This window comes from Schistocerca americana, chromosome 7 (assembly GCF_021461395.2).
Source record: "Schistocerca americana isolate TAMUIC-IGC-003095 chromosome 7, iqSchAmer2.1, whole genome shotgun sequence".
Lineage (NCBI taxonomy): Eukaryota > Metazoa > Arthropoda > Insecta > Orthoptera > Acrididae > Schistocerca > Schistocerca americana.
This window is the reverse complement of record NC_060125.1, coordinates 443,985,072-444,114,609: the sequence shown is the minus strand read 5'-3', so window position 1 is coordinate 444,114,609 and position 129,538 is coordinate 443,985,072. Positions and strand designations below refer to the sequence as shown.

Genomic DNA, 129,538 nt, shown 5'->3' with positions numbered 1-129,538 from the left:
TTAACAGAGGACTATATTCTGTAACTGTAAGTTCTTTCTGTCCTGAGAAGTTGAAACCTAAGAATGATTCACAGTGCAATGGCAGTTGTGAAAAGCTCAACATTGTGATAACCAACATCTGAGCAATTCCACAGTAAGTGCTTGGATTAGATTATATTCAGTTTATGTTCCATAGACCCATAAATGAGATAATTCTTGTGGATGTGGAACAAGTTAGAAAGTACAACATAAAAAACATTAAACATTTGAATATTATAACTACTACCCTACTCATTTGTCAGGAGATTGCCAAACTATGTGAATACATTACAGTAAAATGGAACTTCTAATATTTACAGAATTAATATGTGGTTAGAAAGAAACACAGTTTTGCACTTTTAATAAATTTATCATTCACAGAATACCTAATCTTGACTGTTGTGATCACGTGCTGCCAAAACCGAAATCTAACATACATTTTTACTTAAGCTGGTCTAACAGTCCCTGTTAAGATATTCATCTGTAGAGTAGAGTAGAGGAGAGCTGCCTATCAAAATGTATTTCAAATTCTGTTTAAACTGTGCTTTATCTGAAGCCATATTTTAATGGTTGCTGGCAATTTATTGAAAATGTGTGTTCCTGAATACTGGTCCTGTTTTTGGACTAATATAAGTGATTTTAGGTCTTTATATAGAGTGTTCTTATTCCTAGTATTGATACAATGTATTGAGCTATTGGCTGTAAATAGAGATATATTACTTGCAACAAATTTTATGAAGGAATAAATATACTGAGAAGCAATGGGTAGAATACCTAGTTCCTTGAACAAGTATCTACATCAACCAGAGGAAGTTTCAGCAGACTTAACACTTGATGAAGACCCCTTCTTTAGGGAAAGCAATGAAAAACATAAGATTGCATAGTACAAAATGGAATTAAACTCAATCAGAGTGAGCGTATCCTGATAAACTAAGGTTTATTTCCAAGGATTTATTTGAAAGAAAATAGCTGAATGGAGACATTGTGCAATGTGATTATATGATTTATTCTCCCAGTCAGGGGTCACTTTACAATGCACCATATAAACTGTTTGGGGGTTCATCCTAATTTGGTACAAGTGGCTGTAGTTATTGCAAACATGCCAAACAAGGTTAACTGAGCTTGAAACTTCCAGTGCACATTGTGATTGTGTTGTAAGCTTCAAAGAAAGGGACAAAAGTCTATGTAGAGCTGATGAAGAATTTACTACTCAGTTACAAGAAGAAGTGAAGATTGGAGAAATGTACTACAGAGGGTAGTGGCTACAGTGAAAATACTTTAAGGGGATTGTCATTTCATGGAGGTGAAGAACAGTTTGGTTCCTTAAGGAATAGTAATTTTATGATATGTCTGGAACTGATAGCTGAATCTGGTCCATTCTTAACCGATCATATAGGTAAATATGGAAACTCAGGTAAAGGAAACACCTCATATTTATCATTTAGCATGTATGAAGAATTTATAAATATTAAATATTATGGGGAAGACTGTCACAGAAAAGATCATAAAAGAGGTAGTTGATGCGAAGTATTTCTCTATTGTTGTGGATTCTACCCATGATGTTTCACATCGTGATCCATTACATTTCACTATATGATATGTGACCTTGTCATTTTTCATACCTTGCTCCTCTCATTCCCTGAAGCTGGTAGGAGTGCAAGCACATACTGTAAAATGGCTACAACTATTTTAAATGTGCTGTAAACAATTTACAAATATTGTCAGCATCTACAGAATGCTGGAAAATTCTACAGCCAGTTTTGGAAGATGGAAACTTGAGTTTCAAGTCTCTCTGGATTACAAGATGGTCAGCTCGATAAATTGCTTGCAAAAGCATAAATGCTAATTGAGGTGCAGTCAATAAAGTTCTTAAGTGCATTTACGAACAGAAAAGTGAGAAAGTCGTGATTAATCAGAACCAGCAGGGATATTGCAAAAACTATTATCAGATATTTCAGTGCAGTAAATACAACAATACAGTCAGAAGAAATTGACATATCTGCATAGTGAAACTATATACTAACTAAAGAAAAATGTGTGAAGAAATAAAAGAAGTTTTTTGATGACTCAGACCCTGAATCAGAAAATGAAACAACAATTTACAAATCTGTTGGTGATATACAGAAGATCAATTACTTAATTATATTGGTTAGACTATCCATGGAGCTCAATAAGCAACTTGGTGTCTACAGAGATTTTTCTGAAAAGTTCTCGTTCTTGTCCAGATTTACAGAACTGGATTCTGAGAGGAAATCTGTAATGTTGCAAAACAGCTGAAGCAGAGGATATAGAGGGGTCTTTTGGAACAAAATGAGTTCATCTCAAAAGCTCTCTTTTGAGTTCTGGGTATGAGAATGGTCCTTCTTTGCCTGTCTTAAATAAAATGCTAAGAGAGAAATATCTCTTTGACATTTATAAAACATCAGAATTACTCTTTAAATTCAGCGCACAAGAAATGAACTGCTCTGCTCTTCCCAGTTCTTGGAATCATTAAGAACTACTTGGGTGCTTCTCAGACCCAAGAGCATTTGAATCACCTAGCTGTACTAGCAACAGAAAATGATCTGAATGGGCTTTGAGAATGTGATACATGTGTTTGCTGAAATACTGACATTTGTTGTTGATATACCAATCCTTTTGTTACTGTGTTATCCTTTGTCTGTACATGTATGCAGTTAATACCAGTATACACACAGTATCTCCATTCTAAATTTTGGACGTGCTCCAACTGATCTTCCTACTCTGAACCCAAGTTTAGTTACTATAATGTCATAAAGTATTTTCCTTTTTCAAAGATTTCTTTAATATTTATACTTGTTTTAAACGACCTGTTTGCAGTTTTGCTGCTAAATGTCTTTCACATTTGTCAAGTTTGTTTTGGGGGGCAGGGGGCAGCGAAAATTACTGGGTCCATGGGTGTAAAATTACCTAAATGGGGGGCTGGAAAGAATGATAAGTAATCTGAATGAGAAGTGAAATTATGAGGGAAGATAATAATTTGTTAAAAGAAAACTAAAAGGTTAAAATAGGATTGACATTTCGTGTAATCACAAGTGAGGTGTGGGTGACAACATTTACATCTACATCTATACTCTGCAAACCACTGTGAAGTACATGGCAGAGGAGACGTCCCATTGTACCAGTAGTTAGCATTTCTTCCTGTTCCATTCACATACAGAGTGTGGGAAGAATGATTGTTTGAATGCCTCTGTGGGTGCAGAAATTATTCTAATCACATCCAGTCATGATTCCCATCTGAGTGATACATAAGGAGTCATAGTATATTCCTAAAGTTATCAATTGAAACCAGCTCATGAAACTTTGTTATTTAACTTTATTGGAGTAGTTTATATCTATCTTCAAGAGTCTTTTAGTTCAGTTCCTTCTGTATCTCTGTGACACTTTCCCACAGATTAACAAACCTGTGACTGTTTGTGATGCTCTTCTCTGCATACATTCAATATCCATGGTTACTCCTATCTGCTGTAATTAATCTAATTCATGACAATCCATCTGTGAGCAATATGTTGGGGGTTGCAGTATATTCCTAGAGTCACCATTTAAAGCTGATTCTTGAACTTTGTTAGTACACTTTCTCAGAATAGTTTACATGTATCTTCCAGAGCCTGTCAATTGCGTTTCTCCAGCATCTCTGTAACACACTCCCATGGGGCAGACAAACCTGTGACCTTTTGTGGTTCCCTTCTCTGTATACCATTAATATCCCCTGTTAGTCCTATTTGGCATGAGCCCCTCATGCTCCAACAGTTTTCTAGAATCAGTCACAGGCATGATTCATATACAGTCTCATTCATAGACTGATTGTGCTTCACCAGTATTCTACCAATAAACTGAAGTTTACCACCTATTTTATGCGTGACTGGGTCTATGTGTTCATTCCATCTCATATCCCTTCAAAGTGCTACGCCCAGGTATTTGTATGAGTTGGCCAGTTCCTACAGTGACTCATTGACATTATTGTCATAGGATACTATGTTTTTAATTTTGTTAAATGCACAATTTTACATTTTGGAACATTTAAAGCAAGTTGCCAATCTCTGCACCATGTTGAAATCTTATCACAATCTGACTGAATATTTAAGCAGTTCTTTCAGATACTACTCGATCATAGATAACTGCATCATCTGCAGAAAGTCTGTGTCCAAGGTCATTAATATACAAGATGAACATCAAGGGTTCCAACACACTTTCCTGTGGCATACCTGATGTTACTTCCACATCTGACGATGACTCTCCACTCAAGATAACATGATGCGTCCTCTTTAACAAAAATTCCTCAAACCAGTCACAAATTTCACATGATCATACTTCAGACAATAAGGAAAGTTGTGGTACTGCATCAAATGCCTTTTTGAAATCAAGAAATATTGCATCTACCTGACTGCCTTGATCCAGACCTTTCACTATGTCATGGGAGAATTGTGCAAGTTGAGTTTCACATGATCGATATTTTTAGAATCCATTCTGATTGGCATTTAGGTGGTCAACCCACTCAAGATACCTCATTATGTTTGAGCCCAGAATATGTAGTAAGATTCTGCTACAAATTGATTTCAAGGATATTGGATGGTAGTTTGTGGATCCCTTCTACTACCCTTCTTGTAGATGGGTATGACATGTGCTTTTTTCCAAGAACTGGGCACTGTTTTTCGTTTGAGGGGATCTACGATAGATTATAGTTAGAACAGGGGCTAACTCAGCCACAAATTTAGTATAGCATCTGATATGGATTCCATCAGGCCCTGGAGCTTTGTTCAATTTTAATGATTTCAGCTGTTTTTCAACATCACTGACACTAATACGTATGTATCTCATTCATTGTCTCAGTGGTATGAGGATTAAATTGGGGGAAACTCTTCTGGGTTTTCCTTTGTAAAGGAACATTCAATCAAAACAGAGTTAAGCATTTCAACTTTTGCTCTACTACCCACAGTTTCAGTTACTGTCTCATTTCCTAGGGACTGGACACTAGTTTTGGTTCCAGTAACAGCATTTAAATAAGGCCAGAATTTCTTTGAGTTTTGTGAAAGATCATTGGACAATATTCTGCTTTGGTAGTTATCGAAGGCTTCACACACTGTCCTCTTGACAGCCAAATTCATTTAATTGAGCATCTCTCTGTCTATAATCCTATGCTTTGTTTTATACGTATTATGCAGTAGTCTCTGTTTCTATAGAAGTTTCTTTACAGTGACTGCATGCCATTGAGGGTCCCTCCTATTACGAACTGTTCTACTGGGTACGTATGTATCCAGTGCATGGTCAACTATCCTTTTAAACTTGAGCCAGAGCTCCTCTACAAGCTCCTGCCCTGTGCTGAAAGTTTCAAGTTCCTTATTGAGATATGAAACTATTGATTTTTGTCTAGTTTACTGATGATATATGTTATATCCTAGCCAGTAATGCCACCCGAGCCCGCTGCCAAAAGGTTGGCAGCATCAAAGTCCGGACGCTGTCCGCATAAGCAGCGCCAGCGAGACAGGAAATCGCCGCAAGTCTGCGTGCGCCACCGCTGGCTTCTGGTTTCTTAAGCGCTGGAGTCGCGAGCGCTAGGACAGTTCTGTATTCGCCGCTCAGTTGTATACTCGCCACCGAACTGTGTACTTGCTAGTCAGTCGTGTGTTCATCGCAGCAGAGTTGTTGTTTGTCGTCAGCCGATGTTGACCTAGCCGCTCCGACTCGAACTAGACAGATTTCTGTAGACACGGAGTTCACTACTGTGTTTCTGTATCTTCGTTAATAAAGATAAGTACCGACTTTTATTTAATCAGAGTGTTTGGGTTTTCATCTTTCTGTTCACTGTTCCAGCGGACCGGTCGGCCCGCTATTAAAAGTGTGGCGGTGACTTCGTAAGCCGTTTCTACAGCGAATGGTTTGTCGCTACGAACGCCGCCACAAAAATATATATCTTTCTGCTTGTTTTAGTCATCCTTTGTACTTTGTTAATCATTGTTGCCACATCTGCATCATGGTCTCTGATCCCAGTTTCAATGTGGACATTCTCAAAGAGGTCAGATCTGTTTGTTGCCATTTCATTCAATACATTTCTACGATGAGAGAGATTCCAAACTATCTGTTCTAAGTAGTTCTCAGAGAAGGCATTTAGTAATGTTTCACTGGATGTCCTGTCATGCTCTCAACAATTTATTGTTGGATTATTAAAGTCTCCACCGATGATTTCAGTATGATTGGGGAACTAAAGCTTTTGGTTACATCAGGAGATGAGTCAGTGGGTGAGAGAAGGATCCAATTACCATTTTATGACCACTAGTGATACAGAGTCTTGCCCAAACAATCTCACACACAGCTTCAATTTCTATCTTGGTGTATTGGAGTTTCTTGTCTACCACAACAAATACACCACCTCCATTTCCCATTTACCTACTCTCACTATTGTCAGGTTTCAACCAGCTTTTTCTACCTAGTATCATGTGAGCTTCACTGCTTTTCAGGAGCACTTCAAACTCAGGCACTTTGTTGTGAATACTTCAGGAATTAACCATTAGGGTTTTAATACTCTCACTTGTGGGAAGCATTTCTTTCAATATTACACTGATTCTTCTGGATTCCCTACATCTGTCATCATCTGGATTGGATGGAGAGTTGCCTAATCTGCAAAACCATTGTGCGGTTGGTTCAAATGGCTCTGAGCACTATGGGACTTAACTGCTGTGGTCATCAGTCCCCTAGAACTTAGAACTACTTAAACCTAACTAACCTAAGGATGTCACATACATCCATGCCCAAGGCAGGATTCGAACCTGCGACCATATCGGTCACGCAGTTCCAGACTGTAGCGCCTAGAACCGCACGGCCAATACGGCCGGCAAACCATTGTGTGCATCACACACACAGTCAGGTACCTGGGTAGCAGCCTCTGATGGGAGTGCATACCTGAACCATTCAGGGGACCCTGCAGTTCTCAACCCTATGGCACAAGTCCAGGAATTCACTGCCTAGCTTGTCACAGAACCTTCGAAGTCCCTATTTTAAGTTCACCCACTTGCCTCAGAACCAAGGGGCCACAATCCGTTCTGGGGCAGTGCTGCAAATTGTGAGTTTCATCAAAACTCTGTACACAAGGCTGGTTTTCTCAATCTTGTATGCCAGTTGCTTGAATGATCCAAGTATTTCCTTGAAGCTCAGATGACAGGTATCACTTGTTCCAACATGCACCACAATCAGCAGTTGATTCCACCCTGTTCCCTCAAAGGCTGCATGAATGATGTCTTCAACATATTAAATGAGGCCCCTAGGTAAACATACTGAGTACACCTGGTGTCATTTCCTGTCTCTTGTTGTCTCACTAAGGGGTATGATCATTCACTGTATGTTTGAGAAGAAATGTCAGTGATTAATAACCCTACATTTTTGCATTTGCATTCTCCTGACACTGGACAAAACAGGTATCCCAAAACAGGTGAGTTCCACTGGCTCAGTTTCAGTTTCATTGAAAGACAGCACCTCAAACTTGTTGGTTATGGGGATCAGTACAACATCTGAGTCCTCTCTGGTCCCTGTCCACCCTGTACAGGACACCTAGATCTACCATTGATATGCCACTCACAGTCAAGTGGATGAGTAATGACAGATCCTGTACTTACTGACAAGAGGACAATAAATTGAAATGAGTGTGAGTCTGAAAGATTGAATTCTGGCACGCCTCGTTGTAAATGTCTTCATATTGTCTCATCCAAAACATTATATTATAGAAGCTTCTGAAATGAAAAAAGAAAAAATAGATGATGATAAATAAAAAGTCATTTTGTCCACTTGATCATCTGTCTACGTTTATGGGATGGATGGCACAATCAACCAATAGATAATATTATATCTAACCATAAGAATACAAAAGTTATGCTTAATGTAATAGGACAGATAAAAAGTCTACTCGCCAAGTGGCGGCAGGAGAACACAGACATAAAATGTATTACACATGCAAGTTTTCTGAGCCTGTGGTTCCTTCTTCGGGTAGAAGAATTGAAGTAAAAGGAAGAGGGGTGAAGGAAAAGGACTGGTGAGGTTTAGGAAAAGGGGTAGGGTTTGGAAAAGTGACCCTGAACCCTGATTCAGGGGAGACTTACTGGACAGGATGAAAATTCCCCCCTGACCTGGTGCTCTGGATGATTTTTTCCAACTCTGCCCCTTTCCTTAAACCTCACCAGGCCTTTTCATTCACCCCTCTTCCTTCCCCTTCAACCCTTCTGTCAGAAGAAGAAGAAGCCAAGTCTGGGGAAGTAATTCCTACTGGGGCAAAATCATGTATGGGGTCCCCCAGGCTCAGTCTTAGGTCTGCTACTGTTTCTCATATATGCAGGTGATTTTCCGTCTAATATACAACAAGCAAATTAGTTATTTTTGCAGATTACATTAATGTTGTAATCAATCCAGGCATACAAGTTCTTTTTTGGATGTTACTAGTGTTATAATCAATCCAAGCATACTGTAGAGGACAAGGGGTTATTGTTAGGTAATACGGTGCGAATTTGTGATTTGGTGTGTTTCAGTGCGCAATGCGCCAGCCTCATGGCAAACGGTGGATTAAGGCCGGCCAGTGCGTTATGCAGGTGACACAGTTTTGCAACGAGCGCCGGTATGTGTGTACGTGCCCGGCAGCCATCAGAACGCAGCATTAGCAGAATTACGCAGGCGCAGGCTGCATGTGGTGCGGTTGCATTAGCTAACTCATCGAGAACCTTCTAATAAACACGTAACCAGTGGATTCAGCAGTGGTCTGCACTATTTAAGGGCATCAGAGGTGGGCGTCGGCATTCGGTTCGACTGACTGGGCGTTCGGTCGCTGTCACGTCGTCGTCATCAGTGACGCTGTCCCCAAGGACCGGCCGGCGGGGGGCGTTGCCTGCTGCTGCACCGGCGACTGCCGGCGTTGTCACGAGCCACCGCGTCTGCAAGCTGGACCGCGCCTCGTGCTGCTAATCTACCTCCTGCGCAGCCACTGACCGAGCTCGGTGTCGCGTTCCCTGGACTGCGTGCATCAGCTCGTTTCCACCATGACACGAGCGGTGTGGCTGAGCTACCAGAAAATGTATTGGAAGAACAAAAATAAAGAGGAAGATTGCTGAAAACAGCCACCTTCTTCTACCCCGCCATGCCTTACAACCCCGACCACGTCACCCGCTCCGGTTATCCTGTTGCAAGTGGTGTCAGTCAGGCAACCTGCGCATCACATACTCCTGTTACAATTGGTGACAATAGTGGTCTTCTCCCTGGATTTGGAGGAAATTGTGGCTGGTAATTGACGAGGATATGTTGCACCTAAGAAGGGCAACAATGGATCAGCAACTCCTGCAACATGACAATTAAGTGCCAATTTTTCATTTGGTGGTTTGTCTGAACCTGTAGCATAGTCCATCTTCCCTTCCTCTTCTTCTTTCTGGGCTTACTGTAGTCTTGATTCGATAGCTGGTAGTGATGGAGCAGTCTGTGTCAGCCGAGGTGGCTATTCAGCATCTACTTGAGCGGGTGTCGGAATTAGAGATAGAGCTTGCTCGGTCTAAAGAAGCGAGCAAGGAACGGTTTCCTGTTAATGCAGTAATTCTTGACACTAACGCTGCGTCTTTGGTCACCCCTTTCTCGGGAAAAGCTGGGGAGGATGTTATGATTTTTTTTTTTTTTTTTGAGAACCTTAGCACAGCCGCTAAATTGGGGTGCAGAAACACTTTTGCATGTGGCTAAGCTGAAAGTAATTGGGGATGCCAGAGCATACGTTACATACCATGAAGAATTAAGGGATGCTCGGACATTTGAAGTATTCAAAAAAGGGTTGCTGGAAAGGCATCGGAGGAAAAATACGTCTAGATATTATTGGGAACAATTGAATAAAATGTATCAAAGGAATGGGGAATCAATAGAAGCTTTTGTAGATCGAATTTGAAAAATTAATGTTAACACCTATGAGCTAACAGATTCTGATAGGGTTAATGAAGCCATTCTGCAGGAAGCTGAGCAGAGGGTACTAGACGCATTTTGCGGGGAATACAACCCGAAACCTCCCGCAAGATTAGGATGGAATTCCCTAAGACTCTCAATGAGGCAGTCAGAATCGCTGTGGCCTTAGAGGAAGTTGAAGCAGTAACAAAGATGCGGGACAGGAAAGCAGTGTTTAATGCAGAAATAAAATGTTTCAGATGTAGTCGGATGGGACACATTAGATGCGATTGCAAGGAAGTGCAGTGCAGGAAATGCAGACGTTGGGGTCATATGGAGTGTAATTGCAATGGGTCCTGGCAGAAACATGATAGAAAACTGCAAGGTGGGCCTTATCCCCCTCAGTTAAACGGGGCAGGGGGTGGTGTGTCCACTGTGCAACACCCCTGGTAAGGATTAATGCTAGTTCAGAATCAGTGGCAGACTTTTTTCTGACCGGCTTGGTGAGGGGCAGACTGTGCGAATTTTTATTGGATACCGGGTCTCAGATATCCGTGGCGAGTAGAAATGTACTCGGTAAAGTAGAATTAAAACCCCCACGCTGGGTGTTAAGTGGCGTGGGTGGGGGACAGGTGAAGTCGCTCGGATCAGCGGTTTTAAACTTCTGAGTGGAAATGAGGAACTTCCAGGTGAAGGTAGAAGTTCTTCCAGTTGTTGGCAGCAGCTATGATGTCATACTCGGATTGGATTTCCTGGTTGCGCATCATGCATAAGTGAACCTGGAATGGTGTATAGTAGATCTGGACGGAATACAATTTTGCTTAGGTTCTGCGGCCGAAAAACCATTACTGTCGCGAGGAACCACCCAGACGTCGGGTGGGCCACCTACACTGCGTACAAGGTCCCTTAGGGTTAACCCACGGGATACTATACCGAGGGGTAGAGGGAAAATAATCAGGGCAGATGTTGGAGCTAGCGTGCCAGTAAATTTGTTGTGTGTCGTTGAACCTTTGTCTGAGAATGAGCTGCTGGATAAAATGAAGTGTTTTACACGCCATAGTGTGTCCTACGTGTGGGAGATAGAAGGAAAAAAGGTTGTGCCTGTCAGTATTGATAATTTTGGCCTTGAAGAGGTGCAGTTAGCATGGGGTACCGTAATAGCGAATCTGGAGATAATAGGGAAAGATGAACTGGATAAGAATTTCGCAGCAGATTACACATTGCCGGGAGAGTCTGTCAGCTGGTCTGCACTGAGGGGTAAAGTAGCGCATTTAGAAGGGCAAGACAGAGAAGTCATGGAGAACCTTTTGACGGAATATAAAGAGTTATTTAACTCTCATGGTCCACTGCCCGCCACACCATTAGTTCAGCATTGCATCCCCACTGGGAATGAAGCACCGGTGTATAAACATCCGTATCGTGTTCCAAAAATTTTACAGCCTGTCATGGAAGAATTTATTAATCAACAGCTTAGGAATGGGATAATAGAAACCAGTAGTAGTCCCTGGTCCGCTCCTGTCGTAATAGTGGGTAAAAAATCACCTGATGGGGCAAGGATTACCGTTTTTGTTGTGATTATCGTTTCCTGAATCAAAAAACCGTATCGGATGCATACCCAATGCCTAATATAACTGAAACTCTGGATAATTTGGGTCAGTGTCGGTACTTCACGACCTTGGATCTTCGAAGCGGGTACCACCAGTTGGAGGTCGCCCCAGAAGACCGACCGAAGACAGCTTTTTCAGCACCTACAGGTATCAGCGAATGCCTTTCGGACTAAAAAATGCTCCAGCAACCTTCGAACAGTTACTAGGTAGCATGTTACGAGGGCTGAAACCTAATCAGTGTATGGTATATTTGGACAACATAATTGTTTTCTCAAAGGACGTGCAAGAACATGTATGCCATTTGCGCGAAGTTTTCTATCATCTGAAAGCAGCGCGGTTAACTCTTCATATGGAAAAATGTCATTTTTTGTTGCAAGAAGTCTGTTATTTAGGTCATATTATAGGACAGGAGGGTGTCTGCACGGATCCAAAACTTGTAGAGGCGGTAATGAATTTTCCGACACCTACAAAAGTAAAAGAGTTGCAGTCTTATTTAGGTCTCGCCAATTTTTACAGGAGGTATATTCCAAAATTTGCGGAAATTGCAAGGCCTCTCATGCAGTTGTTGAAGAAGGGAGCAAAATTTCACTGGTCAGCAGAATGCAAAGAGGCTTTTCAAAAGTTAAAAAATTTGTTAACATCTAGTCCGGTTTTGGCTTTTCCAGATTTTAGTAAACAGTTTATATTATCTTGTGACTCTAGTGATTTTGCTTTGGGTATTGTATTATCTCAGGAAATAGATGGGCAGGAACACCTGATAGCATATGCTTCCAGACAGCTAAACAATGCAGAAAAAAACTACTCAACAACCGAGAAGGAGTTATTGGCATTAATTTTCGGAATAACCTATTTCCAGTGTTATTTGTATGGACAACATTTCAAGGTGATTACTGACCATGCAGCACTTAAGTGGTTGTTAGGGCTTAAAGACCCAATGAGTCGATTAAGTAAGTGGGCTTTGCGTCTTAGTGAGTATGATTTTGAAGTGATTCATCGACTGGGTAAATTGCACGGAAACGCGGATGGTCTGAGTCGTAAAGTATGCACCATGGAATGCACAGCAATAAATGACAACGAATGAGTGGAGGCACAAACCGGTGACACAGATTGTCAATGATTTACCTAGCAGCGACAATTCGTCGTGGAAGATGGGATATTGTACCATAAAACTAGGAACGGTCCACGCATAGTCTACTAGAAAAATTGCGAAGCGAAATTTTAAGGCAAGCACATGATTCAATGTTTTCTGGTCATTCGGGTCAATGAGCAATGGAAAGGAGGGTAGCACAGAGTTATTGGTGGTCAACGCATAAGCAAGATGTCGATCAGTACGTAAAGAATTGCATTCCGTGTGCTCAACGGGCGGAATTGAGTCGTCAGAAAATTGTGTTGCAACGACTACCGGAAGTGGATAGACCTCTCCAATTACTGGACGTAGACGTCTTAGGACCATTTGTGCAAACACCAGCGGGTAATCGCTATGTTTTAACAATAATAGACCATTTTTTGCGCTGTGTGCCTATGACAGCTTTTCCGGACCAGCGAGCCGAAACAGTGGCTCATGCCATGGTACATCAATGGATATTGAAATTCGGAACACATGAAACTGTAATTACAGATCAAGGGTCAAACTTTATGTCTGATTTGATGAAACAGTTATGCAAGTTGTTGCATGTAAAGAAATTGAGAACGAGCGCGTTACACCTGCAGGCTAATGGTCGGACCGAGAGAGTTCATCGTACAATAGCTAAGATGTTAAGTTATTTTGTAAATTCGCAACACAACAATTGGGATACCCTATTAGCGTTTGTAACCACGGTGTATAACTCAAAAGTGCATGAAAGTACAGGATTGTCTCCGTATGAAGTACTGTTTGGTCGGAAGATGCCATCTCCGTTTGAATTGCTCAAGACCCCACCAGGAACCGATATTTTGGCTGTTAAGGATTTGTCCACAAAGTTGAAAACAATCTGGCGGCAGGTGAAAAAAATAAACACTAAAGCGTTAGAGGGAGAGGACAAAGTTCACAATAGAAAGGCGGCTTTACCCAAATATCATGTAGGACAATGGGTGATGATGACTAATCTGTATGTGCCAAAAGGCAAAAAGAAAAAATTTGTATCCCGTTATCAAGGTCCTTTCCAGGTGATCGAGATGACATCGCCGGTGAATGTGAAATTACAGCTTCCAACTGGCCCTACTATTGTGCATGTGAGCCGAATTAGGCCTTTCAAGGGGAATTTTGAGGAACTTCCTTCATTGTCTGCAGTAACTTCTAGTGGAGAGAAAAATGAATCTAAGAAAAAGAATAAGAAAGGAGTAGATAAACAAGAGAACCAAGTTAATTGCGGAAGCGTTCAGACATGCTATTATGCTCTTAGGTCACATACAAAAAGAAAGAGCTAATGTGAGTTGTTTTTCTTTTGTTTCTCAGAAGGCGCGACGTTCTGGTAAGACCAGCAGTTCCAGCATCATGGGTTGTGCTGAAGAGGGAAGAGGGAAGGTGTGCACTATCTCTCAGCATATTTATTCTGTTTTGCTGTTGCAACTTAGCTGATGCCTTGAAGATACGTCATGTATCAAGTGATGTTTTGTTCTCGCAACAAGCAGACATAATTATGTCCAGACATCAACGTACTTTAAGGGTGGACTGCAATATTTGGGCGGTTGAAGACGAAATCTGTAGATTAGAAGATACATTTAATGAACTTCATTCCATGGTGGCTAATCAGTCAAGGTTTAATGACACTCAGGGGGAATATCAGCTACCACGATTAGCTTTTGCACGCAATGCGCGGGCACCTAACCCCAGTACTGTTACCTTCGGAACAACTTGGGGAAGGATTAACGAAAGTTGGAAAGTTCCATCGGAGTTGTCCGCATCCCTGGAGCTACTGACAACATTAACAGACGATCACTTATCTCTGTACTACAAAATGGCCACTGTTACCAGTACGCGGACAGGTACCCTGCTGAGAATTCATATCATAATACCATTAACATGTAAGGATTGTAAATTTGAATGTTACGCCTTGTATACGTATCCAGTGAAGTGGGAAATTTTGCAGAAATTCGTACAATTAACCATATGGGAAATACTGTTAGTTGCACGTAACAGACAAGCTCATGCGTTCCTCACTGCACAAGACTTGCTGCCTTGTCGAACAGGTCCAGTTACCATCTGCCCCGCGAAACTGTTACACACTGTTCCCAAATCTCATGAGTATTCTCTATTCCACTCTCAAGAACCCATTGTGGAGTGCCCTAAGGAAATTATAGCAGGCACGGTGCAGTTCTTTCAGCAAGTGGGTCCACATTGGGTATTTTCAGTAATGGAAAACACGGTCGTTATTTGCATTAGGGACTGTTAATTAACAGCGCACAGTGTGACATTTTAGGGCCAACTTTCCGTTTACCAGCTGTGATTACTGGAGCTACAATCATGAACATAACAAGCACATTAATCTACGTACCAAACCAACCGGTGCAATTCGTCACGAAAGATAAACTCACTCTTTTGAATAGCACATTAGACCCTACTTTGCTCGCCTCTTTGGACCGGATGCTTGCAGCTCAGGATGGACGTATAACTATGGAACATCTTTTTCAACGAGTGCATGAGTACCGTAATGAGCATAAGCAACGCTTACTAGTTATTGGATCATCAACCACCGCCACCTGTATTTTTATCTTTGTCGTAGGATTAGTGTACTATCGGCTTAAGAGGAAGGTAGCCCAAATCCCACCCCTTTCAACCTTTAACCTAAGGGTCCAGACAAAATCACTGAACAGTTGTGAGGCACTGCAGCAGAACACTGAGTAATGTTTGTGGACAAAGATTAGACTGAGGATAGAGGTGAATGAACACAGTGTAAACAGAGAATCAAGCGCATTTTGTGGTGTTTGTGAAGTGAACTGCAGTTGTTTTGACTTTTTGGTTGAATTCGGGGACGAATTCTTTCTGTACGAGGGAGGAATTGTAGAGGACAAGGGGTTATTGTTAGGAAATATAGTGCGAAATTGTGATTTAGTGTGTTTCAGTGCACGATGCACCAGCCTCACGGCAAACAGCAGACGAAGGCCGGCCAGCGCATTATGCAGGTGACAAAGTTTTGCAACGAGCGTCGGTATGTGTGTACGTGCCCGGCAGCCATCAGAACGCAGAATTAGCAGAATTACGCAGGCGCAGGCTGCGTGTGGCACGGTTGCGTTAGCCAACTCATCAAGAACCTTATAATAAACATGCCGCCGCATAACCGGCGGATTCAGCAGCGGTCTGCACTATTTAAGGGCATCAGAGATGGGCTTCGGCATTCGGTTCGACCAACTGGGCGTTCGGTCGCTGTCACGTTGGCGACATCAATGACGCTGTCCCCGAGGACTGGCCGGTGGGGGGCGTTGCCCGCTGCTGCACCGGCGACGTCATGAGCCGCCGCGTCTGCAAGCTGGGCCGCGCCTTGTGCTGCTAACCTCCTACCACCTGCACATCCGCTGACCGAGCGCAGCGTCGCGTTCCCCGGACTGCGTGCATCAGCTCATCTCCACCACGACATGAGTGGTGGGGCTGAGCTACCAGAAAATGTATTGGAAGAACAACAATAAAGAGGAAGATTGCTAAAAACAGCCACCTTCTTCTACCCCGCCACACCTTACAACCCCGACCACATCACCCGCTCCGGCCATCCTGTTACAATACACACGGAATCAAAAGAAATGGTGAGCAGTGTTGTTGAAAGTATCATTGGCTGGTTTTCTGCCATTGCTCTCATCCTCATCAACATCTTCGTTTCCCCTCTGTACAACATCTGGTCGTGTTGGGGTATCAGTGGTACTTCGCCACTTATTCGGTCTCATCCTAAATTTTAAAAAGACACAACATATTCAGTTCCGCACATATAGGTGTACTACACCAATGATAAGTGTAATACATGGTGAGGAAATAATAAATAGCATGCAAAACTTCAAAATTTGTATATGCCTATATAGATTTAAACTGGAAAAAACACATTTTGGAACCCCTAAAACAAGTTATTTCAGCCTTGTTTGTACTTATTATCACTGCAAATCTTGGGGAGAGGCAAATCAATACACTGATGTATTTTGCATAGTTTTATTCATTAATGTCATATGGAATAATGTTCTGGAGTAATTCAGCTTTAAGATGGATAGTCATCATTGCTCAAAAACTTTCTGTAAGAATAATATGTGTTGCTTGCCTACGTTCATCTTGTAGACATCTGTTTAAGGAGTTGGGCATTCTGACTACTTCTTCAGAGTAAATGAAGTTTCCTCATGAAGTTTGTTGTACACAATCCACTACAGTCCCTTTTGAACAATGATGTACACAATTAAAGTATCAGAAGGAAAAATGACATTAATTACTCCACATTAAGGTTGTCTTTAGTACAGTATGGGATACACAATACTCCAATTAAAATTTTTGATCATATACTCAGCAGTATAAAATGTCTGTGAGACAGCAAAGAAAAATTCGAAAACAAACTGAAAAAGTTTCTCTTTGGCAACACCTTTTATTATTTAGAAGAATTTCTATTATTGTAGTGTGTAAAAGAGTATGAGTGTGAATTACTATACATATTAAAGCACTTATAAAGGTCCAGCATGTAGTAATATTTACAAAATTATTTTACATGCACACACTACAAATTACTGTGAGGTACATGGTAGAGGATAAAGCCCATTGTACCACTTATGTAGGTTGCAGTAGGTACTGGGAGATGAAGAAGCTTGCACAGGATAGAGTAGCATGGAGAGCTGCATCAAACCAGTCTCTGGACTGAAGACCACAACAACAACCACCACATCTTAGAGTTTCTTCTCATTTCATTTATGCAAGAAGAATGACTGTTTGAAAGCCTCTGTGTGCACTGTAATTTGTGTAATCTTGCCTTTGTAGTTCCTAAGTGAGTGATAAATAGGAGAATGTAGCATCTTCATAAATTCTTCACATAATACTGGATTTTGAGACTTCATAAGCAGGTTCTCATGGGATAACTGTTGTGTATGTTCAAGTGTCTGCCAATTCAGGTTTTTCAGTATTTCCATGGTTATCTCTCATGAGTCAAACAAACTTACGACCATTGATGCTGCTTTTCTTTGTATACATTCAATATCCACTGACAATCCTGCCTGCTGCATGTCTGACACATTTGAGCAATATTTTAAGATGGCACCAGCCGTTGTTTTGTAAGTGCCCTGTTTTGTAGACTAGCTACATTTTTCCAGACTCCTATCAATGAGCTAAAGTCTGCCACCTGCTTTTCCTATTCCATTTCATATCCCACAAACTGTAACACTCGGGTGTTGGTATGAATCCACCAATTCTTATCATGACTCATTGATATTGTAGTCTTAAGATTGTAGTCTTAAGATGTTGCTTCTGCATATTGTAAAGTGCGCAATTTTATATTGCAATACATTTAAAGGAGGTTTTCAAACTTCATGATGCTGGATGGATATTTGTGCACCATTTTTCAGATAACTGCATCATCTCCAAAAAGTCTGAGATTACTATAAATATTGTCTGTGGGTCCCACCACACTTCCCTTAGGATACATCGGATGCTACTTTTATTTCTTCAAGTGGGACTGGGTCATACGTTCTTCTGAAGTCACAAACCACTTCATTCACATGATTTTCTTGGTCTGGGGACTTCAGATTGTCATGTAGGAAGAGTACAAATTTGATTTAGTATGACTGGTGTTTTGAAATTTTTCCTGGTTGGCAGGGAGGAGCTCATTGTATTCAAGATACCTCACTAGGTTTCCACCTCGTAATGTGTTCTAATATTCTACATCGAATATCAATGATAGGGCAGTAGTGTTTTCTAATGTACACATTTCATTGAACATTTTATTCCTGTGAGACTGAATGTTTTTCTCACGTTGGTTTAGGCTTTTACGTAGCTGCTGGCTCACTCCTTGTAGTTCAAGCTGAGTCAGAACACTTCATGAGATCTGTCGCCCATGTAACATCTCACATATTTACATTTTTCTTTCAGTCCAGTCACCTTAGTTCATTATCTTGAAGTTGAGGTCCTGTTAATCAGTACCTAAGAAATCTCAATGTGTAACTGAGGAAAGGCTTAACTTCTTCATGTTCTGCAGCTGTTATTGGAGCAAAAGAAGGTAACTTCTACTCATGTCATGAAAAGGCACATCCACTGCTTTCCTTTTACAAACATATATTTCCTTGAATGGGTGTACAGTTCATGTGTGTGATTTATGAATCAGAGTAGACCACAACTTTTATATGACACCTACCTCAAAGTCTCAACATTACAATCCAGATTACAATGTATTTCATTTGTCACAAAACCATCCTGTCTTTTGTTTTCATTGTTAGAGAGTGCGGTTGCTCTTTGATGCTTGTGCCAATGCCAAGTGGTGATGCCAATGATGCCAAACTGTAAAAGGCCCCACTCATAACAGGTGAAGCCATTTATTTGTCATCACATCTTGCCATTTTCTCATATTCCACACCTTCCATTTAATATCTGCACTTACAAAAACAAACACCCTTGTGCACAGTATATATCTGGCAACTTACGCCCTACGTAATATTATTCTGTCATGATCATTTTTACTTGTACTGCACATTTGCCAAAATGGCATTTACACTTTGTATTTCCCCACTTAAAGGAAAGATGTTGTGACCTCTCACAATCTCAAAAAATTTGATTTCTCATTAACATACAACTATAAACAACCTAATTACATAAAAACACTTGATATTTTTTGTTCTTTAACAGGGAATAAAACTTTATTTTTAATAACAATTTTTCAATTTTGTTGTTTCATTTCAGGTACGTTATGTTAAAGAGTGTTAGTCTGCTTTGCATAACTTCGTCTTATTTACTTCACATCCTGTTTGAAGCAAGCAATTGTCCTGTAATGACCAGTCTTTCTATAAAACAAGATATCACTTTGCGTCAACTTACTTATGGTTTTTATACTTATTTATCAATTGTTGTCTTCAAGCCAGTATATTCAAGAGTTTCTTGTTTACTTCTTGTATGTGTGCATTAGTTAGTTACCTGTTATTCTTTCTCACATGATTATTACCTGAAGAGCTTCTTGTCAGGTAAATGCGCACTATCAGTCTCTAGAGCCAAATCTCAGTACAATCTCTAGTCAGCAAGCATGGAACATTCCTGCTCCAACCATTCTCATCTCTACTATCTGGTAAGTTTATTTGATTATAGAACTACTTTGGAGAAAACTTTTTAACCATGACCAGCAGTCATTATACAGTTTCGTATTTCTGTAGTCACTGCATTTACACTCCTTCTTAAGGCAGTCACTGTGTTAAACCTCCATACCACTATAGATGTGGGTGTACCCTTACTTCCCTAAAAAAAATATGGTACAGGTCATTTCCTCAGTGGATTCACTGACCAAGGTATAGACCATCCCTTCTATGGGTCCGTCTAACCTTTCTCTCTCCTACTTCCATTAAATGGTACAGGTCATTCCTTCCAAGGATTCACCTGACCACGGTATAGGCCATTCCTTCTACAGATCTGCTTACCCTTTTCCTATCCATCTTATCCACTGTTTGGGTATGCCCCATCTTAACTTCATCTGTAAACACAGTTACTAGCACCCTTTTACTATCTGTTCTCACTCTAAAAGATAAGTTTCTCCCATAATTGCTTTCTGCTGACAATACATTATTGCTCTATATCTAAATATCTTACTTCCTCTCTTCTTACTTCTTTTTCTCCTTACTTCACATGCATTCGTGTCTCACTTCTGCTTACTGATAATATACAGATTATCCTTTACTTTCTTTTAATTGATAGATTTAGACCATACAAAAGATTTTATTCCAGATATTTCTTGTGAATACACTAGGATAACGTTAGCACTTTGTCTCCTGCTATTAAAATTTATTCATCATGGACCTACTCCTTGTTGAATACTAGTTATCAAACCTTCTTATTCTCTTGTTAACTCTTAAGATCTTGCTTCTTATTCAGCTATGGATGTTTTAGCTGTCCATCAGTCTGTCTTGCCTTCTATCTCCTACCTCAAATCTTTTCCCCCACAATAAGTGCCACCAGTACAATCCTACTGTTCCAGGCTGTAAATTCTAGTTTATAGACTGTAAAAAGAAGAGATCCTCTGATAGGAACTTTGTGTATGGACAGAGGGAACATAAATTTCATACTCCTAATGGACAAGTAAGGAAAGGAATTAGAGAGACAGGTATGTTAGGCTAAAAGAAGATAGTACCCCATAGATGGATTCCCTTACCACACCCCACCCTAGGGACCAGTTTCACGAAGATGCTTTGCCGTGGCACCGGAGGGAGAAGTTGTTTGGCATTCCCTACAGAATTGACTTGCTGTGGCTTCACCATCATAGACACCCTGAAAATTGTTCCTAACAAACTCCTTTGAAATGCTATGGAATTGGCAAGTATATTCATGTAAGTCATTGTCAATGGTCAGTATAATTTCTGTGGTGAGCCTATTTGTTGGTCAATACTCAATAAAATTCTAATACAAACCATCCATTCTATTTGTCTTTCAATATTTTCAAAAAAATGTACAAAATCAATAAGTTCTTACTCTGTATTCCAGAATATTCATACCATATGGAAAGACCTTGTGAGTTAAACCATTTCTCTGCTGGTGTCATAGTGGTATAACTTCCTCCACTTTCTATTACTATCATATGATAACAGAGCTAAAATTATTCTTATTCTTGTCTTTTCACATGCTACCTGTACATCATACATCTTCAAAATTTTCTTTGAAATGTTGATTTACAGTTAAGTTTATTAACTAAGCTCATGGCTATCTTTGTAAACATACCAATGCAATTATTATTGAATAAACTCTAGACTACAAGATGTCGGAGTCACTTTTTTTTTCCTGGAAGAAGGGATAGCAGAAGGTATAATATTAATAAAAGATAATACTACAGTAAAAAAAGATAGAAATTGTCCCAAAGAAACTTACGCAGAAATATAGAAACAATTTAACTGGCACAGCTGGTGGTCATTTGTCCACCAAATTTGCAAAGGGTGCAAACTCTCCTGTGGGCTTAAATCTTTTAATCATGTCTATATCGTATAAACCTTTATCTTGCCCTGTATCAGGGTCTCATTTCCTTCTTAAATAAATTCGAGTTATGATGAAAATCCTGATCTAATACCAAGTCCTTTATTTGAAAGTTTGGCACAGTAGCCTAAAGTTCTGACTCTTTTTGTATGCTTGTGCAATCGAATTCTCTTGTACCTTCCCTTGCAACCTTGTAACATTCCCTAGGCCAATGTACCACTTTGTAACATCCCCTCTGCAGAATGACAAACCCTAACTTATAACGTACTGGACCCCTTGGACTGTCTGGCACGGTAAGCAGTAGATTTACAGGTGTGCGTGGTAGGTCCTCTTTGTGACTTACCTGCGCAGTGGCAGCGGAGTCAGCCTCCACACTTTCTCTACCTGTAATCTTACATGCCCTTACCTGCAGTTTAGCTACTCGTATGTTATTCGGCACCCTGTGGATTCTGGACTTAACAAATACGTAGAACTAAGGTTTGGAGAGGAAGTTCAATGCTACTAAATAATGCAACGCATCTCTGATAAAAGCAGTTATATTCTAGAGACACATTGGACACAAACTCCTATGATACAACTTATTACAAAAAATAATTGCAAAATCGTAGTTTACGTGCCAGAATCCAGCCAGAGAGTGGTCAGACAGATATGCCCCTCTAAGTGGGTTAAATACCACTGTCAGATGCCAATTGTATTTGATTTTTGTCGCTAACAGGTTAATCGCAATTGTGATCATATTAATATAATTCACTCAGCTGCTACATGAGTCTTTTAATGCACAAGGCCAGGATCTTGTATTACTCATGCCAGGGAATTCAATTTTTACTTACACTTGATACCGCACATAAAAATAAGCGTGATCATAACCAATTGGTCATAAGGATCATTGGCAGAAAGCAAAAACAGAATTGCAACAGCAGGAGCGAGCACAGCAGCTAACTTACCATATTCGATGACTGTCATGTTGTTGCTCACAATAAGCTTTTCTCAGTTACCTTTTTGCATCTATGCCTCAGTAATTGTGACATATTAAGATAAACATTCATTCACAGTCGAAATAACTTCATAACCTAGGTGAACGTTACTTTGCCATGGTGTTATTCAGATGTAGCCAAAGAGCAAAGCTTAGTTTCTAATCTTGTGGGAGCACAACTGCCAGCCATCCGTACTGTTCCCCAGTTGAGCAGCTAGCCCTCAACTATGGCGTGCTGTGTGCCCTCTCCCCCAATAAACCGCTTGTGACATCAGCCACCATCTTTTCGCTTGAAACAGACACATTTTACTTTATACTTTCCCTGTTGATTTTTGCACATTTGATTACACTTTTCTGCAAATTTTACTCTGTCCCTCTGCTCCAATTTAAAGTTTTTTCAATCGAATTACTTTTTTACCCTTCAGCAGCCTCTGGTCAGACCAGTCCACCTTCTCCATCCCCAAGCGGCATCCACCTGTGGATACTGCGTCGTATTTCTAAGCTACTCCTGGGTTTTCTGTGTCCTTCCGCCTTCACATTCTTGCAAGGCACTGTGCAGGCCTACTGCACCCAACTTGGCTCATATCGTAACCCTTCAGCACAATACATCCGAATACATTATGGGTACAAACAGTGATCATGTGTTACAAATATTTACTATTCAAAACAGCCTTGATCACAATTTATTTATTACAGTGCCTCATCAACATTTGTATAGTCATGTGGGACTAATTCCATGGGAGCTCAGCATGCAGACACGGGAGACAATTCATCAGTAAAAGCATTTTGGGAATGATCTTAGGCTTGTTAACTAAGTGGAGGTGCTGAAGGATTTATGAGTGTTATATGTTGGTGCACTCCCCCAATGACAGTAATCTGTGCATGCAATGCATTTCTGACTTAGTAGGTTGCACTATCAGCTGGTCTCACAGGGCACCAAATCTTCCAGACTGCGGTGGGCTTGTGATGTCACATGCCTCTGCAGTGACTGAAGGCTCACGCTGTGAACTGTTAGGGTGAATTGTGTGGGTTGCTGGTAATTGAGGAGCCTGTGAACAATCCCTCTTTGGAAGCAAAACCACAACTGGAGGTCATGGGAGTTGAAAGGTGGGGTGCGAGAGGGGTGTATGCATCAAGACCGCTGTGATCCCTTTGTGCTGCTTGCCTGTTTAAGATTTGCTTCTAGGAAGGAATGGAAGTACTGTTCTTTCCTTGCAGATGTACTGTTGCCTGTATTAAATTTGGATCTACTCATTCCTTGTCTGCTGTATGTCAGAGACCAGTTTTAGTTACAATAAGAGATTTTTGATGAAAGTAACAATGTTGTACGAGATACTATTTTATTATATACTTTTTATACATTGTTAATACACTTTGAGAAGAATAAGGCATTATCATTAAAATACATTCTCTTCTTTTTTCCCAGATCAGTTATACTTAGAGTTGCTCTTAATGTGATAACAGTGATTACACTGTGATCTCAACACCTCCTGACCTGCACTGAAAAATCGTGAATTTTCGTTGTTGAAACTTAGAGTTGACAGACAGTAGAACTGTTCTGACTATGTATCCAGTCTTCCATGGGGTTAAGAAGAACTTCATTTCATCCCTCAATAGAGTACTTTGTTAAGACCTGTGCTATACAGTTCCATATGTTTCAGTAAGAAGTGCCTTGCAACATGTACACAACACTACCCTAGTATTAACTAGCTGATATGAGATGATACCTTTGTAATTAGTGTTTGTGTCACATCAGAGTTATTGATTCTACTTCAAACATGTGCAGTGATTACACCAGCATTTGACTCGTTTTTCTCATTAATCAAATTTTTATTGGGCTGTTGTGATTGTGGTAACATGGAGGAGAAGGATCAATTATATATGTAATGAAGGTGTCAACTTGACACTCATATGAAGGATAATAGGGAAAAAATATAAATCTAAGAGTGTGATTCCACCAAGTACCTCAATATGATTTCATTGTTTCAGAATTGTTCCATTTTATAAAATGTGAGTGAAATGGACTGAATTACTCATAATTTATAATCTGATTTAAATGTTTGGTTTTGGCTTACGTAACATGCACATGCATACTCAAAACTATGGCTATTGTCCTTATAATATATACATTATACTGAAACAATGTTCATTTATTGACATTTTAAAGCACTGAAATACAGTGAAATTAGAAGTTTAATTTGATTCACATTTTTCAGAACTGGCAACAGAACTTTTTTATCAGCTATCATTGTCTAGTTTCATTGAGAGATATCATTCCTAAACTGTTTCTAAGTAAATATTTTTTGTTGGCACATGTTTTTTGAAACTACACGTGCTATTTTATGCTGTAGTGGACAAGTTTACTTCTTCATTACGTTCCGTTGTGGCATTAAAACTGAGTGCTTCCTGAGTTTCATTCGCAGTGCTTTCAGAAACCTCAGGTGAACCTTTCTGTGAAAGTTTTGGCTGCTGTCGTATCCTTTTGCAGTTGAGATCCAGCACCATGTCAGACTGAAAGATTTAACACAATTTTAGTAAAATTTTGTAACAATGTATAGACTGTTTACCATGTGCATGAGAGAACGTTATAGTAAATGAAAGAATATGTTACTCAGAGAGCAAAGAGGAAAACTGAACAATACGTTATGACCAATTTTTTATGGTGTTTTCTTCATTTCTACCTTCCTGGTAAACAATGAATATGAATTAAATATCATTAAAAGCTTTATCTGTGGGATAATGAAGGCCCTTGAGTGTGGCTGATGGCATATTGTGATTGATGAGGTGACCTTTTTTGATGACTGAAACTTCCTTGAATTGTAGATGCATACCTCCTTTTGATGCCTAGTGTATTGTTTATTTACTTAGTGTGAAACTCTTAATGATATGAAATATGCAACAGCATGCTTATAAGACAATGAGAAAACAGTAAAGTATTTACAATAATATCAGGAAAAGGACAGACTGCTACTCACTGTATAGATGACACATTGAGTTGCAGCCAGGCACAATGAAAAGACTTTTACGTGTTATAGTTTTTGGCCCAATCCTTCTTCAGCAAAGAAAATGCACAGACATTTACACAAGCAAGCACATCTCCTGCACATCTGGCTACTCCCATGAGCAGCTCCAATCAGTGTGTGCAGATCAAAGCAAACTTCTTGTTTTCCACTGATACTTTTGTCTTTGCAACTTGTTGGCTCATATTATGATATACTTGGACACTTAAGAATGAGATAGTTACTTTTACTTTAATTTTGCAATGCATTGAACCTGCACTGCCTAATTCTTGTAGCCATCTCTTCCAATTATAAATTGTGTTCATGTTTAAAGGTTGCTTGATTCATGATATTTTAGCTGATCTGTTATTCATGACACTTTTTACAGTGACAGAAGGAGGAGGAGATTAGTGTTTAACGTCTGTCAACAATCAGGTCATTGGAGATGGAGCACAAGCTCAGATTAGGAAAGGATGGTGAAGGAAATTGACTGTGCCATTTCAAAGGAACTGTCCCAGCATTGGCCTTAAGTAATTTAGGGAAATCATGGAAAATCATGGAAAACCTAAATCAGGATTGCTGAATGCTGGTTTGAAGAGTCATCCTCCCGAATTCAAGCCCAGTGTGCTAACCACTGCAATATCTTGCTCGGTAGAGCGATAGGCATTATTCTTTTATTTAGGGGTTCTTAGAGGACTACAACTATTACTTTTCCAGTTTTGTATCATTCGTGACATACTAAGTTACTACATCAAGATACTTCCACATGTTTAACACTCCACAAGGAAACTTGGCCTACCCTACCATGTATTATGTGAATAAGTGGCATAAATACACTTGATCTGACATAATTACATTTTCTTGGAGACGTATGAGTCTCAACTTTATCTTTGATAAGGATAGAAGCTGAACCAATAAATTAAAATTTGTGACGCAGCTGGGACTTGAACCCAGGTCTCCTGCTTGCTAGGCAGATGGGCTAACCACTGCCCAGTGCCCTCCCTGAAGATATGAACTGAAGTTTGTGTTAGGGAGAACACTGGACTAAAGTAGTTCATGCAGTTGTGGCAGCCGCAACGCTGTGGTGGTGCAGTGGTTAGCACATCTGCCTGGTTAGTAGGAGACGTGGCTTCAAGGCTTCGGCCAAGGCACAAATTTCAATTCATTGCTACAGCTCCTACCCTTATCAAAAACACAGATATACCACATGCACCACACACTGGCGTGTTCTCTATCTGGAGAAAAAATTGATACATTAAAGCGCAGTGCAGTATCCAAATGCATGTTAAGAACACTGCAATTCAGGTTTGTGCATTGGAGGAACTACTGCATAGCTGAGCTGTAGATTTTTACCAGCTGAATTTTTTTCTCCTTTCTTTCATCTGCTCCTCCTTCCATTGAGGGTACATTTAAAAAAATCTCATTGTTTGCGATGTCATGTGTTCAGTATGTTTGGAAATGTGCTATTGAGTTTTTATGACTGTCTGTAGTGTCAATATATTCCATCTTCTTAAAAAAATGGAATGCAGTTTTTAAAAAAGTCTCTATAAGTAAAAGGAAATGATGTGACTGACTGACTTAACTCATCATAGCCCAGTCCAAATTTTTAAGGATTGAAACTTTAAATTTGGAGAGGTAGTTGACCTTATACTGTAGGCATCATTTAGGATGGGATTTTTCAATTTTATACCCCTAAGGGGGTGAAAAGGGATGAAAGTTTTTTGAAAATACATCACTATTAACCCAGTTTTGAAGCTAGAACTATGAAATCTGGGATTTGGTTTCTCAAAAAGAAATTTAAAAAAAATACCTGTTTCAGCATTTTTCTAATTCAGCCCCTAAGGGGGTGAAATAGTGGCTGATTTTCTTTAAATAAATCATTATTAAATAACCACTGAAGCATTTTTAAAGCTTACATCTATGAAGATAGGTGTCTTGAGTTCTTGATAGGAATACTTGTTTCAGTGTTTTTTGAAACTCAGAAAAAGGGGGGAGGGGGGCTACAGGACCTAACTGATTCACTAGCTCCTCATTGCCCAGCCCAAACTGCTAAGGACAGAAACTAGAAATTTAGAGAAAGTGTTATCTTTTATTGTAGACATTGTTTGTGCATCTACATCTATATTTACAGACATACTCTGCTAGCCACTGTACAGCGAATGGCAGAGGGTACCCTGTATCACATTAGTCATTTCCTTTCTTGTTCCACTCACAGAGTGAGGGAAAAATGGCTATCCATACGCTTTCATATGAGCCCTAATTTCTCATATCTTATCTTCATGGCCCTTATGCAAAATGTATGTTGGTGGTAATAGAATCGTTTTGCAGTCAGCTTCAAATGCTAATCTCTAAATTTTCTCTGTAGTGTTTCTTGAAGAGAATGTCACCTTCCCTTCAGGGATTCTCATTTGAGTTCCCGAAGCATGTCCGTAATTCTTGTATGTTGTTTGATCCTACTGGAAACAAATCTAGCAGCTTGGCTCAGAATCATTTTGATGTCTTCCTTATATCCAACTTGGTACAGTTCCCAGACACTTGAGTGGCACTCACGAATAGGCACATTAGCACCATATATGCGGTCTCCTTTAAAGACGGACCACACTTTACAAAAATTCTCCCAAAAACTGAAGTTGACCATTTGCCTTCCTATACAACCATGTCATCTTTTCTACACTTAGAGCTAGCTGCCATTCGTTACACCAACTAGAAATGTTGTCTAAGTCATACACAACAGCATCATCAGCAAGCAACTACAGATTGCTGCCCATTCTGTCCATCAGATCATTTATGTACATAGAAAATAATAGTGGTCTTATCACACTTCCCTGAGGAACTCCTGATGATATTCTTGTCTCTGATGAACACTCGCTGTTGAGGACAACTTACTACATTCTATCACTTCAGAGGTGTTCAAGCTATTCACATACCTGGGAACCTATCCCATTTACTCTTACCTTTGATAATAGTCTACAGTGAGGACCATGTCAAATGATTTCTGGAAATCTAGCAATATGGAATCCGCCTGTTGCCCTTCATCCATAGTTCGGAGTATACCATGTGATAAAAGGGCAGAGTGATGCTTTCTAAAGCCATGCTGATATGTGGGCATAAGCTTCTTTATCTCAAGAAAATTATATATATATATATATATATATATATATATATATATATATATATATATATATATATACAGAATTCACCTGTGCTTTTTCCAATCTCTTGGGACTTTATGCTAGGTGAGAGGTTTGTGGTAAATGCAAGCTAAATAAGTCACCAAAACTATAGAGCAGTCTTTGTAAAACCAAACTGGGATTCCATCCAAACCCAACGACTTATTTTTTTTTTCAGCTCTTTCAGTGATTTCCCTGTATCAGGGATGATTATTACTATGTCATCCGTATGGGAGTCTGATGGTCAAATGGTAGTACACTTAGAATGAACTATTTCTCAAATGTGAAGTTTAAAACTTCGGCTGTCATTTTGCTTTCTTCACCTGCCACACAATATTGGTCAGTGAGTGACTGGATGGAAAGCCTTAGACCAGCTTAGCAATTTTATATACTGTACGAGCAGAATTTTCTCAGATTCTCAGCCAGGGCTTTTGCTAAGGTGTGATTGTAGTAGTAGTTGTATGTGTTGCGCTTATGTCTTTACACAGATGCATGAACCTCTGCTAAGCTCAAGAAGGGGCTTTTTGAAATTATGCTCCTAAAAGGGGAGGAAATAGGCGATGAAAGGTTTTTTGAAAATATGCATTATTAAGGCAAGTTTGAAGCTAGAACTAAGAAAATTGGTTTTTGGTTTCACAATGATTGCACAGTGTGTTGCTTTACACTGGAGCAATGGCATAACAATGTAAACATTTCATTAAATAAAAACAAAAAAAACTATGCAGATCATAGTCAATGTGAATGAAGCAGCAGCACTAAACTAGACTGATTATAAAATAAATTATGAGTTTACCCTAACTGCATTTGGTGCATCTTTGTAGTAGACTTAGGAGAGGGAAATGAATCTTTCTGTAACAGTAATTGTCCCAAGTAGAGCAAAGAAGGAAAGAGAAAGGTATCAAAAAAACAAAAAATATATATATACAGTAAGAATTATAGGAAGAAGAAAATGTATTACACACTTCCATAGCATTTGTTTTCTTTGATTCTGGAACCACATATTCCTTCATGTTGTTATGGAGAACACTAAGAAGAGGATTTGGTTCACCACATAGCCCTTGAAAATCATCTTCATCTATAGCCCACATCATAGCACCTGCATAGCCTTTATGTTTTATGAAGTTCATCTTTATTTGAAGGCTGTGGGGATTCTCATAGCCTACCCATGTTCTTCCTGCAATAGATGAGTAAGCAATGTGTAAAAATATGTTTTCTTCAAGTTTCTACAAATAATTAAAAATCAATTTAATTACAAGAACTACCATTTAATGTTCAAATTACCTTTGTAAGCATATGGAACCATGCCATATTTGTCCCATTTCACAGTCCATTCCCCAACATTCTGAATTTCATTACATATCTGAAATTTTAAACAGACAGTGAATAAAATTTGTAAAGGCATACTATGCATTGTGGATGGAGATTAAAATTTGGATGAATTTATGATAATGGTATAAAAGTGAAGCAAGCAAAGAGTCAGTCTGAAGTATCTTTATTTAGGAAATTAAAATATAATAACTGCTCTGGATGTGTTAACGCGCACGCCTTTGCACCTGTCCCTGTGTGCTCTGAACGTGTTTACAGGCGCTACCAGTCCTTCTACCTAGTACTCTGAAAGTGTCTACGCGTAGACACAGCATAGATGTCTGTGTGTAGACACGTTCAGAGTACCAGGTAGAAGGACTGGTGGCATGCGTAAACACGTTCAGAGCACACAGGGGCAGGTACAAAGGTACACATGTTAACACATCCAGAGCAGTTAAAGGTTTAAATAAGTAAAAATTATTTTTGAAAATACTTGGTGCATTTGCTTGAGCTGATTTCTGGCATAGTGTACTTTTATTAATTTAAATTTGCAAAGGAGTCACGAAAGTTGTGAGGAAAGGGATATTAATGGTAATTGATCTGTTTAAAGTTTCAGTTTTCCTTACTACATGATGCTCACAATTTGGAACAGTGCACCATCAGCCCTTGCTAGGTTCAGAACACATTCATGAATCATATTGAGAGGAATTATTTGTTTAGTCAGCACATTCATAAACAATGCTTTCTCACACATGTTAAGTCTATTTTGAGTTGAGATAAGAGAGTACAATGCTTTTTGGTGCCCTTTCTCCTGTTCATTAAATGTCTTATTGGTTTTCACATTAACTACAGGGGACAATGCCCCACACAGGGTGTCTATTTTAACTGAAGACATTGAAATATCTCAAACAATACACATTGGATAAAAAAGGTTATAATTCAAATTTGTTTGTCTCAGAGGGGGACATCCAATGATTCCAGATTCAACCCCCAGCCCACCCCGTGTGTAGGTGGTGGGAGGAAACTTTGAAATGTTCAGTGGGAACCCCCATTATTTATTGCACACTATGCTTCTATGGCAAAATATGCAAACTTTTTGTCTGTAGCATTTTCTTAATTTCACCAAAGATGGCATTGTAATCAGGGAAATAGAAATGGGTACACAATCTTAATTTACAACTTGCTACTCAATGGCCCTTGCATATTCAGTGGCAAGTTGGACCCCGCCTCGATGCTGTAAGGATAGGCCAGGCCAGTATTTCGTAACTTCTAATTGGAAACCCCAATTGCAATGTTGTAATCTTGTGACATATTGAACAGGGGACTACTCAACGTGCCACTGTGCCTGTGGCTCAATGTGAACGCTAGTCTAATTTTCCAATTAGAGTATATGTTCAAATGTAGTACTGCCAACTTCAATACACTTGGTGATTTGCTTTTCAATTGACCACACTCAGGACAGAAGCTGATCAGCAGAATGCCATCACAGACGTTTCTGGTGCAGTTGATCATATCTTCATGGCCTGTTGGCACTTACTGGAACACCTTATTGTTTAAATATCTCCATAGAAAGAAATCTGGCAACATCAAATCCAGTGACCTAGCATGCCAATTAATAGGGCCATCTCTGCCAATCTACTGACCAGTATAAACACGGTCTGACTCCTCCCATGCTTAAATTGCGTAATGCATTGGGCTACCTTCATGCTGAAACCACATACATTGTCGAACGTCCAGTGCAACATCCTGAAGTAGTACTGGTAATTTCTATTCCAGAAACGTTCAATATTTGTGTCCATTCAGTGCGCTGTTGATAAAAATAGGACCAATGAGTTTGTTCCCCATGCTGCCACACTATATGTTAACCTACCAACGAAATTGATGATCAGCTTTCCATAACTAGTGGGGATTGTCTTCACTCTAGTAATGCATGTTATGCCAGTTAATGCTACCGTGGTCAGTGAATGTAGACTCATCAGAAAATAGTACCTCAGCAAAGAACTTGGGGGGTTGTTTGCATTTGTTGTTGTGCCTGTTCACAAAGCCCTACCCAGTTAAGGAAATTTGCACCATGACATTCTTGATGCAGTGACACATTGTATGGCTGATACTTATGATGATGCAGCATTATGACAATTTTACCTATGGACATATCAGAATCACTTTGCAATTGCTGGGCGCTTATCCACGGGTTTCGATGCACTGCTGCTAGTACAGCTGTTTCATTAGCTTATCCTGTAACATGTTTGCTTCATTTTCTATTGGTGGTCTGTTCGCTGCCATCTGACATAGAGGCATTCACAATCTTGTAAAAGCACAAATGAGAGCGAGCTTTCTTTAGAAAATGCTCAGCATACAAGGCAACAGAAGCCTCAACTTTCTCCTACATTCTCTGTAAACCAGGATCATTTCATTGTTTTCTTCTGTGGTCCACTTTCACATCTGTTCTCCAACTGATAGGTAGGTGAGCAGGTAATGAACACAGTGCAAGTATTGTAATGTTTAGAGCCACTATCTGTTTGAAGTCTGCATGGTGTGTAAGCTCCAGTCTCAGTCTACTGCCTAGTGTGATACATCTTAGTTTGCTACATGCGCAAGGTGGCCTGTTGATTAGTCAACTGTTTGATAGGATACAATGTTGCCAATTGGGTTTCCAATTAGAAGTTATGAAACTCTGCCTATCCTACCCTCACAATGTGGAGGTGGAGTTCCACATGCCACTGGGTATTCATGAGCCATTGAGTAACATGTCTTAAATTACAATTGTGTACCCATTTCTGTCTCTCCAATTACACTACCATCTATGGCAAAATGAAGAAAATGTTTCAGGCAAAACATATGTAGATGTTGCCATAGGATTGACATTTTCAATAAAAAATGAGGGTTCCCATTGATGATTTCAAAGTTGTCCCCCCTTCACACCACCAACGCACGGGGTGGGGTGGTGGGTTGAGTGTGGTGTCATTGGGTGTACCCTCCGAGGCAAACAAATTTGTTTGATTTGATATGTAGTTTTCGATATACTTGTATTTCACTGTCTTCAGTTAAAATTAACAACCTGTTTGTGCGTGTGTACTGACAGAAAAAAGTTGCAATACCAAAAAATAATTAATGTAGAGCAATGAAATTTCTGGAATACGTTCCTCTTGGTAACATATTTAAGTGATTAACATTGCAAGATTGCAGGATAATGCAAGCGCAAGATACACCTTTGCAAATGTAAAATGCTGGTACTTTAATAACCAGTGTAACCACCAGAAAGTTGAATGCAAGCATGGAAATGCGCATGCATTGTGTTATAAAGGTGCCGGATGTCAGTTTGTGAGATGGAGTTCCATGCCTGTTGCATCTGGTCAGTACAGGGATGGTTAATGCTATTTGTGGATGTTGCTGGAGTTGTTGCCCAATCATATCCTACATGTGCTTCATTGGAGACAAATCTGATCATCAAACAGGTCCAGTCAACATGTTGAGACTCTGTAGATCATGATAGATTACAACAGCAGTATGTGAGTGAGTGTTATCTTGTTGGAAAACACCCCCTGGTATGCTGTTCATGAATGGAAGAACAACAGGTCAGATCACCAGATTGACATGCAGATTTGCAGTCAGGGCGTGTGGGATAACGACGAGAGTGCTCCTGCTGTCATATGAAAATGCACCCCAGATCATAAATCCACGAGTAGGTCCAGCATGCCTAGCACACAAACAGGTTGGTTGCAGGCTCTCAACCAAGAAAAAGCCATCTCTGGCACCGAGGCAAAACCAGCTTTTAGCAGAAAACACAACAGACCTCCACCCTGCCCTCAAATAAGCTCGCAAATAGTGGTGGTTTGCGGTTGGTGGAATTCACACTACAGGGCATCTGGCCTGGAGTTGTTCTTGGAGTAACTGATTTGGGACAGTTTGTTGTCTCACTGTGGTGCTGACTGCTGCCCAAATTGCTGTTGCAGACGCAGCAGGGTGCGCCAGAGCCCTACTGCAGACTTCCCTCTTGGTAGTGACACGTGGGTGCCCAGAGTTCTTGCGACCATACACTCTCCTGACCACTGCTGCAAGCAATCATGTACAGTGGGTACATCCGGCCAAGTCTTTCTGCAGTATCACAAAAGGAACTTCCAGCTTCTAATAGACCAATTATGTGACCCCATTCAAACTCAGTGGGTTGTTGATAATGGCGTCTTGGTCACCTTAAAGGTGTTCTTGACTAACATCAACTCATCACTTCAGTCTTATTCTAACCATAAGATCTTAGAAATTTCGAGAACTTAAAAACTGGATATTTTATATTGGATTACACATGGTCTGCAAACTTTTCTTGAGTGCTCGTAGAGAGGGATGTGAGGAGCAAAGGAATCAAGCTTCATTCACCTGCTGTGGGGAGAAATGTATTGTGGAGGGAGTGGGCCTTACAATCCTCAAACAGTTCACTCATATTTTGCGCTGCGTACTGACAATCTAACCTCATTTGGAAGAGAGCTTTCTTTTTCCAAGAAGGAATAAGGCATTGCCCATGATGTTTCAGGAACTATTTTAATACGCTTTCTAGCATAAACAGAACAAAGAATTACAAAATGAAATGTTATGTTCCAAAATGGCTACTGCAGTACTACTACTTGTTTGATTGCTAACTTTGTTAGCGGATGGATTCAAAATGCTAGCAGCCTGATGTCTTCTAACTTTTAATGGTTTATAATCAATGCACACATCATTCAAAAGTGGTTTGCAGATTCCATATACAGATACCGTAAGTATATTAGGTAAAATGTAGGAGTTCATTAGGGACTTAATAACATCTTGAATCATGTCTTTCGAACATCATTATCTGTCCTGAATGTACGGTCAACAAAGTTGTGGAATACAATTTTGCAGTTACTACCCAGAGCGGTGGGCGATACTGTTGCAGCATTTCTCTACTCCCAATAATTTTACACTCATTTGCAACCTTTTCTTTTAAAATTTTGGTTTAAGTAACCTAGTATATCTTCCAAAAATATGTTAAAATCAGCCATCTTTGGCGGTTTAATGCCCTAATGCTTCATAGAAAACCAATAAATGCTGAGAATTGTTTCTATACTGTAGTTCCCCAGCGGACGCATGCCTGCATCTTCCCTTGCGCGTTGGGTCCCACCCGCAAACCCACTATGAAGAAGTCGTTCCAAATGTCCCTGTTGCATTGCCCTACTCAGTGGAGATGATTTCATCCCATGTTCTCACCTCCTGCAACGATAAATCCTTTCCACGCCACTAGCCAACGAGATTAACATACTTGGCTCTAGGTTACATCATACTGTCCGCTCACAATGTTACCAATACTGATATTTTATCAACAGTCATAACCAATGTGGTTTGTCCAAAGAATTTTTACGGTGACAGAGTTTCGGAAGAAATTTTTTCACCTCAGCGCAATTTCAGTTTTTATTTTCGTCAACTGTAAATCGAGCTTAGTGTCAACATTGTGACAGATGGTAAATTGCCACGACTATAGCGATAGTGCACTGTTGGTGTTACTGTGGGTGTTATGTATATGCTTATCACGTGTTATAAATTTTGCGGTGTTTCGAGGTGACAGTGTTATGGTTCCAGATAGTTTTCGAGGTACCGGTATTCTTGTATCTGCTTGATTATGGATTGTGAATATTGCTTCATCACTGTAGTAGAGAATAAGTGAAAATGAATGTCGTAAATAGTTTACGTGTTGGGGAGTTTTCCTAACTTTCAGATGAGCAGAAACATACTGTAAAGGCACTCTGAAGATTATTACCAGATTTGAATATTGAGCAAGTTATGAATGCCAGAAATCGATAGTTTAAGGCAGCACTTGAAAGGGATCTACAGATGCATATATAAGATTACGCTGCAATTCACAATTAAATGCCTGGCAGATGACTCATCGAACCACTTTCAAAATATTTCTCTAGCGCTCAACTCACGAACAATGAGCAGGAAAAACGAACTCTTAGATTTTTTGCGAGCTCTGATCTCTCTTATTTTATCGTGGTGATAATTTCTCCCTATGTAGGTGGGCTCCAACAGAAATCTTTCGCAGTCGGAGGAGAAAGTTCGTGATTGAAATTTCATGAGAAGCAACAAAAACCGCACTTGTTTTAATGATTTCCACTCCAGTTCACGATATTTCGCGATAATACGAAACGAGCAGGGCTTCTTTGAACTTTTTCGATGTCCTCTGTCAGTCCCATCTGGTGCGGATCCCACACTACACAGCAGCAATTCAGAAGACGGCGGACAAGCGTAGTGTGAGGAGGCTTTTTAGTGGACGTTCTAAGTGTTCGGCTAATAAATCGCAGTCTTTGGTTTCCTTTGCCCACAACATTATCTGTGTGATAGTTCCAACTTAAGTTATTTGTAATTGTAGTCTCTTAAGTATTTAGCTGAATTTACAACCTTTAGATTTGTGTGATTTATCGTACAACCGAAATTTAGCAGATTCCTTTTACTTAGAGATGCAGTACCTAGCCGGCCGTGGTGGCCAAGCGGTTAAAGGCGCTTACAGTCCGGAACCGCGGGGCCGCTACGGTCGCAGGTTCGAATCCTGCCTCGGGCATGGATGTGTGTGATGTCCTTAGGTTAGTTAGGTTTAAGTAGTTCTAAGTTCTAGTGGACTGATGACCTTAGAAGTTAAGTCCCATAGTGCTCAGAGCCATTTGAACCATTTTTGATGCAGTACCTAGCTGGGACCTCGTCGGGACACCCTGAGATGGGGTTGTAGAAATGAAGTAAAAAAAATATTTAATATAATTACTTTTATTTAGAACGCAATTAAATGGAACTTATTGTGGCAGAAGTAGTTGGTACACCATATTTCTCGGAAGATTTCACCTTTTTAAAAAGCGTTTTCTTCCCTTTCAGCTATTTATAAAACGCGATTCAAGTCAACATGTAGTTAAGACTGGCATTGGAAGACTGTTTCCACAGTCCCTGGCAGCAGTGGCGTCGTGTGAGGAAATAGAAAACAAATACTCGAATAATTTTAGCAGTTGCCATTTGTGTTCAGGATTTTTGGTTTCCGTAAGAAAGTAAATCCGCCCTTCTTCCCCGAAGTGTTTAGAATTCCATTCTTCCGAGTCACGCTTAGTTTTTAAAAAGCTCTTCGATACATATATTCCTGAAAACAATTTTTTGCCTGAAATCTTCACACCATTTTTAGTCAGGTATACAATCTATGGTTTCGGACAGCGTCATCCAATCAATACTTGATATTTATTAAAAGAAATGGCCCTTTTCTCTAGGTAATCAAATGATATGGTTGAGAAAACCGTTGTCTCTTTTTCAAATTTTGAAATCAAATTAAATACTTCTTGGTTAGGATCCTCATTCTTTAATTTGTTCAAACCTATTTTGTTTTGCATGCTAGTAAAATTGACAGTCTTGCTTTTAATTGAGACATCTTTGAGTGTCGATTAATGGTTTTCTTATTGCAACTATCGAGACTTTATTCTACTCCACGCTATTCATATTTTCTTCAAACACAGCCAAGTCTGACTGCAGAAACATTAAGTAAATTTCAATGATCGGAGTACTGAAAAAATCTGAAATTATTTTAGATGGCTTGTCTTTGGCGTCAAAAAATTGTTTTAGTGGAATCCAGAGCTTAAAAATTCTCTCAACACCGGGCATTAGTAACAACAACAGTCCGCAGCTCGTGGTCGTGCGGTAGCGTTCTCGCTTCCTACGCACGGGTTCCCGGGTTCGATTCCCGGCGGGGTCAGGGATTTTCTCTGCCTCGTGATGACTGGGTGTTGTGTGATGTCCTTAGGTTAGTTAGGTTTAAGTAGTTCTAAGTTCTAGTGGACTGATGACCATAGATGTTAAGTCCCATAGTGCTCAGAGCCATTTGAACCAGCCATAACAACAACCTTGTTTCTGAATGAGGTAGAAGCGTCTGATGACCGACGTCAACGTATAAGCAGAACTCTTTCACCTTTTCTGTCCTTACCGTTTAAACTGAAAAACAATTAAATAATTTCCTTGAAGATTACTTCAGAGTCAACAGTTAAAGACTCCAGCAGCGCTTGATATAGTGTTGTGGAGAATATGGGCAGGGCATCCAACTCCTACATTTTTTCCTAGTCCTGGTCGTGTCGTGTCGATGAAGCCCTTCGAAGTTGATAGTTATTGTCTTCACAAATTTATCTAATGGAATTTGCAGTTGTGTCAAAGTGTCTAGACAAAACTTTGCAATTGTCTCCGATATTTCGTTATTCAGCGGATAAAATTGAAACAGCTTCTGTTGGATTCCGTCAGTTTCAGTAAAGCACTGAAAAACTAAAAGAACATCTTTTCAGCCCTGTGGTTCGATGCACCGGTGCTTATGCCGTAAAATGACACTTGCTGTATCTTCGTGAGTTGCTGAGATGAAACAGGTACAAGTGTCACACAAAAGACCACTCTTTTGTATAATCATCCGAAAAGTGTTAATTTTTGTAAGCTATGATAAGATAAATTTATTAGTCGGTAAACAGTCTACAATAACACTTTAGTTATCGAAGTACATGTCACTATACACTTCACGTCCTATACACCCGGAGTAAACTCTTCAAACATTACTAACTTGCATTCTTTGTTCATATTACGTTTAGAAATAATCGTCTTATCAGATCACTTTTCAAATGGAAGCTGCCCGAATCTTCCGCATGGCGCTGCTTAAATACACTCCTGGAAATGGAAAAAAGAACACATTGACACCGGTGTGTCAGACCCACCATACTTGCTCCGGACACTGCGAGAGGGCTGTACAAGCAATGATCACACGCACGGCACAGCGGACACACCAGGAACCGCGGTGTTGGCCGTCGAATGGCGCTAGCTGCGCAGCATTTGTGCACCGCCGCCGTCGGTGTCAGCCAGTTTGCCGTGGCATACGGAGCTCCATCGCAGTCTTTAACACTGGTAGCATGCCGCGACAGCGTGGACGTGAACCGTATGTGCAGTTGACGGACTTTGAACGAGGGCGTATAGTGGGCATGCGGGAGGCCGGGTGGACGTACCGCCGAATTGCTCAACACATGGGGCGTGAGGTCTCCACAGTACATCGATGTTGTCGCCAGTGGTCGGCGGAAGGTGCACGTGCCCGTCGACCTGCGACCGGACCGCAGCGGCGCACGGATGCACGCCAAGACCGTAGGATCCTACGCAGTGCCGTAGGGGACCGCACCGACACTTCCCAGCAAATTAGGGACACTGTTGCTCCTGGGGTATCGGCGAGGACCATTCGCAACCGTCTCCATGAAGCTGGGCTACGGTCCCGCACACCGTTAGGCCGTCTTCCGCTCACGCCCCAACATCGTGCAGCCCGCCTCCAGTGGTGTCGCGACAGGCGTGAATGGAGGGACGAATGGAGACGTGTCGTCTTCAGCGATGAGAGTCGCTTCTGCCTTGGTGCCAATGATGGTCGTATGCGTGTTTGGCGCCGTGCAGGTGAGCGCCACAATCAGGACTGCATACGACCGAGGCACAGAGGGCCAACACCCGGCATCATGGTGTGGGGAGCGATCTCCTACACTGGCCGTACACCACTGGTGATCGTCGAGGGGACACTGAATAGTGCACGGTACATCCAAACCGTCATCGAACCCATCGTTCTACCATTCCTAGACCGGCAAGTGAACTTGCTGTTCCAACAGGACAATGCACGTCCACATGTATCCCGTGCCACCCAACGTGCTCTAGAAGGTGTAAGTCAACTACCCTGGCCAGCAAGATCTCCGGATCTGTCCCCCATTGAGCATGTTTGGGACTGGATGAAGCGTCGTCTCACGCGGTCTGCACGTCCAGCACGAACGCTGGTCCAACTGAGGCGCCAGGTGGAAATGGCATGGCAAGCCGTTCCACAGGACTACATCCAGCATCTCTACGATCGTCTCCATGGGAGAATAGCAGCCTGCATTGCTGCGAAAGGTGGATATACACTGTACTAGTGCCGACATTGTGCATGCTCTGTTGCCTGTGTCTATGTGCCTGTGGTTCTGTCAGTGTGATCATGTGATGTATCTGACCCCAGGAATGTGTCAATAAAGTTTCCCCTTCCTGGGACAATGAATTCACGGTGTTCTTATTTCAATTTCCAGGAGTGTAGTTCTAGCCCATACTACTGGAGAAGTCTGGTATTTTCTCGAATGATGGCGATAGATCTAGAAGGTGCTTGCAGCGTCGAACAGGATACGCAACATGTTATGCCATCTGTGAGAAGACCTGAGGCTGCACTTACATGATGAGCTAACAGATGGCGTTACTTCAGTACTTGAGTCAAGCTCGTAACAGTATTTTGTGATATCGGCACAAAATTGGGTCTTGTTGGTATTTCGGGACTAGAAGGTCCATAACACTGACGTTCTCGATGTATCTTGATGGAAGGCAACCCTACTTTTAGGACACATATAGATGACTTCACACGTTTCCTTATTTAGTGTCAATTGCCACTCTTTGCAATGTACATGTATCTCCTCTAACTTAATTTGCAACTGGTTTTCTATATATACATCTACGTCATTACTCTGCTATTCATAATACAGTGCCTGGCACTGAACCCTTCTTCCACTCTCGAACGGCGCGTGGGAAAAACGAGCACTTAAGTTTTTCTGTGCGTGCCCCGATTTCTCTTATTTTATCATGATCTATTCTCCCTATGTAAGTGGGTGGCAACAGAATGTTTTCGCAATAGGAGGAGAAAACTGGTGATTGAAATTTCATGAGAAGATCCCGTCGCAACGTAAAACGCCTTTGTCTTAATGATAGCCACTCCAATTTACGTATCATGTTCGTGGCACTATCTCCCCTACTTCGCGATAATACAAAACGAGCTGCCCTTCTTTGTACTTTTTCGATGTAGTCTGTCAAGCCCATCTGATGCGGATCCCACACTGCGCAGCAATACTCCAGAATAGAGCGGACAAGCGTGGCGTAAGCAGTCTCTTTAGTAGAACTGTTGCACCTTCTAAGTGTTCTGCCAATGAATCGCAGTCTTTGGTTGGCTCTACCCACAACATTATCTATGTGATCGTTCCAATGTAGGGTATTTGTAATTGTAGTCCCTAAGTATTTAGTTGAATTTACAGCCTTCAGATTTCTGTGACTTATCGCGTAATCGAAATTCAGTGGATTTCTTTTAGTACTCATGTGAATAACTTCGCACGTTTCTTTATTCAGGTTCAACTGCCACTTTTCGTACCACACAGATATCTAAATCATTTTGCAATTCGTTTTGGTCATCTGATGACTTTACAAGACGGTAAATGACAGTATCACCTGGAAACAATCTAAGACGGTTACTGAGATTGTCTCCTATGTCGTTAATATAGATCAGGAACAATAGAGGGCCTATAACACTTCCTTGGGGAACGCCGGATATTATTTGTTGCCGGCCTTAGTGGCCGAGCGGTTCTAGGCGCTACAGTCTGGAACCGCGCGACCGCTCCCATAGTGCTCGGAGCCATTTGAACCATTATTATTTGTTTTAATCGTTGACTTTCCGTCTATTACTACGAACTGTGACCTTTCTGACAGGAAATCACGAATCCAACCGCACAACTGAGGCGATATTCCATAGGTACGAAGTTTGGTTAGAAGACGCTTGTGAGCAACGGTGTCAAAGCCTTCTGGAAATCTAAAAATATGGAATCAATTTGACATCCCCTGTCGATATCACTCATTACTTCATGAGTATGAAGAGCTACTTGTGTTTTGCAAGAACGATATTTTCTGAATCAGTGCTAACTACGTGTCAATAAATCGTTATCTTCGAGGTACTTCGTAATGTTCGTATTCAGTATATGTTCCAAAACCCTACTGCAAATCGACGTTAGTGATATGGGCCTGTAATTCGATGGATTACCCCTACTTCCCTTTTTGGGTATTGGTGTGACTTGAGCAATTTTCGTTTTGATCATCTGCTGACTTTACAAGACGGTAAACGACTGTATAACTGAAAATAATCTATGAGAGCAGGTCAGATTGTCTTCTATGGCATTAAATTAGACCAGGAACAGCAGAGGGCCGATAACACTTCCTTGGAGAACGCCAGATATTATGTCTGTTGTACTCAATAACTTTCCATCACTTACTACGAACTGTGATCTTTTTGAGAGGAAATTGCGAATCCAATCACACAATTGAGGCGATAGTCCACAGGCACGCAATTTTACTACAAGACGCTTGTAAGAGATGGTGTGGAAAGCCTTCTGGATATCTAAAGACATGGAATCAACTTCACATCCCCTGTCGATAGCAAAGATTGCTATTTTGTGAATCAGTGTTGACTATTTGCCAATGAATAGTTTTTTCGAGGTAATTCATAATGTTCGAAAACAGTATATGTTTCAAAATCCTACTGCAAATCTACGTTAGTGATATGAGTCTGTAATTCAGCGGATTATCCTTTTTCCTTTCTTGGGTATTTGTGTGACAGTACACCTTTCAGATTATAGAAAATTTTCCGATCCATCTGTGGCATGACTCAGCAAACCAGTGTTTAATAGTACTAGTTAACAACAGGCTTGGTTGCAATTTTAGTTTTTTTATTTATCAACTACGCGTTTCGCCTTATTTAGGCATCTTTAGGCTGATCTTAATTTGGTATTTCTTAGGACGATCCATTAGACAGTGTAGCTAAAGGGCATCGCAGAGTACATCAGGCCAACATCGCCTTCGTTAACCTCAAAAAACTTTCTAGGTGGACGTGAGTGACTCCAAGACCTGCATAACGCGTTCGCGTTCACAGAAGCAAATAATACACTCCTGGAAATTGAAATAAGAACACCGTGAATTCATTGTCCCAGGAAGGGGAAACTTTATTGACACATTCCTGGGGTCAGATACATCACATGATCACACTGACAGAACCACAGGCACATAGACACAGGCAACAGAGCATGCACAATGTCGGCACTAGTACAGTGTATATCCACCTTTCGCAGCAATGCAGGCTGCTATTCTCCCATGGAGACGATCGTAGAGATGCTGGATGTAGTCCTGTGGAACGGCTTGCCATGCCATTTCCACCTGGCGCCTCAGTTGGACCAGCGTTCGTGCTGGACGTGCAGACCGCGTGAGACGACGCTTCATCCAGTCCCAAACATGCTCAATGGGGGACAGATCCGGAGATCTTGCTGGCCAGGGTAGTTGACTTACACCTTCTAGAGCACGTTGGGTGGCACGGGATACATGCGGACGTGCATTGTCCTATTGGAACAGCAAGTTCCTATGCCGGTCTAGGAATGGTAGAACGATGGGTTCGATGACGGTTTGGATGTACCGTGCACTATTCAGTGTCCCCTCGACGATCACCAGTGGTGTACGGCCAGTGTAGGAGATCGCTCCCCACACCATGATGCCGGGTGTTGGCCCTCTGTGCCTCGGTCGTATGCAGTCCTGATTGTGGCGCTCACCTGCACGGCGCCAAACACGCATACGACCATCATTGGCACCAAGGCAGAAGCGACTCTCATCGCTGAAGACGACACGTCTCCATTCGTCCCTCCATTCACGCCTGTCGCGACACCACTGGAGGCGGGCTGCACGATGTTGGGGCGTGAGCGGAAGACGGCCTAACGGTGTGCGGGACCGTAGCCCAGCTTCATGGAGACGGTTGCGAATGGTCCTCGCCGATACCCCAGGAGCAACAGTGTCCCTAATTTGCTGGGAAGTGGCGGTGCGGTCCCCTACGGCACTGCGTAGGATCCTACGGTCTTGGCGTGCATCCGTGCGTCGCTGCGGTCTGGTCCCAGGTCGACGGGCACGTGCACCTTCCGCCGACCACTGGCGACAACATCGATGTGCTGTGGAGACCTCACGCCCCACGTGTTGAGCAAATCGGCCTCCCGCATGCCCACTATACGCCCTCGCTCCAAGTCCGTCAACTGCACATACGGTTCACGTCCACGCTGTCGCGGCATGCTACCAGTGTTAAAGACTGCGATGGAGCTCCGTATGCCACGGCAAACTGGCTGACACTGACGGCGGCGGTGCACAAATGCTGCGTAGCTAGCGCCATTCGACGGCCAACACCGCGGTTCCTGGTGTGTCCGCTGTGCCGTGCGTGTGATCATTGCTTGTACAGCCCTCTAGCAGTGTCCGGAGCAAGTATGGTGGGTCTGACACACCGGTGTCAATGTGTTCTTTTTTCCATTTCCAGGAGTGTAGAATATTCTTATTTTATCGTACAGTGAAGGTAATGACTGTATCTTGCCGCTGGTGTACTTTACATATGACCAGAATATTTTTGGGTTTTATGACACATTTTGAGGCAGAGTTTCGTTGTGGAAATCATTAAAAGCGCCTCGCCTTGAAGTTCGCACTGAATTTCGAGCTTCTGCAAAACTTAGATAATCTTGGGGATTTTGAGTTCTTTTAAATTTGGCATGCTTTTTTCGATGCTTCTGCAATATTTGCCTGACCCATTTTGCGTCCCTTGGGAGATCAGCATCATCTCTTATTAATTTATGTGGTATATATCTCCCTCCACCACCAACTGTATTTAGTCTATCCTTCCTGATCATGGTTAGGTCCTTTGAAAAAGTTTTCGGCTGAAGTTACTTCTGGCTTTAGCAAGCTTTCCATACTTGTAACAATGTGAGCTTCAGTGCCTTCTATTAGCGCTTGGAACTCTGGTTCTTTCCAACACAGCCAAGACAGTTTACAACTACAATAATAATTGTTGCCAGATCTACCTTCGTATTTTTGCCCTGCACCCATTTACACTGACGCCCCGTCAGTAGTTTCCCGAGACCCTCTGACCTAAAAAATCGCCCAGATCCCCTGCTGCCTGTGCAGCTGCTTCCTATTAAGTGGAACCCAGAAACACACCACCCAATGGCGCAGGTCAAGGAATCTGTAACCTACACTGTCGCAGAACTGCCTGAGCCTATGATTCAGACCCGCCACTCGGCTCTGTACAAAAGGACCACAGTTGGTTCCGCCGATAATGCTTCAATTGGTGAGCTTCGAATCCGTCTCGCAAGTAAGATTGGCAGTCCTTACACTTCAGCTAGCCACTCGAAACTGGAGAGAATCTCTTCAGATCCACAGCAGTACCAATGGTTACTACTAACATAAACCACTATCCGCAGTTTGCTGCACCCTGTGCTCTTCACGGCATCTGGAAGCTCCCTCTCCATGTGGAATGACACCTCCTTCCTCCCGGTATGCACACAGAGTGCTCACTGATTTCCTTCCCCTCCTTGGCAGCCATATCCCCAAGCGCTTAATGTTGGAGCTCCCAATTTCCAGTAAACCTTGTGAGTGAGCAGACCTTGCAGGCTGAGGGGCTTCCTCTGGAACAGGGCTGCATCTGGCCCAGGGACTTCGCCAGCCACAGATAGAGCCCGAAACCTATTTGTCAGATTTCGAGCACTGGAGAACGTAGCTAGAGTGCAGGAAGCCTTGAACAAAGTCCGACGAAATCTAAGCGCTGTTTATATGTGCAACTGGAAATTAAAACATCGTCTAGTCGAAATGTAATAAAAAGACTGATCTATATGTTACTAATTTACTGTTGTGCATGAATTAAAGCGTTCAGACGGACTTTCGTGCTTAAGCTTCTGACTGAAGTGGAATGGGGAATTTGTATCCTTAGGTTCAAAATGGTTCAAATGGCTCTGAGCACTATGGTACTTAACATCTGAGGTCATCAGTCCCCTAGAACTTAGAACTACTTAAACCTAACTAACCTAAAGACATCACGCACATCCATGCCCGAAGCAGGATTCGAACCTGCGACCGTAACGGTCGCGCTGTTCCAGACTGAAGCGCCTAGAACCGCTCGGCTATCCTTAGGTTTTCATTTCTTCAGATGAGGCCTGGTTCAGTCTGTCAATGTATATGGTCTCACAAAACATGCACCGTTATGCATCATAAAATACCCATCAGTACTTTGAAGAGCCGTTGCATAATCTCAAGACTGACGTTTGGTGTGCAGTGTGTGGTGTTCATATTGTAACATGATTCTTTCACCAAAATGTTAATGCCGACTGGTGTGTCTAAAACCTGTTTAACCCATATGTGGATCCACTAAAAAGTCATAAACGACTGTATGGATATTTACAGCAAGACTGGGCAACGGCTGACATCGCCTTGACAATGTTGTCACACATGCAAGAGGTGTTCGGTGAGGGGAGGACAATCAGATGAGGCAGTGCAATTTAGGGATGGGAAAAACCGACAGATGAAAACGGATACCGGTATTTTAGTTCTGAATAACCGGCATTTTCCGGTATTTGTTTGGTCTCGGCTGTAATAGGCGTTTTTTAAATTTTTTACTAATAACCAGGTAAATAAACCGAAATATCAATTAGCCAGAGCACCAGTGTTAAAATTTTCGGATTTTAAATAAATCATTTTAAAAAAGTGTAATTTTTATTCCTAAAATTTCCATAGCTTTGAAATATTGCGTTATTGTGGAAAATGGGCAAAGCGATCAGTGCTATTTTAATAACAATGGCGACAGAAACAAACTACAAACATACGGCATAAGAGTTGGTATAGTACTGGACCAGTTGCCATGTGGCATTGCCTGTTGGATGGTACGAATTTACATGTAGTGCGCAAGACTTGCCCGATCTGGCCTATCAACGTTGGGAGATAATTGTACTGCTGAGTCTCAAGTATTTTACGAAGTGCGGTACCAATGAAGTTCAATGCTCCATTTCCTTTAAAAGATTAAGAACGGGACGAGCAAAAACTAAATTGCGACATCTGATAAGGAGAACACTTAAAGCTTAACATTTCATTCATGGTTTGCAATAAAAATAGGAAGTAGCTGATCTGATGCCTATAACTACGTAGAATGCCTGTATTTACTTGAAGCCATTGAAAACGGAGAAAGTCACACGAAAAATACGCGCTTCACTCAAAACTTCCGGGCTGATAGGCCGTGGTCGGTGTGTAAAACCCTCCCCCGACGTTTCGTCTCCGACTGCGGGAGACATCCTGGAGGTAAAGAGGCGAACTGCAAAGAGAACTCGAGGAAGCGCTGGTTATATAGGCAGTAGATACAGGGCGTTTCAAAAAGAAAGAGCAGATTTCAAACATTTATTTCTCAAAAACTACAAATGATAGAAACACAATTCAAACGTTTCTTGTCAGAGAAAGGTTCAAAGTTTTTCAATGGTCCGCGCAGAAGTTCCATGCAAATCCGCAGTGGCGCTGGCGTTTGTTTGTAGGAAAATGGCGACGACACCACAGGAACGATCATTTTGTGTGCTGCAATTTGCAAAGTTAGAGTCCATTGTTGGTGTGCAACGTGCATTCCGCCGTCAATTCAACAAACAGCCGCCTCGTCATAAGCAAATTTATGAGTGGCATCACAGATTCGTAGAAGATGGTTGCATCTGCAAGCGAAAAAGCACGGGTCGTCCACGCACATCGGATGAAAATGTCGAGCGTGTCCGTGCAGCTTACGAAAGGAGCCCTAGAAAATCCACGACACGGGCAAGTCACGAACTAAACATGTCTAAAACAACGGTATGGCGCGTTCTGAGTAAGCGTCTGCACATGAAGCCGTACAAACTGCAGTTACCTAAATAACACCATTCCAGGACGGTGGATTGGAAGAGCAGGAGCACAAGATCAATGTCATCGTCTGTGGCCTCCCAGGTCACCAGACCTTACTCCCTGCGATTTTTATTTGTGGGGGTACATAAAGGACTGTGTTTATGTCCCACCTATGCCCGCTACTCTTCAAGAGGTACGACATCGAATTGTTGCGGCCGTGAATTCGGTAACTAAAGACCAGTTGCGTCGTGTGTGGCAAGAAATGAGATACCGGTTTGATATTTGTCGTGTAACAAATGGTGCTCATATTGAGGTACAGTTTTGATATTTGTTGTGTAACATTTGGTACTCATATTGAGTGAAGGACCGTTGGAATTGTGTTTCTATCATTTGTAGTTTTTGAGAAATAAATGTTTGAAATCTGCTCTTTCTTTTTGAAACGCCCTGTATAATTTACACATCGATCACGGCCTATCAGCCCGGAAGTTTTAAGTGAAGACAATACTGGCCGTGAAAGCCAACATTGTATCATGAATGAAAAATACAGTTCTTCAACCGTAGTTTTCACCTTTTAGCACTGACTGTTTGTAATGCCAAATGGTGGTATGATCTTCGACTGCAAATGATTTTTGAGTAGAGTTTCAAAACATTAAAATCAATAGGAGAATACTGGTGATTTTTTGTGCTATTTAACCCATCTCACTTTTCGAGAAAATCAGCAAATGGTCTTCTTTTATTTGCCTATGCATCGTGTAACTGAAAGAGTCAAAAATTTTAATCTTTGTTCGATTTCAACGTTTATTGTAGGAAATAATAAGAATAAAAAAACCGAAAATCAGTTATATCAGATACCGGCTATTTTGAGCGATTTTCACACTCAGGCTAAACTGGCGTTGAAAAAACCGATGTAACCGAAACCCGGTTTTTCAGCGATAATTTTTCAGTGTAATGTGCAATCTCCTGGCCACCTCGATCGCTGGCTATCCCCCCTCCCGCTGCCTCCCCCTTTTGTGATTTTTACCTGTGGGACGCAAATTGAAGGGTCAGCAGTACTCAAATACCACTCACATACTGGAAGAACAACAACAGAATACTGAAAATGCTATTGCTGGCCGGCCGGAGTGGCGGAGCGGTTCTAGGCGCTACAGTCTGGAATCGCGCGACCGCTAGGGTCGCAGGTTCGAATCCTGCCTCGGACATGGATGTGTGTGTTGTCCTTAGGTTAGTTAGGTTTAAGTAGTTCTAAGTTCTAGGGGACTGAAGACTTCCGAAGTTAAATCCCATAGTGCCCAGAACCATTTGAACCATTTTGCTATTGCTGCTATTCCTCAGGCGCATCTCAGTTTGGTGAAATGAGCACAGTGCCTCATCGACGTCAACAGAGGTCATTTTTATCTTCTGTCGTGTTCATTAACAAAGGTCAGTCTCGCGTCAGTCTTACTGAAAACACTTTCTCGGCCAGTTTTATTAGTCCACCCTGTACAATGGCCGCGAAAAACTGTGTAGGATTAATTTGGGCTGCCGACAGTGAAACAGCCCGTGGGCCACGGAGGGTAGCACTGATCCCGGATGTGGAAAACCCGATGCTTGCGTCTCACAGTGACGTCGCTAGTTTCTAATCAGTTCTGGTAACGCATTAAGATGACGTAGAGTGAAATATGGAAGGTAGTGAAAATTACCTGGTAATAGCTCATTCCACAGACGTCATTTCTGGTGCACGGAACGATGCAAGCGCCGGGAGAGTAGTCGGTGACGTTGGCACACAGTTTGTAGGCGTGGCCGTAGAATGGCACCCCAACAACCAGCTTGTCTGCAGGGCAGCCCAGTTGCTCCCACAGAAGTAAGCCATCGTGCTGCAAGTTATCCACACATCCAGTACACCCAGGGCTTCGCAAGAGCGAAGAACGAAAGCACAAATGATAGCGAACAAGAAGTACTCTCTTACCGTGTTTATTTTGGCGTAAGCTCCCGTGTCGTGGGGCCTCCGATAAAGAGGACTGTGGACGTCAGCAAAGTGGTCCCACTCCCCACGTAAGTCGTAAGCCATGACGTGGACTGCGTCCACAATGCTATAAAGGAAGAGACAAGAAGTTTGTATTTTGGCATGTGTAACTTTACAGCATAATCTAACTGAATATTTCTCGAATTCCTCCAGCCCCATTTCTATATTAAAGAAACATAATAACCAGGGTAGGGCTAGAATTTTTAGGTGCGCACCTTCTTTCTTAGGGTAAATGAAAGCTCTTCGGAAATACATCACACTAGAAATTTTGCCTCTAGTTTCCCCTTTTCCGCTTATTTGGGACTTTCATCCCTTTTTTCCACCAACCATATCCATAATCCCTTTCTTTTCCCATTTTTGTTTTACTGTAACTTCTTGAACACATTTTATTATTTATGAGAGAAACGACTTGCGACTTCAGACGCATTTGTACGCGGGTTAGAACCAGTATAAAATGTTTAACTTCCAATTAACGCCTCCTCAGCTTGCAGTGAAATGCGAAAAGTAAGCCTACCCATTTCAGTAAAGGCACACCCGCAACAATGGAAAGTAACTGTATCTACGTCAACGTTAATAGCCCGAAACACTACAAATGACGATGAGTGCACTTCATTCCATCCTTTTAACTTCATCAGAATGAGTTGCGTGCGGTTCGTGAATGGATATCTGTTACTAAGTGAGTGTATTACTAGGTTTTTCCATTTTATCGGTTCCGATTTCTTTTTTTTAAATTCTGGCTCATGAATTCAAACAAGATTCCATAGAAATAGATGGAACTATTATGCGGTGAACTATTTGCGATTCTGGAATTTTTTTACGTGAAAAACACCAGCGGGATCGCATCCAGCTCTGAACATCGAAAGAACGACACTCTTCAAACAAACAAATCACACGAACCTTTATTACGAAATGCATCTGAATAGTGCTCTTCAAAAATCCAAAATTTGAAGGAATTCATCATTTATTTGTGTGCAGCACAGAGGACTACCACTCAATAAGAGAAACCATCCAGCCTCCAAGGGATTTTTTCAAAAATGTCAAAGCTCGGTGAGAGTTCCGTAAAAAAGAAAAAAAACTTAATGGAGTCCGTTTACCAAAAACCGTAGAAAGAGTCAAGGAGAAAGTGTCTGGCTGCGATGCGAGAATCAGTCTGGATGAAACCATAGACTCTATGAAACTACAGGTTTTGAAAATTTTAGATTTCCCCTTGGCTGGGGACAAAATTAAGCCCGTGTTGTTAAAAATGTGCGAGCTGCCAGTACAGTAATGCAGTCAGTCACGGACTTCCGTCAAAAACTGTGGGCTGTTGGTATCGAAAGTGTATAAGTTCGTCTGGTGGTTACGCATCAGGCCCTACACATGGTTTCAGCTGTTACTCAACTGAAGCCTGATCTCCTAAATTGAAGCATGTACGTGATTGGTCCATGCCCTTCACAGGGTTTGTAAATTCAACACGACATCGCAGAACAATTCATCTCTACCCTGAAGAAGACTCTACTGAAAGCTCCGAGTCATGTAATTGGTTGTGAGGATATCACTGGTTTGCCCATTGCAGTTTTCACGGTCATTACTCGCTGGGGAGCTGGGACTGAGTGTGCTGCAACGCTGTTTGAGAATTTGGCAAGATTAAAAAGTTTGTGCTTTCTTTGGATCCAGACGATGCAGGTGTAATCTGCAATCCACAGAGACATCTGCTATTGAAACAAATATGTAATTTGCAGGTAGCACTATTTTGCATTCATAGCTACAAATAACTGAGTGCTGCTATTAAACCATTAGGAGGTCTTGAAAAGCAAAAACGATGGAAAATTTTTGCTTCCGTGAGGGGGCAGTTAGATGGTTTTACCGAAGACGAACTTGCGTCCAGGCCTCAGAAAAATCCTGATATTGAGGGAACTGCCTCATCTGTGGAGTTGCCATTGCGAGTGAATACAAAGCCTCGCCCCACTAACTTGTGTGTGTGTGTGTGTGTGTGTGTGTGTGTGTGTGTGTGTGTGTGTGCCTAAAGTACCTTTAGCATCTACAAAGACATTCCATCTCCTAAAAGAATCAGATTTCGTTTTAAAAATGCAGTGATGCTTAATGTCTTGAAGTACAACAGCTTCGTTTTTTATTCCTTGTTCTAATGAGAGATGATCTCAATAAACTAGAATAGGAGAAAGAGAATTTGTTGAATTGATTGAGTAAATCAGCACCTTTTGTCCTTTTTTACCTTATTTTAGTACCTCTTCCCTTCTTTTTTTCATCTGAAATTTGCAGCTAAAAATCCTAACCTGATTAATAACCACAGGTAGAGAAAGGCAATACCCAGGGAATTGCTTGAGTGAGTTGCGAATTTATAGCGCCAGGATACGAGGTATCTGACAATACTAGAGTCCCAACTCCCTTTGGTCCGATCAATCTACACTGATGAGTAAATGAACCAAAACAACAAATAATTAGTCGCCCCCCAGAAGCACCGAGTTAATGCAGTAATACACCGTCATCAGGCTTGCTTAAGTTCTTAGTCTGGGAAGGAGCAGTTTCCACAAATTTCGCCACGCATGCCATATCCATCTGAAGCCAATCATTGGTGATTGTATCTCGTATAGCTACAAAATCGCAGGGATGTTGATCGCTACACTTCTCCTATAGTTCCAAATAGTCTGACACTTTCTGTGGGATGAAGACTGGCTGATTTATAGAGCCAATAGATGTTTGATTTGGGTGACTGAGAGGGTCAATCCAGCGTGTCTGGGCAGCGCTATGAAAACATCTGTTTCCGTCTTTGAGGACGGGAGTGTTCACGGCATACTCATCGTAAAGATGTAGGGGATTAGTTGGTTGACTCGTGGGAGGGTACCAAACAGCGAGGTCATCGGTCCCATCGGATTAGGGAAGGATGGGGAAGGAAGTCGGTCGTGCCCTTTTATAGCAACGATCCCGGCATTTGCCTGAAGCGATTTAGGGAAATCATGGAAAACTTAAACCAAGATGGTCGGATGCGGGTTAGACACGTCATCTTCCCAAATGCGAGTCCAATATGCTAACCACTGCGGCACCTCGCTCGGTAAAGATCTAGGAGAAAGAATAACACTAGGTCACTGCAATCTTGAAATAAACATTCTAGTTCATGTTCACGGTAACCTGAATGAATTAGCTCAAAACATCACAAAACCCCTCCACCCTGGACTGGACCTTTCACACACTCTGGTCAAATTCCTCACTGAGCATTCAATACACTCGCCGCCCTGCGTAATCTTCGGGCCACACACCACGCATCTATTCAGCTGCTGTCTAGTTTCTGCATTGTTAGGTACATTTAAGAGGTGCAGGATCATGTGCCACTAAAAGCAATAGCAATTTGGGAGATAGGCAACTCTATATCTACACTACAATGTTCGCTAGGCAACTGGTTGAGATAGCGCTGCAGTCGATCACGAGACTGCATAGTAGATATTGTGACGATAGTTCACTAGACTGCCTCTTTTTTGTGCGAACAGCTACAGGACCTATCAGCTTTCTTTATATCACAAATAGCGATGGGTAAACAGTGCTGACACCACGATTCTGCCAACCTTAAAAATGTCGTGCCGCCCGCAATTGTAGTGAAATGTCGCGTTTTACCGGCTATTTCCGAGAATGACGAGCAAAACCGAGACGGGCCAATGCTCGACCCGCGCACACGCATTACATCGTGCACGCGTGCAGTTTTGTAAGCTGTGCCCGATCCTGATGCACAGTCTTCCAAAACGATAAGTGTACTCTTTGAAGGAACAACTGATACGAGAGGCGTCCAATAAGTAATGCAACATTTTTTTTCTTAAAGCGGGCTGTTTTTATTCAGAATTGCTGTAAACCATGTTACTACCCACTCTTTTGGCTAAAAAAACCCTTTTTATCAACGAAAGCTTCATTCAATGTGACGGCCTTAGGACAAGTTTCTGGGAGAACATGTATGCCCTCATTGTAGCATTCTACTAGTCGACGTCCTGCTGTGTAAGTAACCTGCCCATCGTCCACATACCGCTTCCCGTGGAGTGAACCATTCATTGGGCTAAATAGATGGAAGTTGGAAGGCGCAACATCTGGGCTGTAGGGTGGATGAGGAAGAACAGTCCAACTAGGTTTCAGTTTCCTGAGGGTAACACAATACACTTCAGACTTGATCGTTGCACCATGAGGGAAGACATCAAACAGAATAGCTCCTTCAGAGTCCCAGAACACCGTCGCCATGACTTGACCAACTGAGGGTGCGACTTTGAAATTTTTCTTCAGAGGAGAGGTGATGTGGTACCAATGCATGGAGTGCCGTTTCGTTTCCGCTTCGAACTCATTAACCCATGTTTCATCACCTGTGACGAAATTCCAGAAAAATTGTCACTATGAACGTCACAACGAGCAAGCAATTCCGCACATATGGTCCTTGCTTGCTCTTGATGGTCTTCTGTTAGGCGGCGAGGAATCCAACCGGCGCACACCTTTAGTGCCCCAACTGGTGGACGAGTGTGTCAGCAGAACCAACAGAAGCACAGTTATGCAGCAATATGTTTGATTGTGATCCGACGGTCACCTCGAATGAGAGTGTTCGCATGTTCCAACACTGCAGGAATTGCAGCTGTGTGCGGCCGCCCGGCATACAGAAGATCGGATGGGTTTGCGCGACCTTTCCGCGATGGTGACAGACGCCTCGCCCAACGACTCACCGTGTTTTTGTTCAGTGCCAGGTCATCGTAGACAGTCTGCAAGTGCGATGCTCTTGTTTGTCGCCAGAAGAAACTCAATAACAGCTCTGCTTGGAACGCACCTCTGTTACAGAGGCCATTTGTTGTAGAATCATGGAACATATTTTGTGTTCAGACGTAAAGACCTTTCTAGACTCTGAGAAGCTCATCTGCAGAAACCAGCACGGTTTTAGGAAATAGCGGTCATGCGAGGCACAGCTGGTCCTCTTTGTGCATGATATACAACAGGCTCTAGATACCGGCACCTAGGTTGATCGCACATTTTCTAGACTTTCGAAAGGCGTTCGACTCAGTTCCGCACTGTCGCTTGCTCCAAAAAGTTCGCGCTTGCGGTCTATCCGATGACATATGCGGTTGGATAGAAAGTTTTCTAACAGACAGAGAGCAATATGTCGTTCTGAATGGGGTGACTTCAACAGAAACAAGCGTAACATCAGGTGTGCCCCAGGGCAGCGTAATAGGTCCACTGCTTTTTACGCTCCACATAAACGATCTGGTTGATGGTATCGACAGCGGCATTAGACTGTTTGCCGATGATGCTGTAGTCTACAGGAAAATAGTATCACACGAAAGTTGTGAACAAATCAATGAGGATTTGCAGAAAATAAATGCGTGGTCTAATGACTAGCAGTTATCTCTCAATATTAGTAAGTGTAGCCTACTGGTTACAAAAAGGCGAAAATCCCCATTAATGTACGAGTTCAAAATAAATGCCCAGTCTTTGGAAGCGGTAACATCCGTCAAGTATCTGGGTGTGACTATGCGAAATGATCTCAAATGGAATGATCAGTTTAAACAAGTAACGGGCAAGACGAACTCTAGATTGCGGTTTATTGGTAGAATCCTGAAGCGATGCAAGTCCTTCAGCAAAGGAAATTGCTTACAGTACGTTAGTTCGTCCAGTCTTAGAGTATTGTTCGTCTGTATGGGACACTTACCAGTCGGGTCTCATTCAAAAGATTGAGAAGGTCCAAAGAAGAGCAACAAGATTCGTAATTGGTACATTTAACCATCGCGAGAGCGTTACAAATCTCATAGAAAGTTTGAAGTGTGATACACTTGCAAATAAGCGACGCGCTAAACGGAAGGGGCTGCTCACTAAATTCCGAAATCCGATCTTCGCCGAGGATTTAGAGCATATATTATTACCGCCAACTTTCAAATCAAAATTCAAAGATAAGGGAAATTAGAGCTGGTACTTAGGCGTTCAGACAGTCGTTTTTCGTTTGCGCGATCAGCGAGTGGAACAGAGGGAGGGGGAAATATGACTTTGGCACGAATTGTGCCCTCCGCCACACACTGCTTGGTGGCTAGCGGAGTATATATGTAGATGTAGATGTAGATGGAAGGTTATATAAGCGCCGCCCTCTATCTGAACTTAATGAAACTATATGGGCTGAATCTGGGATATTCCACTATATCCCACGACAAATTCCGCATTTTGCAGCGGAAACTGATGGGGGAAAAATATGTATTGCATTACTTATTGAAGGCCCCTTGTATTTAGCCCGGTGGGCTTAATGACAGTGCAGAATACCAATTGCTTTGGTTTGGAATCACGATTTACATTATTTGATTGGAATGGATTTGATACATGAAGGCTATTGGATGACATTTAGAACTAAAAACAACTCGTTCCTGTGAAATACAAGGTGTACAACTTTGCTCCCGCCATTTTTCGCTAACATTTGAGGCTTTAATGAAACAAATTGGTTACACATGTATCATTCAAAGTATTTTCCATCGCTGGCTACTACTTTTTCCCATCTTTCGGGCAGTGTACGAATCCCGCGTCGAAAAAATTGTTCATCTTTTGAAGCGATCCACGAATTGATCCAATTTGTGACTTCTTCACGAGATCGGAAATGTTGGTCAGCATTGCGCCATTGATCTAAATAGGTGATAGAGGGAGCAATGTCTGGAGAATACGGCGGGTGGGGCAGGACGTCCCATTTTAACGTTTCCAAGTACGTTTTGACCTCTTTTGCAACGTGGGGTCGAGCGTTGTCGTGCTGCAAAATCACTTTTTCGTGTCTCTCGCTGTATTGCGGCCGTTTGTCTTTTAATGCTCTGCTCAAACGCATTAATTGCATTCGATAACGAGCACCTGTGATTGTTTCACTTTGTTTTAACACCACATAGTACACGACGCCGGGCTGGTCCCACCAAATGCAGAACATGATCTTGGGGCCTTGAATATTCGGTTTGGCTTTCGACGTGGAAGCATGGCCGGGATATCCCCATGATTTTTTGCGTTTAGGGTTATCGTAATGAGCCGAGTTTTCGTCCCAGGTCACAATGCGATGCAGAAATCCCTTCCGCTTTTGCCTCTGAAGCCACTGTTCACAAACACACAAACGCCATTCAACGTCTTTTGGCATCAGCTCACACGGGACCCAAGTTCCTTCTTTCTGAATCATGCCCATAGCCCTGACACGTTTTGAAACGGCTTGTTGTGTCGCTCCCACTAATCGTGCCAATTCATCTCCAGTTTGACGCGAGTCGTCACTCAGCAATGTCTCCAATTCTGCATCTTCGAAAACATTCTCTCTTCCACCACTATGCCGGTCTACGGCGTTAAAAATCACCGTTCTTGATGCGTTGAAACCACTCACGACACGTTCCTTCACTAATAGCGTCCTTACCATACGTACTTGAGAGCATTCGATGAGACTCAGCCGCTGTTTTCTTCATATTGAAACAAAACAGTAACACCTCCCGCAAATGACGAGAATTAGGCTCGTAAACTGACATTTTCAATCAAGAACAACTTTATGATGCAGACACAAACCGACTAATGTTTGAATGAGACTATGTTGACCGAGGTCCGAGCTAACTGACTGACGTCTACGAACTGTTTCTTTCGACCGCTCCTTACCGTTGTCGCCACCTATCGGCAAACGGCGGAAGCAAAGTTATACACCTTGTATTCTTTTGTAAAAATAATAGTTGATGCATTCATGCACTTTCGTTTTGTGCAAGACATTAGTTTTTGGCATTACAATCTTCTTCTGAGATAATTTGTTAGTAATTACGAATGAAAATGCACTTTTTAGTTGCTATCAGTTGTCCAATGAAAATCACGGTATACCATGTGTGATGGATCAGTGAAACGAAGCACTCCCTCAGAGAGCTCATGCTGCACTATGAACTATTCGTAACGAGGTCTTCCAATAAAAGATAATTTATTTTGTTTGTGCGTAAAACGTATTGTTGTTGTTGTGGTCTTCAGTCCTCAGACTGGTTCGATGCAGCTCTCCATGCTACTCTATCCTGTGCAAGCTTCGTCATCTCCCAGTACCTACTGCAGCCTACATCCTTCTGAATCTGGTTAGTGTATTCATCTCTTGGTCTCCCTCTACGATTTTTACCCTCCACGCGGCCCTCCAGTGCTAAATTGATGCCTCAAAATATGTCCTACCAAACGATCCCTTCTTCTAGTCAAGTTGTGCCCCAAATTTCTCTTCTCCCCAATTCTATTCAATACATCCTCATTAGTTATGTGATCTACCCATCTAATTTTCAGCATTCTTGTGTAGCACCACATTTCGAAAGCTTCTATTCTCTTCTTGTCCAAGCTATTTATCGTCCATGTTTCACTTCCATACGTGGCTAACTCCGTAAAACGTATGCAAATATGGCCATTTTGTTTTGAATAAAATCATTTTGGCTATTAGGCCATGCATTATAAAACACTAAAGCAACTAAATTGCCGACGTTTCGTAAGACTTGCTGCGCTTCCTTTCAGGACGGAATGTCCCATGCGTCTAGCTCTTACTAAAATTCCGCGTTCAAAGTCTGTTAATTCCCGACGTGCAGATTAGATTAGATTAGATTAGTATTCGTTCCATAGATCATGAATACGACACTTCGTAATGATGTGGAACGTGTCAGGTTAATAAAAGGTGTCTATACAAGATATTACATTAGACAAAATATTACATGACACTCAATATATATTTGTATATTTTGTGGAGGTTGGGAAATTACCCACTTACTACCGGTATATCCAAAAACTCATCGAATGAGTAGAAGGAGTTGCCATTAATAAATTCTTTTAATTTCCTTGGAGTTGCCATTAATAAATTCTTTTAATTTCCTTTTAAATGCTATATGTCTATCAGTCAGACTTTTGATGCTATTAGGTAAGTGACCAAAGACTTGTGGCAGCATAATTTACCCCATTCTGAGTCAAAGTTAGATTTAACCTTGAGTAGTGAAGATCATCCTTTCTCCTAGTGTTGTAGCCATGTACACTGCTATTACTTTTGAATTCGTTCGGATTGTTAATAACAAATTTAATAAGTGAATATATATATATATATTGTGAGGCTACAGTGAAGATTTCCAGCTCTTTAAATAAGTGTCTGCAGGATGATCTTGGATGAGCTCCAGCAATTATTCTGATTACACGCTTTTGTGCAATGAACACTCTTTTACTCAATGATGAATTACCCCAGAATATGATGTCATACGAAAGCAGAGAATGAAAATAGGCGTGGTAAGCTAATTTACTCAGATGTATATCGCAAAATTTGCAATGACCCTAATAGCATAAGTAGCTGAACTCAAACGTTTCAGCAGATCCTCAGTGTGTTTTTTCCAGTTCAACCCCTCATCAATGCACACACCTAGAAATTTTGAATATTCTACCTTAGCTACCGATTTCTGATCGAAGTCTATATTTATTAATGGGATCATTCCATTTACTGTGTGGAACAGTATATACTATGTTTTGTCAAAATTTAATGATAGCCCATTTGCAGAGAACCACTTAATGATTTTCCATAATCACGTCGAAAACCTTTCCACAGGAATCAGTTGAGTACAAATGACAGATCCATCAATGCACTGCCCTTTTGTTGCTCGTGTACGCGATACTGCTCCCATCTGTGTTTGTGCATATCGGTATCCCATGACTTCTGTCATCTCAGTGTATACTCGCACGAAAGTCGCGAGAACCCAATTGCCTCTGTCGGCTTGTGACATATGCTGACCGATATTTCACCTTCTTACAAGAAGCACAACCAAATCGTCTGATACTGAAATGCTATTGCTGAATGAGAAAACAGCTGCGTAATCTTGCCATACACAGGCAGTGTCGACGACGTTCGAAATGGTTCAAATGGCTCTAAGCACCATGGGACTTAACATCTGAGGTCATCATTCTCCTAGACTTAGAATTACTTGAACCTAACTAACCTAAGGACATCACACACATCCATGCCCAAAGAAGTGCCTAGAACTCCTCGGCCACAGCGGCCGGCTCGATGGCGTTACGAGTGTCTAGTTAGTAAGGGTGTGTTGAAATGCTGATCGTTTGCATTTCGAAGCAAGTAGTACGCCACATGCCAGTTTGACGTTTGTTGCGTGCCACCTTCATGGCGCTGCAGTTTTGATGGCCAGCGAGGTACTAAGGCTGAAAGCAGAAGAGGGTAAGAGAACCTGCAGAGCTGCGGCACGTGGAAGCCATCGCGGAGTTTGTCCTCTGTGAGTGGCACCGCCATGGTCAGCTCCCAGCCCAGACCCTCCGCGTCGAAGGCGGCCCGCAGCTCCTGCATGAAGCACAGGAAGTCGTCTTTGTCCTCTGGCACTCCTCCTCGTGGCGCATTGCCCGGGTACTCCCAGTCCACGTCGAAGCCGTCGAAGCCGTACCTGTGCAGGAAAGCTGAAACAACACGCGTTCATCTCAAAATCTGAACGGCGTAGATTCGTCGAAATACAGTGACAGGAAAAAAATCGCACCATCAAAAACTAACTGATGTGGAGTAACGTAACTTCGGGAATACATTTGTCTAGGCAATATACACTCATGCTCATAAATTAAGGATAATGCTGACACATGGTGAAACAACGCTCTGGTGGGCGATTTGTAGGTTTACACATTCTTGTGTAGCACCACATTTCGAAAGCTTCTATTCTCTTCTTGTCCAAGCTATTTATCGTCCATGTTTCACTTCCATACGTGGCTACACTCCGTAAAACGTATGCAAATATGGCCATTTTGTTTTGAATAAAATCATTTTGGCTATTAGGCCATGCATTATAAAACACTAAAGCAACTAAATTGCCGACGTCTCGTAAGACTTGCTGCGCTTCCTTTCAGGACGGAATCTCCCATGTGTCTAGCTCTAACTAAAATTCCGCGTTCAAAGTCTGTTAATTCCCGACGTGCATATTAGATTAGATTAGATTAGTATTCGTTCCATAGATCATGAATACGACACTTCGTAATGATGTGGAACGTGTCAGGTGCATTTGACATGCGGTCGTCGCGCGGGTGGCGCTGGCAGCAGTCCACTTACGCAGAGGTGTGTTGGTGCATGTCAGAGTACGGTGCAGCGAGTAAGTGTGCAGACGTTTTCAGACGTGCGAATGGTGACTATGTATTGAAAATGACTCAAAGAACACATATTGATGACGTTAGGTACAATATTAGACTGGAGGCTGGTCAAATACAGCAGGTCGTAGCACGGGCCCTCAGTGCCACAAAGCGTGACCTCAGGATTATGGCAACGATTCCAGCAGACATGAAACGTATCCAGGCGCTACGGTACGGGACGTGCACCGTGTACAACGCCACAGGAAGACCGATATCTCACCATCAGTGCCCGCAAACGGCCACGGAGTACTGCAGGTAGTCTTGCTCGGTACCTTACTGCAGCCGCTGGAACAGTTCTCTCCCAACACACAGTCTACAGACGACTGAACAGACATGGTTTATTCGCCCGGAGAGCTGCAAGGTGCATTCCACTGACCCCTGGTCACAGGAGAGCCCGTAAACCCTGTTGTCAAGAACACAGTACATAGTCATTGGAACAGTGGTCCCAGGTTATGTTCACGGTATAGTATGAACAGTGATTATCACGGGATTTTCATCTGGCGTGAATCAGCAACCAGATACCAACCCCTTAATGTATTGAAAGGGACCTGTATGGAGGTCGTGGTTTGATGGTGTGGGGTGCGATTGTCATTGGCACACGTACACCCCTGCATGTCTTTGACAGAGGAACTGTAACAGGTCAGGTATATCGGGACGTCATTTTGCACCAGTATGTCTGCCTTTTCAGGGGTGAAGTGGGTCCCACCTTCCCCCTGATGGATGATAACGCACGACCCCACCGAGCTGCCATCGTGGAGGAGTACCTTTAAACAGAAGTATCAGGCGAATGGAGTGGCCTGCCTGTTCTCCAAACCTAAACTCCATCGAGCACGTCTGGGATGCTCTCGGTCGACGTATCGCTGCACGTCTTCAAAGGACCACGACACTTCAGGAGCTCTGATAGGCACTGGTGCAAGAATGGGAGGCTATACCCCAGCAGCTGTTCGACCACCTGATCCAGAGTATGCCAACCCGTTGTGCGACCTGTGTACGTGTGCATGGTGATCATATCCCATATTGATGTCGGGGTACATGCGCAGTAAACAGTGGCGTTTTGTAACACATGTGTGGCCGGCCGGAGTGGCCGAGCGGTTAAAGGCGCTACAGTCTGGAACCGCACGACCGCTACGGTCGCAGGTTCGAATCCTGCCTCGGGCATGGATGTGTGTGATGTCCTTAGGTTAGTTAGGTTTAAGTAGTTCTAAGTTCTAGGGGACTTATGACCACAGCAGTTGAGTCCCATAGTGCTCAGAGCCATTTTTTTGTAACACATGTGTTTCGGGACGGTTTTCTCAACTTATCACCAATACCGTGGACTTACAGATCTGTGTCATGTGTGTTCCCTATGTGCCTATGCTATTAGCGCCAGTTTTGTGTAGAGCCACGTTGTGTGGCACCACATTCTGCAATTATCCTTAATTTATGAGCATAAGTGTATTTAGTGATTGCATTGTAAGACCACAAGTTAATGTAGGTGCAATATAAGCCATTGCAAATGTGAAATGCTGGTGCATTAATAACCGATGTAAACGCCAGAACGTTGACTGCAAACATGCAAACGAGCATGCGTTGTGCTGTAGTACAGGTGCTGAATGTCAGTTTGGGATGGAGTTCCACACCTGAGCACTTGGTCGGTAAATACAGAGACGGTTAATACCGTTTGTGGATGACGCTGGAGTTTTCGTCCGATGATGCCCCATACATGCGCGACTGGAGACAGATCTGGTAATAGAGCAGGTCAAGGTAACATGTCCACAACGGTATGTGACAGAGCGTTGGAAAACACCCCATGGAATGCTGTTCATGAATGGCAGAACAACAGGTCTAATCATGCGCGACTGGAGACAGATCTGGTAATAGAGCAGGTCAAGGTAACATGTCCACAACGGTATGTGACAGAGCGTTGGAAAACACCCCATGGAATGCTGTTCATGAATGGCAGAACAACAGGTCTAATCATGCGCGACTGGAGACAGATCTGGTAATAGAGCAGGTCAAGGTAACATGTCCACAACGGTATGTGACAGAGCGTTGGAAAACACCCCATGGAATGCTGTTCATGAATGGCAGAACAACAGGTCTAATCATGCGCGACTGGAGACAGATCTGGTAATAGAGCAGGTCAAGGTAACATGTCCACAACGGTATGTGACAGAGCGTTGGAAAACACCCCATGGAATGCTGTTAATGAGTGGCAGAACAACAGGTCTAATCATGCGCGGCTGGAGACAGATCTGGTAATAGAGCAGGTCAAGGTAACATGTCCACAACGGTATGTGACAGAGCGTTGGAAAACACCCCATGGAATGCTGTTCATGAATGGCAGAACAACAGGTCTAATCATGCGCGACTGGAGACAGATCTGGTAATAGAGCAGGTCAAGGTAACATGTCCACAACGGTATGTGACAGAGCGTTGGAAAACACCCCATGGAATGCTGTTAATGAGTGGCAGAACAACAGGTCTAATCATGCGCGGCTGGAGACAGATCTGGTAATAGAGCAGGTCAAGGTAACATGTCCACAACGGTATGTGACAGAGCGTTGGAAAACACCCCATGGAATGCTGTTCATGAATGGCAGAACAACAGGTCTAATCATGCGCGACTGGAGACAGATCTGGTAATAGAGCAGGTCAAGGTAACATGTCCACAACGGTATGTGACAGAGCGTTGGAAAACACCCCATGGAATGCTGTTAATGAGTGGCAGAACAACAGGTCTAATCATGCGCGGCTGGAGACAGATCTGGTAATAGAGCAGGTCAAGGTAACATGTCCACAACGGTATGTGACAGAGCGTTGGAAAACACCCCATGGAATGCTGTTCATGAATGGCAGAACAACAGGTCTAATCACCAGACTGATGTACAAATTTGCAGTCAGGTTGCGTGGCATAATCACGAGAATGCTCCTGGTGTCAGACGAAACTGCACTCCAAACCATAATTTCAGATATATGTCCAGTATGACTAGCGCAGAAACAGGTTGGCTGCAGGCCCTTGCCTGGCCTCCTCCTAACCAACACATAGCGATCACTGGTACCGAGGCAGAACCAGCTTTCAACATAAAACACAACAGACCTCCACCCTGCTCTCCAATTATCTCTCGCTTGACGCCATTGAAATCGCAAATGGCAGTGGTTTGAGTTCAGTGGAATGCACGCTACAGAGCGTCTGGCTCGGAGCAGTCCTTGAAGTAAACGATCTGAAACAGTTCGTTGTGTCACTGGTCTTTTAGTAGCTGCTCCAGATGCAGTACGATGCGCCAGAGGCGTACGCCGAACACGATGGTCTTCCCTCTCGGTGGTGCCACGTAGTCGCCCGGAGCCCGGTTACCTTGCGACCGTGCGCTCTTGCGACCTGCGCTACCGGCAACCATGTACAGTGGGTACTAGAGTCCTGCATGACCGAGTAAGCGAGCACAAAATACGAGATGGGACGAGCACACCATAACTGGATAGGCTGCCCGCACTAGTTCTAGTGACCGAGCATAGAAGCCGTGACCGAATACGTAGCACGCTACTTCAAACATATTACACGTGTCATTATCCGTGTGAGACTGCAGCCAGTACGGGCTTCTCATTTGTAGTGTGTCTCTCTCTCTGTAATCATGCACCGCGAGGAAGCCAGTGCAGTAACACGTAAGATTGAAACCAATGTTTACACATTGAAGAAACGGGAAGGTCTAAAAAGCCAAGTATGGAGCACATGTTTGTTGGTTGTAGACGAAAACAGTGCGTCTACTGGGTACGTATCGTGCATAAACTGCTTCGCATTATTGTGTTTCCAGTCGGGAACTACTCATTTAAAGAAACACAGTTGCTAGAAACCTCACAAAGATACAGCTCCTTCAGGCATACAGGCAGTAATAAAAAATAGTGTTACAGCAAAGTGTGTTGCAATGTGTGCTAAAGATATGAAACCTTTTAATGCTGTTTCCGGTGAAGGTTTCAGAGAACTAGGCCTAGAATTAATACACCTAGGTGCGCATTATGGAGACGTTAACGTGGCAGATGTCATGCCACATCCCTCTACTATAAGCAGACATGCCAAAGAACAAGCTGATGCAATATGAAACAGCACAAATACCTTCTGTTATTGCGTAAGTTATTAATAAAACATGTGCTGCGACAGTTGATATGTGGACTGATTCGCATAATCAGGTGCACTATTTGACGCTGACAACACATTACGTTAACACAGATTGGTTACTTGTGAACAATGTTTTATTTACAACAAAATTCCCGGACGTTAAGAAGACGGGAGTAAATATTATAAAAGAAAGTGCTCTATGAATTTAGCTGTGTTGCGTACCCGTTCTTGGAAACGTTACTTTTGTATTAAAAGAGAGAGAGAGACAGAGGTAAATACATTGTGTGTGTGTGTGTGTGTGTGTGTGTGTGTGTGTGTGTGTGTGTGTGTGAGAGAGAGAGAGAGAGAGAGAGAGTGGCGTTGGATTCGTACAGTACAGTGCAGCGAGCCGGGGCGAGGCGAGGTGAGATGTCAGCGGTGACCGGTCATGCTCGGTTATCCGCGTGTCCGGAATCCGGACAACAGACATGGGGCGAGTACGTGACCGAGTCGAGTCGTGTGGGGCCGGACACGAGCGGCTCGGTCTCCCCGTCAACAGGCGGGCCGTGACCGGTCAAACATTGAGCGTTGCAGCTCTCTAGTGGGTACACTCCTCCCAAGTCTTTCTGCAATAATGCAGTGGGTATATCCTGCTTCTGATAGCCCTATTACACGCCCTCGTTCAAACTCAGAGGCATCTTTGTGGCCTTATAGGCATTCTTGACTAACACCAACTTACCACATCCAGTCTCAAAGGTAACTAACGCTCACGACCGTTACAGCGCGTATGTAAAGCAAACCGCATTTGCAACCTCACAGTGGCGCTACTTGCGCCACTCTTACACGACTGTCGCTAAATTGGAATAGACATCAGCTTTCAGATGTTGAAATGCGCCTACCAATTTCCGTTTATGTCGCACAATTCCTTCTTGGTGTTGCATTTTTTTTCCGACAGTGTACTTGGTGCTTGAAAAAAAGTGTATAGCTTTACGTTATGACCACTGCCCACCGCGAGACTGAATGTCGCCTGGAGGCGTTGGAAGCATGTGGTGCGGTAAGGAAAGTATATAAGCAGAGGAGGGACGGATAGAGAATCATTCCAGGGCTAACATGGCACGAAATGCGAAAAATGCAATGATATACTTGACTTCAACAAAAATTTGCAGTGTCCCGGTACCTAGTAAAAAGACTCTCGGAATTGGTGAAGGTAGCCTTTCGCATTCTACTGCCATGAGCACCTAAGATAAGTGGTTGAAAGGCGGGGAAACCGCGAGCCGGAGACAACGTGTTGGATGTCTGCACCTCATCACCGAACGTATAGGTCGCAGGCTTGCTCCCTCTCTAGAAAAGGGCAGGCGTCGATATGTGGCAGTTGTAGCGATAGAGTACAATGCTCGTGAAGACAAAAATGTTTCGGAGCACACCGTTCATTCCACCTTGTTAACCATGGTGCTCCGTAGCAGACGACCCATACTCTTGTTCCCAAGTTGACCGACCGACATCGTCAATCGCTGTGCAACTAGCACAGGATCATTGAGAATTGAGTGTGTATGGATCAACAGAAACGTCTCGCCAGGTAATATAAATCGTATTTCTTGTTATACCAAGTTTATGGGGAAGTAAGGAAAAAAAAAGATGTGCTGTGAGCGAGAAAGTATCCTTAAATAAGCCTTAAGGGTCCTCTCCTTTCCGACTATATACAAAATCTTACATTGGAGATTAACGTGATTGGCTCTGGCCTTTCAAATAATATACTAGTCAGGGAAAGAGAAAGTCGTTGTTAACGTTTTCCCTCCTACATACAAGAAGAAGGAAAGACCCAAGCAGAAAAGAATGCAAGAGAATTTCATGTCGTCATGTTTCGAAGCTGTTACTTGAGGCGGATGTAAAATGAATGTGCGCTACGGAAAATATTGAACGCGAAAATGATGATGTGGCCCTGTCTGACTACCCCCTGAAGCAGATCTTAGGATCTCTTAATGGTGATATTTTCTCCTCCTTCTTGCTCTTTAACATATAAATTGCAACATAAACATAAATGAATAATTAAGGGAACTAGTAACTACAAATGATAAATGCTGTTCCTACTTTTTATTGTGGAATAAAGCCCCTTTATATATTTCAAATGTTTATATATCAATGTCCAATGGACATAAAGAGATACAAATGGATTTCCTAATTAATATCATTGATCAATTGCCCAAATCTGCCCCTTTTTATGGCTATGCGATGTAATACAAATAACGCAGGTTGACTGACATCACCTAGGTACCAAACACTAGAAGACACTACTTTCAAAGATGATCTGCAGTGGTGTGCAATCTCAGTGGAAATAAAATTTACGTGATCACTGAGGTTTGGCTTTATGGCCCTAATAAGCCGAAGCAATTACCAATATCACCATACGTACTGCGTCCGGTGCGTCAGAGTGACGGTTTTCGTAAACGTCTGCGACAATGGAAAAACTCTAGCCACAATATATAAAACCTTGATTCAAACACTAGGATAGCAGAAGACGGTCCTCTGCCTACTATAATCTAATACTGTCTTCTCCTCTCTGTGTTCTACAGACGAGAAACGCGAACTCCCAGCCACAAGGACAGAGTTCAGATAACGTCTCAACGTGAGTATAGGCAGAAGAAGTGCTCTCAATCACTGAACGCTGCTTACTCAATGACGACTCCCTACCCAAAGGCGAAGTCCAGAATTGTATAAGTTCGCAACAGAACAGTGCCTAGCCGTATAAATTGCAACATAAACATAAATGAATAATTAAGGGAACTAGTAACTACAAATGATAAATGCTGTTCCTACTTTTTATTGTGGAATAAAGCCCCTTTATATATTTCAAATGTTTATATATCAATGTCCAATGGACATAAAGAGATACAAATGGATTTCCTAATTAATATCATTGATCAATTGCCCAAATCTGCCCCTTTTTATGGCTATGCGATGTAATACAAATAACGCAGGTTGACTGACATCACCTAGGTACCAAACACTAGAAGACACTACTTTCAAAGATGATCTGCAGTGGTGTGCAATCTCAGTGGAAATAAAATTTACGTGATCACTGAGGTTTGGCTTTATGGCCCTAATAAGCCGAAGCAATTACCAATATCACCATACGTACTGCGTCCGGTGCGTCAGAGTGACGGTTTTCGTAAACGTCTGCGACAATGGAAAAACTCTAGCCACAATATATAAAACCTTGATTCAAACACTAGGATAGCAGAAGACGGTCCTCTGCCTACTATAATCTAATACTGTCTTCTCCTCTCTGTGTTCTACAGACGAGAAACGCGAACTCCCAGCCACAAGGACAGAGTTCAGATAACGTCTCAACGTGAGTATAGGCAGAAGAAGTGCTCTCAATCACTGAACGCTGCTTACTCAATGACGACTCCCTACCCAAAGGCGAAGTCCAGAATTGTATAAGTTCGCAACAGAACAGTGCCTAGCCGTTCTAACTATAAAATCTGAGAACAAAGACAGCAAGTCCGTCTGTACAAACAAAAGCTGATACTGAGCGACCGCCAAACACGGGCACTCAAAATGGAAAACTACCTTCTCTCCACCGCTGGCTTCCCAGCAAAGCTCGGCTTCCCTTCCTCATAACTGCAGAAAGCGAATCATATTCTCGAAACCACGGAATATTATCCCTCTCTACACATTCTTCCGAACGCCGACCAACCATATTTTTGTCTTTTGTCGTCCAACGCGGAAAGTTTGCGAGGAAATACCTACCACCATTAATTAGGAATACAATACACTTCTCAGAGTAAATACCCTAGGAAATAATCCAGCCTGCATGATTTCTGAGGTAACGTTCCCTCGTTTCTCTCTGCTGCGTCCAAAATTTTCAGAGTTTCCGAAGTATTATCCGATTATCCTTCTGGCTACAAACCGGCCGACCGCCGCTGTATTGTGCTTCAGCGCTCAGGTGCCCCGATCGTCCGTCTTGGCTACTTCCTGTGTCAATTAGAACCAACACACCTGTGCGGGCTTTTACACCCAGGGCTTAAGTTACGCCTGCCATTTCATTTCCATTGGTGTTCCAACTGCTACTAGTATAGGCAATCATTCATTACGCCGATTTGATATTAAAGGCACTCCGTCACCTTTCATGCAATAAGCGTTAACAATTATTTACACGGTGTACGTGACGTCAGTGTTCTTTAAAAATTCATATATACCTACCAAATGATACCTAATTCCGGTTGTAAATCACGGCAAAGTATGTAGATGAGTGCTTGTAAGGTGTGAAATTATAGCCACCTTACATGTTCACTAACAAATCATCGCCTCCAAACTATTACTCTATTGTATTCAATACAAGATGCTGTAAAATGTGCTCATATCCTTCCACTTAAGCGTTTTATTAAACGCAATAATGGGAACACACCTTAACCACGAAAACCGCCCTCATACTCCTCCCACTCATTGACACTTAACTGTTGGCACTACTCGTGATGGAAGGTAACTTTCACTAGGCCTTTGCTAAATCCGAACCCTTCCACCGGATTCGCACAGGTTATAGCGTGATTCGTCAAATCACTCATTTCGAGTCATCCATAGTTTATGTGCGTAGCTCTTTACATCACTACAGGCGTCGCTTAGCCTTCACAAACGTTTGGCTTCCTTCCAGTGATTTCACGCGTTTTTTTCTACAACCACCTCCGCACGCTCGCCTGTACCTGTCAGTCAGTGTATGAGGTCTGCCTGGTCTTACTTTAGCTGTCGTAGTCCCTTCGCTTTCTCACTTCGCAATAATATCACCAAGAATCGTCTTGGGCAGCTTTAGAAGGGTTGAAATGCCCCTGATAGACCTGTTACTCAGGCGATATCCAATGACTAATCCTCGTCTGAAGGTACTGAGCTCTGCTGACCACCCCATTCCACAATTACCGCTTCTCTACTGATAATACAGTATTCCCCGTCCCTTTTCGCACTTGTCGGTCCACCACTCAACCTAGCAGTCAGTTCTGCATTACAAAGAGATATCCGGATACTTTTGATCAGATAGCATACTTGTCTCCTTTAACTACATCACTATTCAGTCCATTCTCTGATTCTCATTCCCCAACCCTCCACCCTCCATTTTTGGGACATTATGTCAAGGAAACCATTCGACTTTGGATAAGATATCAGTTGCATGGAGGGAGTGTACAACAGGTCGTTACTTTCTGGACTAGCCTCGCATGACTACAAAACAAATAGGTAGTGGTATCAGGTAGTGGAATGCTCTCATCCTGCAGTTGCCAACGATGGGCTGCGACTTCATTTGAAGGAATACGGTAGAAGTAAAGCGAGGAGAGACTCAGAACGGCTCACCGACGGCGCTGCGCACGAGGCTGGCCCTCCTGGCGGGGTCGCCGACCATGGCCGAGTAGTTGTGGCCGCCCTCGGCCCAACCGCCCAGCGCCACCTGCAGCCGCACGCCGGGAAACTCCTGCCTCAGCGCCGTGAAGTTCTCAAAGCCGCCATCTTGCACGTCCAGCTGTTGGCAGACAAGCAAGCGCTTTGGGAAAGTGCTGAGAAATGCAGGCAGCACTTTCAAGTGCTATTCGCCATTTCAACTGCAATGTCCTCCAGAGCTTTCCTGATTTTACAACGAAAAACAGAGGGGTTTCCATAGCAAATGATTTCACAGCCATGAGACTAAACTAAATACGGTGTTCCACAAAGTTTGGTGCTTCGACCTCTCCACCCGTTGCCGCGCCTCTATGGCTGTATCCCTCCCTCTCTCCACCTCCACACCCTCCATACCCATCATTAGGGCAATTTCCAGCACCTCCACCTCCCGGATGTTGAACTTCACCATGACATATACCCTTCCTTCCAACTGTAACCTGGGCTTGTTCCACCCCCCCCCCCCCTCCCCAGGGCCCTCGTTTTTCCTCTCCCCTCCTCCCAGAGTGGATTTTTCTCCTTCCCTCTCTGAGTCCCTGCACCCCCTCCTCGACTGCTTCACTCCCACATCCTTCCTTCCCTGGCCCTCTTCAGTGCACCCCCCGCCCATCTCCCACATCTTCTCCCCTTCCTCCCTTCTTCTTCTCTCCTCCCTCACCTCCCCTACCTCCCTTCTTCCCTTCTCCCCCTCTCCTCCCCTCCTCCCCTCCCTCCGTTCTTTCCTCCTCCCTCATCTGTATACCCTGTGGCAGATCCTCTCTGTTTGCTCATCATCATCAGTGAACTACAACAGTGTTGTGTTCAGTGCTGTTCTCCTGTTCGTCAAGTGCTGTGATTTTAATTGTGTGCTGGACTTGTACATAGCATTATTGTCAGTGATTGTGATATTCCACGCCATCCGCCGATACTTTTATGATCCAGTGTGTGGTTTTGTTTTGTGTGCGCTAATTTTTTATGGTTTTTATCTCCATTTTACAGTACCCCCCCTTTTTGTCTGTTTCCTTCCGTACTGTTCCCCATTTTTATATCTATTTTCTCCATTCTGTTATTTTAAATGTCTTCTTTGTACAATTACTGTCTTTCGTCTGAAAAGCAGCGCGTATGTTGCTGCCATTCTGCTCCAGGGAAAAATATAAAATAAGTTTGGTGCTGTACTCGCTCCTGTTCTTGACCTGCATGAATGGTACAATAGACATTAGAGGCCTCTTCAACAACTGTGTTAAAGTGCCTAAATACATCAATACCAAATATCACTAACAGAAAATAAACTCTGTCATCATTGGCTTTTGGTAACCCCGTACTGTTCTGGATGGAAATTAGTCTCGTGGGTATTGGTGCTATCTTTTCGACCAATTCAGTTAAGTGAAGAAATTGACATAGACACCGTGAAGATTTTGAGATTACCCATATGGGGTAAGCTTTGCAAGCTGTGACCTTACCTTCTCGTCGAGTACTTGAAGCTCCCACGTGACGTTGTTGAGCCCGACGAACGAATAGATGATGTGTGTACACATATCTCCTGGAATGTCCTCGATGCCATACCGTAACCTCTTCCGGTACACAGCCCAGCTCTCGAAGTAGCAAGTGACGCGGCCGCGGCGCTGGCCACCTGGAAGTTACATGCCCCTATGTAATGGACGTGTAAGACAGAAATCTACTGGGAATAGACAAACACGATTCAGAAAGAACGAACTTAAAAAATCAAACTGCGACCACTGTTGTCAGGTAAGCAGATGGTACCACACATGTGAAATGATTACACTTTCAATTTAGAAAGGACCAACATTTATTGTGCTGCATAGCCACAAAACTTGTATGTTGGCATGGCATTAGGCCCTCGTAGTTGTGAATATAGCCGTACAGAACTGTAAAGGTCTGTGACGTAGTCCTGTGATGCTCCACCCCATTCTGCTTGCACCAGAGTAGCCAGTTCTTGCAAATTGATGGGTGGACGTGGAGTCCTGTTGATACACTCCATGGCACTGTACAAGTTTTGGATCGGCGAAAGATCAAGTGACGTGGCTGGCCATGGCAGAGAATCAACAGCTGGAAGGAACGCCCAGGATGTGGAAGAGTAATAGTGACAAGCATTGCTCTGCTGAAATGGGGCGTGGGTGAGGGCGTTAACGAATGGCAGAGCCACTGATTGCAGAACCTCCTCCATGTACCATGCGGCTGCCACAGAGCCCATTAGGAACACTGACGGTGAATGGGCGCTGTTTATATCGGGTCTTACACCATCACACCAGGCTGGCAGCAAGTGTTATGGAAGACTACAACCAACTCTTCATAGCGCTCTCCACTGCGCCTCCAAACAAGGAACTGATGGTCGTCGCCTACAAACCCGAGGTGGGAGTCATGGCTAAACATGACACGCTACCAATCTGGGGCGCTATGTCCGTCAGGTGCAACGCTGCGGAGGGTGTAAATGGCAAGTGTCGTAATGGTTGGTATGAAGATACTGGCACTTATGGGCTATTGCACAGAGGCAGAACAGCCCGCTGAATGGCCTCTATCGTTCCTGTTGGATCCGTTCACGCATGGCACACGATCCGTCGATCATCCCTCCTTGTGCTGCGTATCATACGTCCAGATTGTACATATCGTGCATGTGTTCCTTCCTGTATCCATTGCCAATGGCTGCGTGCGTACGACTGACGTAGCACGCAGTGCGAAATTGGAACACACAGCCTCCTATAGCACCATGATGTGGGCCTGTAGGTCGTCTAGCTAAGCAACCTGCTGTCGAACGTGTCACCTGGTCATAGTACTCGTTCAGGTGATGCTCTTGCTATGCTGGCCGCTGTACTGGCAGCATGGCTGTTTGTGCCTCCCTTATATCAACCGTTGGCACGACGTCACAGCCCCACTAACATTCACTGCGTGTGTGGCCAACTGTGCAAAAGTAATAATTGGCATATCTGATGGTGTGCAACATGTCCACCCAGTTTTCAGTGGATCGGTCGTGTCCTTCTGTGTGAAGCTCTTATTATGATGAGCAGTGTAAGAGAACGAGATCCTTTCCAGAATAAAATTGGAAAAGTGACGTTAGTAGTCAAACATTTTATTGACACATAAAAAGCGCTACAGTGTGTCAGGAAGTAAAGGAAAGACAATTATTCAGTTTCAAGCACTGGCATCCCACAACGGGTTTAATCCATCAAGAAGATTAGAAAGCTCCATTTTATGTTCTTTCAGTGTTTCGAATAAACTTTCACTCTTTGCTCTGCCTATGCCCTTAACGTTCAGTTGGGAAATTGATACTGAGGGTCCAATCCTACGATACTGATGGACCTGAGAAGTACTTCTTCGAGTACCTTTCCTTCTTAATGCCTGACCCAGCTGTCTCTCTTAAAGGTTGTTGCTCTCTTAGCACTACCTTGGTGACAGGTGCAGAGCAATAGAAGGTAAATGCTGGGGACATGTACAACAATGGCGAACGGCAAATCTAACATCACATTTTGAGATCAGAATCTTGAATATTGCAGCACTCAAAAATAGCTAGGTGCGATCCAACACGGGTTACTGACGTACAAAACTCAATTCCGGAATGTGTCAGCTAAAATGAAAACTCGGAGCAATGCACTCCAGAAGAACTGCTTGGGACGCCACAGACCTCATATCATCAATTTTAGCTAATATGACTACGAAGTCTTTCGCGACGGAGTCCTTGCATAAAAAGTTCTCGGTTTACTTGCCGCGTCAAATTTGGATAAAACCCGAGCTTTCGATGACTACCTCCGTCATCTTCGTCAGGGGCAAAACGAAGATGACGGAGGTAAAAGCTTGGGATTTTATCCAAATCTGACGCGGCAAGTTAACCGAGAACTTTTTATGCATCAATTTTAGCTCTTTAATAGTCGCAAAACATTGCTGTTCAATTTGATTAAACAGTGCTCACACTAAAATAATTGGCACATAGCTTCGTCAGACAATGCGCCTTATCACAGGGTGCATTCGTTCCACAAACACGCAGTGGCTACCGGTTCTTGGTAATATTGTAGCATAAGAAGCTGAGTAGCACAGTCGCCGGAGTGCAGTCTGCTTTCCGCAGCGCTGCGGCGAGTACGTCTTGTTTACGTCCCGTCCGCGCGGTCGCGAGTGCCCGTAGTTGTTTACTACAGCGTTGTCGCTAGTTTAGAGTCCATCACTACCGACGCAACATGGCACATTCATACAGACAAACCACCATCAAGATCAGTTTTCAACCCGATCATGCACGACCGCGAGCTTTTGAAGTGGAACGTTTTCTACGTGACGACGTTAAAATTGAACCGTGAGACATAATTGGTATCCATCTCTCTATCACGAGCAGTGTTGTTTACGTCAAGTTAGTAAGTGACGAGGTGTGCAACAGAATCGTGCGCGCACATGCAAACGATCTTAAATTCAAACATTCTGATGGCCATATTGGGGCAGTCTCTATCGATCACACCGGGCTTGGCCTCCGTACGATACGCGTCTTCGAACTCCCTTTCGAAGAGCCACCGGACGTAGTCACCGCGGCTTTCCAGCCCTACGGCAGAGTGATCAGCCATATGGCCGAAAAATGGACCACCTTTACAACGTACCCCGTTCTTAATGGGGTACGACAGATCAGAATTGAACTCACCAAACATGTACCGTCGTATCTTGTCATCGGCGGATGTAGGGCGATCATCATGTATGACGGTCAGCCACGCACTTGCTCTGGTTGTGGCCAAGAAGGGCACGTCCGGTCGGATTGTCTCCGACGACGGCTAACTCAAATCGCGACAGGTGAATCTATGACTCCTTCTACGGTGACGACCCTTCCTCTGAATTACGCTGAAGTTGCATGGGCAGCAACTCTTTCCGATGCTGACCACATTAGTCCGATAGCCGCCCCCGATAGCGAGACTATGATAGATTATGCAGTACAGGATCCGGCCTCTACAACGGCGCCCTCACCTGAAGATAATCACCGATCGACCTTGCAAGAAGGCATGGATGCCAGGATGGACATTGACGCACGGGTTGTGCCGACAGCGGCTTTTCTTCCAGACACCGTAGCAGCTGAAGAAATCCACCCACATTCAGATACTGAAACACACGTCCGTAAACAGCGTTCCCCGCGAAAACACAAGAGACGGCGGCGTGCTCCATCGGACGAGTGTTTACAGCGATCGTCTGACATGGACTGTGGACACTCCGATGACGGTACCGGCGGTACAGAGGCCGCTGTAACATCAAACTCAACAGTTCGCCGTGGTGACGGCTTCAGCCCCTCCGACCCCACAGAACAGCAGGATCACAAGCAGACAGCCGCTGCCGATTCCCAGCCAGTAGAGCCGATGCAGTCAGCGCCGAGTGCCGCAGCAGCCATTAACAGCCACCAACAGCCGATGGTATTTCATGGCGACTGGGCGGGTGACTGTGAGGAAAACTCCTTGCCCACCGTGTCAGACGACACGCGGGGAAATTTACCCCACCAGTGTTGATCCTTTTCCGCCATCAGATACAGTGACGAGACAGCCTTACAAGGATATTGATGGCCAACACGGGTGCTATGGACAGATCTCAATCTTATCGCGTTGCAACTATAAACATCAACACTATACGGACGCGCGTTAAGTTATCCTTGCTTCAGGATATGTTGAACTCTGCTTCCATCGATATAGCCCTTCTCCAGGAAGTGTACGTCGACGACTTCCAAGGCACGTACGGTTACGATGCTTGCGTCTCTCCAGCTTCCCCTATAGGCAGCGGTGTCGCTGTACTTCGGGAAAGGATAGTGGCGGACGATATCCTGTTTCTGCCTGGGGCAAGAGGAATGGCACTCACAGTACTGGGTGTCCGCCGTATCAATATCTACGCACCTTCTGGGACGGACAAACGTCGCGAACGTTCACGATTCTTTGCGGAAGACGTCGCCCCGCTCTTCCAAGGCCGCCACGACCATCTGGTGTTTGCAGGTGACTACAATTGCGTACTGGCGCCCAGAGACCAACTCCCGCGACATAATCCGTGCCCGGAACTCGAGACGCTAATTCGAGACCTGCAGATGGTGGACACTTGGGAACATCTTCACGGCCGCCGACCGGGATTCACACACTTCACGAGTCACTCTTCCAGTCGTATTGATCGGATTTATGTCTCACGCTCTCTCGCCGCTGGAACACAGTATGCGGAACTGTGGCCTGCAGCCTTCTCGGACCACTCAGCTTACATTTGTGCCGTCACCCTGCGGCGGCAACAAGTGTGGAGAAGCCACAGCCCGTGGAAATTAAACATCGCTCACCTGTCGTACCCGGATTGCCGCCAAGCCGTTGAGGATACATGACATTCGTGTGAAAATCGCCTCCATGCATATTCCACAATGATCCGCTGGTGGTTGGACTGCGCCAAACCGGCACTGAGGCGAACGTTGATAACCTACGGTCGCGATCACGCTACTTGGCGTAGACATACACTCGACTTTTACTTCAGGGTACTGCGCGACTGCGATGCTATGGCGCCGTCTCCGGAGCGACAAACGGCGGTCCACCGTGCTAAGGCTCAGATCATCGCTCATATGCGACGCCACCTAGAGGGGGTAGTCATCTGCTCGAGGACGCAGGATCGGATACCGAGGGAACGCCCGTCAATGTTCCACGTCCTTCATGAACGTAAACGACGCCAACGAGCGCTGATACGCTTCATCGACGCGGAGGACGGTCGTCGCCTCACCACGCAACAAGACATAAACACAGCGTTCTACAATCATTATTCCCAACTCTATTCCGCTCAGACCCCTGATCCGACAGCACTGGAGGACGTCTCTCAGACGATTTACAGCACCGTCACCCCGGCAATGGAAGCGGCCTTGATGGAAGAAATTACAGAAGAAGAAGTGATCGACGCCATTAGAAAAGGAGCTGTCAACAAGTCTCCGGGTCCTGATGGCCTCCCCTTGGAATTTTACCGGACTTTTCAATATTTATTAGCCTCCCGATGGACGGACATCTGTCGCGAACTACTATCCCCGGAAGTGCCGCTACCTGCGGCCCTTGTGGAAGGGATGATTATTCCTATTCACAAACCGTCCGGTGGCTCACGACTGCAGGACTACCGCCCGTTGACGCTATTGAACTGCGACTTTAAGATCTTTTCTCGACTGTTGGCAGCGCGGATACGCCAGACCTTACGAAATGTTATCTCACCCGATCAAACGTCATTAGGAGGCGACAGTAATATTCAAACAGCACTCAGTGAATATCGTGACTTGATTTCACTGGCGAGGGCATGTCGTCTGAAGGGTGCACTGGCAGCAATCGATTTTAGTCAAGCTTTCGACCGAGTGGACCACGACTATTTGGAAGCGGTCCTCCAACATATGCGGTACCCACAGCCATTCGTCACTGTCGTCATGCGACTACTGCGTGGCGCGACGTCCAAGGTGATCGTCAACGGCCGATCTACGCAGCCCCTCACCATTTCTCGATCGATACGCCAAGGCTGCCCTCTGTCCACTTTACTTTACGCTGTGGCCATGGAACCACTCCTCTGCAGCCTGCGCCAACGACTAACGGGTATGACGTTACGAGGCCACACTTTCCGATGTAAAGCGTACGCTGACGACCTGGTGATAGTCATCCGCAATGGTGACGACACCGCTAGCACTCTGAATTGGATAGCGAAATATAGCATGGCCACTGGTAGTCGTATCAACGTCGCAAAATCGGTGGCGATGAACATCGGGGTCGGATTGTCTGAGAACAGTGTCACCCCCTTACAGCTCAGAGATAGTTTGAAATGTCTTGGCATTGATTTCACAGACGATATACGACGGACCGCTGCTCACAACTTTCGACGGCTTTTACGAAATGTTCGGACTGGCATTGCCAACAACCGCCTACGAGCCCTGGACATCGTCCAAAGGACCCAGTATGTCAACACACATTTAGCGTCACGCATTCCGCACATCGCCCAGATATTACCTATACCGGTGATGATCGCTAGCCGTATACTTGCGGCTTTTGGGTCCTTCGTGAGTTCAGGAATGCTTTTCAAGATCAAATATGAGACTCTCACCCTTCCCCCGGATCGGGGAGGGCTTGGCCTTTATCACGTTAATGACAGAGCGGTCGCTCTATTTGTGAGCACATTAGTCAAACTATGGCACCGCCGTCCGGAGAGTCTGACCAGTTTGTTAATAGAAGCACCAGCACCGCCCTCCCTGTCGCCACCTGTGCCGATACACCACGTCCCCTCCTCGCTCTTCTACATCGGTGTCTTTTACCTCGAACTCAGTTACGTTCGACTTGCCTTACCAGCGACTCACCTGGCGACGGCAAAGACGGTTTATCGGGTCCTGCAACGTGGACGACCCGATAACGTCGTGGAGAGGAAGCACCCGAACGTCAACTGGCGAGTAGTATGGAGGACAATTCACTACGTAACACTGGACACTGACGTCACGGCGATGTGGTATATCACTGTCAACGGTAAGCAGGTGACCAGATCAAGGCTACATGCGATCCACATGGTAGACTCACCCACGTGCCCGAGCTGTGGCGTTCAAGACAACGATGAACACCGTCTTAGCTGTGGCGAGTCTGCGGCAGTGTGGCACTTAGTGAGGCAAATGTCTGCATACTTCCTTCGAGTAACGCCGAATCGTATCGACCCCAAGACTATCTTCTTCCCGGATGAGACGTATTACCCACACACTAAAACTAATGCAATGACGTGGCTTCGTGGACATGCAGTGCATTATTTGTTTCAAGACGGCACTAAGGATACTTTAGACTTTTGGAACTATTTGCAGGAATGACATTGCAAGATCCTCCGTAACCCAAAGTATCGACAATATTTTTCCAATTATTTGTGGAGTGCGTTCCACGACCCTCCACGTAGCTGGAACATCACGGGTACGAGAAGCTAAAATTACAGGACGATGATAGAACACTACACGGTACAACGTGGGATCTACCTTGGTCATTACGAGAAGTCATACCTGGATGATCCAGCAGATGGAGAGTTTCGTTGTGAACCCTCACACTCTGTAGCAGTGTTTGCCCTTATTTCCTCTTTTTGTCCCCGGTGCGAAAAGGTCTTCGCAGTTTTTGTTTCCCATCCGGTGCAAGATGTAGCACTGGTTAATGGTGGTATGGATTCCACCCTTCAGTTTTGTTTCAAGGTTTCCTTAGCCCCGCGCTTTGTTCTCTTTCTTTATGCCTTTTTCTACAACTGTTAGCATGTTTTTAGTTATGTGCGTCCCCAACTCGATGCAACGAGTGCACTTACTACTTTTCAGTTCCTTACTGTTAAAAAAAATAATTAAAAAAAATTAAAAATAAATGAATAAAATAAAATAGCAAAAAAAAAAATTCACAATAATACACCAACTGCATCCCTTGTACTACATCCCCAGAATGGGAGGGAGGAGACGTCGTGGCCAGGCCTCGGGTTGCGACCCCTGCCCACCTTGCCTCCGCCACCCCACTACCTGATCCTTGGTTCAAGTCTTCCATCCAGTGAAAAGTTTAATTTTTTATTTTCAGTTTATGTGTAGTGTTTATGATGCTAGGCTATCGCATGGAGCGTTGTGAGTTCAAACCTCACCTAAAATGTGAAATTTTAATTACTATACTCGATTCGAGTACATTCTAGAAGTATCCACAAATCTAAAGACTCATTGTACTGGAATGTTCTGTAGCTGTATATATACCGTATGTGTTCTGGCCAGAGGCAGTTCGTTCCGCGCTCTTGCATGTGCAAGTGCTGAATAAATCTTCGTTAAGTGAAGTTAGTGTTCGTCATTCGACTACTCACACCTTTTTCCACGTGACAATATTCTACCAGCATCCATAGGAAGATCACAGTCATTGCTGAGCTGCGTACAAGAATAAAAATCAACCAGAATTATAAACTCACTCAAAATTTTGATTAACAGAACCGCAGCGATTGAGATCTAGAAAATCGTTGTGACACATAGCAATCAGGCTGCAAAGCAGTCAGTTCGGTATGTTAGATGCCTAGAACGATCAATAGCAGGAGCAAACTTTCTAGGTGCATCTCCAACTACTTAAAACTCCCTGGAAGCGACCAGAAAGTTTTCATTGGCCCCAGCGGCACTTGTGCATGCTAAATAGGTTCAGAACTGGCCGGGGCAAATGTGGAGCGTTCCTGCACCAATGCGGATGGAAGTCCTTCCCTCAATGTGACTGCCCCGAAGTGCACAAAACCTTACATCATATAACATTGAATGTTTCCTCAGAGCATTCGAAGGGACGAGGGAAGATCTTCACAATCCGTCTGAAAAAGTTTCTGCCTGGAGAAACTGATATTGCGTATTTCAGTATAGAAACGTATATATTTATAGTAAATAGTTGCCTAATATTTTCTCCTGTCTTCATAAGATAAATAAATAGTTCTGTTGTGTGAGACTCAAATAAAAAGCGATACGTAAAGAAAGAAGAGAAAACAAATGCGTTTGGGCAACGAGAATACGAAATATTTCTTCTAATCGGTGAAGTAGGCTACAATTATCAAGAAAAACTTTAGTCGTGAGATTGTATTGAATGTCATTTTTAACTTTCCTGAGAGACTTCTCAGGAATGTTTACAGTCGTCGAATAAAAAAGAAAGAAATCATTACCCAGGAATGGCAGACACAGTTGGAATTCTGAAAAGGAGGTTCGTATGTTAATTTTTAACATTGTACCGCAACTATCGGAATATTAGACAAAGAGGAAGCATTAGGATTTTCCCGTGATACTACGCCAGGGATGAAAGGGAGCATGGAATTTTGAAACAAGTATTGTGTAGACCTTTCTGACTGCAAACGAACGCATAGCCACAATCACAATTAGAGTAGATAGGTAAGTAACCGTAAACTTGAGTGCTTAGAGCGTTCTTTGTTTAAGATTTCTCGTGCCTCGAGATGACTGGGTGTTTGTGTTGTGCTCATCATTTCATCATCATTCATGAAAGTGACGAGATTGGACTGCGAAAAGGTTGGGAATTTGTACGGGTGCTGATAACCGAACAGTTGAGCGCCCCACAAACCAAACATCATCATCATCATCACCTCAAGCTTTTTGGAAAGAACAGAGGACGAAGCCAAATGTAGAGCAACGTGGTAACGTGTTCCACAGGCTACAATTTTACTCACAGAGCAGACAAAACGAAGGCATTTGTTGAGAAGGCACGCATACAAATCTTCCATCGTGGCTTGACGTCCCGCATCTGTCCTAGTGTGATTTTTTCTTCCATTCTTAAAAGCGAGTGAAGCCATCAGTGGATTTCACATTCAATGGGTGCACTAGCGCACAGAACTTTAAGAACTGTACTGGGATAAAATTTGGAAGTAAAAAAAAAAAAAAAAAAAACTTTCTCCTTTTGGAAAGCACGTAGGACACGGACATGCACAAATATTCAATCCTTACATTGGGAAAACGAAGAAGGAATATGTATCAGTAGAGCGTCCGCGCCCAGCCTTCGTTTTGATGATGACACTGCTCTGTTTACTTCTAATTAGGGCTGTAGTGTAAATTAAATGGAGGTTGCCGAAATCTGCGGCCAAACGAATGGTAGGTCCATAGACTGTACTGAGATAAGTGGCGCAATACACTGAGGTGACACAAGTCTTGGGGTAACCACCAATATCGTTTCGGGTCTCCTTTTGCCTGGTGTAATGCAGCAAATCGACGTAGCAGTACAAATGTGAGCTCCTCCACTGCACTACCGTTTTACATCACGTACACGTACGTGATACTACCGCCATTTGTATACGTGCATATCGCTATCCAATCACTTTTGTCACTTCAAAAATGGTTCAAATGGCTCTGAGCACTATGGGACTTAACTTCTAACAAGGGAACCTCCCCATCGCACCCCCCTCAGATTTAGCTATAAGTTGGAACAGTGGAAAGGCCTTGAAAAACTTAACACAGATCAAGCGAGAAAACAGGAAGAAGTTGTGTGGAACTATGAAAAAAATTAGCAAAATATACGAACTGAGTAGTCCACGTGCAACATATACAACTTCTAGGGTATTGTGCAGGCACGCGCGCCGTGGTCCTGTGGTTAGCGTGAGCAGCTGCGGAGTGAGTGGTCCATGGTGCAAGCCCTTCCCCGAGCAAATAATTTACTTTCTTTATTTTGGCAAAGTTATGATCTGTCCGTTCGTTCATTGACGTCTCTGTTCACTGTAATAAGTTTAGTATCTGTGTTTTGCGACCGCACCGCAAAACCGTGCGATTAGTAGACGAAAGGACGTGCCTCTCCAATGGGAACAGAAAACATTTCATCGCAAGGTCATTGGTCAACCGATTCCTTCACAGGAAAACACGTCTGATATATTCTATACGATACTGTTGACGGCATGTGCGTCACATGACAGTAATATGTTGTCGACCCACCTAACTTGTACACTTGGCGAATGGCTAAAAAGATTCTTCTACCTTGCCCGATTTAGGTTTTCCTATGGATGTGATTATCACTCCCAAAAAAGTGATCGCATCGGACGGACAGACGGACAGATAATAATTGTCTGAAAACAAAAAATTAAAATTTTTAGTCGAGGGAAGATTTGAACCAAGGTCCTTTCACTCCACAGCTGCTCACGCTAACCACAGGACCACGGCGCTCCTCACTAAATACTTGCATTGAAGTTGCATATGACACGTGAACTACTCAGTTCGTATATTTTGCTAATTTTTTTCATAGTTCCACACAACTTTTTCCTGTTTTCTCGATTGATCTGTGTTCAGTTTTTCAAGGCCTATCCACTCTGCCAACTTATAACTAAATCTGAGTGGGGTGCGATGGGGAGGTTCCCTTGTAAGGTCATCAGTCCCCTATAACTTAGAACTACTTAAACCTAACTAACCTAAGGACATCATACACATCCATGCCCGAGGCAGGATTCGAACCCGCGACCGCAGCGGTCGCGCGGATCCAGACTGTAGCGCCTTCAACCACTTGGCCACCCCAGCCGGCTTTGTCACTTCAGTGTGGTAGGGCGGTGGACTAGCATCCGGGAGGACGGAGGTTCAAATCCCCGTCCGGCAATTCAGATTTATGTCTTCTGTGATTTACCAAACGCGTGGGTTGTTTCTTTGAAAAGCAGAAGGCCGATCCCCTTCCCCACATTCCCACTGTCTGAACTTGGGCTCCGTTTGCAACAACCTCTTCGTCAACGGAACATCAACCCTTACTCGTTCTTTTTTTCTGGCTATATTGAGTAAGGAAGTTCTTCTAAAATATAAGAAGAGACCCGGAGGTCAACTTAATCACAATGGAAAATATGAAGGAGCAACAAGTGAAAGTCTCAATAATTTAATTTTTACTTTCGTTACTGTGAATATTTTAATAGTACTAGAGAGATCTTTAGCCTCTATATTCCAGGGAATGTTAACTAGAACTAGCTGCAGTGGCCGACGCTGCCAGAGATGTTCAATATCTGACACACAAAGTGACTGGCCCTGTGTGTTGTTGATAATCACAGGGAATGCAAGCCGCATGTGAAACTGCAGTCGCTTTAATCGAAGTACATAATTAAATCTCTGGGTACCAACAGAATGCGAGTGCTGAATACGTCTTCATTTGCGGCATACCCATGTGGCCTCTATTACGTTCGGCAGTAGGTTCTTCAAAGCCAGCGTTTTCCGCTGCATATGTAACAATGGCAACTAATCAGTAAGTAAGAGTTTGCAATCATGTTTCTGTCAAATCCTCGAGCTTTCGCTTGTCTCGCGATATAGTGACGTCTGATGGTACTGCCTCCAAGACGGTAATTGCCGCTGTAATTTATTCTCCCGATAGCAATTACGGAGAGGTTACCACGATCTAATAATTCATTTGTTAGAAATTTAATTTTTCATTAATTTTCTTCGTTGTTTTATGCGACTGTAGCAATTTGAAGTAAATCGGCCAATAATTTTCAGTTAAATCTGTCAAGTACTTTTTGAGAATAGGGTGTTGATTTTAACTGAAGACATTGAAATATCTCGAAAACTACGCATCGGACCAAGAAAGTTATAATTCAGATTTGTATGTCTCGGAGGGGGGACATCCAATGATATTACACTCGAAACTCCACCCCACTCCCCCTCTCACCATGCGCGGGTGAGAGGCAGGAAGCAACTTTGAAATCTTCAATAGGAACCCCGTTTTTTATTGCAGATTATAATTCTACGGCAAAATCTACATACGTTTTGTCTGAAGCATTTTCTTCACTTCGTCGCAGATGGCGCTGTTGACTGGAGGAATAGACATGGCTACACAACCGTAATTTATCACATGCTACTCAATGGCCCTTGAATATCCAATGGCACGTTGGACCCCACTTCCACGCTGCGAGGTTAGGACAGGCCAGTATTCCATAACTTCTAATATATTTCATGGCCTTAACGTTGCTCCCATATTCTCCGTAAATCGGGATTGTTATAATTTTTTTCTTCTGTGGTTGCAACATCCATCGTCCACTTCCACGTCTGTTCTCCAAATGACAGGTAGGTGTACAGGTAATAAACACTGCACAATACTGTAATGTTCAGAGCGCTATCTGTACTGCGTCTGCACGATACGTAAGCTCCGGCGCATTGTACTGCCTGTCATTATACACTCCTGGAAATTGAAATAAGAACACCGTGAATTCATTGTCCCAGGAAGGAGAAACTTTATTGACACATTCCTGGGGTCAGATACATCACATGATCACACTGACAGAACCACAGGCACATAGACACAGGCAACAGAGCATGCACAATGTCGGCACTAGTACAGTGTATATCCACCTTTCGCAGCAATGCAGGCTGCTATTCTCCCATGGAGACGATCGTAGAGATGCTGGATGTAGTCCTGTGGAACGGCTTGCCATGCCATTTCCACCTGGCGCCTCAGTTGGACCAGCGTTCGTGCTGGACGTGCAGACCGCGTGAGACGACGCTTCATCCAGTCCCAAACATGCTCAATGGGGGACAGATCCGGATATCTTGCTGGCCAGGGTAGTTGACTTACACCTTCCAGAGCACGTTGGGTGGCACGGGATACATGCGGACGTGCATTGTCCTGTTGGAACAGCAAGTTCCCTTGCCGGTCTAGGAATGGTAGAACGATGGGTTCGATGACGGTTTGGATGTACCGTGCACTATTCAGTGTCCCCTCGACGATCACCAGTGGTGTACGGCCAGTGTAGGAGATCGCTCCCCACACCATGATGCCGGCTGTTGGCCCTGTGTGCCTCGGTCGTATGCAGTCCTGATTGTGGCGCTCACCTGCACGGCGCCAAACACGCATACGACCATCATTGGCACCAAGGCAGAAGCGACTCTCATCGCTGAAGACGACACGTCTCCATTCGTCCCTCCATTCACGCCTGTCGCGACACCACTGGAGGCGGGCTGCACGATGTTGGGGCGTGAGCGGAAGACAGCCTAACGGTGTGCGGGACCGTAGCCCAGCTTCATGGAGACGGTTGCGAATGGTCCTCGCCGATATCCCAGGAGCAATAGTGTCCCTAATTTGCTGGGAAGTGGCGGTGCGGTCCCCTACGGCACTGCGTAGGATCCTACGGTCTTGGCGTGCATCCGCGCGTCGCTGCGGTCCGGTCCCAGGTCGACGGGCACGTGCACCTTCCGCCGACCACTGGCGACAACATCGATGTACTGTGGAGACCTCACGCCCCACGTGTTGAGCAATTCGGCGGTACGTCCACCCGGCCTCCCGCATGCCCACTATACGCCCTCGCTCAAAGTCCGTCAACTGCACATACGGTTCACGTCCACGCTGTCGCGGCATGCTACCAGTGTTAAAGACTGCGATGGAGCTCCGTATGCCACGGCAAACTGGCTGACACTGACGGCGGCGGTGCACAAATGCTGCGCAGCTAGCGCCATTCGACGGCCAACACCGCGGTTCCTGGTGTGTCCGCTGTGCCGTGCGTGTGATCATTGCTTGTACAGCCCTCTCGCAGTGTCCGGAGCAAGTATGGTGGGTCTGACACACCGGTGTCAATGTGTTCTTTTTTCCATTTCCAGGAGTGTACATCATAGTTCGTTACACGACCACGGTGGTGTGTCGCGTAGTCCCCTGTTCTATATGTAGGAGAAATACAACGTTGCGAATGGAGTTTCCCATTAGAGATTATGAAGTAGTGGCCTGTCCTACCCTTGCAGCATGGAGGTTGGATCCCACGTGCCATCGGATATTCAAGTGCTATTGAGTAGCATGGCGTAAATTACTATTGTGTACCAATTTCTATTCCTCCGATTACAGCGTAATCTGCGGTGAAACGATGAAAATGCTTCAGACAAAACGTATCTAGGTTTTGCCGTAGAATCGTAATATGCATTAAAAAACGAGGCTTCTCACTGAAGACTTCAGACATCTCTGAAAGAACAGACACTACGTATACAGGGTGAATCATCTACAACTTTCACTGAAAATATTGCGCCGGCCGTTGTGGCCGAGCGGTTCTAGGCGCTTCAGTCTGGAACCGATCGACCGCTACGGTCGCAGGTTGGAATCCTGCCTCGGGCATGGATGAGTGTGATGTCCTTAGGTTAGTTAGGTTTAAGTAGTTCTAAGTTCTAGGTGACTGATGACCTTAGATGCTAAGTTCCATAGTGCTCAGAGCCATTTGAACCATTTTTGAAAATATTGCGGAAAAGGAAAGTGTTATTGATGCGCGATTTTCACAGAATGGGTTGGTAGTCAGGGACTCGTATTATTAGCCAATAAACAGGTTATAATAATACTTAGAAAGTGTATTATTTGTTCAAACACACGCTTTTTTAAATTGAATGATGCGTATTGACATTAACGAACTATAAGTAAGGTAAATTAGGATGTTAGTGGTGTTTGTTGCAGGATTCCAGTGCGAGTCGTATACGAGATACTGTATTTTGAAAAGTTCCCATTCACCCTGCTTACTTGTTAGATACGATGATGTTATGTTTTCTTACAGTGTGCTTGAGTGTTCCCTGAGTGTATTGCGACTTGCTGGCCTGTGTGTGACAGTCCAAGGAATAGGTCGTCTGTGAGCGATGGGATTTACCAACGTGCTCATGGTGTATGGGAGAATGTAGGAAGCATTCATTTTCTTCTTGCACCAATATGTCCCAGTGTATGTCAACCATCCCGGCAATTATCCATCAATCGCTTCAACCAGTTATGTGAAAGTGGTAGAGTAACACCTAGACAACGTCACAGAAAGAAACAGGTGAAGACGCAAGAGGGGGAAATTAATATCTTGCTGCTGTTACAATTGATGCGCTCGTTAGCTCCTGTGAAATCGCACGAGGAAGTGGCGTGAGTCGGGCAAGTGTCCTATGCATTCTCCATCGGCATAGGTTCGATTCCTATCACATCTCTCTCCATCAAGAGCTGCATGAAAGGATTATGTGAATCGTGTCACCTTCTGTACATGGATATTAAGACGGGATACTCCGGATGCACAAATATCACACCCTCTTAACAGACCATCTTCAAGGACGCTAGAAGACCAGGAAGAACCTATGGTACCAACATGATGACTGTCCAGCCCATAGTGCACGAAGTACTACAGCGTTCCAAATCGTTGGACTGGTCGCAGAGGACCTGTACGTTGGCTAGCCCGTTCCTCAGTTTTGATGCCTGTGGACATTTCTCTGTGGGGAAAGTACATAGAAAGATAGTGTCTACAAGGACACACCAACTACATCCGATGTTATGTACGATGTATTACTGCAGTCTGCGCTGAAATACTAGCACGTGTGGAGCAGTCGTTCCAAACCAGACTGGAAGTGTGTGTTGCCGCCGCCAGCGGTCATTTAGAAGACAACCTGTGATGCTCAATTTTCTCGTTACAGGTCAGAATCCACATAACTAGTGGATGTACTTGTGTTATTCTTTAGTGTATGCTACCACAGGTATTGAAAAAGTGTCGGTGTGGAAACTTCTCAAAATACGATATCTCGTAAACGACTCGCAGTAGGATCCTGCAACAAATATTACTGACATTCTGATTTACCCCATTTTTAGTTTCTTAATTTCAATAGGCAATTTCTATTAAAAATACATTTTCTGGGTATTATTACAATCTGTTTATTGGCTAAAAACACGAGCTCCTGGCTACCAACCCATTCTGTGAAAGCCGCACATAAAGAGCACTTCTCATTTCCGCAGTATTTGCGACGCAAATTTTAGGTGATTTACCCTGTATATGTCGTGTCAATTCTTTCGGACATGTCTGAAAGAACAGACGCTACTTGTATATATAACCAAGGTGAGACGGCCAATGATCTGTTTAGTGTAGATGTACACCAGGATCGAACTCTTACAGGAATCGAGAAAATGCCGCGAGTAACGAGGATAAAGGGCAAGGGGCACTACTTTAGTAGTGTGTGGAGAACTTGAGAATTTGAGTGTGAGGGTAGGCGTGCTGGGGTAGTCCATGCAGTTGTAATGACGACTGTGTCTGTGTGGTTTAGTGGTCAGAGTATCTGTCTAGTAAGCAGGAGGCCCACGCTCGAATTTTGGGCCAGTACAGATTTTCAACGTTCCTTCTTGATTTCAATCAATGCCTACTCGCTGTCAATGTCTGTAATTGCTTTGTGTCTTAAAATACTTTACATTCTTTGTACTTAGCTTTCTAGTAATTTCTTAAGCATTAGTTGTCGCTCTCTGCTGCAACAAATTATGTACAAAACAGGCGTTCTATATTCAAACAAGAGGCAAAACCAAAGACTGTCACTAATTTTCTCTTTCACGCGCCATCGAGGCGATCTCTGTGTGTCTCCACAAGAATAGCCTTTAGGTCCCAAGGAACGACTGCTGCGTCTCCATCCTACAGACCAAGGACACTATCAGGCAATTGTTTGTGGGGTGGTGCAAGGGTGGATCTGCTAGCGGAAAACGTGCAAAACTGGCATTATTTGAATTCCAGAATTTTCGCAATGTTAGGGCCTATATGTGATGGGAAATCCTGGCCCGCCATCTTAATCGGTCACCCGTCAGTGTGCGTATTGAAATAATTATTGTTTAGGAGCTGCTCGCTCTGCACAGCTGTTTCGGTAATAAAGTAACATAATACCGCTCTCTAAATTCTTTACCAATCGTGAAAAACGCGCACTGTCGCTAATTGTTTACATAAAGTGGCGGACGCTGCAGCTGTTTAAATTGGTCTGCCAATGCTCCAATTGTTTAATGAAAACTCTGCAGTTGTTTCACTGATGGCCTATCCTTATAGTGGTCTTGGGGGCTGCTCCCACCACTACCCTCAAGACACTATCACCACATGAAATTCGTGGAAAACAGATGATATTTAAGAAATTTTAAAGATGACAGACCTCGAATCCAGAAAGTTTTGGGTTCTGAGACAAATGCGCTATATCCATCTTGGATTTTGGTGGAAGCGTGACGTCATAGTGGGGGAGAGATGGGAGTGTAAGGAGGGCGTGATCCTAAAAACCCTCTTACATTAATGTAGCTAGACCCAAACCTGTCTTGGTGCCTACCTTCGACGACCACTAACACTGTAGCCTGATCAAGCCATCTTGTTAATAGTTACTTTAATCAGGCTGTTGAAGACATGTATAGCTATCTGTCTCACTTCTTTCTGTATTTTGTTAAGCCCTTGAAGTCTTTGTAGAGGTTATTTTCGTCCTATTATAATATTTGTGCTATGCATTGCTTTTTGAAAAAAAAGACGTATTAGGAAGGTCGTATTCTCTTTAGCCGATTTTATGTCGTCTCGTTGTCTCTGGGAAGCAAGGAGAGGATGTTGGTTGGTGGCCGCTATCCTCGCTCTATAACACAAACTGCACACAATTAATAAATGGGTTCTTTATTAATAAAAAACAGCTTAACTTTAGTTTCCATGTGCTGTGGCAGAAGCTCTTCTATGTATAGTGCACGTAACCTCAATTCTGTTAAAGTAGAAGTCCGCTATATCGACTATAAGGTTGCGATGTGCTGCCTGCCTCTGTGCTAGAGGCTAAGTCTGTGGCTCTGTGTCAGTGATATGCTGGAACTCCATGGCGTACAGACTCGAACTAACTGGCGTAACGGGCTCGAACTAGCTGGCTAAACTCGAACTAAATGCTTGACTAACTAGAACGAACTGGCCCTCCGGTCCGCAGTGGCTATCTGGCGGCTGAGAGAGCGTTGGCGGCGTGTTTCCAGCGGGTCTTGTCATTAGCCTCTATCGATTGTCTCGTAACCCCAATACCGCATGGTGTGCTGGCGCCAGCGTATGCCAGCACAAGGAACAACAAAGGACAGTAATGAATGTATATGCTGTGAATCAAGTTATAAGGTTTGATTACCATAAGAGGTAGTTTTTTATTTTTAATTTATTTTGCTTGTTCTTGAGAAGCTCGCTGATCAGTTTGTTGGGCGGTTTACCTGAGAGCACAGCAGCATTTTCGCTGCTAGAAGATTCCTCGTCGACAGAGTTGGTTGGTGACCCAGTGGAGGAGTCTAGCGGCGTCGTGTCTTCGTCACTGGCGGCAGCCAGTGCTAGGGCCACCACCAAAAGGAGGCCGACCTGTAAACAATCGCCGCTTTTATGTGCTGCTAAACACAGGCGCCGCGATATAGTATAGTGTGTCGTCTTCGGCTGCAATCATAGCTGCCACCATCAAACTAAATACGCTGAAAGCACGGGCAGTATTCAAACTGACGCTTTGTATGTCACCAGCAATTCCTAAAGCAATCGCTCTCCAACACATGCTTCTATTTGTAACTGCATCCTAGAACAGTGTTATCTACCTAGGCCAAAAACTACTCTGCGGAAATCAGTTTGAGTTTCGAAAACATTAATGCGCAATTCAAATCACACTCTTCCATATGATTTACCCAATACAATGGACTGGCGAAGCCACGTTGATTCGATGTTTCTAGACTTTCGGTGAATGTTTGACTGAGTACCACATCGACTTCTTCCATAAAAAATATGTACCTGTTGGGCATACAACCAAGTTCTCAAAAGACTCGATAATTTTCTGACAGTCACAACAAATAAAATTATCATCTTAAGATGCTGAAGTAATAGTGTGCTGCAGGGGAGTGTAATAAGACAATAGCTGATGTACTACATATTACTGACTTCATTGATGATGCACTTACCTAATTCCACTGAATTAAAACTGCAGTAACATCCAGTTACGTTCAAACAATTTGTGGGAATGCAGCCAGGTGACATCTTCGACAACCACCGATACTTCGACAGGAGAACACTCCCGTCAGGGACCAAATCAGGAAAATATGGTGGGTGTGGCAGTAACTGGAACCCCATTGCAGCTATGGCACAATGGCGCCAACTTTCCAAAATAGGTCCGTATCAACAGCGGAGCTGCCGTGTTCTTCAAAGCCATTGTCTCAACAAACAAAACGATAACAATCCAGATTACATGAAAACAATTTCACTCAAATCTTAAACCACACCTCTGTTATGTTTAAAAAATAACCATTGGGGTGGTAGGGGAAGGTGGGGGAATTACACGCATGTGGGTAATCCCACGCATGCTGATTTACGCAGTTTGAATGGCGCAAGCTGTTCCCAGTTGGTGCTACACCCTGCCGGCAGGAGTAACAACTACTACGCGGCTTATGCAAGTCATTTTCCAGTGGCATTGTTGGAGCAGTGAAGTATTGTTTATTTTCGGCATGTCTCATGTAGTTTTGGTCAGCTGCATTTTGCAAGGTAAGTGCTACTATATGTTGCTTTAATGTAATTCTTGCGTATCAACTACTAACCCTAGATAAAACCTTTAATTTAATTGTAGATTTGTCCCGCTATTTGAATTAGGTGCCGAGTTATGCTTAGGTTAGTCATCGAACTTACAGTGGGGTAAAGCCACACAGCTGTTGAAGTGCGTGGTATTCCCCCTTGCAGGTTATATTTTCAAAACTAACAAGTTCTTTTTAAAATTTCAGATGGGTAGATATTATAAAAGAAAAACCCAGAAAGCAAAATGGACGCAAGAGGAACTTTGTAAGGCTCTTGATGCCATCAAATCTGGAAGAAAAATAAGAAGTATCAAGAGCTTTTGGGATTGATGAAGCTACTCTGCGACCGAGAACGAACGTTAAAAATACCGAGGGTCCAAAACTTGGACGAAACCCAACATTTTCGACAGAACAGGAAAATGAGATAAGGGATCATGTTATTACAATGGCATTACATGCATACAGCTGCGAAAGATTGCATTTGAGTGTGCAGAGGCTAACAACACTGCAAACAATTTTGATTAGTCATCTAGGTTAGCTGGAAAGGATTGGCTAGCTCTATTTTTAAAAAGAAACCGAAGTATTAGCATGAGAAAACCTGAAGTAACTAGCATTAAGAGAATACAGGCATTTAATGAAGAAGAGGTTAATGCATATTTTAAAAACTTAGAACATGTCTTTGATAAACATAAATCTAAAGAGGGGTGAGTGTTCAACGTCGATGAAACGGGCATAAATACTGTACAAAAGCCCGAGAGAATTTTGGCTCCTAAAGGTGTTAAACAAATAGGTGGATCCACGTCTTGGGAAAGGGATAAAAACGTGGCGATTTCAGAAGATGTCTGTTTAGTTTGTAGAGAGTTTGGGAAGGATGGAGAACTATGGTACCGATGTATTTATTATAGCAGATGGAGTCATGAAGAATGTAGTGGCTGGAACACTCCAAAAGGTTCCAAGTGCGATCTTTGCTGTACGGTATGAGAAAATGAACTCTTTTCACTTAAAAAAAAAAAAAAAAAAAGTAAAAAACGAAAATTATAAGAGATGTTTGTAGAATTACATTATTTCGTTCTTAAACGTACTGTTTACTATTTGTAGTAACTAATAAATAAAAATAGCAAGTATTGTACATTTTTATGGTTTGTTTTTTTCACGTGTTATTACCCAGTACTTTTGCGTGTCATTACCCTCATGGGTGGGGAATACCACGCATTTGCACTTTTTTTTATTTTAGTGTTCAAAATTAAGGTACTGTTTATAACTATTTACAGACGATAGGAATATGTGGAGAAATGTCCATTGTATGGTATGTACTTATTTTCGTAGGTTTTAATGACGTAACGAATGGTTCACATCGATTTTTCCTTAGGTGCGTGTATTTCCCCCACTCTCCCCTATGTAACAATCGGCTGCATTTTACGTCCAATTATTCTTTATTGTAGCTCAATATTGGCAAGCAGACACTTTAAAACAATTGTTGACAAATGGAGTGGGTATTTGTAGCGTTTCACTTGTAAGGAGACATAAAAGCATGCTGAAAAGAAGGTACTCCGTTCACGGTATGCCTTTGCCCTGGCCAAAGAAAGGCAAGTAGTGTGGAGAGTGTTGCTTGGTTACCTTTGCATAAACAGATTTGAAACAAAAAGATACGTTTTAGTGGTCAGTTATTTCAACTTACATCTCAGTGTTTTAATAGTTTGTTACTTTTTGATAAGAGCAGGTGAGAAATATTTATTTTTTCGTTTTTACCAACTAAAAATTTTGTGGGTGCGGCGCAAACACAAGATTATGTACGTGGGAGCACCCACGTAGTCAGCACACATTCCGTGGTATTCATGATTTTCCGACTCGTATGAAGCTGATCATTGTCCTGTTGCAAGAACACATTTATGTGACAGTTCGCAAGCACCACAAACTTTCACCAATCGCCTGTGAATATCAGCAGCGTTTCACCCTCCTTACATTGAAAGCACGTCTTCGATGATCACACTTATCCAGTGCCAGGAAGTGGACAAATGTGCTGTACTTCTAGTGATTGTCCTGTCAGCTAAGGTTAGACCGAAGTACTACATACTTACAACTGTAATGACGAGTTAAATGGCGAACCGAGAATGATGACAAAAAATAAACTGTAAGTCGATATGAAATGCCCCACATATCTTGAGCAAATGATGCATGAGTTCAGCATATATATCAATTGCTTAGAAGACACGACTGAGAAATAGCACTTAGAAACTTTACAGGAAATGGATGGCGTTGCAGTCTGAACGAGTATATGTTTTACAAATAGAAAAAAACTTGGACTATATTTTCAAAGCTGTTCTTTGAAATTCCAACTTTCTCATTAAAAATGGAAAGTACATGCTGAAGCATCAACAATATAAGGAAAAAGATAGATTGCTACTCATTGTAAAGATGGCACACCGAGCTGCACAAAGGCACAACGAAAAGACTGATACACACTTAGCTTCCGGCAAAAGCCGCCTTCAGAAAAGAACACACACGTAATTTATTCAGACAACTGAGCACACCTTATGCACAAATGAACACCATCTCCAGCAGCTCGGACCAGACTGCAGCTGTCATGTTGAACAAAGCAACAACCTGGAGGGGGCAGGGAAGGGGAAAGGGAAGGGATGGCGGGGAAGGGGAAGGGACAGCAGAGTACAGGTGGGAGGCGAGAAGAGCGCTGTGGGGTGGGAGTGTGCAGCTCTGAAGAAGGATTTGGCCGAAAGCTAAATGTGTAACAGTCTTTTTGTTGTGCCTGTCTGCAACTCAACGTGTCATCTTTACCATGAGTAGCATTTTGCCTGTAAATCTGTTCACCTGTTGCTACATGTAACTGTTTTGGAGTTACTGACGAAGACACCCACAGATGGTGTCAAAACCAGGTTAAAGTAAAAACTTGTTGCAACCAGTTGGATGCATTATACAAATCATATTCTTGTACAGTTGCTGGCTCACAGCCATGTTTAAAATTGTAAGCTCTTTCCTTATATTGCTGTACCAGGTGATCGATTACTTAAACTATTATAGACTTTCACTGGTCCAGCAAAGGTATGTCTGCTAGGATATACCTTGGAGGCAGTAAGTATGAACCAGTCATAGAGTGATGTGGGTTGGGTAGCTTGTTTGTGGGCCTCGTTGAACAAAGGACATAGTGATTCTGCTCTGTTTCCATTCGGCTTTCGGTACGCTACTCTGGTTCTGATGCTGTTATTGCCCATTGCTTCCACGGTTTCTTGTGGGTGACTGGTGTGATAACTACCTTCTAGCCTCCTTTGTGAAGGCCCTTGTCAAGCAAATAACTACAAGAAATATGGTGAGGTTGTGACATGCATTTTGCTACTTATGTTAGTATAATATTTGTCTGTAGTTTTTTTCTGGGTTTTAAGGGCGTGTTTACTTGTATTCAGATTTAACTTCCGTCACTTAGAGAGCTAGATAACCGTCGATGCACATGATGCAGGATCGACTTTTCACTCGCGTATCTGTAGAGTTGCTATATTGACTACATCACATTCCCGTTAATTTAGATGTGTTTAGAATTTTTGTTGTATCTAGAATTTTTCGATGTTCAGTTCTTTTACACAGGGTGTATCTGAAACGAATGAAGAACATTAGAGGGCTGGTAGAGTGGATCACAACAAGTATATTTCACCTAGCAACCTATGTCCGCATCCCTTAGAGTACGGCGCTAGGCGACATTGACAGCGTAGCGCATCGCCAAGACAGTAGGCACACAACATGCCATCCAAGCCGTCACGGTAGCAGGACTGCAGGCCAACGATTTCAATGTATTTGTGACTCAAGGTAAAAGAGACGTTGGGTTGAAGTTTTATGACCCTCATTTGTAAACGCTGTAGTCGACATAGTTGCGGATATTCCAGTCGGGACAACACTACAGGTTTTCGGCCTCTTACTGGGACGTGAACGCGTTGCTTTTGGCCGCGCAAGTGCCTGTTTGATAGGGGTTGCATGGAGGGCAGCACCTGTATACACTGAGGAGGCTGGTTCGCCATGCGTCAATTTGTCATCAAACTGGAGCACTCTTGTGTTTGTTACTGTGTGAAGCGGACAGGAAATGGAGCGCTCTTCATGGGAGGAAAGGGCAGACATGCACTGTGCTTACGGGGTGGAGAATGGAAATACTCACGGTGCCCAACGTTTGTACGTACGGCGGTTTCCGAATCGTCGAGTGCCAGATCCACACACATTTGCCGCCATGCACAGGTCCTTAGGAGAGACAGGTTCCACAATTTGACGTATGTACCGTGAAGATGATTTTCACCATTAACGCCTTCAGAAGGTTCACACCCTTAACCCAGAAAATTTTACACGTCAAATTGAGTTGCCACTGGTTTTTGCAAAGGTGTCCACCTCCGTAACGTAGTGGTAGCGTTTCCGCCTACCACGCAGGGGACCCGGGTTCGATTCCCGGCAGGGGACTGGGTGTTGTGTGCCCATCATCATCATTGACTCGGAAGTCGCCGAAGTGGCGTCAACTAAAAAGGGACTTGCAATACGGCGGCCGAACTCCACCGAATGGGGCCTCCCGGCCAACAATTCCATACACTCATTTCATTTCATTCCCAAAGGTGTGTCATTCAACCAGACTTTTTTACGAATGAGGCATCCTCTACACGAGAGGGTGTGCTCAACAGCCACAACCAACACGTGTGGGCACGGGAAAACCCGCACCCCGCCTTTGTCCGTAGTCAGCAAGATCGCTTCACCGTCATCATTTGGGTCTTCTTGGTGGGCGACAATCTGGTTGGTCCATACATGTTCTCCCTGTGACCGAACGCAAACGGATACTTAATCTTTTTACGAGACATTCTGCCAGAGTCGTTGGAGCACGTTCCACTCAACGTGCCACAGCGAATGTGGCCCCAAAGCGATGGTGCACCTGCGCACTTCGCACACGCACTGCGAGTACATTTTGATGAAACCTTTGGTGAGAACTGGTTAGGGTGTGTTGGGCCGGTTACATGCCCTGCACGTTCCCCCAGCTTGACGCCCACTGATATATTTTTTTTTTTCCTTCTGGGGCTATCTGAAATCTGTCGTCTATGAAACACCTGTTGAGACTGGTGAAGAGCTGATAGCGCGTATTGTGGCAGTCTCTGGTGCAATTTCCATTTTGCCAGGAGTGTTTCAAAGGGTCCAACCGTCATTACAGCATCGCTGTACGTTTGCATTCGAGCAGAAGAGCTTAACTTCGAGCATTTTTTGTAACTGTTTTCAAATAAAGGTTATAAAGCTTCACCCTGACTTCTCATTTACTTTGATGCCGCCAATACATTGAAAACGTAGCCCTACAGACCTGTCACCATGACTGTTCAAATGGTATGTTGCGTGCGCACCCTCTGCCTACCCTCTTGGCGGCGAGCGACACTGTTATACGAGGGTCACTCCAAAAGAAATGTACACCATTTTTTAAAAAATCCATCATTTATTCTACATGTTTGAAAGTTTTACAGTATGTAGATACATCCTTTAGGAACAATATTTTCATTTCTCCACATAATTTCCATCCCTCTCAACTGCCTTACGCCATCTTGGAACCAGCGCCTGTATGCCCGCACAGTAAAATTCTAGACCAACCGGTTGGAGACACTGTTTGGCAGCGTGCACCAGGGAGTCATCATCTTCAAACCTTGTTCCACGAAGAGAGTCTTTCAGTTTCCCAAAGAGATGATAGTCACATGGATCCAGGTCAGGACTGTAAGGCGGGTGTTTCAGTGTTGTACATCCGAGTCTTGTGATCACTTCGATGGTTTTTTGACTGAAATGTGGCCGTGCATTGTCGTGCAACAGCAAAACATCCTGCTTTTGCCGATGTGGTCGAACACGACTCAGTCGAGCTTGAATTTTCTTCAGTGTCGTCGCATATGCATCAGAATTTATGGCGGTTCCACTTGGCATGATGTCCACAAGAAAGAGTCCTTCGGAATCGAAAAACACCGCAGCCATAACTTTCCAGCAGAAGGTGTGGTTTTGAATTTTTTTCTTGGGTACATTTGTATGATGCCACTCCATTGATTGCCTCTTCGTCTCTGGTGAAAAATGATGGAGCCATGTTCCATCACCTGTCACAGTTCTTCCAAGAAATTCAATCCACCATTCTCTTACTGTTCCAAAAGTTCGCTGCATACCGTTTTTCTTGTTTCATTGTGAGCCACTGTCAGCATCCTGGAAACCCACCTGGCACAAACCTTTTCTAACGCCAACACTTTCAGTATTCTGCAAACGCTTCCTTCCCCTATCCCAGCGTAGCGTGACAGTTCGTTCACTGTGATGCGTCTGTCAGCAGTCACCAATTCGTTAACTCTCTTCACATGGTCGGGAGTGTGTGTAGTACGAGGCCTGCCGCTGCGAGGACAATCCTCAATATTGCCGTGCCCGCTTTCAACATGTAATCTGCTTGCCCACCGACTAACTGTACTGCGATCTACAGCAGCATCTCCACACACCTTTTTCAGCCTCTTGTGGATGTTTCGCCGGCCGGAGTGGCCGAGCGGTTACAGGCACTACAGTCTGGAACCTCACGACCGTTAAGGTCGCAGGTTCGAATCCTGCTTCGGGCGTGGATGTATGTGATGTCCTTAGGTTAGTTAGGTTTAAGTAGTTCTAAGTTCTAGGGGACTTATGACCACAGCAGTTGAGTCCCATAGTGCTCAGAGCCATTTGATTTTGTGGATGTTTCCCACTGTCTCGTTTTCACAGAACAGGATTTCTATGACAGCACGTTGCTTCTAACGAACGTCAAGTGTAGCAGCCATTTGGAAGACATGCTGTGACGGCGCCACTCATGGGAACTGGTTGAACTAAGTTTGAACACAAGCGGGAAGGATGTATCTACACACTGTAAAGCTTTCACACATGCAGAATGAAAACTGTATTTTTACAAAAATAGTGTGCATTTCTTTTGGAGTGACCCTCGTACAAAGCCTAACGCCGTGCGCTTAGGGACGCGGAAATGGTCTGCTATGTGAAATATGCTTGTTATGACCCACTCTCCCAGCCTTCTCATTTTCTACATTTCTTTGAGATACACCCTGTATATGGTGGTCTTGAATGCCATATGGTCCACTACAGGACAAGTGTTAACTTTCACGATGCAAATTGAGTCACAGTAATTAGAAACTTAACTGAAGCCTGTACCATTTATTTTCAGTCCTCCGTCACTTACGAAATTCATGTCCAAAATGCGGCCGCATATCTGCCATTTTCCAATATGCACTAAATTCAAGAATGATCTTGACTCTGAATTTTGTCTTCAGCAGGAAAGTCGGTCAATGTGAAGCAAAACTGCAGCCAGCAGAAGCTTTTCAGGAAACTGCTATTAGCAGCTTTACAGCTTAGATGGTAAGTGGTGCTTTGGAGACTCCGAGACAGCTTGCTGCTTATCAAATGTTTGACCTGACTATTACACATATTTACCCCACATTTCAGGATAGACAGATATAAGGCTCGCATGCTCATCACATTTGATCTGCCTCATGGCATCACACTATGAAGTTTCTAGAAGTAACTATGACCTTAAAATTCACTCGATTATTCATTTATGCCCCTCTTTCCTTTTCTTTGCCCAATGTAAGCATTCTCCACTCTTGAAAAGTGATAATGAAATGTCATCAGACTGCGTTATAAATTGTCTCTGGGGCCAAAATTTTGTGTAGGAAGGGGCAAATGCTCAAGGAAATTTTTCTGAAGACGTTCTTCCACATACTAAGATCATTACAAAAATATATTAAGAGGCTTATAGCAGTTTTTAATCATGAAGAGATCTACCTAACGAAACACAATCTGGTTAGATTCGACAGTCGTTCAGTAACACGCAGCCATAAACAGTTAGAGTAGCCTATTTCTAAGTTACGTTGTCATTCCTGGACAGATGAACTTCGCACAAGCACTTTACGGATTTCGTAAGAATGTTGTTCTTTTTAAGTAGTCGCCCGTGTTGAACCAAATTTACACAAAAAAAAAAAAAAAAAAAAAAAAAAAAAAAAAAAAAAAAAAAAGAATCAAACGTGTGTGAAATCTTATGGGACTTAACTGCTAAGGTCATCAGTCCCTAAGGTTACACACTACTTAACCTAAATTATCCTAAGGACAAACACACACATCCATGCCCGAGGGAGGACTCGAACCTCCGCCAGGACCAGCCGCACAGTCCATGACTGCAGCGCCTCAGACCGCTCGGCTAATCCCGCCCGGCCCAAATTTACAAACCACGGAGGAAGCTCCTACGTTGGCCCCATAGTTTGTTTCAGTACAACCCGAAAAATCCTTTGGTTCCGGCAACCATTTCGTAACAATACAGCAATGGCGTCGCTGAAGCTCATCAGAACAGTGATAGCGTATACTGTTCGATTGCTCCCTCAGGGGGCTCAACATTCGTTTGCTGGGTACGGACTTGGCGAACCCGGGGTCCCGCGAGGACGGTACATACCTCTATAAAAAAACCTTCAATCTTAAGGTGTGCTGAGTGCCGATAAGATGCATGGCTGTTGAGGTGGAACAGACGCTAGCGGGCAACCTCTGGGGAACCTGCCGCACCTCAGTTGTACAAGGCTCATCCAGGCATGCGGGGCTCTGTCTGGATGGACATAAGTTTCCCTAGCTGCTCGTGGGACGACCATGCATACCACAAATTCTTCCTCTTTTCCTCCTAATTTTTCGCTGGCTAGTGGGATGGGTGAACCGCTGGTAGGCACTACCGCCCAATCCAACAAGAGGGCTAGGTTAGCCAGTCCTCCTGACTTAGGTGTCAGCAAACGTACAGCAGTTCAGAGTAACAGAGCACGTACTGACAACCAGAATGTGTTTTTAATAATAAAAAGGAAAGAGGGTTCCTTTGAAAAGGTTTCGCCATTCTATATCCAAAAGGGTCTAGAAGGAATAGCTGGAACTTTAAAATCAGTGAAGCATTTACGGAATGGGACACTGCTTGTTGAAACATCAACTTCTCAGCAAGCAGTTAACCTTCAAACAGCTAAAAGCTTGGGGGAATACACAATCGATACAGAGCTTCACAGCACCCTGAACTCCAGTAAGGGTGTTATTACCCGTAGGGATCTCGTTGACATTTCTGTAGAAGAATTAAAGAGTGAGTGGGCTCAGGAGGGAATTGTTGACGTTCAGAACATCATGAAAAGGGTGGATGGGAACCTGGTGAAATCTGACTCCTTCATTCTTACTTTCAATACCCCCAAACTCCCAGAACACGTCAAGGCAGGATTTCTTCGCCTAAACGTACTGTCGTATGTCCCAAACCCAATGCGCTGTTTTAAGTGCCAGCGTTTTGGGCATACAACTCTAGAGTGTAAAGGAGAAGCGATGTGTGGCAACTGTAGTAAGGTTGCCCATGACGGAATTGACTGTTCGTCGCCTGTCAGATGTATAAACTGTTCTGAAAGCCACCCTGTTTGGAGTAGGGACTGTAGAATCTTCCTAGAGGAACGTAAAATACAAGAAATAAAAACAACTAAGCGTATCCCCTACAGTGAAGCCAAAAAGATCTTTAAGGCCATGCAGCCGCCCACATTCGTTACGTCTTTTGCTTCCATTGTTCAGAAGCCGTCTCCAAAAGTCGATGCATCTACACAGCCGGAGGTTGTTAGTGTTGGCACGAACACCTGCACATGTCAGTGCACTTGCAAGGCAGCAAGTGTACCAGAGCCTGTAGCCCCGTCTCGAACAGCAGAGAAAGGTACAGTAGCTAACACTGAAGAGCCCCAGGCATCTCCGATTGCTGAGGCTGTTCCAAAGCCCAGCATGATCGTAAACACCCCAGCTCCAGTTCCAGCAAAGCCCCCTAAACAAAGGAAAGCACACGTCAAGCAGCACCAACAGATTCAACCGGCTGGTAAGCCCTCGGATCATGTTAATGTGGTCCCACTAGACGCTTCATCAGTCTCTTCCCCAGAGCTGATGGAGTCTGAGAATATGGGGCAATCATCTCGCCCCAAGACTGAGCCTCCACCCGCTGCAGTCTCCCCACCTCGGCGGAAAGAGAGGCAGAAAATACAACTACCGTGATGGCTCCCATATTACAATGGAACCTGCAAGGGTTCAGGACACATGTGGAGGAACTACGTCTATTGATTCAGGATAGACCTATGTGTGTATGTCTGCAAGAGACAAATTTCAGTGAAACATACACCCTTGAGCTACGTGGTTATGTCCTCCACAAAAAGACGACCTGAGTGGACAGCGAGCTCGAGGAGGAGTAGGTATCTTCGTCAACACCGACTACCACTCCTCGCCTCTCTCCCTCACGACGAATTTATAGGCAGTTGAAATATTAGTACATGTGCATCATATGCTAACAGTATGTTCGCTTTACCTCCCCCCACATGATGTGCTCGACGAAAAGGCTCTCAGTGATCTTCTTACACAGCTCCACCACCCCTTCATCCTCTGTGGTGATTTTAATGCAAACAATACGCTTTGGGGCTCTGTGAGTACTTGCCCCAGGGGTAGAGCAATCGAGAGGCTTCTTCTGTCTTCCAGTGTCTATTTGCTAAATACAGATCAAAGCACGCATTTTTGCATTGCAACTGGGTCGTTCTCTGCCATTGATCTATCGCTTTGCTCTCCAGCCATCGCCCACACGGCTGCATGGGAAGTGGTTGATGACTTACACAGCAGCGATCACTTCCCCATCTAGATTCACCTGCCACATGCAGCGGAACCGGAAAGGAAACCACCTCGATGGGTGCTCGGTAGAGCCAACTGGGCACTGTACAGTCAACTAGCCCAGTTTGAACATCGGGTCAGTGTCCAGGAATGGGTGAATCATATTACTGAAGTGATCCACCGCTCCAGTGAAGCGTCCATCCCACAGTCCATGGGACAACCGAAGCGGCAGCCTGTCCCTTGGTGGAGCGACGAATGCCGCTCTGCAGTCAGGGCTAGGCGGGCAGCTCTGCGTAGGTTCAAATGCCGGCCAACTGTAGAGAACCTTGCAGCCTTTCGGGTGGCGAGGGCAAAGTGTCGTCGGATTATACGAGAGAGCAAGAAGAGGTCGTGGCAGCAGTTCCTGAACACCATTAATCGTTCTACACGAAGTTCCATTGTATGGGAGACCATAAGGAGGATTTCTGGGAGAGGTGGGAGGTGCCCTATGGCTGCTATAATGTGGAATGGTACTCTCCAAACGACCCCAAAAGATATTGCCCAGTCTATGGCGGCTCATTTTGCAGCTATTACTGCAACCGCCAGTCTGAATCCAGCCTTCCAGCCCCACAGAGTGGCTGCTGAGAGGAGCAGTTTTGACTTCCGCTCACCCAATACAGAAGAGTGCAACTGCCCATTTTCCATGTGGGAACTGGATTCTGCATTGTGTGGGGCTCATGATATATCCCCTGGTGAGGATAGACTCCACTATAGCATGTTGCGGCACCTCACAGGGAGAAATAAAGAAATCCCCCTCCGACTTTTTAATCTTGTTTGGATGTCCAGTCACTTCCCCGACTCGTGGCGTGAAGCAATTTTAATTCCTCTTTTAAAACTTGGGAAAGACCGCACGTGCCCGGGTAGTTACCGTAGTGTTGCCCTCACTAGCTGCGTGGGAAAGACCTTGGAGCGGATGGTCAACCACCGCCTTGTCTGGATGTTAGAATCCAGACAGCTCCTTAGTCGCTTTCAGTTTGGGTTCAGGAGGTATCGCTCCACCTTTGATAATCTGGCCCTCCCGGAGGCGGCTATACAACAGGCTCTCCTGCGCCAGCATCACCTGTTGGGAATATTTTTTGACACTGAAAAGGCATACGACACTACTTGGAGCCATCTTATCATCAGGCAGCTCCACGAATGGGGTTTTCGTTGATGTATTGCCAATTTTGTTCGGTCCTTCCTGTCGCCACGTTATTTTCGGTACCGAGTCGGAGACGTACTGTCTAGTCGCTTTGAACAAGAGAACGGTGTCCCTCAAGGTAGTGTTTTAAGTGTGACGGTCTTTGCTATTGCTATTAATAGTATTACGTCTGTTGTGAAAAGTCCTGTGCAGTGTTCCTTGTTTGTGGACGATTTCTCTGTATTTTGCTCTTCTTCAAGCCTTGCAACGACGACTCGTCAGTTGCAACTCACTCTGCGACATTTGGATGAATGGGCACAGAAGAGTGGCTTTACGTTTTCAACTGATAAGTCGGTGTGTGTTCTTTTTAACCGTTCTCGTTCCATTTTTGACTTGCCTGAGTTGAGGATCAGGGATACCGTTCTGAATTTTAAAGACACGGTGAAGTTTCTGGGCCTCACTTTTGATTCTAAGCTTACGTGGCTGCCACACATTAAGGAACTGAAAAGACGGTCTTTTAAGGCGCTGTCTATTTTAAAATGTCTTAGTCACCACACATGGGGAGCAGACAGGACTTGTCTACTCCGGTTTTACAGAGCCTTCGTGCGGTCCCGGTTTGATTATGGATGCACGGTGTATGGGTCTTGCAGATTATCTTATTTGAAGCTGTTGGATGTGGTGCACCATGAGGGGATTCGGTTGTCCACTGGGGCGTTCAGAACGAGCCCCATACCGAGCCTCTGTCCAGAGGCAGGTGAACCGCCACTTCACCTCCGGCGGCGTCTACTAACGGTGCGCCAGGCCTATGAAACATTATCCAAACCATACACACCTGCATACCACACTGTTGCTCGGCCTCCACTGGAAAGGCTTTTTCTCAACCGGCAACGAGCAGCAAGGCCCTATGGGATTCGTGCAAAGGATTGCATTTTAGAGATGGGTGTGGCCGGTTTTAATGTTTCACGTCGAGGTTGGAGCAGATATCCACCTTGGCTCCTCCAGAGGCCCACACTGATTTTGGATTTGGCAAATTTTAAGAAAGACAGTACAAAAGATTTTACTTTCAAATCCTTGTTTTTTAACATTTAAGACAGGCATCATGATTTTACAGTAGTCTACACTGATGGATCCCAACAGGGGGATTTTCTTGGCTGCTCAGTCGTGTTCCCCGAACGTGTCATCAGGATTCGCCTTCCCCAGGAATACACTGCTTTTTCCGCAGAACGTCACGCGATCCTGAAGGCATTGGAGCAGATACGGTTTACTCAGGGCAAACACTTCCTAATTTGCTCTGACTCACTGAGCGCATTACAGTCACTGCAGAACCTGTACCCAGCGGAGAAGTTGGAACAGCTGATTTACGACCAACTGTACATCCTCCAACAACAGGGCAAGCAAGTGTCCTTTTGCTGGGTGCCAGGGCATGTGGACATACGGGGAAATGAACAAGCTGATAGAGCTGCCAAGGACGCCTGCAGATTACCGGAGGTGACACAATGTTCTATTCGTTTGCAAGGTGTCGTTTCTGTGCTGCGGCGGAAGTATATGCAATTGTGGGAGGAGGAATGGCTGGCGGTGAGGGAAAATAAGCTGCGGTTGGTGAAACCCACCATCCAGCCGTGGTGCTCCTCCTGCTGGTCACCTAGGCGGGACGAAGTGACCCTTACACGTCTTCGCATAGTGCACTGTCCTCTTACACATGCCTTCTTACTACTGCGAGAGGAACCCCCGCTGTGTGATGCCTGTCGCGTCCGAATCACTGTACGCCACATTTTAGTTGAGTGTGATTTATATCGTTCTGTCAGGGCGGAAGTTAATATTAGTGGGGATCTGCTCTCGCTCTCGATTTTAGCCGATGACGAGGCGAGTGTCAAGAAAGTTTTAAGGTACTGTGATGTTTCTGGGCTTCAGCCTAAAATTTTAGGTTGGAATTTTTAGTGTGTTGCCGAGTGGCTGACCACTCCTTTTTATTCTTGTAATAGGCCAGTTCCAAACATGTGCTATGTGTTTAATTTTAACCCCTTCCCGTACGTTCTCCTGCAGTTCTCCTCTTTATGTGCAGCTTTCCACTTTGCTACTGTTGACGTGCAAACTGCCTATGTAGACTGTCACCTTTAATTTTAGTCCTATTTTTGCACTTGCTGCATTTTAGTGACACTCGTACGTTATTGTTTCCGTTCGGGCGCTAAAGACTACACTGTTGAGCGCCCATAACACCATATCCATCCATCCACTGTTCGATTGCTTTAGGAACTAAACTATTCCCAAACCGAAAGAAAATGTATTGGCTGCCACATATGTAATGACAGGGATTCAACAGCTATTTATGTGGAAATCTGTTCCATGTAGTTCCAAATCATAAGCCCATGATGGGCATTTTAGGCATGTTTTGTAACGCTTACGACAAAATGGCGGAGCATCTAATGCTCTGGGCTCGTTTCAAGAAAAGTGTTCAAATGGCTCAGTGCACTATGGGACTTAACATCTGAGGTCATCAGTCCCCTAGAACTTAGAACTACTTAAACCTAACTAGCCTAAGGACATCACACACATCCATGTCCGAGGCAGGATTCGAACCTGCGACCGTAGCAGTCGCGCGGTTCCGAGCTCGCGCTGTTATGACTAGGACATTCATTTTCGCAGCACCAGCCTGCTGGAAAATAGAAACACCATTTGCAGAATATAATTCTGTTAGCATGAAAATCAGTGCTTACAGACTGGCACTCTGGTCTTCAGTGCTGTGGAAAATTTTGTAGTTACTTCCCCTCGTCCATGCACTTCACTGAGGTCTGAAGTGTATGTACCTATAGGAAAGTAATACACATCACCTGTCAGAATACGACTCTACATAGAGATTTCTTCAAGAAGTTTGTCTTCCTAGCTTCCGGCCATCTGCTAATGGTATGCTATGAGTGACCATTTCACTCCTTGACTGATTCCTGTTGTTTGAGGAGTCATCTTGTAAAGTACAGGGAAAACGAGAGTCTGGTCATTGCTTATTCACTACAGCCTAACATTTAGTGCTTACTTCAATGGACACACACATGAAATGATACGGTGATACTGATCACATGAACGAAAAAATCCTTGCTCAGTGTCAAGTGTGCTGGTTACGTGTCGAGAAGGATATCGAAAAGATGTGAGCATTGTGGTGAACACAAAACTGGATTAACACAATCTTCTGTGTCCTAGCCCATTTCGAGGTAACCACTGGAGCATAGCCGTATTGGCTTTGAGATATCGTTTCTGCAGACTTTGTGGATTATGGCCGTAGATCCGGAATCAGATTACTCTCATGTCGTTAATATATATACTTTGGGAGATGAAACCTCTCGGTCACAGTTTGTCTTCTACCTTCCGATACTGGCCTTCAGTTTACAATATTTGTTTTTCGTTTTTTGCAGTAGCGCAACTAGTATTCTTAACATCCCGTTTTGCACGTTGGAAGGTCAAAGGAAATCGATGTCAGTGTACTTCTTTGGTTAATGACACAGTCTACATGCAATTTACATCCGTTCCTCTTTGTTATTCTTGGACTGTAGGACTACTTGAGAACTGTTGCCATGCTTGCTCTTAGAGGCTCTAAACTATCCGCGATGCCTAGTCACAGACATCCATGCTAAATTTTGAACTTTCTTCTTCTTCTTCCTATTTTGTTATTATTATTATTATTATTATTATTATTATCACAGGAATCCTTCCCATGATGAGGACATTTCATTTTTACATTGCAGGCTCTCTATTTGGACAAATTTTACGGCTGTGGATAGAAAGAACTCCCAGTATTCACGTTCAGGATGCTATTATCAGGAAAGAAACACGTTAAATATTTTCTGAAGTTTAGTTAAACTCCTGATACCTATTTTCCAAGACCACTAAGTGTTAAAGCTAAGCGATCTAAAAGTTTGAAGTCTATGCTACGTCTCTTCTCATCATTATTGTGATGCAGTCAATTACAAACGCTGTGGTTCCAAGAAATCTCGTCATTCAGACCGCATAGCTTTATCTGAGTTGGTGCTGACGCAGACATAAGCGTGCAAAAAACTGCGAGTCGCAGCCGAAGAACGCGAGACTGGTTAGAGCGCTGTCTTCTGCCGCGAAGTGACCTTCACTGCGAGTTCGCTTGTTTCGTAGGCACCAGTTAGCAACCCCATGTCTGTGCATCCAGACATTACCTCTCAAACTCCCGTACTGTTTGCAAACAATGAGTACCTAGTGTTTCGGCTTTAATGCACGAACAGTTGTCGTAAAGGACAAGAGCTTTCTAACGTCTGCTACCTGCAAGATTCTAACAACACCTGTGAGCTTGGTGCTAAAAGCAGCCGGCGCTGATTAGAACGAGGCAGCCAGACGGAACTCAATACATTCCATCCTGTACTACCGTAATTTCCCACAACTGTGGTCCGGGATCGTAAATGTGGGGTAAGCTGCCGGTCTAGATTATTATATTATTGTGTAGACCAGTACACATGTCGCCTACAGGTCTTTTGTGCTGCATTTGGAAGTCTAGTAAGTCCTGCGCTGTATGAAACCGCCATATTACTAGATCGACGTACTTGGAAAGTGTCAGGTGCTGTTGAAGTTTGTTGGGAAATGTACGTAGTTTTGATTTTGTTGCAAACTTTCGCGTGTGACCATAGGCAGAGAAGGAAATTTAAATATGCCGTTAATGATGAGTGACAGATATTTTTATGAAATTTCCATTGTATGATATTTGATAAAGACTTCAATTTTGAGACGTAACTATGCTCCAAAATTTCCATCAATGGGGTGTTCAGTTTAAATTATTTTACGTTGTTGGTACGGTACTTAGGCACTTCAAGTTAAAATAGCTCTTTTTAATGCAAATTACGGGTAAGTAGCAGTAAATGATGAACAATAAACAGCTAAAGAGAATAGGTGGGAGTCAACACAGCTCTTATCCCGCTGATACAATGAACTTATCTTTAAGGGAAATAATAGAAAGCGCTGAGACAGGGGATAACGTCTAAAATTAAAGATTTTGACATTGTCAAATATGAGGGCGAAGTCTGGGCAGGTAGAGTCACTAAAGTTTGCAAAACTGGGGCAGAAGTGAGTTTCACGGAAAGAAATGCGCAAATGGTGGATTTGGCCTAACGAATGGGTTCTTCTTATAGGGAAATAACTAGTATTGGTGCAAGGTATCCTCCTCCATGTACCATACTGTGGCTTGTGAAGTATGTATGTAGAATATGACGTAATCTGCATAATTTAACCCCCATCTGAGTTATCCAACGAAAGAGTATTATATTCTGAAAAAGAATTCGAAGGCCTGTGGGGCAAATGTATTGATATTTAAATTTCATTGATTGCAAAGTAAATGTAATAAATAACGTTTTTTTTCATTTACTACTCAAGATAACGAATAAAGGAGCCATAACCGTAAGCCCCACAATATATGTGAGGTGGGCCAGAATTAGAGACATCAGCACCTGACTAGGATCCAATAATTAATAATTGATAACTGCTTTGATAGTACTTAAAATTAACAGCCGGAAAATGCTAATATTCCTTTCAGTGTACTGAACATTTGAAAAAAAGCAAAAGTGTTTTAAATGTCATATATACAACCTCTGCAAACAAACTGAAAAATAATTGCTGAAACTGGACCGCAATTACGGGAAATTACGGTATCTGATGAGTTAGAGAAGAAAATTTACTTGAGCGTTACAGCTACAAAAACTTATTATATAAAAGAAACTGATAGCAGCGACACGCAAGCTTACTGCCAATAAAACAGTATCGTTCACAATCTTCTACTCAACTCATATTCAACTGATTTTGCTAGACCTGGATGTGCTGACGATGAGGGCTTAGTTTTATGATTTTTTGAGTTCCTACAGTCGAATCTGAAACGTCACAGACAACGTCGTACCGTCGAACGACACATTTAAATCTCGATTACAGCCGTATAGCATCACAGACGAAAATTTAATTCAAGTACTTTTTTCACTCAAGAATATCTCTCCCGATTGTTGTGGCAAAGGTCAACGTGTTAAAAATACTGACGACGTAACGTAGTCATTAGCAGATATGCTTCAATCTGTAGACAGTTGGAGATCTGAGGTACTGCAATACAATTTGCTCTTTATACAATGACGGAAAAAAGATCGCAACACCAAGAAGGAGCTGTGCGACACAAATGAAAGTTGACAGGCGTATTCCTGCAACTAAATGATGATGTCGACGTCATAGTATAGTGGTGCTAATGGCGCCAGTACGAGGATGCACATCAGGTTTGCTTTAAATACACGCAATAACGTTCGTGAACGTTAGTTGTCTTTGAGATTGGCCGTTGTGAGTTGATGTTGGTCAAGAACGCCTGTAAGGAGACAAAGACGCCATTATCAACACGTCACTGAATTTAAACGAGGTTGTGCAATAGGGCTACGAGATGCTGAATGTTCCTTCTGCGAAACTGCTGAAGAGCTTGGCATGAATATTGTCACTATACATGATTTCTGGCAGCAGTGGTCACATGGGTGTACGGTCTCAAGAAGACCGGGCTCCGGACAGCCGCTTGGCACTAACGATAGGAAAGACCATCGTGTTCGGCGTATGGCTCTGGTGCACCTTACTGCATGTACAGCAGCACCTAGAGCAGCAGTTGGCACCACAATGACACAACGAACTGCTACAAATTGGTTACTTCAAAGACATCTCCAAACCAAGTGCCCCTGTAGCGTGTATTGTACTGATTCCAAACCATCGCCATTTGAGACACTGGTGACGTCATTGGAGGTCAGCGTGGAATCTGCTGAGTTTTCTGATGAAAGCTGGTTCTGCCTCGGTGTCAGTGATGACCGTGTGCTGGTTAGGAGGGGGCCATTTGAGGCTAGCCATCAACTTGTCTGCATGCTAGACATACTGGACCTACACCCAGAGTTGCGGTCTGAGGTTATCGCACACACCTGACGGCAAAATTGTACATCGGTCTGGTGATTCGAACTATTGTGTTGATATTCATGAACAGGCTCCCAGTGGATGTTTTCCGCCAGCATAACGCTCGCCCACATGCAGTTGTTGTAACTCAACGTGCTGTGCAGAGTGTCGACATACACTCCTGGAAATAGAAAAAAGAACACATTGACACCGGTGTGTCAGACCCACCATACTTGCTCCGGACACTGCGAGAGGGCTGTACAAGCAATGATCACACGCACGGCACAGCGGACACACCAGGAACCGCGGTGTTGGCCGTCGAATGGCGCTAGCTGCGCAGCATTTGTGCACCGCCGCCGTCAGTGTCAGCCAGTTTGCCGTGGCATACGGAGCTCCATCGGAGTCTTTAACACTGGTAGCATGTCGCAACAGCGTGGACGTGAACCGTATGTGCAGTTGACGGACTTTGAGCGAGGGCGTATAGTGGGCATGCGGGAGGCTGGGTGGACGTACCACCGAATTGCTCAACACGTGGGGCGTGAGGTCTCCACAGTACATCGATGTTGTCGCCAGTGGTCGGCGGAAGGTGCACGTGCCCGTCGACCTGGGACCGGACCGCAGCGACGCACGGATGCACGCCAAGACCGTAGGATCCTACGCAGTGCCGTAGGGGACCGCACCGCCACTTCCCAGAAAATTAGGGACACTGTTGCTCCTGGGGTATCGGCGAGGACCATTCGCAACCGTCTCCATGAAGCTGGGCTACGGTCCCGCACACCGTTAGGCCGTCTTCCGCTCACGCCCCAACATCGTGCAGCCCGCCTCCAGTGGTGTCGCGACAGGCGTGAATGGAGGGACGAATGGAGACGTGTCGTCTTCAGCGATGAGACTCGCTTCTGCCTTGGTGCCAATGACGGTCGTATGCGTGTTTGGCGCCGTGCAGGTGAGCACCACAATCAGGACTGCATACGACCGAGGCACACAGGGCCAACACCCGGCATCATGGTGTGGGGAGCGATCTCCTACACTGGCCGTACACCACTGGTGATCGTCGAGGGGACACTGAATAGTGCACGGTACATCCAAACCGTCATCGAACCCATCGTTCTACTATTCCTAGACCGGCAAGGGAACTTGCTGTTCCAACAGGACAATGCACGTCCGCATGTATCCCGTGCCACCCAACGTGCTCTAGAAGGTGTAAGTCAACTACCCTGGCCAGCAAGATCTCCGGATCTGTCCCCCATTGAGCATGTTTGGGACTGGATGAAGCGTCGTCTCACGCGGTCTGCACGTCCAGCACGAACGCTGGTCCAACTGAGGCGCCAGGTGGAAATGGCATGGCAAGCCGTTCCACAGGACTACATCCAGCATCTCTACGATCGTCTCCATGGGAGAATAGCAGCCTGCATTGCTGCGAAAGGTGGATATACACTGTACTGGTGCCGACATTGTGCATGCTCTGTTGCCTGTGTCTATGTGCCTGTGGTTCTGTCAGTGTGATCATGTGATGTATCTGACCCCAGGAATGTGTCAATAAAGTTTCCCCTTCCTGGGACAATGAATTCACGGTGTTCTTATTTCAATTTCCAGGAGTGTATTACCTTGGCCTGCTCGATCACCAGATCTGTCTCCAGTCGAGCACATATGGGACACCATCGGACGACAACTCCAGCGTCATCCACAAACAGCATTAACCGTCCCTGTATTGAGCGATCGAGTGCAACAGACACGGAATTCCATACCACAAACTGACATCTGGCACTTGTACAACACAATGCATTCACTTCTGCATTTTTACATTCAGCATAGTGGCAGATACACCGAATATTAATGTATCAGCATTTCACATTCGTTAAAAGTAATCCAACCACATATGTACAACCTGTACACAAATTCCTCTGTGGAGTAGAAGGAGTTGTCGAGTGTTTAATTTCAATCTGTTTTTGAAACTATCATTATCTTCCAGTAGGTTTAATTCAAAGGAAGTTGGTCAAATATTTTCATCGCTGGATACTAGGATCCTTTGTGTGAAAGAATAATGTTTTGACACAGTTTGACATAATTAATTGAGAACTGAGGAAGTCATCCAAGTAATCATATTATGATGGGAACACTGTGTAATCCTACAACGTCCGAATCAACTTGCATCCTAAATAATTACCTGTAAAATTGTATTTAGTCGTTATTACAGGGAGTCATTATTGATGCCATTAATAAAATCGTCAGTAATTCAAACATGGTGGGACAAGTACAAATACAGAATGCATCATAAAATAGCCCACAATGTCGTGATAAGTGAGTAACGCCCATAAAATACACTACTGTGCAAAACTTACTTTTTCATGATGTGTACCTGCCTAATAACATAGCACGACGAAAGTTAGGCCATACATAGAATGAACTGCTACAGTATAGTATAGCAGGTAACTGAAAGAAGTACGCAATGAGGCGAACAGAAATGACACTTTTATTCAAAGACAATAATTACACTGAAGTCACCGCAATTCGTTATGGTCCCGTGTACATTACAAAAAGCCGGAAATGGTTCTTAACAGGGAGTGTGAGCACCACAGACGGTAATGCCTGCTCTGCAACGTGCTCCCATGCTGTCCAGAAGGTTGGTAAGGAGCTCTTGTGATAAGGCGTTGCCTTTCCTCTATCAGCGCTGTTGAAAACTGTTGGATGGTCGTTGGTGCACGTGAAAGTGGTGCAAACCCCCCCCAGGCGTGCTATACGTGCTTGATGGGATTTAAGTCGTGAAACGGCCAAGCCAGTCAATTCGCCTATAATTGCCTCGTTCCAAGAGTTGCTCCGCATGCGCTGTTCAGTGCGGTCGCACATTTTAATCCATAAAAACGAAGTGAGATTCGAATTCACCCATGAACAGACTAACATGGGAAAGGAGTTCAATGTCAGCATAATGTTGACCGGCGAGTGTATCATCTTCAACGATTTGGAGGTAAGTACGCCCATGCAACATTATGCCTCCCCATGCGACAAAACCTGATCATCCAAAACGACCATGTTCGACAATTCTGGACGTATCCTCATTCGATGAGAGATGGGAACGAGTAATTCACCCAGGAACACTGGAATCCCTCAACTCATGCAAATACTTGGTTGCAACAATTTGACAGGATGTTAAATGCAATAATCACATGGGTTCAGTCGTAAGTAAAGCATGTAGTAGACTTCAGTTCATTGGTAGGATTCTGGGAAAATGCAGTGAGGCTACAAAGGAGAATGCTTACAAAAATCTCGTGAGATCTTCCTATTGCTCAGGTATGTGGGACCCGTTTCAAATAGGACTGACAGCTACACTAGACGTTTACTCGAATGGTCACCGTTTTGTCTGACGGATGGGAGAGGGTCGCGGAAATGCTGAAAACTTCAATTGGCTGATGGTTGAAGATAGGCGTCAGTTATCACACGACAGAATAATTATTCACCAACCAAGGTGAATCCCAAGTAGGTGAACATCGGGCTGATTTTCGAGCTAGTAGGTCTTGCACAGAGCAAATAAAAAGTCAAGACCATCCTTATATAAGGTCAAAATTTTAATAACGATTGTGGTGCTGCTCACGCTGCTAAATACTGCATTATCGGGCAACAACAGTCATATTATGTGGCAGGTGTCATTAGAGCACAGTTAATAGTCATTTCATGTAATAATGAAAAAACTAGGCACTCATCTTTTTGTGTTTCCCACGCTGGTCTCGTCGTAAAATCATGGCTCAATCGTTGAAAATCTAGGAGGTTATGATTCCAAGCTCGGATGCAAAAAGGCCTAGGTTTTATTCCGCTATATTCAAAAGTTTTGTAGATGCGCTTCACAAACCATCCTTGAAGATTACACTTTTGCTGGACAATGGTGATGTAAAAAAATAATCAGCACTCCGAAATTAAGTTACCCTTCCTCTTAATTGCTTTTATTGCAATATCAAGTAACACACAAAACATCACTTCACAATACAAAACATACTTGAAAACATCTTCCTCACATTTTATAAGCCAACTACAATATGCATATTTCCAACATGACGCCCAAGACTTGACCTTCTCAACGTCCGACTCTCTAACAACTCAACTAACTAATAATCGCTTACGCGCCCAAAAATCAGAGTTACAAGTACGTCAAAGATCATAGTGACAAAAGAAAGAATACACATAAGAATAATATCATTGCAATATAAACATATCGATGTATCACAAATGAAACCAAATCTAAATGTTGTCTCAGAAATATGTCAACTACTTTGCAGAAACACAGTAGAATATAGCTGGTATCGAGAGGTTCAGGTGAGATGCCGTAATGGCTGCGTAATTCAAGTACCATTACAGTAGCCTTCCTAGTGGACTTTGAAATGGCACATGATTCGACAGACAAGCTCTCACTGCTACCCTATGAGAAGTGGAACTAGATGAGAAGACCACCAGTCTAGTGTGGGCCACTCTGAGGAACACCACCTCCGTAGTCAGATGCAGAGATAATCTTTCTGAGTGTTTCACCATTCAAATGGGAGTTACACAAGGTGACGGCTTCTCGTGTGTGCTATTCAATTGCTCGCTGGAGAAGATTACAAGGGAATGGACTTGCACACTTCCATCAAGAACTGGAATGAAGACTAGATGCAAGAAAGATAACCTCAATGTATCCTGCCTAGACTTTGAGATGAACTTGTCTTGTTAGCTAACAATATAGAGGAGGCTATTCATCAGCTCCCCCTCAGGAGACACCGCCTTAACGAAAGACTGTCCGTGTGGGTGAGGGGGTTTGTGTGATCCAATGAAGTGGAGGGCTATGCCGGCGGTGGTGTAACTACCAGCAGGGCCTCCCAAGCCAGACAGGTCTCCATAGAGGATCTAGACAAAGTGTGTCTCACAACGTCCTGTCTAGTGTCCTGTCCTATCCTATTCTGTTCTGTCCCATCCTATACACTCCCCTCCTTTCCTTTTCCTCCCTGTGATTGTGTGGCAGCAGACACAGTCCCCTAATGTGGATAGTGCAAGATCCTTGGAAACCAGGACAACGTTGATGCACAAAGGCCTTACTGCGAAGCGATGGATGGCGTTCTGTAGTCGTGGTGAGGAAAAGCTATCTAAGGGGTAAGGCCCAGAAATAAAACCTTGGCAGGTGTCCAGGCCATGACGTGTCAGCCCCACCAGGACACTCGGGGGCTGTGGGCTGATAACCCGCATTAGCAAAAAACACATATAACAGAAACTGAAAGGAGAAACAGCCGGATGGATCTTAAGGATATGACCTTTGGCCTGAAAAGGAAAACCCGTATTGGTTTTTGGAATGTAAGGACATTGAGAGAGGCAGGGAGGCTAAGACAGGTCGAAAAAGAGATGGAGAACTATCGACTATATATATGGGGACTAAGTGAAATAAGGTGGCCAGAATCTGGGAAATTCCAAACACAAAATGGTGGAGTGTTGCTGTATGCGGGTCAGACACGTGAGGACGCGATGCATAGGAATGGTGTAGGGCTCTTACTATCTAAAAGCAGCAAGAAGAGCTTACTGGAGTGTAAACCAGTCTCAGAACGGATAATAACCGCACGTTTTAAAACAAATGTGCGATATGTCACTGTAATTCAATGCTATGCACCTACTGAAATAGCTAAAGGAGAATTAAAAGCTGCATTTTATACATGGCTTAATGGAGTCCTAAGGCAAACAAATTGTACGGACATAAAAATTTTAATAGGTCACTTGAACGCAAAAGTTGGTTCAGAAAATGAAGGGCTTGAACATATCATGGGCGTGCATGGCGTGGGGATCAGGAATGTAAATGGTGAACTGTTGATAGATACATGCGCTGAACATGACCTAGTCATTTGAGGCACATTGTTTCCACATGGGAACTGCCATAAGATAACGTAGGTTTCTCCAGACCACGTTACCGAAAATCAAGTAGACCACATAGTCATAAGCAGCAATTTCCGACACTCTGTGTTAGATGTCAGAAATAGAAGAGGAGCAGACATTGGAAGTGACCACCACCTAGTTTTGGCGGAATTCAGACTGAAGATAGTGGCAAATAGAACCAATCTCAATCACAGGTGCAAGGTTAAAAGACCAACAGATCAAAGAAACATTTGCCCTTGAACTACAAAACAGATTCCAGGTCCTTTCTGAAGAAAACTTTATGGAAGAGGGAATTGAAACACGTTGGCAAAAAATCAAAGACAGTTATTTAGATGTGGGAGGAAAAATCTTAGGATTTAAGGCACATCAAAGGAAGGAATGGATCTCCGATGCTATTTGGAATGAAATCAGCCACAGGAAAGAACTAAAACTTAAGTTAAATTTTTGTAAGACAGGAGTGCAGAAGAGTGAAGCGCACAAAGAATACACGGAGGCGAACAAAAAAGTGAAAATATGGCTACGTCGAGATAAAAGGAAATGGATAGATGAGCAAGCAAAATTAGCAGAAGAGGCAGCGCGACAAGGAAATACGAAAGAGTTCTACATCTCCAAACGGTTGTCAATGAAGAACTTCAGACATGAAGGACCAGTTAAGAACAAGGATGGGGTGATGCTTACAACTCAACAGGCACAGCTACATAGATGGGAGGAGCACTTCAAGGAACTGTTAAATTGTGAAGACAACCAAGAGGAACAGGTAAGAGATGTTCCAGAGGAAGTCGAAGAAGATCAAGATATAAATTTGCAGTGCCCCACAATGGACGAAATTAGGATTGCCTTGAAAACACTAAAAAACACAAAGGCTCCAGGCCTAGACAACATAGCACCGGAGCTCTTAAAAGCCGATATTGAAAGTACGGTTAAAATGCTCCATTCTTTGGTGAAACATATTTGGCTTGAAGAGAAATCTCCAAAGGAGTGGAAAAATGGTTTGGTGGTAAAGCTCCCAAAATATGGAAATTTGTCAGACTGTAACAACTGGCGTTGTATTACATTGTTGTCAGTGCCCACTAAGGTCCTCACCAGAATTATTTTAAACAGAATTAAAGAATCCCTTGAAAAGCGACTGCGTAAAGAACAGGCCGGTTTTAGGGCACAACGCAGTTATCTTGATCTTATTAACACTCTTAGGATCATTTTAGAGCAAAGCAAAGAATTCCAAGCAACCATGTACCTGGCATTCATTGATTTTCAAAAGGCCTTCGATTCTGTGAAACATAAAGCGCTCTGGCAGGTGTTGCGGAAGTATGGCATACCAAAGGAAATCTTAAACATCATAAAAGATCTATATGATGGCTACAAATGTTGCGTACTCCACAAGGGAAATATGACAGAGCCCATAAAAGTAACAACTGGAGTCCGGCAGGGTTGCATTTTGTCACCAACACTTTTTCTATTTGTTCTAGACTTTGTTATGAGAAGATTCACAGCAGGCAGGAGACGAGGAATCCAGTGGGGGATCCATGAACGTCTGGAGAATTTGGATTTTTCAGACGACATAGCTTTATTATCTCAAAGGCTGACTGATATGCAAGCTAACTTAAACTTGCTGAAAGAAGAAGCAGAGACTGCTGGCCTCAAGATAAATACAGGCAAAACAAAGGAAATGAGAGTAAATTCAGGGAACATGGAGGTGCCACTGTTAATAGGTGAGCAGATGGGGGAGACTGTCAACTCATTCTTGCATCTGGGTAGTATAGTGACGGGAGATGGTCGAGCTGGAGAATAAGTGAAAAATCGCATTAAAAAGGCAAATGCTGCCTTCATACAATTGTACCCAATATGGAAAAATAGAAATATCACGTACAAAACAAAAACCCGTATTTTTAATACAAATGTGAAGGCTGTCCTTCTGTACGCCAGTGAAAGCTGGAAAATAGATAAAAGTATAACATCCCAGTTACAAAGCTTCATAAATAGATGCCTTCGACGCATCATGAATATCTGGTGGCCAGAAAAAATATGTAATGAGGAGCTCTGGCGAATAACAAACCAGATACCTATAGAAGTCCAGATAACGAGATAAAGTGGGGTTGGTTGGGGCACACCTTGAGAAAACCAGATGGAGCCATCGGGAAAAAAGCATTGGAATGGAATCCCCAGGGAACAACGAATAGAGGAAGACCAAGGGGCACATGGAAGAGGAGAGTGGAAGGGAAAGCAAAAAGAGTTGACAAGACCTGGGCAGAACTGAGGCAAATGGCCAAAGACAGAGACGGATGGCGAGTTCTCCTGGGTGCCCTATGCCCCCACAGGGGCCAAAGGAATTAAGTCAAGTCAAGTCACTCATCAGCTACAGAGATTATACAGCACAGCAGCTAATACCTGTTCGAAAGTCAGTATCCAAAAAACTGAGTTCCTTAGTAACATAAAGGGAGTCCTACTGCAATTCGATTAGAAAGCACCACCATTCGTAAAACCCCTGCAGTCAAATATTTAGGAGAGTGGATTTCAGCAGATGAGAGAGAAACTGGCAACAGATACCAGAAGTGCTAAGTTGGAAATGGTATACCACTCCTGAAAGAACATTTACATCTCCAAATACCTTTCCAATAACCTTAAACAACACAACTTAGCAGTAAGAACCTCCGTATTGTATGCCTTCCTGAACGTCTGTTGATGAACAGAAATTATCCACTCAGGACACAGAGTTCAAGGAACGGAAAATCAGAAGGAGAACTCTATCACCAATAAGAGTAGAGAATGGCAACTACAGGATCAGACAACGGTGAGCTGTACCATCTCCAGGAAGACATACACACCTCTTAGGAAGAGGCAACTGGCCTTCTAAGGACATTTTGACCCACATGCACCTCAGCAGACTCACGAATAGGAGCTTCACCACGACAGGAAGAGGGAGAGCGTCCAAGAAAAAAAAGTGCCACCACAGTGAAATCAGACCTGGAGCATCTTGAAATTTCGCTAGAAACCATACAGAACAGTCAAAAATTCCGGCAGGTCACTCCACAAGGGGCGGGAGCACAGAAACCAGCAGATCGAAGTGGACAGAGGAGAAAAAACTTGCACACAGCGAGAAAATGGAAGTTTTCTAGGCTAAGAAGAAACAGAAGACCCTTGTAAATGAAACGGTCCGAAGTCGATTGCACAGAATCTTCCTATCGGCCGGCGACGTATCGCTCACCGCGAGGTGATGAGCGTGCAGCGCTGAAGCTTTAAAGGAGGAAAGTGCGAACCGATCGATACATTTGTGGACGGGCAAATGAATGTGGATTACAGTGCTTCATCAAAGCTGAGTTTATGACAGGGGTGAAGTGGTATGGGGCCAAAGTGCAATTTAAAACTAGTTGTACACAGCAGTGAAAGCCGAGCAGTGTAGTGTTATTAAACCGTCGTGCGCTTACTTACATGGAGATAAGGCGTTCGACGTGAAGGAAGTTCCTCGTTGCAGCGAATCGAGTTGGCTGTTGTAACCGCACTGGGCGGCGGCATTCGGTGTTTCACTGATGGTGGAATGCGATCAGTGCTAACTGCCTTTAGTCGGTGTCACATTGGGAAGGCGTGTGCACTGATACAAACTTATTCTATGTTGTTGAGCAGAATTCAGCTTTGCTTCAGCATGATATGGGTGAGCACCCGCAAGTCTATAAAACTTCATTCATTGCCAATGCTTCAATTGTTCAAATATCTATTACATACTTAATTAAATTTCAAACAAATTAATTAATGTGAAACTTTCTTGAGACTGTGTGTGTGTATGTGTGTGTGTGAAACTTCGAGAGGGTGTCTCACCTAACTCTGCCACCTCAAATATCTCTGAACAACAACAGATATTAAAAAACTGCAGGGGCTTAGGAAACCAAATACTATGAGAAATTTTAAAACGAAAATAAATACTATTTTCAACACAAACATGTGTATTTTTAAATAGACACCCCGTATTATTTCATATGCAATCAATAGCATGAAAAATCACAAACATAATAGAGTTGGTTGCATCGCAATACATCAATTAGATCCCGAGAAATTGCGAAGCGAAGTTGACGCTTGAAATATACGAAGCGCACAGCTAGCGCACGTCCTGAGACTCAAGCGTGCACCTTAAGCTGCCGGTGATCGTGTTGTGATTGACGTACTACGTCAGTGGAGTGTTAATGTATGGTGTGGTATTGTATGACATCACATCATTGGTCAATATTTCATTGATGGCACTCCTAAAGGGGGATACTTTAGCCCCTTCTTGAGCTGTACCTTACCTGAACCAGTCCACCTCTTATAATGTGTCAACTAAGGCGGTATCAGAATGATGGATGTCCTGCGCATAATATTTATTGTTGCGAAATGAGAACTAGAGGTACAATTAATGATAACACACTTGGTTTCACGTTTCTAAACTTCATAAGTTCTGAAATATGTGGCTTGTAAAGGATAGCAACGGCGTCGCAGTTTCTGACGTAATGCATCGCATGCAGTACTGTGCTCAGAGCAGGGGTTGCCTGCACTGGCTCCTGTATCCTGCTGTAAACATACCAATATCACCACGGCACGCTCTACCTTCAGTGTACAAGTTTCTGCTTATCTGGTCTGCTGAACTGCTCTCGTACTGTAACGTAATTCACATACGTTGCTACATTAAAACCTGTTTTCTCGTGACTTGTTACATTTGCAGTCATCTAGTCGATATGCCGGCCTTGAACGAGAAGAAAAACTGGATATTATTTTAATTTATGGCGAATGTCACAGAAATGCAACCGCAGCTGTGAGACTGTATGCCGAACGCTACCCGGATCGGCCGAACGCTACCCAGATCAGCGGTGTCCGTCACGTCGAACCATTGGCAACATCTGCAAGATACTCACGGAAATGGTAAGCTGGGCTCCCACAAAACGTCAACGTACAAGCCAGCGACTGGCAATGGAAACGAAATTGCTGTTCTGGATGCTGTAGCGCACAATCTTCAGGTATGTGTACGAGAAATTGCACGAAGTGTAGGAATAAGTCACAGTAGTGTGTGCAGAATCTTGCATCGGCATCGGTTTCATCCGTTCCATATCTCACTGCGCCAAGAACTGTACGAGAATGACTGAATCCCGCATTGCAGTCTGTCGTTTTGCACTTCAGCAGTTGCAAGGTAATCCAGTATTCCTCAGCTATACGTTGTTTACGGACGAGGCTTCATTTACAAATCATCGTAATGATGCGGAACATGCACTACTGGTCCGTGCAAAATCCCCACTGGATTCGCCAAGTTGTTCATCAACGACAGTGAAGTGTCAGTGTTTGGTGCGGTATCAAAGACAACTGTATTGTGGGTCCCTATTTTTACCGCGGAACACTGAATGGACAGCGATAGGCATCATTTCTTCAACACACTAGCGCTCCTCATGGAGGATCTAGGACTGGAAACTCGTCTATCAACGTGGTTCCAACGTGATGGATGTCCCGCACACAATGCAGAAGTTGCCAGAGACGTTCTAGATGCGACATTTCCAAATAGGTGGATGGGGCGGGGATGTACTGTGCAATGACCAGCACGGTCCCCCGATTTGACGCCAGTAGACTTCTTTCTCCGGGGCGCAGTGAGAGACAGAGTGTATCAAGTGTGCTTCTCCACTCCTTATACACAACACACAACAGTTTCACAGTAGGTTTACGCCGGGTGGTTACAATTAAAGCGTAGCTATTCGCGTATGTCCAGTGAAGGCTATGACTATCGTATGGCAGCAAAACTTGGCAGCAATTCTAATGCATTAATGCGGAACCGATTTACGCTAGCAAAAAACAATAGTTCCAATTTTGGCCACCAGGTGCAAATCTGGCTCTCTGAATGCAAGAAAGATGTATAGAAATGAGTCCATATGTAACGGATTAGGAGTGGGACATGGGCAGAAAGGTTCGAACAAGTCAGAAAGCCATATTGTTGATTTTATTAGTAACTGCTGCTTAAACAGTTTGTTCAGTATGAGCACTGGAAATGTCAACGAGGTGTTGTGAAGTGCCAGATTTGCACCAGGTGACCAAAGTTGGAACTAATTTTTTTTGCACTGTATATTGTTTCGCATTAAAGCATTAGGGAATCCGACAAGCTTCGCTGCCATATGATAATTGCAGCTCACACTAAACCTCCGTAAACAGCTGTACTTCAGTTATAACCACCCGGTACACGCCTGCCGCTTGCAATAAACAGAAGATAATCGCTTTCTTTGATCAAATCTAAAGGCAAGGCGTTAGCTTTGATCATATAAACACTACATCAGATATTTTCGGTTGTGCATAAGTTTCTAGCATTTTTGCATAATTTTAATAAACACAACAGGTACACATAACAAGAGACTTTAGTCATCAATTATATATTACCCTTCACTATTTACAACAGTCTGCCAACGTTGGAGCGCTTTTGCGATTCGGAGACTGTAGAAATCACGTGGTTTTGAGGCTGTGTTCGGAGCGCATTTTCATCCGGAGAGGAAGTTGCTTCAGGTTATTCAATTGAGCAGCATTACTTCACGTGGCCTTCCTGGTCGTTGTTCTTGGACAGCGGCTACAAGACGTCTCAACTGTTGACAATAAATGTCAGTAGCGATGGTTACCCTTGGGGAAGCAATTCGTAGTAGTCCTGCATCACACCGTCGCTGTTCCACCACATTATCTTTTGTGGAGCTTTGTACTGGGTGTTGCTGCTTTGTTTAGATTCAGTCATTTCTTTCTTTTTCTTATGTTAGCGTAAAAACACCATTTCTCGTCACCAATGACGATACAGGATAGGAACAGTCGGTATTGTTCAAGAGCCAATTGATGAGCAAGCAGAGATGCACACATGCCCATCTACTGATTTTTTTATTTTATTTTTTATTTTGGCTTAGAGCATGTGGCGTCCACACACCCGCTTTTTGAAACTTCTCCTTCGAATGTAAATGTCACACGATGGTGGAATGATCATAGTTCATCACATTTCTCTATTACAATGATGTGAATCATTGTGGATTAAAGCGTTTAAACGTTGTATCAAACCCCGAAGATCTTCCTGAATGTGGGTAGTCACTAATATCAAAACTATCCTCCTTAAAATGAGATAATCATTTTCAAAAAATGGCTCTGAGCACTATGGGACTTAACATCTATGGTCATCAGTCCCCTAGAACTTAGAACTACTTAAACCTAACTAACCTAAGGACAGCACACAACACCCAGTCATCACGAGGCAGAGAAAATAGAAAATCATTTTCTTGCCGTGCTCTGTGCAGTGACATTACCCTCATACATGATGCAAACGATCCTGGCTGAATAGACAGCTATCGCCTATCTATTGAACCCAGACAGAAGAATATGTCGGAAATGTTCCATTTCTCCACTTGACACCCATTTTATAGTGTCCACAGCTCACTATCTCCAAATGACAATATGTCAACTCAGATAGCATCAGTAAACTACAATTAAAAATGACAATCGATAAATAAACTCATAGCAACAGGAATACCAAAGTGCAAAACAGAAACTCTACGATCTTAGACACCAACGTAATGTTTGACAAAGCAGCTTTGTGAAAGAAAGATGATAGTTACTACCGGCTATTCTACTGACTCTTTGCAACACAGACAGTACTCACATATACCACCGAACAAACAGCTAAATTATATCATTCTACGACTCATGGTATAGGAGATACGACGTCATAAACATTGAAATATGTGAAAAAGTGGCCTTGCTTGAAATGGAGTGCGAATTGCCTAGACTATACTCATCCAGTGTTTGATAATGAGAGACTTAGCGGATTCCAGAAAACTTTAAACATAACTACAAATGTTTTCTTAAGTTTCTTCTCGCTTAAGTCGTAACATCAAGTATTTGGTAATTTCCAAGAATGATTGCCTATCGAAGTCGTGGGGTCCAAACGATACATATCGAACGTGCGATCGTAAATCGATCATGCGAGTCCATTGGCGGGTGTTGTGATCAATTATTTGTGATCGTAATTCTTATCTGTTTTCCGTCCTTCCTTTAGTTGCTCTAAATTACATACCTCCACGAATTGTTTGTGAGTTGCTAGGGAAACCTAGACGATTTATGTCGTTAGTGAGTGGGATGTATGGTGTTCTTGACGTTTCTTCGGCGGATTCTCTCACACGGAAAAATGTAATTCCATGTTTATCCAGCGTAGAAAATTGTTCCACTATTTGTCGCAAATATGGAGTACTATCGGATGAGGAAAGAAGGGACTGTGTAGACTGTGGTGGTGCGAAGTGTGTAAAACTTCGTAAGAACAGTTTCGATGCTGAAATACCGTTACAGTTTCATTGCGGAGAGTGCGGAAAATGAACGAGTATCAGGAAGAATACATGGTTCGACTCTACCAAATTATCCATCCAGACTACCGTAATGGAATTTCACATGACGACAACACCGACGACGAGTGAGGTAAGTTGTCTTCTTTGCAATTACAAGTATTTTTGTAACGCTCTTCTTTTGTCGTTGCTGCAATGACCACTGTAAACATACTCACAACCCCCGCCACCGGAGTCGCATGATCGATTTACGATCGCACGTTCGATATGTATCGACTTCGATAGGCATTCATTCCTTGAAATTACCAAATATTTAACACATTCCCTCATTTTAAAGTATTCAGAAGTCTGAAGCTGCTTTACACGATAGTGATCGATTCTTTAAAGAACTGGGATTTACTGGTTGGAGCGGATGGCAGTGATTTTGAAATATAGCAAAGATGAAAAGACGGCCAGGTAGCCGGTAGCGAGTGGCGTGTGACGGCGGAGTACTGACCTGCGTAGCCGCGCGCATGCTGTTTGTTGGTAGCTGGCGACTGCGGACTGGCGGGGGACGATCTGCCGCATCTCGGCCTCGGACGGCGCGTCAAACCCGCCCACAGTGCGCAAGCGCGCCAGCCGGCCGTTTAGCCGCCGTCCGCCGAGGTCAAGGAACACCAGCCACCTGCCTTACCGTCGAGGACGTTGCTACTGCACAGGGGCAACCCAGGGAGCAGTAGAATCGCACACGCGTCACCCGTCCGGCCGACCGACAAAATAGACCTGTGTAGGTATTCTGACCGACCGACCGACGAACTTTACTTGTCGGAATGTCGAGCGGTTAGCACTATCGACAGCCGACGAACCTTCCCCCCCCCCCCCCCCCCTTCCCGCCACGCCGACGCAACAAATTTTGCCGTGTGTAGTACTGTCGTGCCAAAGTCCCTACAAAAGTTCGCTTTCGCCACTGCGCGTCGGTTTCAGTGCTGTTCTAATATACGTGACAGGGTGCGAGGTGGACGACGCTTTAAAGACAAAGTTTCTGGAGGAATTTAAAGATTGCAGATGTTTGTGGGACACGTCGTGCGAGGATTACAGCAATATGGAAGCAAGAAATGAAGCACTGTTTTCAACGGTTCTGAAATGGTTTCGTGTGGCACATAGAAAAAAATCTGTAGACCTCCTGTACTTCTGCCTTTACGTTTTATTTTCGATATTTATCGGTAACGAAATTTAAAAACTGAACTATCGACATTCAATGGTTGTTGATTCATGAAATGTACTTGCTTCATTCTTTTGCTAAAAAAGAGGTCTAGCCTACAAGCAAGCCCTATGCTATGAAGAGCAAAAGTGTCTTTTTTTTTAGTTCTAACTGTTGCTAAATGCTTTATTTCTCATTTATCTGGTATTGTATTTAGTAGATGGCGTGTGCCACCACCATGCGTAGTCTTTCTTCTTCGAATTTGAAAAGAGTTTCTTAAACTTACAGTTCATCTTTTATGCTACGTACACGAATTAATAAAGTTTACATGAAGGTCTTTTGTTTTGCTTATTTTGCTTTATTCAATTATAAATCACACTGCAGGTTTCAGGAATCGTTCTAGTTAACAGTTGTGGGGATACAACAGCACTGGATTTGATGACCACTTAACTTCGGCCAGCGACTAGAAATCGTAAAGTTCTCCTTGCAGCTTACAACCTCTCTCATGACTGAATTCTTTTTGTTAAGAATATATATTATCCCTCCCTTTCGTGGTTATTACTTGCGCCAGGCTCCCTGCAAATTATTTCAAATGCTTTCGGCGAAATGTAATGCAGGCTGTTCAATGACCTAGAATAAATCGTATCTTTGAAAGTATGCATTTTTTGACGAAATAAAATTAGTGAAGCTTTGCACTTTAGTTAATTGAATAACTTGAAATGATTCTTTCTGCTCCGGCTGTGGTGATATGTCACACAAAAAAATAAATTTAAATACGCCGCGTAATGGTAGCCAATTTTTGCCAGTCAAAGATCACCGCTGCTCGCTTCGCAGAGACTGAAAAAATTCTAAATAACTTCTTGCAATTATTAATTCAGGAAGAATTGTTTGCATGGGTTCTTTAAGTAACACAATGCACTCACTTCTTGTAAATATATTTCCACTAAGCACAGAATACACACTTGAATTATTCGCTACGTACGAGAACAAATAAGAAAAAACGCTACCGCTTTACAATATCAAGCGTACCTTACATACAGCAGAAGAAAAGATCTGACTCGAAGTGATTTTAAATATATTTTTTTTCTCTTATAAATAATGACAAAGTTAGCAATCGATATAATCTTCTTTGAAGCTAATTTAATACATTTTAATAATTAAGTTGTCGTTTATTTCCATATAATATTATTCAGAGTCCTTTCATTATTTACTTCAAATATATCGGCTTGAATATTTCAAAAGGGACACTATAAATTGTTTGATGATGTTCAACCCCGAAATGCATGATTCATCCCACTACGAAAATTGGTTCAGCTGCTCAAGGAAAACAACGTGGGCGAACTTCTTTCCATGAATTAGCCACTTCTTTGCCCTTAGTTTTCTTGATATGTAAATTGAAGGTGCAGAGGGGAAGAAAAGAAAGGAAAGGAGGGGATCTGTCAGCTACATCGGGACATTACGCGGAATCAGCGGCGACGAGTGAAAATGTGTACCGGCCTGGGATTTGAACCCGGGATCTGCTGCTTATCAGGGAGATGCGTTAACTACTGCACCATATGGGACACAGCATAAGCGCAACTGCGAGGACTATCTTGGCACGCCTCAAGGCCAACCCACACTCCCATCGAGTGCCACCTACCCGCAGTCCCTTTTCTTTTCTTCTAAATGTTCAAACGTATAAATGTATGTGAATTCCTAAGGGTCCAAACTGCTGAGGTCATTGGTCCGTAGACTTAACACACAAACTAACTTACGCTAAGAACAACACACACATCCCCGCCCGAGGGAGGACTCGAACCTTCCGCGGGAGGGACCGCGCAATCCGTGACATGGCGCCTCAAGCCGCACGGCCACTCCGCGCGGCATAGTTTCCTCCAAGTTCGCTACCCTGTGATTCCCACAGGAGGTCGGACGTATTCGTGCATCTGCACTGAAGAAGGTGGATCCCTTGCCCAGCTAAGTGTATCAATTATATGAACACGGACACGGGCGAAAGAACAGACGCCATGCATTCATATAATCACAGCTTTCTGTTGGCTTTTTTTTTTTTTTTTTTTTTTTGTCTTGTTACCTCTAAAACAGCCAAGGCAAAACTCAAGTTTTGTTTCTGTGTAAAACCAAGCGGAATCTCTTTGAACATAAACTCAAGGTACATAAGGTAAAAAAATCACAACAAAAGGACACAGTGCTGTCGGTCGCGACGAATGTAGGCTGCCACTAAATTGGTGGGTCAGCCGATATATTGTTGCGTGTGTAGGGGCTTCGCGGAGTCAACATTCAGAACATACATTGCATCCAACGTCACGTGACTATGCTAGCCGTAAAGTTTGTTCTTAAGTGCTCTGCAGCGTTTGAAAGTCATTGAATCATTGGCACAGACAGATCCCATTCAACAGTATCACGAATCTTGTATACACGCCTAAAGTACACCCACGTTGTCGGCGGCTCTCGCATTGCATGCTGATATTGGCAATTCATTGACATTGGCCGTAGCCAAGCAGATGATAACATACAGTAGCCAAGGAGAATAGCTAAATCTAATGACTTCTTTTGGCAGTAGGTACGAATTGATTACATATTTTTGTTTTCGGTATGGAGTGCGCCATAATAATTGTTAGTGATGTGGTTTTATGAATTTTAAGTTTGCTCTCTGATTTTTTAGTGGCTGGAAAAACCCAAATGTGCTCACACCTAAGCCTGAGGCCTAGGTCAGGTTGGAATACGGTAATCTGCTTGTTGGTTGGCGAAGCCAACGAATCTCAACACGAAAGCGCTTATAATATTACTGGTACTTTAAAAAATGTAATATTATATTTATCGCTTTTACTGGTGGCAAAGCTTCTGAAATGGTAAAATCATGCATAGAAAATTTTTACTTGTGGATAATGAAATTATATATCTCGCCAACCAGCATCAGATTCCCATCAGACCGACGAAAACGTGGTGACCGACGACATTATTTAGAGGCCAGTGACAGGTCTCAAAATTACGCAGTTTGCGTAATTGCATTTCCCGAATACTGATAGAAACGACCAGTAAAGGAATCTCAGGGACGCTGAAATAAAAGTTTGATAAAGTAACAGCCGATTGAACACTAGCGTTTGATTGTGGCCACCAAACAATTCGTCGGCAACTCTGCTTCGCTGCTACCTGAAAAAGTTCTAAAATACAGCATAATAGTTTGATATGTGGAATTAATGAAAAGGGAAAGTAGATTGTTAATTTAAACATGGCTGTTGTAATTAAATTAGCGTAACTATTTAATCAAAAGTTATAGATACAAGAACGACGCTTGCATTTTGTGAAACGCCGTCGAAAACAATCGAGAGAGAGAGAGAGAGAGCTCACAGCTTCTGCTTTTATATAACCCAAAAGCAAATTGCGGCAACGGCCTTCATCTTGCTTTACAGTTGTGATAAATAAACATTTCTCTGGAACATTCTTTAGCGTAAAAGCAAAAGAATACATTCCTTACATTAAATCGTGACCTTTTCTTCTTACTTTGCAGATTTATTTACACAGGAAAAATTAATTCTTAATGTATTTTAGCCTTAATTAAAAGACTGGGTCATATTCCATTATTTAAAAAAGCAGCATTTCACGTTATTGCCATAATACACTGATTTATACCGTAGCTCGACGTAT

The 129,538-nt window shown here is 43.5% G+C and overlaps 1 protein-coding gene across 1 annotated transcript; it reads right to left on the bottom strand.

The window, feature by feature from the left end:
* Positions 1 to 23,920: 23,920 nt before the first annotated feature.
* LOC124622396 (endochitinase-like) lies at positions 23,921 to 125,360 on the bottom strand. The gene is made up of 10 exons (XM_047148085.1): positions 125,210 to 125,360; positions 90,502 to 90,643; positions 71,608 to 71,777; positions 70,091 to 70,256; positions 59,748 to 59,970; positions 49,522 to 49,645; positions 49,256 to 49,429; positions 30,048 to 30,126; positions 29,729 to 29,940; positions 23,921 to 25,108 (listed from the first exon to the last, which is right to left on the bottom strand). Exons 1-10 carry the CDS (start codon positions 125,225 to 125,227, stop codon positions 24,938 to 24,940), a joined length of 1,479 nt encoding a protein of 492 aa, XP_047004041.1. The 5' UTR covers positions 125,228 to 125,360; the 3' UTR covers positions 23,921 to 24,937.
* Positions 125,361 to 129,538: the final 4,178 nt, after the last annotated feature.

Excerpts from the sequence above, each read along its gene's own strand:
- LOC124622396 (XM_047148085.1), bottom strand. Across the intron at positions 49,430-49,521 it reads CTTACGCCAAAATAAACACG|CACGATGGCTTACTTCTGTG; the intron begins GTAAGAGAGTAC and ends GATAACTTGCAG. Across the intron at positions 30,127-49,255 it reads GTGGAATGAGCTATTACCAG|ATATGTAATGAAATTCAGAA; the intron begins GTAATTTTCACT and ends TTAAAATTTCAG.